This window comes from Scyliorhinus torazame, chromosome 5 (genome assembly GCF_047496885.1).
Source record: "Scyliorhinus torazame isolate Kashiwa2021f chromosome 5, sScyTor2.1, whole genome shotgun sequence".
NCBI classification, from domain to species: Eukaryota; Metazoa; Chordata; class Chondrichthyes; order Carcharhiniformes; family Scyliorhinidae; genus Scyliorhinus; species Scyliorhinus torazame.
The window spans coordinates 248,228,302-248,363,050 of NC_092711.1; the positions used below are offsets into that span (position 1 = coordinate 248,228,302).

Sequence of the window (134,749 nt, forward strand, 5' to 3'; positions counted from 1 at the left end):
TGAATTACCTTCTTCGCGAGGCCAAGGTAAATCAGCCATCTCCAGTCTCTCACTGCACCCCCTCACACTCCCCTCCCACCTCCAATCTGATCTATTACCCAGTCACCTCACAACTTGCCAACACCTGTCACGAGTCCCTCTTTCCCCCACCCCCACCAATCCCCATGGTCTCCCCCAGTATCTACTCTGCTCCTCACATCCCCTCACTTCCACCCTATCCCCGTAACCCAATAACCCCTCCTAACCTTTTTGGTCACTAAGGGCAATTTATCATGGCCAATCCACCTAACCTGCACGTCTTTGGACTGTGGGTGGAAACCGGAGCACCCGGAGGAAACCCACGCAGGCGCCCCTAATCTCAAATCTGACAGTAAATCTTAGTACTAATCTTAACTGCACCTCAAATCCAATCGAGTCCCACTCCTCATAACCATCTGGTAGGACTGGCAGGACTCCCCACTACACTCTCCCCCTCTATCTCTCCAGAGGACAAACTCAAGCATAACAGACATGAGCGGACACACAGCCACCTGAAGTCATACCCGAGCTCAGATACCTCCCCCATCCCCCTCTTTGAGGAAAGAGCCATTGAGCTGGCTGGGAAGGTGCAAGACCGCACCTGTGCAGCAGGCAAAGTGGGGTTTGCAGACAAAAGTGTGGACCCTCAGGACGCAGTCATTCCTCAAGCCTCATGTGAGTAAACATTGTCCCATCATTTATCCCCCATGGTGTACAAATGCCATCTCCTTTCCTTTGCAGGGCAATTAGTTGAGCAGCTAGGACCAAACTGCATTCCTTGGTGTCTACAGACATGAGCAGCTCTGAGGGAGACTTCTCAGATATAATCATTGAAGAGGCAACAGATCTGCCCGCACCCTCCACCAGCACAGATACCCACACCTCGGTGGGATTTACTTGGAGGTAGGCTTCTGGGTCACTCACTGGTGAAACCCTCACAATTGATGATCCACAACAGGTGGAGGCAGGGACATCCCATGGATCTGGCACTCGAAGGTATGCCAGAGCCTAGCATTTGCTGAGTTCCTGGCCAATGACGTATGCCTGGGTCTGATCACCCCAGAGATGCCGGAACTGCAAAGGCAGAATCGCAAGAATCAGGACTGCAAGGCTGACTGGTGGAGTCCCATCGTCTTCTGTCTGAGGAAATGGTGCTGTCACTCCTACGCAACCAAGGCCAACACTGCGAGGGTGGTGTCCGCAGTGGAGACCTTGGTGAAGGACATGAGGGTGATATCCGTCCCATGACTCAGCTCATGAACTCCATGGCTGAGGGCATGAGCTCCATGATGCAGGGCGTGACTCCATGAGTGTCTGCATCAAAGGACAGCAGGGCTTCTGGATATCACTCCAGCTGCCCCTCTATCTCATAGAGGAGCACAGGGTCCCATGGGCACCCAACGGGGAGAGGATTGGCAGGAACGCAGCCCTGAACCTTCCAACCAGGGGACCCTTGAGGTGTCCAGCCCATCTGACACTCTCCTTCCTGTGAGCGACGTATCGCAGTCCAGCACACTGAGGAGGGCAACAGTGCAATACCTGTTCTCCCCAAATGTAGGCCCCGACCATCAAGGCCCAGACTCCCCAGGGGACGCCCGCTAAGTTCATCTCAAACAAGAGGATGTGGGAGGCAGCAGGCTACCTCAACCTCAGCTGTGGATCCTGGGGATACACCTAGATATAGTGGGAGGATGAGGAAGAATAAGAAACTGGTGGGCACGGGTGAACCTAGGCACTCTTTGAGATAAGTCGCCATTATAATATAACTCTTGGATTAACCGCCACTTTGTTCACTGACAGATCCTCCACCCTAATGGCGCCATGCTCCACAAACATCCGCTCACACTTGGAGCTTCATCCCTGTGCAGCGTGAGTATGGCAATGCCATGTCTCTCTCACCTCCCACACTGATGACTCAGTAAAGACACACTGCGGCTGGCAGGGCACCCCCTCCCCAGCCCAGCATCAACTCTCATTTCTGCCACCCTTCTCCAATAACGAGAAGGCCATGGGCTGATAAAGTGTAGGTTTGGATGTTAGTTGGAAGAAAACACCAGGACCCCTGACCTCGGAGGGTGCTGTAGAAGAGGAGAGGTCATCCAGCGTTTCTGAACCCCGTGATAAGCCTGTTCCTTGGCAGGACGCGTACAGCTCTCTGTCAGGCAGGAATCAGATATACCGCTGAAGATGAGAGCAGCAACGCTCAGTCCTCAATGCATGTCATCATCATTCTCCCACAGAGTCCGGCTTAAGACACTGCCCATGAACTTGGGTACCATCACGAGAACGGGGCCACAGTACTGATGGGAGGGCTCTTCACTCCCTAGTCCTGGTTGTCCCCAAATCGAGAGACCACGGGTGCATCCCTAGCACTTTGGTCCATGCAGACCCTGGCCATGCCCCGAGGTCCTTCCACTTCCTCCTCCACAGGTTGCCCCTTGTCACCTTCCTGGGCTTTCTCCTCATCCGAGAAGATATGGCGTTCCCCCTTCTCCTACTGGCCCAGCTGGTTTCCCATCTGCAGCATCAAGTTGTGGAGGGTGCACAAGACTATATAGGACACCCTTTGGGAGTTATAATGGAGGGCACATCCTGACTGGTCGAGGCAACAGAACCGCATCTTGAGCAGATGCTGCTCAACTAGCAGACCCGTTGAAGCATGAGACTCTGCAGGTGTTTGTTGCCTCCGCACTGGCATCATCAGCCACCTCCTGAGTGAGTACCTGCTATCCCAGAGGAGCTACCGCTCCAGATGCTGCTCTCCCTCAAAAGCTGCAAGATTAACATGGACACTTCCCAGGAAACGGCACACACCTGCATTATACACATCATGTGGTCACAAATGAGTGGTTCAGGAATGGTGTCACATGATGCCATGGAGACCGCAGGGCCATGTGGCTGCAGTCTATCACACTCTGCACCTGGGGCATGCCTGCTAAGTGGGTGAAGCCCATGGCCATGGCTCACCTGGCCGCAGTTCAAATTTATATACATGTGGGTCCCCGTATAAAGGGCATCTGTCACCTCCATAATGCATTTGTGTACTGCTGACTGGCAAATGCCACTCAGATCACCAGTGCTGCCCATGCACTTCCACCCATGTGTGCCCTCTTACTGAGTGCCTCTTGTTTTTGAAAACTCACCACTATTCTTTGAAGTCCCCCTATACCAAAAAGGGCCGACATTCTAAATGGTGAACAGGGTTTCTCACTACCCGACTCCGATACAGGCTTCAGTGGGTGCTATTCAGGTCAAACTATGTTTTCAAGTTATCCCCCGGTATAACCCATACCTTCACCGAAGATTTCATCTACTTACCACTTAGTAGCATCGATCCTGGGTCCCGTATTGCTAAGTAAGTAAAGTAGACTTTGGAATAACCACTATTTCAGGTTAAATTAAGTTATTTTATTATTATATTTTTTCTTTTAAAAGCTGCAAATACTTTCTTTACAGAAAGGAAAAAGATCTTGCTTCTGGATCCTTCTGGTTGGTTGAAGGGACCTTCAGGCCCAACTTGACAATCAATCTTCTTTAAAGTCTGGTCTTCTTTAGATGTATTCGCTGGTTAGCTCGGTTGCTGTGTCCTATCTTTCCCATGTACCGAGCTGTGAGAGCTAGCTCTGCTGGCTGTCTCTGAGCTGACACTGAGCTGACTCTGCCTACTCTTTAAATTCTAGTCTTCCTTAGATGTATTAGCTATTTTAGCTTGGCTGCTCTGCCCTGTCCCTTTCCCATGGCCCAGCTGACTGTAATCTGACTCTGAACTGCTTATCCCCTCTCTCTCTCCCTCTGGTTCTGGTTCTGGTTCCCTTTCTTCGGGTTTATATATTTTTCTAACAGTTACCTAGTTTTTATGACTTTATTGTAAAGTAACATTTTTCACTTTGATTGTGAAAAGTATCTTTGATCTAAACATTCTAATCCAACTAAGTATTCATTTTGACATAACCTCATCTCATAGATCTGATTACATTGTTTCCTTTGTGATGTTCAAAATGCTTTGAATTCAAGAGGTGTGAATTTTGGTTTGGTTCCTGTCATTTCTATAGTTTTATTTTCCAATTGTGTCCTCAGCTCATAATTTTGACTTTGATTTTGGCTTTGAATTATGTTTCTCATAGACTGATAGTCTCCAGTTTTCTTTAATTTACCTGGTATTGGCAAATTTTCACACCTAGAATCGTCACCAAATTCAACTGAACCTCATCCATGCTTTTCCAGATGCTTACTAAGATAGTTACTTTCAATGAAGGTGTGAACCATTGTTTTTGGCTTCATTCAAAATCCTGTTTGTCTTGTTTGCTAAGCCTGCTTGACCAAGGATATCTGCATTTTACAATCCTTCCCTGGCAGCTGCTGTTAACCCTTCGTGGGATCTTTCCCTGCATTCTCTCATGTTTCTCTCAGACCAGATATTGCCAGACTTCCATGTTTCAAATGACACATCTTTCCATATTTTCAATAACACTCTCCACTAAGCCTCATATACAGCCCCCCCCCCTTTCACACTATAGCTATTTGCCACAGATTTCCTTCTCAACTCCAGCACGCTGAGGCACGTGGGCCCTCAAGGGTCTCAGTGATACCTTACTCCTGGCCATTCTCCAATAACCACTCCCCCCCCCCCCCAAACTGGTGAAAGGGTAATTGAGTGGATGTAAGGGATCAGCATCTGTATCCTCACAGGGGACCTCAAAGACGACCCCTCCCCCACTCTGTCATGACCTTGGATGCGATGAATGGTGATAGACATCACCATCACACCTTGCACAAGAGTACACATCAGTGTCATCTAAGTAATGTTAACACTTGTATGAGCTTTGGAGATCAATGCTTGGGGATCATGCTGCCAAAGGGTTAAGAACTTGGCTCCAACTATTTTGATTAAACCAAATAAACCAAACTAAATAAACTGAGGAACAAATTAAAAGGGGCAGCCCCTTAAAGGGATACTGCCTTAAACAAAAACAAATCACAAATGAAACTTAAAACATCAAACTAAAATGTCGTTAAAAGTGGCAATAAGGCATCCCGGAGCCCAGTGGGCATGAAAGGCCTCACTGGTGCCTATGGACACTGCATGCTCCCTCGCCAGGGACACCCGGCCATGAATGTAGCCGTGTAGAGGGTCAGACAGTCAGGCTGGATTACCCGCTCTGTCACCCGCTGCCCGGACCTACTTATGACAGGTTTGGCCAGACCAAGGAGCAGGTTCACGTGGAGGTCCTCCTCCCTCCCCACACCAGGCGAAGAACTTGGCTCCAACTATTTTAATTGAACGAAATAAAATAAATTAAACAAACTGAGCATCCCGCCGGCGGAGAATCCCGCCCTCTATGCTCCCTCTCCAGGAACACCCAATGAAGCCGCGGAAGTGGGCAGACAGTTGAGTTGGATGACTCCCTCGGTTTCCCGCTGCCTGGACTTGTATGGCAAGTTTTTCCAAGCCTCGGAGCAGGTCCTCCTCCCCCCCCTTTCCACACCAGATGAAGAACTTGGCTCCAATCAGTGGCACTGATGTTTAGCTCTGCAGATTTCACTGGCACAATTGGCTAGTCAAGGAACGGTGAGGTAGCGTATCAGGAAAATAACTGCCTCTTGTGGCAGACGAGACACAGCTTATTCAAATGAGGCCAGCAATTAGCACGACTAGCACATCCCTGGATGGTTCCCTCATTCTCCCAGGGCACACCACTGCAGAGCTCACAAGCCTTCCTTCAGCCATCCAGTGTAACACTAATTCCTAAGAGTCAAACTTCCCTGACAAGTGGATTTGAACTTCCTTGCAGCTTAACCCCTTTTTCCCCACAGTGCTGCCTGAGTGTGGGGCCCTACTCACACTGCAGTCATCCTCCCTCCAATCATAAGGTCTTCATGCCTCATTAGGCAGGGAATGCAATCCATTCCTGATGCCCCCACTCTGCCATTTCAACCTGGCGTCTCATGGGACCCCACCCATGTACCTCACAATTGCCCTCAATGCTGACCCTCTGTATTCACCTCCTCCCAACCACTTTGCAGCTTCCGTTAATGACAGGCACTCCATTAGCAGTGATTTGGGCACAAACCCAGAAAGGACGACACAGGAAGCAATGCCTGCATGTCAGCCTTCACACCCCCTTAAAGCAAGAGGCGCCCTGACTAGGTAAGGCCTGCTAGCGACCCCTCCCCCCGAGGTTGAGAGACTGGACTCCAGCCCCGGCCCCACGTTGAACTATCTGTGTCCCCGTGTCCTCTCTGATGCACTCTGAGCAGTGAGCATCCTGCCGATTAATGGCTGACTGAACATTCACTTCTGATATGCCCCTCAGAGGCCGCCAGATTCACCTTTATATAAACCTATTGTAAATGGTGCCTGCCTGACATCATACCCGCTCCACTGAATATTAAATGAGGGGGTAAGTCCGGAGAGAGTGCTCGCTAATGGTAAGCTAATGTATTAAAATGAGATTCCCGGGCTCCCGCGCATGTTTCACGTGACTCCACCGTTGAGATGGTTTCAAAATCGGAAATCACAATCTCGCCGAAGATAATTGCGTATTCTGAATCTCTCCAGATTCTGCGCCAGCTCCGCCGTTCTCACTGATGGCTAGTGTGGCCTCAAAATCACCCCCCTTCATATTTTTGCACTTACATCCCGTACTTCAATTTGCTCCCCCCCAGCACAATCATTTGAGACAAATTCTGGAGCAGTTTCCAAGCACAAATCAGTGGTAAAGCATTCGCCTTGGTCAGCTGAACAGTGCCCTATTCATTATTGAACTGCTTTATTATTTTGAAAAATCTGATCTGCTCTGAGCAGCTTTTTGTCTGCATCCCATGCCTCAAAGTACGTATGTCCTTTAATAGTTTGGAACTTATGTTATTTTTTAAAAGTTTTGTTTGCATGTGGCAACATTTCTATTTTATTAAAATCTAACATACTCATTGTGGATAAGAATCTAATTCGGATTGATTGTTTTTGTAAGGGCCGGTGCAGACTCGATGGGCCGAATGATCTTCTTCTACACTGTAGATTCTATGATTAAAGATCAGCTGCAGGGATTTCCGAACTCAGCAGTTGGAGGTCCATTTGCTGTAGCCACCTGCTGGCCAAGAGGCGTCGTTACTCAGACAAATTGCAGGCTTGCTTAGCTATTGGTGCCAATAGCCTCAGCCCCAAGACTCTGAGGAACCGAAGTCTATAAAACTGCCTCAATTGTTGCACATTATGCACAGTTGATTCTCAGAGAAACACACTGCAAGGGAGTGCTTGAGGATTCATTTTGCACAACGCCGTGAGGATCCAGATCTGAATTCAGAACTTCTGCACGCCAAACAACTTATCGTTGTAAAGTATACCAGTGTGGAATCTGTGGAATATTAGCAAGTCTATGACATCGCCGCCATTGGATTTCTCATCTCAGTCACAACAAGAAAAAGTTTTTTTTTAAAAAGGTACATCTCTTTTATTCAATAACACATTTTATCCGGTATTTTCTTCCCAGAAAGAAGACAGCAGAAAGGAAGAGCCTGAGAAAATAAAATAAATGAAGGGGTGGTGGAGAGAAAGTTGCTTTCCATGTTACAATCTGGATAAATACAGTTGTAAAATGTAAATATTTATGGGTGGAAATTCTGAAACAATTTCAATTGAAAAGGACAAGGGACAGAACGCTGTTTACTTTGTCTTATAACGTGGAGGTTGCTCAAACACAAACTGACAGAGTAAAAGCACTGAAATGAGCTGATAAACTATGCTGACGATTTGTAGAACGGATTATGTATTTTTAACAAAATTAATCTCACGATCAGGTCACGGACTGGTAACGCAACCTGTTGTGACAAAACACAGCTTAAGTAAAATATGAGGACTAGAACTGGGATTCCACAAATTACACCCTTATGGCAACTTTAAGAGAGGCAGTGGGGTAACAGTATTGTCACTGGACTAGTAATCCAGAGACCCAGGGTGTTGTTGGTGGACTTCCTCCCAGGAACAGGTTACAATAGTTTATTCATGATTCAAGCATGGATGGAACTACCCCAGATAAACCTCTGGAGGATCACCCTCCTTGGATACAGCTCTCGAACAGAGCATTCTAAAACTACTTTCTCCCCTAAGTCAGGTAGACTGTTATAGTTAGTCAGTACACAGAACATTGTTTTAAAATTCCAATCTTTCCTAAGTAGGTTTATTACTAAACATTCACCCAAAAGCTTGTTTGTAATCATCCAGCTTCAAACTGTTGGTTCTTCTAAAAAGTAAACAACATTGCTGGCGGGTTCTGCTGCTGTCTGTTCTTCTGACAAGTAAATCACATTTCTGGCGAGTTCTGCTGATGTTAGGACCTGGAGGTAGAGCATTTGACTAGCATGTGATTTTACTCTAATGCAGAGGTGTTAGATCTATCCCCCCCCCCCCCTTTTTTTACTAAACCTATTATTTCAATCCTTACACCGGATAATGCTCTGGGAACCAGGATTGAATCCCACCACGGCAGGTGGTGAAATTTGAATTCGATAGAAATCGGGAATCAAAAGTCTCATGATCACCATGACACCATTATCGATTGTCGTTAAAAACCCATCTGGCTCACTAATGTCCTTTAGCGAAGAAAATCTGCTTTATTTACCTGGTCTGGCCTACATGGGCTCCAGATCCACAAGAATGTGGTTGACTCTAACTGCCCCCTCAAGGGCAATTAAAGATTGGCAACAAATGCTGGCCAAGCACGCGACGCCCGCATCCCGTGAATGAATTTAAAAAACTCTAAGATAGATTACAAAAGCCAATTTAAAAAAAAATATTTTCAATATGTCAATATTGGGATTAAATAAATGGGTTACAGAAATCTCACTGTAAAATGTATACAGACTAGTAATGTTTGATTTATAAAGTACCTATGACAATGATTATCAATCATTATGGGTGGCACGGTAGCACAGTGTTAGCACTGTTGCTTCACAGCGCCAAGGACCCGGGTTCGAATCCCGGCTTGGGTCACTGTCTGTGCGGAGTCTGCACGTTCTCCCCATTGCTCCCACAAGTCCCGAAAGATGTGCTTGTTAGGTGAATTGGACATTCTGAATTCTCCCTCAGTATACCCGAACAGGCGCCGGAGTGTGGAAACTAGGGGATTTTCACAGTAACTTCATTGCAGTATTAATGTAAGCCTACTTGTGACAATAATAAAGATTATTATTATTACAACAACATTGGCCAGGAATATCTTGAAAACTGCTCCCATTCTGGTACCGTAACCTCAGAGGAAATGTGTTAAGCATTATGGCAATGGAGAAGATCAGAGCTACTGCCGTACTTCTAGTAAAGTGACAGCAACAGAACAGAAGTAACTCTGGGGAAATTCCTGACTAATGGATCAAATTTTGCTGTAGCAGCCCATCCAATGGTATCTGTCATTAGTTAGATTCACCCTGCTCAAAACATTTTTTTCCCCTCACAAAGTTGCAGAGAGCACAAGGTGATAACATTACCTCAAGGAAAAGTGAGCATCTGAATGGGGGCAAACGAGAGGGTTTTTCCTTAAACAATGATAATCAAGGATTGGGAACTAATGAGCAGAAACACTGAGTAAGAGGCTGAATAAGAGGACATGTATTCAATGTCAAATTAGGTACAGAAATAGAGAGTGCCATTTAATGGCCGTGTTGTGCTCGAGCGAGAGTGCAACGAGGCCGTTAGATCACGGGAGAGACCAAAATCGAGAACCGCAATCGGTTTGCGATCTAACCCATTGGTGGAATCAGGATCCCGCCATAGCACGAGAAACCAATAATCACCATTTAAGGCCAATCTCCATACAATTATGGGAGAAACCCCCTATATAACGGCCTCTCGTGATCTAATGGCCTCACCAGTAAGTGGTCACGCGGGTGCTGATTAGCACACCTATTTACAAAATGTGAAGCTTGCGGAAAGGCTACTGCGGGGATCCGAGAGGTGCGTGATGCACTATCAACTACCACAAAGACGAGAGTAGTGGAATAATCGAGGCTTTATTGAGCAAAGATGTTGTGCCTCCTGTAGCTGCCACCAGAATGGTTGCAGCACCGGTGAGCACACACATTTATACACCGCCTACTGGGCGGAGCCAGCAGGCAGGGATTTACCCATGTACCTCTATTATATGTGTCTTACCGTAATACATATAATACAGCCAGTGGTGAAAAGAGTCCGGCGGGGGGGTATCGGGTCGGGGGCCGTGGGTGGGGATCCAGCAGGTGCCAGGTCCCGGAGGGAGACTGTGTCTTGGCGCCCATCAGGGTGCGCCACGTAGGCGCACTGCGGGTTCGCGTGTAGGAGGTGGACCCTTTCGACGAAAGGGTCCAACTTCTGTTTGCAAAGGAGGACAGGTTCAGGAACTATCAGCCATGTTGGGAGCGAGATCCCGGAGGTGAACTTCCTGGGGAGTTGCTGTCTCGTGGACAGGAGGTGCCTGGCGTATAGTTGATTGATTGGCCGAACGTAATGTCCTTTCAGGAGCTCCATTGCTTCGGAGTAAGTGGGCACATCCCGGGTGAGAGGAAAAATGTCAGGGCTCACCCGTGACTAAAGGACTTGGAGCTTCTGTGTGTCCGAGGGTTCCTCAGCGGATGTTCGGAGGTAGCTTTTGAAGCAGGCTAGCCAGTGGTCAAAAGCAGACGTAGCATTGGGTGCTTGAAGGCTCAGCTGCAGGCGATCAGGCTTGATGCGAAAATCCAAAGTTAAAATCTTTGTTCGATAAATTGATGCACTATCAAATACCACAAAGACGAGAGTAGTGGAATAATCGAGACTTTATTGAGCAAAGGTGTTGTGCCTCCTGTAGCTGCCACCAGAATGGCTGCAGCACCGGCGAGCACACACATTTATACACCGCCTACTGGGCGGAGCCAGCAGGCAGGGATTTACCCATGTACCTCTATTATATGTGTCTTACAGTAATACATATAATACAGCCAGTGGTGACTACCACAGTGCGTAGCCATCTTCACTCCCAGGCAATGAGCCCGGAGGCACTGAGGTTGCTGCCCCGGTGCTCGGGGGGCGGGAAGCGGGGGGGTGGGGGGGTGGGGGGGGGGGTGGTAGGTAAGATAGGGCCCCCAGTTGGGACAACCTCGGTCAGGGTGGGACGCCAATGTACCTGAGCACTGCAGGAAGCAACACCGCTGACGCAGCAGCCAACATCTGAAAACCCTGGGGAATGCGACTTGAACAGAGAACCTTGTGATGCAAACAACCCTACCAACTAAGCCACGCCCAGAAGATTGGAAGATTATGGCAAGCCCTTCCGCTATTTCCACCTCCAATACCCCAAAAAACCTGGGATGTAAGCTATCCAGACCTTGTGACTTACCCTCTCTAAGGATAGCCATCATTTCCAGTACATACTTCCTATAAAATCTTAACCTCATCCATTGCCACTACCATCTCCACTTCACACCCAAGTCCTGGTCCCTATTACCCCTGTGCTCACTGGCCTACGTTGGCTCCTGTTCAAGCAATGCCTTGATTTTAGAATTCTCACCCTTGTTTTAAAATTCCTCCACGGCCTCTGTAATCTCCACCAGCCCAACAAATCTCTAAGATATCTGCACTCCTCGAATTCTGACCTCTTGTGAATTTTCAATTATAATTGCTCCAGCACTGGTGATCGTGTTTAGACCCTAAGCTCTGGAATTCCCTCCCTAAACCTCTCCACCTCTCTATCCTGCTTTAAGACACTTCTTAAAACATAGCTCTTTAACCAATATTTTGGTCAACTGATCTGATACCTCCTTATGTGTCATATTTTGTTTGATAATGCTCCTGTGAGGCACTTGGAATATTTCATTATGTTAAAGGTGCTAGATAAATAGAAGTTGTTGCTGTTACTGTTATTTGTTTCTACCCCTATATGCCAATGCCCATTACCCTACTAGTTGAGTGCAGCTCCCCTTTAAGAGGGATGGACTACCTGTAAGAAAAGCAGGCTGGCTACACCACATGCTATCAGTGTAATGCTGATCAGTCCTATGCTGAGCACAGAGGCAACCATCAGCACAAAGAGGAAGCTATCAGCAGGAAACATGCTACAGTCATGGCAATGAGGTACTTGTCCCACAGCAATCACCTCCGCCTCACAGAACTGGCTTGGGCAGGGTGTTAATCGCAATCCCTGCACCCAGAGAGACAGGGCAGACAAATATTTAGTCCGTCTTATATTACCAAGAATGTCAGTCCATAATGAGCTTAATGAATTCTTAATGAGTCAATATCAATAATAACAAAGCAAAAGAGCAGAAAGCAGCCAGTTTCAACTATTTTGGGAATGACACAGAATTACTGTTTGTGCAAATAATGTTCCTTAAAGCAAATGTGCCATAAGGCAGTCCAAACTGCATAATGTTTTCTAATTCACAAACCTATTTGAAAATGAAATGAAATGAAAATCGCTTATTGTCACAAGTAGGCTTCAAATGAAGTTATTGTGAAAAGCCCCTAGTGCCACTCATTTGGCTCAAACCCAAGATAAGAAAGGTTATTCATAATATTATGACCCTGGTCAGACCCAGATATCCAGTTAGGTACCAATAACATTTTGTTTAAAGTAGATACAAGTTGAAATTCAAGACACCTGCTTTTGGAATAAAGCCACAAGATTTCACATTTTTTAAACAAACAAAAACTTAATTACATGTTCAGAAAGATAAAACAATGTACAATATGTATCTTACACTCTAACATTCAGGCTAAGTACAAGATATATGTGAATTAACAGATGAACTGTGGTTCAACAAACTATGTTACAGAGTAAATGGCAGATGCAACCAAGACAGAGCCCATGGATTTCTCAAGAACGCACTCAGTTGTCAGTAAACACCAAGGCAAACAATTGCTTTGAAACTCTGTCTCATGAAGAATTCCCAACTTCACCTTCGAAGGTCTCTCCTTGCAATTCTCTCCAAAAGTCATTCTCATTCAGATGGCTTCAACAACGGCCCACCTTACAGGGTTTCAATCTCACCTTCCGAAATTCCTTCTCCCTGGATTCCCAAATACATTCAAACAGTAGCTTACAAGCATATTTTCAGATCTATGGCTGTGCCATGCAGAACACCATTGCTCCAAAAAGGTATCTTTACCTCAGAGACCCACAGTACAGTCAGTCTTGGGTGGCACGGTAGCGCAGTGGTTAGCACTGCTGCCTCACGGCGCCGAGGACCTGGGTTCAATCCCGGCCCCGGATCACTGTCCGTGTGGAGTTTGCACATTCTCCCCGTGTCTACGTGGGTCTCACCCCACAACCGAAATAGATGAGCAGGGTAGGTGACTTGGCATTGCTAAATTACCTCATAATTGGAAAAAAAACAGAATTGGGTACTCTAATTGTTTTTTAAGTACAGAGTCAGTCTGCTAACTGCAACTCTTTCTTTATTTTGGGCCTATTTCTTTGTTCCCTTCTTTCAACTTATTTAAAGGAACCTATCCTGTCCCTCTGTCTGTCAAACCTTTGGCTGGCAGACTCCCCAAACTGACTGCCTCAAGAACAACTATTCACTAACCTTTGAACTGATCTGGTGACCTATCAAAATACTCCCAGAATATCCCACCCTTTATACTAGGCTGAAACCAATGTAACAAGCATTGGAACATCCAGTACCTTAGATGCTACAATCGCCACAGACTACTAATTTAGCGAACAGCGACCCAAAGATCAATTGATTTTATGACAGTAGAATAATATAATTATAGAATGAGACAGCACTGAAGGATGCCATTCAGCCCATCATATCTGTGCTGGCTATTTGAGTGGGCTAAAGAAGTAGTCATACATATCTGCTCTTTCCTTATAACCCTAGCAATCTTCCCCTTCAAATATGTATTTATTCAATTCCATTTTGAAAGTGACTAAAATCCGTTACAACAAATCACTCCACATTTTGCTCTCACAAGCCAGTCCTGGTTCTTTATCAATGAACTTGTTTATTTTTTCTTAAAATCTCTCTTGTCTTCATCCCCTTGCGTCAACTGATATATGAATGTTTTTCCTTTCAAAACTGTTTGGTCCATAAACAACACTTGATGGTATCAGGCGAGGCAGTGTGGCAAACACTGGTGAGGACCCAGTCCAGAATTCAACATTGACACTGTGCTGCACTGTTGGAAGTGCGGTTTTTCAGATGAGGTATATTAAAGTTCGATCCACTCTCTCCTGGCAGCATAAAGATCCACTGGCATTATTCAGAGAAAATTGGAGGAGTTCTCCTGGTGTCTCAATATTTATCCTTCAACAAATGTCACTAAGGTCAGATTGTTTGACTATTATCTCATCATTCTCTATGTGACCTAGTTGTGTACAAATTGGTTGACACTTTTCTCCATATTGCAATAATGACCACACTTCAAAAGTAGTTCCTCGACTATACAGCGTTTTGGGACTTCTGGAGGCTAGGAAAGGTACTATAGAAATGTAACTTCTATTCTTTCCTTACTATTATGAGTGAAGGCAAGGGACATGAGGGAAATATTTCAGGATGGAACTTTAATGGAACTTTAGCTTGCCCTTGTTATACAAAGGGGACATCCAGAAGTTTAGAAAGTGCTAGATAAAAGCAAGTTCTTTTTCATAGCAAAACACTGCAAGCACTTAATATGAAAAGTACATTCTTAATTTATTCATTGGTTTTAATGATACAGAGCAGAATTTGTCGGTACAAAATGTTAAGTGGAAAATACAACACAGCAGGCAAGCAACGTGCACCAAGTAACTGCATGACCATAATACATTGGTATTTCAGACTGACCAAAAGGCAAATAAGGCCTATTTTTAATTCATTACCAATAATCGGCAGTGGAAATTATTTAACAATGAATGTGCTCAGGAGCATCGTGCAATTAAATTTCAAAGTCCATGCTACAAGGATGAATTTACCTTCAGAGAGGGCGACAGTCAAGGCCCTTCCAAACCTGATGTATTATTACTGGGAGGCAAACGTGAAGACGGTGCGGGGCTAGAGGAGGGAGCCTGAGACTTTGTGGGTGAGGGTGGAGGCAGGCTCTTGTAAGGGGTTGGGGTTGTAGGTGCTGGCAATGGCACCGCTCCTGTTTTCCCCAGGGAAATATTCAGGGAGTCCAGTGGTGGTGGCTATGTTGAAAATATGGAGGCAATTTCAGCAGCACTTTGGGACGGAGTCGCCATCGATGTCGACCCAAGGAAACCATGGGTTTGAGCCAGCGACGATGGAAGCTAGGTTTCGGGGATGGGAGGAGCCAGCGACGATGGAAGCTAGGTTTCGGAGATCGGAGGAGCGACGGGCGATGGAAGCTAGGTTTCGGGGATGGGAGGAGCGATGGAAGCTAGGTTTCGGGGATGGGAGGAGCCAGCGACAATGGAAGCTAGGTTTCGGGATGGGAGGAGCGAGGGGCGATGGAAGCTAGCTTTCGGGGATGGGAGGAGCGAGGGGCGATGGAAGCTAGGTTTCGGGGATGGGAGGAGCGATGGAAGCTAGGTTTCGGGGATGGGAGGAGCCAGCGACGATGGAAGCTAGGTTTCGGGATGGGAGGAGCGAGGGGCGATGGAAGCTAGGTTTCAGGGATGGGAGGAGCGAGGGGCGATGGAAGCTAGGTTTCGGGGATGGGAGGAGCGAGGGGCGATGGAAGCTAGGTTTCGGGGATGGGAGGAGCGAGGGGCGATGGAAGCTAGGTTTCGGGGATGGGAGGAGCGATGGAAGCTAGGTTTCGGGGATGGGGGGAGCGAGGGGTGATGGAAGCTAGGTTTCAGGGATGGGAGAAGCGAGGGGCGATGGAAGCTAGGTTTCAGGGATGGGAGGAGCGAGGGACGATGGAAGCTAGGTTTCGGGGATGGGAGGAACGAGGGGCGATGGAAGCTAGGTTTTGGTGTTGGGAGGAGCGAGGGGCAATGGAAGCTAGGTTTCGGGGATGGGAGGAGCGAGGGGCGATGGAAGCTAGGTTTCGAGGATGGGAGGGGCGAGGAGTGATGGAAGCTAGGTTTCGGGGATGGGAGGGGCGAGGGGCGATGGAAGCTAGGTTTCGGGGATGGAGGAGCAATGGACGATGGAAGCTAGGTTTCGGGGTTGGGAGGGGCGAGGAGTGATGGAAGCTAGGTTTCGGGGATGGGAGGAGCGATGGAAGCTAGGTTTCGGGGATGGGAGGAGCGAGGAGCGATGGAAGCTAGGTTTCAGGGATGGGAGGAGCGAGGGACGATGGAAGCTAGGTTTCAGGGATGGGAGGAGCGAGGGACGATGGAAGCTAGGTTTCGGGGATGGGAGGAGCGAGGGGCGATGGAAGCTAGTTTTCGGGGATGGGAGGAGCGAGGGGCGATGGAAGCTAGGTTTCGGGGATGGGAGGAGCGAGGGGCGATGGAAGCTAGGATTCGGGGATGGGAGGAGCGAGGGGAGATGGAAGCTAGGTTTCGGGGATGGAGGAGCAATGGACGATGGAAGCTAGGTTTCGGGGTTGGGAGGGGCGAGGAGTGATGGAAGCTAGGTTTCGGGGATGGGAGGAGCGATGGAAGCTAGGTTTCGGGGATGGGAGGAGCGAGGAGCGATGGAAGCTAGGTTTCGGGGATGGGAGGAGCGAGGAGCGATGGAAGCTAGGTTTCAGGGATGGGAGGAGCGAGGGACGATGGAAGCTAGGTTTCAGGGATGGGAGGAGCGAGGGACGATGGAAGCTAGGTTTCAGGGATGGGAGGAGCGAGGGACGATGGAAGCTAGGTTTCGGGGATGGGAGGAGCGAGGGGCGATGGAAGCTAGTTTTCGGGGATGGGAGGAGCGAGGGGCGATGGAAGCTAGGTTTCGGGGATGGGAGGAGCGAGGGGCGATGGAAGCTAGGATTCGGGGATGGGAGGAGCGAGGGGAGATGGAAGCTAGGTTTCGAGGATGGGAGGAGCGAAGGGCGATGGAAGCTAGGTTTCGGGGATGCGAGGAGCGAGGGGAGATGGAAGCTAGGTTTCGAGGATGCGAGGAGCGAGGGGCGATGGAAGCTTGGTTTCGGGATGGGAGGAGCGAGGGGCGATGGAAGCTAGGTTTCGGGGATGGGAGGAGCGATGGAAGCTAGGTTTCGGGGATGGGAGGAGCGAGGAGCGATGGAAGCTAGGTTTCGTAGATGGGAGGAACGAGGGGCGATGGAAGCTAGGTTTCGGGGATGGGAGGAGCAAAGGGAGATGGAAGCTAGGTTTCAGGGATGGGAGGAGCCAGCGACGATGGAAGCTAGGCTTCGGGGATGGGAGGAGCAAGGGGTGATAGAAGCTAGGTTTCCGGGATGGGAGGAGCGATGGAAGCTAGGTTTCAGGGATGGGAGGAGGGAGGTGTGATGGAAGCTAGGTTTCGGGGATGGGACGAGCGAGGGGCGATGGAAGCTAGGTTTCGGGGATGGGAGAAGCGATGGAAGCTAGGTTTCGGGGATGGGAGGAGCGAGGGGTGATGGAAGCTAGGTTTCGTGGATGGGAGGAACGAGGGGCGATGGAAGCTAGGTTTCGGGGATGGGAGGAGCAAAGGGAGATGGAAGCTAGGTTTCAGGGATGGGAGGAGCCAGCGACGATGGAAGCTAGGCTTCGGGGATGGGAGGAGCAAGGGGTGATAGAAGCTAGGTTTCCGGGATGGGAGGAGCGATGGAAGCTAGGTTTCAGGGATGGGAGGAGGGAGGTGTGATGGAAGCTAGGTTTCGGGGATGGGAGGAGCGAGGGGCGATGGAAGCTAGGTTTCGGGGATGGGAGAAGCGATGGAAGCTAGGTTTCGGGGATGGGAGGAGCGAGGGGTGATGGAAATTAAGGACCTAATTCTACAAGGGCAGTTTGTGAGTTTGGAGGAGTTGGGGGGGAAAGTTTGGGATCCCGCAGGGGGAGGTTTCCAGGTATATGCAGATGTGGGATATCACAGAAAGCTCTTTCCGGCTTTTCCAGTAGCACAACCCTCCTCATTGTTGGACAGGGTGCTGTCGGTCATGGAGCTGGAGGAGAGCGTCATCTCGGTGATATATAGGAGGATTTTGGAGGAGGATATGTCGTCTCTGGAGGGTGTTAAGGACAAGTGGAATGAGGAGATGGGGATGGTGCTGGAGGAGGGGTTGTGGTGTGTGATGCTGCGGTGAGTGAATGCCTCAACCGCATGTATGAGACTGGTTGATACAGCTAAAGGTACAGAGCGCACCTGACCAAGTCAAGGATGAGCCGGTTGTTGGACGAGGTGGAGGACATGTGTGAGCGGTGTGGGAGTGGCCCGGCCAATCACGCGCATATATTCTGGCATATATACAGAAATGCTGGAGAAATTTTGGAGGTCGTTCTTCAGCACCATTTCGGTGGTCTTGCACGTGGATGTGGAGCCCAGTCCCCAGGGTGCCATGTTTGGGTGTTGGACTGGCCGGAGCTACTGACGGGAGCGGGGGCAGATGTTTTAGCCTTTGCCTCGCAGTTCGGTCAGTTGCTCCACCCTGTGCCTCGGTGTGGCTGGAGGATCTAATGGGATTTTTGTATCTGGAAAAGGTGAAATTAGCTTTGAGGGGGGCGGGTGAGGGGTTTCACAGGAGATGGGGTTTGTTTGTAATACATGTCAAAGTGTTGGTTACCGTCATCTGTTAAGGAGGGGAATGGTGGGATGTTTGGTTTAGATTACGGAGGGGGGGGGGTTTATGGTGTTTTTTATTTGCTATATTGTGTATTTAAAATGTTAAAATATCCAAAATTTGAATAAAAATATATTTTTTTAAAAGAATGAGTTTACTAACTTCTGGTGAGAACAATTCTGAGTTGACTTTCTTCAAAGTCTGTGGCCTCTTCATTTGACCAGTACAATGTGCGGTGGTGTTATCTCCTCAATTAACTTGTATCACCAAGAGTTAGAAAGCCTTCCGAAACGTTATCAGCAAATGTGCAACATCAACAAAATCAGATCATAGGGCGGCACGTTGGCACAGCGGTTAGCATTGCTGCGTTACGCGCCAGGGACCAGGGTTTAATTCCAGCCTCGGCTGACTGACAGTGTGGTATTTGCACTTTCTCCCCATGTCTGTGTGGGTTTCCTCTGGATGCTCCGGTTTCCTCTCACAGTCCAAAGATGTGCCGGTTAGGTTATGTGTTACGGACAAAGGGTGGCGTGGACCGAGGTAGGGTGCTCTTTCAATGGGTCGGTGCAGACTCGATGGGTCGAATGGCCTGCTTCTGCACTTTAGGTATCCTATTCTATGAATAATTATCAGAAAAATAACGTGAAGGGCAGCACGGTGGCACAGTAGTTAGCATTGCTGAATCACGGCACCGAGGTCCCAGGTTCGATCCCGGCCCTGGGTCACTATCCGTGTGGAGTTTGCACATTCTCCCCGTGTCTGCGTGGGTTTCACCCCCACACTCCAAAGATGTGCAGGGTCGGTGGATTGGCCGCGCTAAAATTGCCCCTTAATTGGAAAAAATGAATTGGGTACACTAAATTCATTTTTAAAAAAGAAAAATAACGTGAAACCCAAAGACGTGTGAAAGTTCATATTTTAAGTGAACGGATTTGATACCATTTATCATTTTAGGCAGATGTTTTTATCTAGCCCACAAGCACATCTGTGATTATTTGAAGATATGCTGCTCAAAACACAAGTTGGTCAAATTAAACAATATATAGTAAAAGTTCTCCAGCAGAACTATTCCAGTTTCAGAATTAAAAAAAAAACTAAGTTGAAGATGAAGTAAGTCAATTGTATTCTTTGCGACTTCCGGGTGCGGTGATGACCAGCTAAGCCGCACGTTTCGGCAGCTCCCGTTGGAACGGACTTTTGTGCTCTTGATAAGAGCCCCAACGGCAATTTTAAACGGCCAAAATCACTGTGCGGTGAAATAGAAGGGAATCCCCCCGGATATTGATGGAAAAAGGAGAGGATAGCGGCAGGATTGCAGTGGATCCTTCGGAGCAGCAGCAAGGAAGGGAAGCTCGAAGCAAGATGGAGTCGGAAGGTGGCCGTTCGATATGGGGCCCGGAGCAACAATAGTTCCTGCGGCGCTGTGTGGAAGAGCTGAAGAAGGAGGTGTTGGCCCCGATGCTACAGGCGATTGAAGGGCTAAAGGAGGTGCAGAGGACCCAGGAGCTGGAGCTTCGGGTCGTGAAGGCAAAGGCTGCTGAAAATGAAGATGAAATTCAGGGCCTGGGGGTGAAGACAGAGATGCACGAGGCGCAGCACAAGAGGTGTGTGGAGAGGTTGGAAGCCCTGGAGAATAATTCGAGGAGGAAGAATCTAAGAGTCTTAGGTCTTCCCGAGGGCGCAGAGGGGCGGACATCGGGGCATATGTGAGCACGATGCTTCACTCGCTAATGGGATCGGAGGCCCCGACGGGCCCTTTGGAGGTGGAGGGAGCTTATCAAGTTATGGCGCGCAGACCAAGGGCAGGAGAAATACCTCGAGCCATAGTGGTGAGGTTTCACTGCTATAATGACAGAGAGATGGTCCTAAGATGGGCGAAGAAAACCCGGAGCTGCAGGTGGGAGAACGCGGTGATCCGCGTATACCAGGATTGGAGTGCGGAGGTGGCGAGAAGGAGGGCAAGTTTCAATCGGGCTAAAGCGGTGCTTCACAAAAAGAAGGTGAAATTTGGAATTTGCAACCGGCGAGACTGTGGGTCACATACCAAGGGAAGCACCACTACTTTGAGACGGCAGAAGAGGCGTGGACATTCATAGTGAACGAGAAGCTGGAATAGTCTGGCGAGAGAAAGAGCTTCTGGGGCAAAGTGGTGGGGTGACTATGTGGGATGAGGAAGGGGGGGGGGATGATTTTTCAATTGTTAACTCTTTAATCCTGTAAATTTTCTCTCTTCCCCTCGTTTGGGAGGGGGGGGGGGGGCGGGGGGGGGGGGGGAGTATGAGGAACTGTGGGCGCCGGTGGGTAGGAAAGCGGGGCTGAGTGGGAAACGCAGACCTCGTTCCCGCGCTATGGTAATTAAGGCGGGAACAGGGACGCAGGAAGGTGGGGGCCTCGCACAGTGAGAGGCCGAGGGCAAACGGGGAAGCCGAGGTCAGCCAGTGTTCGCTGACTTCTGGGAGCAACATGGGGGGTGTAATTACGCTAGAGGGGGATCTAGCGGAGGGGGGGGGGAGCTAACTGGGTTTCTGCTGCTAAGGGGAAGGGGGAGCTGTTATGGGGCGGGGTGGTCGAGGCGGGAGGGCACCGTCGGTGGGATATACGGGCACGTGGGAACCGGGTGAGGAGCTGGGGTAAAAAAGGGGATGGCTAGTCGACAAGGGGGGGGGGGGGGGGGGGTAAAGAGCCCCCCAACCCGGCTGATCACGTGGAACGTGAGAGGGCTGAATGGGCCGATTAAAAGGGCGCGGGTACTCGCACACCTAAAGAAATTAAAGGCAGATGTGGTTATGTTGCAGGAGACGCACATGAAATTGACAGATCAGGTCAGACTACGTAAAGGATGGGTGGGACAGGTGTTTCATTCGGGTTTGGATGCGAAGAATACGGGGGTGGATATCTTAGTGGGGAAACGGGTACTGTTTGAGGCAAAGACCATAGCGGCGGACAGTGGGGGTAGATACGTGATGGTGAGTGGCAGACTGCAAGGGGAGGCGGTGGTCCTGGTGAACGTATACGCCCCGAACTGGGATGATGCAAACTTCATGAGGCGTATGTTGGGGCGTATCCCTGACCTGGAGGCGGGAAAGTTGGTAATGGGGGGAGATTTCAATACAGTGCTTGATCCAGGGCTGGACCGGTCGAGGTCCAGGACCGGGAGGAGGCCGGCAGCGGCCAAGGTGCTTAAGGACTTCATGGAGCAGATGGGAGGAGTAGATCCTTGGAGATTTATCAGACCGAGGAGTAAGGAGTTCTCATTCTTCTCCCATGTTCACAAGGTATATTCACGGATAGACTTTTTTGTCCTGGGAAGGGCACTGATTCCAAAGGTGACAGGGACAGAGTACACGGCCATAGCCATCTCGGACCACGCTCCACACTGGGTAGATCTGGAGGTAGGAGAGGAAAAGGAACAGCACCCACTCTGGAGAATGGATATGGGCCTGTTGGCGGATGAGGGGATATGTCTAAGGGTGAGGGGGTGTATCGAAAGGTACTTGGAGCTTAATGACAATGGAGAGGTTCAGGTGGGAGTGGTCTGGGAGGCGTTGAAGGCGGTGGTCAGAGGGGAACTGATATCCATAAGGGCACATAAAGGGAAGCAAGAGAGTAAAGAAAGGGACCGATTGCTGAGAGAACTTCTGAGGGTGGACAGGCAATATGCAGAGGCACCGGAGGAGGGACTGTACAGGGAAAGACAAAGGTTACATGTGGAATTTGACCTGCTGACCACGGGTAAGGCAGAGGCACAGTGGAGGAGGGCACAGGGAGTGCAGTACGACTATGGAGAGAAGGCGAGTCGGTTACTGGCCCAACAATTGAGGAAGAGAGGAGCGGCGAGGGAGATAGGTGGGGTGAGGGATGAGGAGGGAGAGATGGAACGGGGAGCGGAGAGAGTGAATGGGGTGTTTAAGACATTCTATGAGAGGTTGTATAAGGCTCAGCCCCCAGAAGGGAAGGAGGGAATGATACATTTCCTGGATCAGCTGGAATTCCCGAAGGTGGAGGAACAGGAGAGGGCAGGACTGGGAGCACAGATGGATGTGGAGGAGGTGGTAAAGGGGATTGGGAGCATGCAGGCGGGGAAGGCCCCGGGACCGGATGGGTTCCCGGTGGAATTTTATAGGAAATATATAGACCTACTGGCCCCACTCTTGACGAGAACCTTTAATGAGGCCAGGGAAAGGGGGAAGTTGCCCCCGACTATGTCGGAGGCGACAATATCGTTACTTTTGAAGAAGGATAAAGACCCGCTGCAGTGTGGGTCCTACAGGCCCATTTCCCTTTTGAATGTAGATGCTAAGCTCCTGGCCAAGGTAATGGCGACGAGGATAGAGGATTGTGTCCCGGGGGTGGTCCATGAGGATCAAACTGGGTTCGTTAAGGCGAGACAGCTGAACACGAACATACGGAGGGTGCTAGGGGTGATGATGATGCCCCCACCAGAGGGGGAGGCGGAGATAGTGGTGGCGATGGATGCCGAGAAAGCATTTGACAGGGTGGAGTGGGACTACCTGTGGGAAGTGTTGAGGAGATTTGGTTTTGGTGAAGGGTTCATTGGATGGGTACAGCTGCTATATAGGGCCCCGGTGGCAAGTGTGATCACGAACAGGCAGAGGTCTGACTACTTCCGTCTTTATAGAGGGACGAGGCAGGGGTGTCCCCTGTCTCCGTTATTGTTTGCAATGGTAATTGAACCCCTGGCCATAGCACTGAGGGGCTCCAGGAAGTGGAGGGGAGTACTCAGGGGAGGAGAAGAACACCGGGTATCATTGTATGCAGATGATTTACTGTTGTATGTTGCGGACCCGGTGGAGGGGATGCCTGAGATAATGCAGACGCTCGAGGAGTTTGGGGAATTCTCGGGGTACAAATTGAACATGGGGAAGAGTGAGTTGTTTGTGGTGCATCCGGGGGAGCAGAGCAGGGGAATAGAGGATTTACCGCTGAGGAGGGTAACAAGGGATTTCCGGTACTTGGGGATCCAGATAGCCAGGAGTTGGGGAACCTTACATAGGCTTAATTTAACACGATTGGTGGAACAGATGGAGGAGGATTTTAAGAGATGGGACATGGTGCCCCTGTCACTGGTGGGGAGGGTGCAGGCGGTCAAAATGGTAGTCCTCCCGAGATTCCTTTTTGTGTTTCAGTGCCTCCCGGTGATGGTTACGAAGGCTTTTTTCAAGAAGATTGAGAAAAGTGTCATGAGTTTTGTGTGGGCTGGGAAGACCCCGAGAGTGAGGAGGGGGTTCTTGCAGCGTAGCAGGGAGAGGGGGGGACTGGCACTACCGAGCTTAAGTGAGTACTATTGGGCCGCCAATATTTCAATGGTGTGTAAGTGGATAGGAGAAGGGGAGGGAGCGGCGTGGAAGAGATTGGAGATGGCGTCCTGCAAAGGAACCAGCCTACAAGCACTGGTGACGGCACCGCTGCCGTTCTCCCCGAAGAAATACACCACAAGTCCAGTGGTGGGGGCAACACTGAAAATTTGGGGGCAGTGGAGACGGCATAGGGGAATGACGGGAGCCTCGGTGCGGTCCCCGATAAGAAATAATCATAGGTTTGTCCCGGGGAAAATAGATGGGGGATTTGGTGCATGGCAGAGAGCTGGGATTGTGCAACTGAGGGATCTGTTCCTGGACGGGACGTTTGCGAGTCTGGGAGCGCTGACGGAAAAATATGGGTTGCCCCAAGGGAATGAATTTCGATACATGCAACTGAGGGCTTTTGTGAGGCAACAGGTGAGGGAATTCCCACAGCTCCCGACGCAGGAGATTCAGGATAGAGTGATCTCAGGGACATGAGTGGGGGATGGTAGGGTGTCAGATATATACAGGGAAATGAGAGATGAGGGGGAGAACATGGTGGATGAGCTGAAGGGAAAATGGGAGGAAGAGCTGGGGGAAGAGATTGAAGAGGGGCTGTGGGCAGATGCCCTACGTAGGGTAAACTCTTCGTCCTCGTGCGCCAGGCTTAGCCTGATACAATTTAAGGTTTTGCACTGGGCACATATGACCGGAGCAAGGCTCAGTAAATTTTTCGGAGTAGAGGATAGGTGTGGGAGATGCTCGAGAAGCCCAGCAAACCACACCCACATGTTTTGGTCATGCCCGGCACTGCAGGGGTTCTGGGTGGGGGTGGCGAAGGTGCTTTCAAAGGTGGTGGGGGATCCGGGTCGAGCCAGGCTGGGGGCTGGCTATATTCGGGGTTGCAGAAGAGCCGGGAGTGCAGGAGGCGAGAGAGGCTGATGTTTTGGCCTTTGCGTCCCTAGTAGCCCGGCGAAGGATACTGCTTATGTGGAAGGAAGCCAAGCCTCCGGGCGTGGAGACCTGGATAAACGACATGGCAGGGTTTATAAAACTGGAACGGATAAAGTTTGCACTAAGGGGTTCGGCTCAGGGGTTCACCAGGTGGTGGCAACCGTTCATTAACTACCTCGCAGAACGATAAAGGTAAGGTAACAGCAGCAACCCAGGGGGAAGGGGGGGGGGGGGGAAGGCCCAGGTGGGTCCTCAGGGGTGTTTTTGTAAAGATATTGGTACTTGGTTATGTATATTGAATTGAATTGCTGATTTTATTATTTGGGAGAACTATTATTTTTGTTATGGCAGTTGCCATTTAGTTTATATATTATTTATTTATTTGTTAAAATACGGTCACAGTTATTTATATTGCTTTGCTGTTGTAAAAAGGGGAAAAACCTTTGTACTGTTTTGTTTGGCCGAAAAAGTTGAATAAAATATATTATTTTTTTTTAAAATTGTATTCTTTGCACAATCTGACTTTGTTCTTTGTTCTTCATTTATTTAGCTTCCCGCTGAAGGAAAGAGTTTTTCATCACTGTCATTTAAGTGCAAATCTAACTGTTACTTGTGGACCTGCGCCTGAGTCCAGTCAATAAATGGCTGTAGTGAACACTACGATATTTCTCACTCTTCTACTAACTTGTCAAATTGTTATTACTTGTGGCCAAGAAGCATTTCCCAAAAATACTTCCAGTTCGAACTTCATTACAGAAAAATTAAAGCCAAACAGATTTCCTCTCCCAAGCCCACAAAGACCTCAATCTGTGTTGCCTTTTACGGATGGATATCAGAATACAGCTATCCCTTCAGATAAAACAACGGGGTCTTCATATCCTCCTATGTGTATTAAACAGACAGAAATACGACATGCTTTCAAATACATCAATTCTGTGGTCTCCTGTGTGATCTTTGTGGTGGGCATCATTGGAAATTCCACACTGCTCCGAATCATCTACAAGAACAAATGTATGAGAAATGGACCGAATGTCTTGATCGCCAGCCTTGCACTGGGAGATCTGCTCTACATCCTGATAGACATCCCAATTACTGTATATAAGGTATGATGATTAACAGAGAAGAGGTAAGTAGGCTGTACAGAGAAAATGCATGGCTCTTTGATGGGTGGGGGACATAAACAAGTTTTTCCCATGAAAAGGTTTAAATTTATTGGGTCGGTAAGTCTGTGTAGACAGGGAATGATGATATCCTGTTTTTAAAAAGTGCCAGGCTGTTCTTTGGGAGAAATAGAAAATGGAAGAGTGGGATGTGGTTACAAGTACTCAGATTTTATTGTGGAGGGGGTAAGATCAAATTCTATAGATATAAAATAATTAGATTCGAAGAAGGATTAGGCTCTTTATGGAGCAAGAACTAGAATATTTGGAGGGAGAGAAGGAATAGATCTGATAAAAGTTAGGGTGCCATTCTCCCCAAACGAACACTGTAATTTAAACACAGTGGGCTAAACAGCTGGCTTGTAAAGCAGAACAAGGCCAGCAGCGTGGGTTCAATTCCCGTACCGTCCTCCCCGGACAGGCGCCGGAATGTGGCGACTAGGGGCTTTTCACAATAACTTCATTGAAGCCTACTTGGACAATAAGCAATTATTATTAATTTGGGCTGGGTTTGGAAGGGTGATTCCTGCCGGGTGTATGGGCGTGACTCAGACCAGTATTCACCCACGCAAAGGGTGCGATTTAATGGAAACGTTTCTAAGTGTGGTAGCGAGCGGGAAGAGCCGCAGGCTTCCTGACACTCAGCCCAGCATGGCCATCGCCGGTATCAAATATTAATTGGCCCACTTTACGAGGCCCCACGGGCTTTAGGCTACAAATTACTGTCCCGCTAGCTGATTGGCCAGGACCGCACTCGCCAGCCCCCCGTTAACAAGGGAGAGCAGCACTTAAACCGCTCATTCACAACCAACCAAAAACAAACTCACAGCCATGCCCCTGAGGAGAACAACCCCACGATTCGGGGATGCCGACCTGGCCAGATTTCTGGACCCAACGAGACCAAATGGGATGCCTTTTTCCCCCATGGGGCTTGTAGGATCAACCACAGGGCAACCAGTGCCACCTGGGAGGGAATGGCAGCGGTCGTCAGTTTGGGGTGCGTCACAGGAAGACTGGCACCCAGCCCAGTGCCATAAGAAGGTCAACGACCTCCACCGGGCCGCACAGGTAGGTTGGCACGGCCTATTGGCACCCCACCCGCCACTCCCGAACCCCCCCCCTCCCGAACATGCACGTGGTACCAGTTTTGCCCAGCACATTTTGTACCCCGGCCCACCCACGTCCAGCTGTGTTGCCAATGCCGCCCCTCCCCCATACCCCCCATACTCCCCTGAACCCGCATACCCCTCTTCTCGCCCATACTCACTATCTGCTCCCCCACCCCCGCGATGAACGAAGTGTGCAGCTCACGATTTCCCCTCCATGTCCCTGCAGGATAAGTTGGCACACAACAGACAGGAGATGGCCCAGACGGGGGGCAGGATGCAGGGCATCATAGTCCTCACCCCCTACAAAAAACAGGCCCTTGTTGAGGCACTGCAGAGAACGTCCCAATCTCAAGTTGGCACAGCCAAGGCGCTGCGGAGCCTGTAATAAGTCACTGAGGACCTTCGCCGGGGTGTCAACAATATGCTGCAGAGGAGCCGCCAGGGCTGGCAGAATCAAATGATGGAGGGGCAGCCCCTCCATCTCGAGTTGAACCCCAGGGCCCTATGCGCACCGCCCAGCAGCATGGGGCGCTGGATGCCAACCCGGAGCCGCCCTACAGAGTGGCGGCAGCAGCCCCAGCTCCCCAGAGCTCCACCCGCTGACAACGATATGTCTCGGAGTCAGCACCAAAAGAGGGTGGCACGATGGGACATGTGATGCCCCCAGTCCCAGGGCACCCAGAGGACGCCTGCCAGGGGCATCAAATGCCACTTGATGTGGGAGGCAGTACTTCTCACCTCCACCTCTGATGTGCATCCTGGGGGCACACCTAGGTTCAGTGGTAGAGCACGGAAGGTTAAGCAGGTCGAGGATCGCTGAGAGGGCACTTGGGTTTCGGGGTAAGGGGGAGGGTGCGATGGGGGGAGGGGTGGGGAAGGTGGGGCGGCACCATCGGAGAATTGGGGCAGGTGGGGACACATATGTATAGCATTAAAAAACTCGAGAAATATGATGCCTCTGGCACTTTCTTCTGCAACGCGGGCTGAGCACCAATCCCCTGCCCCAGCTCCCCAGGCATAGAGGTCCTGGCTGCATTCATGATCTAGCTTCCCACAGTGTTCAGGCACAGTGTCCAGGCATCACGGTCTGATTGGGATGCTGGGCAATAACTCCAATTTGCTACATGGCCTACCCACCCACAGGAATCCACTTGGGATGTGTGAAGTGCTCACTTAACTAAGATTGCCTTAAGCTCGCAGTCAGTGGGAGATATGGGTGGTCAAGGGGTCAGGCAGGGGCGGGGTTCAATCCAAGGGGTAGCATGGCAGACCCGCGGGTGCTGAGACACCCATCTTCCCACCGCCTCGTCCCACCCCTCCTGACTCCGCACACCCACCACCACCGCTGGCGTACACTCCAAGTGAGACCGCACCCCCCGGGGGCTCGCCCACCCCTCCCAAAAGCACCGGAGCAGCAACCTCAGTGCCCCTGGGGAGCGAAGATGGCTACTCACCTGATCAGATCCCCACAGCAGCCCTTCTGCCAGCTTCCCGTTTTTAAAAAGGAGTATTAATCAGCGCCCACATGACCACTTGCTGGAGAGGCCGTTAAATTACGGGAGACCGTTAGATAGGGGGTTGCTTCCTCTAATTGTAAGTAGATTGGCCTTAAGTGATGATTATTGGATTCTTGCCCTGCTAGGGCGGGTTGCTGATTTCACCAACGGGAGTGGCTGATAGATCACAAGCCAATCGGCGCACAGCGGGGTTCTCGTTTTCAGCCTCGTTGTGCTATTGCTTAAGCGCAATGCGAACATTACATCGCTCCCTTAAGTCATTCTTTTGGAGCTTGGGGTGTTTCTCACTGGGAACTCCCATAAGGAATTTTTTTCTGCAGTGGGGAACTAAAGTCGTCAGCAAGACCGGCTCCTCAGATATTGGGGCACCGTTTTTAAAGGGTGCCCAGATTGGCACTGCCCTGGTGCCAAATGTACTTCAAGGATACTGCCCTGCCCTGTCCCAGGCCGCCCGGAGCTTCAATGGCCTTCAATCCCCCCAGCGTGGCCTTCACATCTGGGGCGGGATTCTCCCCTACCCAGCGGGGCGGGGGGTCCCGGCGCGATGGAGTGGCGTCAACCACTCCGGCGTCGGGCCGCCCCCAAAGGTGCGGATTTCTCCACAGCTTTAGGGGCCAAGCAGTCACATTGAGGGGCTAGCCCCACGCCGGAGTGGTTGGCGGGCTGCCAGCCGTCGGGAAAGGCCTTTGGCGCAATGCCAGCCGGGGCCGAAAGGACTTCGCCGGGCGGCGGAAGTCCGTGCATGCGCGTGAGCGTCAGTGGCTGCTAACGTCATCCCCGCGCATGCGCGGGGGGGGTGTCTCTTCCGCGTCGGCCATGGTGAAGACTGTGGCCGAGGCGGAGGGAAAAGAGTGCCCCCACGGCACAGGCCCGCCCGTGGATCGGTGGGCCAGATCGCCCTGCGGCCCCCCCCCCCCCCCCCCAGGACCTCGGGGCCCGCCCGCGCGCGCCGCCTAGTCCTGCCGGGAAGAGAGGTGTTTTGATCCTCGCCGGCAGGACAGACATTCCAGCAGCGGGACTTCGGCCCATCGCGGGCCGGAGAATCGCCGGGGGGTGGGGGGGGGGCCTGCCGACCGGCGAGGCGCAATTCCTGCCAACGCCGAATATACGGTGCCGGAGAATTCGGCAACCGGCAGGGGCGGGATTGACGCCAGCCCCCGGCGATTCTCCGGCCCGGCGGGGGGTCGGAGAATCCCACCCCTGATCTCCGTTTTTGGAGATCAGGGGTGGGATTCTCCGATATCGGCGCGATGTCCGCCGACCGGCGCCAAAAACGGCGCGAATCAGTCCGGCATCGCGCAACCCCGAAGGTGCGGAAGTCTCCCCATCTTGAGGGGCCGAGCCCTCACCTTGAAGGGCTAGGCCCGCGCCGGACTGATTTCCGCCCCGCCGGCTGGCAGGAAAGGCCTTTGGTGCCCGGCCAGCTGGCACGAAACTGACTTTGCCGGACGGCGCATGCGCGGTTGCATCAGCGGCCGCTCACGGCATCCCCGCGCATGCGCAGTGGAGGGGGTCTCTTCCACCTCCGCCATGGTGGAGACCATTCAATTTATCAAGCTAATTTAAGATCATGCAGAATCCACTGGTTCATTAAGGATTAAGTGCTGATCCACCTCTATAGGTAACACTCAATAGTTTCACAATGGCACCAGCAGTGAATGTAGATGTGGGCATTAATGGATCAGAATCATTATATGTTGTAAGGCTGTGTGTTGAGGATTTCTTCCATGCAGATGATCACATAATTAATTTGTGATTTCACTCTTGCATGACGCATCATCCATTGTTTCCAATGGCTTCTCCCTTTCTGCGGACTTTAACTCTATGGTGTTATATCCAGGCTCCCCTTCTTATTATTTACATGCTGCCCCATGGTGACTTTATCCAGTAGCAGGGAATCAACTTCTACTCGTGTGTTGGCCTCATTCAGTTCCACTTTTTCTTTGACTTCCTAGCTATTGGCAGCCTCAATTGTCTAAGCAATATAAAGATTTGGATGTACTCAAATTTTCTCCAACTATATGCTGGCAAAATTAAACTTACCCTCTTCACTTTCCATTTGCACCTACATGCCTCACTCCTTCACTACATCAACCTTCACAGCTGCCAACTCCGCCTTGGTCCATAGATGCAGCATCATAGGCCAGGGTTTTAGGGGCCTGCCATGGTGTGTCTCCCGCCAGCAAGTGTGTGGGGGCCACTTACATTGCTATTTACTTCGGCGAGACTGTCATATCCCACCACGTGCGAGGAACCATAAAATCCTGGCAATGTGCCTTAATGATAGAACCCTGCTCCTCCCCCAAATACTGTCCAAGTTGCTTTTTCATTTCCAAAGCATCGACTGCTTATCACTGACTGTTGTCAAAAAATCCACACCTTTATCACTTAAAGATTTGATCGCTCCAGTGCTTTCCTTGCCGGCCTCCCTACTTTCACCATCCATGAAACATAACTCATCAGAATGCCACAATTAATGATCCCATACATACTTAAACAGATATATGGGCTGGGATTCTCCACCACCGGTAACGGAGTTCCCGTTGCAGCAGAGAGTTTTCCGTCGGGAAAAAAATGGGATCAGCGCTGATTGCAATGATCCGGTACCCCATAGGCGTTGGCATCGAGGTTCGCGCTCTGCACCAGTGGGAGGATGCAAATTGGTAATTTGAACCCAGTTACATCCTATTAACGGTTTGGACATCGTATTCTCCATGCCTCCGTGATGCTCCGGCCTTCTTGGCCGGTATTCACGTGGGTGTAGATTGGTGCAAGTATTTGCAAGCCTGACCTTGCAGTGGGTCAAGGGGATACGTATTTAACATGGGTGCTCTCAAAGTCTATAGGAGGGTCCTGCACAATGCAAATCCTGCCCAGCCCACCCAATCCCCCCAACAGACCCCCATATCAGAGACCCCCTATATCAAACCCCCATATCAGAGGCCCCCATCAGAGACCCGCATTATCAGAGCCCCCCCCCCCATATCAGAGACCACCGATCAGAGATCCTTCCATTAAAGACCCTCCATGGTGGAGACTCCCAGATCAGAGAACCCATCAGAAACCCCCACATCACAGACTCTACCCCCCCACACCCCCCACACCCCCAGCCATCAGACCTCCTACCCATCAGTAACCCCTGCCTGTAAGCTAAAGAGTAGTCCAGGCAGAAACAGTGAAAAACCTCTGAATTTTCACTTACCTGTTCCTTACATCTGCTACCTCAGACAGATGTGTATAAAGTAGCGGCGTTTACTTCATAGAAAGCTAAAACACATCACAGGCTTTAAACACCTTCAGATCCTTTGACCTGCAAGACTTCTATTCACTTTCAAAGATAAATAGAAGGCTGAAATTGAAAGGGTAATAGCTTTTAGACAGGCAGGTGTCTGAATTGTTTACTTTCATTTCCTTTCATACTTGTTCACGCTGTTCGCGCCAGCGCAAACCAGGAGCAATTCACTTCCAGCGGGAGAACGTTAGGTGAGATTCTCCACTCCCGCGCCGGTTGGGAGAATCACCTGGGCCACCAAAATTTCCCAGGACGCCGGTCCGACGCCCTCCCGCGATTCTCCCAAGCGGCGGGAACGGCCCGGTCGAGTTCCGCGGGCCGCAGGCCGGAGAATCGCCAGAGACACCCAAAATGGCGACTCTCCGGCACCCCCGCTATTCTCAGGCCCGGATGGGCCGAGCGGCCAGGCCAAAACGGCAGGTCCCCCCCGGCGCCGTCCACACCTGGTCGCTGCCGTCGGGAACAGCGCGCGAACGCTGTGGAGGCGGCCTGCGGGGGGGCTAGGGGGGATCCTGCACCGGGGGGTACCTCAAATGTGGGATGGCCCGCGATTGGTGCCCACCGATCGTCGGGCCGTCCTCTCTGAAGGAGGACCTCCTTCCTTCCGCGGCCCCGCAAGATCCGTCCGCCATCTTCTTGCGGGGCGGACTTAGAGAGGACGGCAACTATGCATGCGCGGGTGACGCCAGTTATGCGGCGCCGGCCGCGTTATCTATGCGCCGCCGCCTTTACGCGGCGACAAGGCCTGGCGTGTGTAGATGACGCGGCCCCGATCCTAGCCCATTGTCGGGGCCTGAATCGGTCGGGATCGGGGCCGTTTCGCGCCGTCGTGAACCTCGACGGCGTTCACGCCGGCGTGGGCACTTCGGCGCGGGAGTGGAGAATCCCGCCAATAGTCTCCCAAACTGCCCAAAAAAATCTTTGTTCACACCTTCAAATCTTCCCATGACCTTTTTCACTGTTATTCAGTAATCCTTTCCAGTTGTATATTCCTGTGCATATCCTCTGACATAGAGTTCCTCCTCCTACCCCATCCTCCTGCTTCACACCTTCATCTCCACTTTCCAGAATTCCAGTATAAAAATAGGGAAGTCTTGCTTAAATTATACAAGGCACTAGCTAGACCACACCTGGAATACTGTGAACAGTTTTGGCCCCTTTATCTAAGGAAAGATAGACTGGCATTGGGGGCAGTCCAGAGAAGGTTCACTGGGTTGATCTCAGGTGTGATGGGATATTATTATGAGGAGAGGTTGATACGGTTGGGCCTGTACTCATTGGAGTTTAGAAGAACGAGAGGCCTTATTGAGACATATAGGATTCTCAAGGGGCTCAATGGGGTGGATGCTGAGAGATTGTTTCCCCTTGTGGGAGAGCACTACAGATGCTGCCAGACCTGCTGAGATTTTCCAGCATTTTCTCTTGATGGGGTAGATGCTGAGAGGATGTTTCTCTGTGTGCAGGAAGCCAGAACTAGGGGCACAGTTTCAAAATAATTGGTCTCGCATTTAAGTCAGAGATGAGAAAGAATTTCTTCTCTCAAAGGGTCATTAATGTTTGGAATTTTCTCCCCTAGTAAGCAATGGAGGCTGGGTCATTGAATATATTCAAGGCTGTTCGGCAACTTTTTGATCGACAAGGGAGTCATGGGTTATGGAGGACAGGCAGTGATGCATGATCAATGACCACTAAAGCGAGGTTGTAGTCCAACTGAAGGCTGTAATAAGCTAGATGTTTCCCCCAGCAGCTCAGGTACAGAATGAAGGCTGCTGGGGCGGCACTGGTTCTTATACCCCACCTAGCAGGGCGGAGCTATCATACATTCTAACCAATAGAACGCATACAGTTTCCACCAATGGTGCTTTAGCCTATCAGGTACCGTAATATCTATAATACCACATTCAGCCCCTGTTAAAAAAGAGTCCGGCGGGGGTGGTGGCCTGAAACTACAAGACATGGCAATGTGGTATAATTAGTTATGGAGGTACCGTAATACCTCCATACAGTGTTTAGTTACTATTTACAATTCTGATAGCTATGTACATTTGATGGTTTATATTTACAGTTTACAATTAAAATGAAGCAATCAGTCGATCGGGGGCCCTGGTCGGCCTCGGTGATCGTCGGAGCTTCGGTGGTGACTCCGGTGGAGGCTCGGGCGTTTGTGACTCCGGGAACGTGGCTTTGATCTCCATGGCAGCTTCGGCACCCCTTGACGGCGCTGGTGGGGAAAACGGTTGACCTAGTAAGGGAGCGCCTGCGGGGGGCGTCAGTGGGTGGGGGGGCCTAGACGGGGCCGGCGGAAGGACCGATCCTCCTGTAAGGTGCTGCGGTGGAGGGGAGGGTGGGACTGGTGGCTGGGTTGTGCATGGGGTTCCGGCGGGCGCCAGGTCCCGTAGGGAGACCATATCTTGTCGGCCGTCGGTGTACGCCACATAGGCGTACTGGGGGTTAGCATGGAGCAGATGGACCCTCTCGACCAACGGGTCCGCACGTGTTTTCGGAGCAGGATGGGTCTGGGTGCTGCCAGCCAGGTCGGGAACGAGGTCCCAGAGGAGGATTTCCTAGGGAAGACAAGGAGACGTTCGTGGGGTGTCTGATTGGTGGTCGTACAAAGCAGTGACCGGATGGAGTGGAGGGCATCCGGGAGGACTTCTTGCCAGCGGGAGACTGGGAGATTCCTGGACCGTAGGGCCAGTAGGATGGTCTTCCAGACCGTTCCGTTCTCCCTTTCTACCTGTCCGTTACCCCGGGGGTTGTAACTGGTCGTCCTGCTTGAGGCGATGCCCTTGCTGAGCAGGAGTTGACACAGTTCGTTGCTCATAAAGGAGGACCCCCTATCACTGTGTATGTAAGCGGGGAACCCGAACAGTGCAAAGATGCAATGGAGGGCGTTGATGACGGTGGTTGCGGTCATGTCGGGGCAGTAGATGGCGAATAGGAACCGGGAGTACTCGTCAATCATGTTCAGGAAGTACGTGTTGCGGTCGGTGAAGGGGAGGTGAAGTCCATGCTGAGGCGTTCAAAGGGACGGGAAGCCTTTATCAGGTGCGCTTTCTCTGGCCTGTAGAAGTGCGGTTTGCACTCCGCGCAGATTTGGCAGTTCCTGGTGACTGTCCCGACCTCCTCGATGGAGTAGGGCAGGTTGCGGGTCTTGACAAAATGGAAAAAGTGAGTGACCCCCGGGTGGCAGAGGTCCTCGTGGAGGGCTCGGGGGCGGTCCACTTGTGCTGTGGCACATGTGCCGCGGGACAGAGCGTCAGGAGGCTCGTTTAGCTTCCCGGGATGATACAAGATCTCGTAGTTGTAGGTGGAGAGTTCAATCTTCCACCGCAAGATCTTGTTATTTTTTAATCTTGCCCCGCTCTGCATTATCAAACATGAAAGCAACCGACCGTTGGTCCGTGAGGAGAGTGAATCTCCTGCCGGCCAGGTAATGCCTCCAATGTCGTAGAGCTTCTACTATGGCCTGGGCCTCCTTTTCGACTGAGGAGTGGCGGATTTCGGAAGCATGGAGGGTACGAGAGAAGAAGGCCACGGGTCTGCCCGCTTGGTTGAGGGTGGCCGCCAGGGCTACGTCGGACGCATCGCTCTCGACCTGCAACGGGAGGGACTCGTCGATGGCGTGCATCGTGGCCTTTGCAATGTCTGCATTGATGCGGCTGAAGGCCTGGCGGGCCTCTATCGACAGGGGAAAAGCTGTGGATTGGATCAGGGGACGAGCCGTATCCGCATAGTTGGGGACCCATTAGGCGTAGTAGCTAAAAAACCCTAGGCAACATTTCAGGGCCTTGGAGCAGGGAGGGAGGGGGAATTCCATAAGGGGGCGCATGCGTTCAGGGTCGGGGCTTATAACTCCATTTCGCACTACGTAGCCGAGGATGGCTAGGCGGTCGGTGCTAAACACGCATTTATCCTTGTTGTATGTAAGGTTAAGGATTGTAGCGGTCTGGAGAAATTTTCGGAGGTTGGTGTCGTGGTCCTGCTGGTCATGGCCGCAGATGGTGACATTATCGAGACACGGGAATGTTGCCCGTAAACCGTACCGGTCAACCATTCGGTCCATCTCGCACTGGAAGACCGAGACCCCGTTGGTGACACCGAAGGGAACCCTTAAGAAGTGATAGAGCCGCCCATCTGCCTCGAAGGCAGTGTATTTGGGGTCACTAGTACGGATGGGGAGCTGGTGGTAGGCGGACTTGAGATCCACCGTGGATCCAATGTGGCCCCGCGGAACAAGATGGCGGCGCCCAGGGTCCGCACGTGGCCCTGGAATATGAAGATGGCGGCGACCGCTGGCCGCACATGGCCCGTGGAGAAGTTTGTGGTCTGTATTCGCCGCTGGAGACCTCGGCAAACGCACGGGCCTGGCATACCCCCCACGAAATGGCCCTTTTTGCCACATCCCTTGCAGGTGGATGCGCGGGCCGCGCAGCGCTGGCGGGGGTGCTTGGCCTGCCCGCAAAAGTAGCAGCGTGGCCCCCGGGGTTGCCAGGCTGCCTTGCAGCGCAGGCCTGTGGGGGAATGGGGGAAGTCTCGGGGTCGGCCGCGGAGGGGTTCCACGCTGCCCAGGGGGCTGCCGCGCAGTCGGGAACGTAAGCGCAGGCGTTCCTGGAGGCCACGTCCAGGGAGCCTGCAAGGGCCTGTGCCTTCCTGAGACCCAGGGTGTCCTTTTCTAACAGACGCTGGCGGATTTGTGAAGATAGCATACCTGCCACGAAAGCTTTCCGGACTAAGAGTTCCGTGTGTTCGCTCGCCGAAACTTGCGAGCAGCTGCAGCTTCTTCCCAACACCAGGAGTGCACGGTAGAATTTCTCCAGCGATTCCCCAGGGGTTTGTCACCTTGTTGCAAGCAGATGCCGGGCGTAAACCTGGTTTACTGGGCAAATATAGTGTCCTTTTAGCAGCTCTATTGCTGCATTGAAGTCTTCTGCTTCCTCGATCAGGGTGTAAATCTCCGGGCTCACCCTTGAGTGCAGGACGTGCAGTTTCTGCTCACCCATGGGTGCGTTTTCGGCCGTCCCGAGATACCCTTTAAAGCACGCCAGCCAGTGCTTAAAGATTGCTGCTGAGTTCGCCACGTGGGGGCTACGTTGCAGACACTCTGGCTTGATTCGGAGCTCCATCCTTTCTTCTTAATAAAAATAGCTTGTTAAATTGATGCACGATCAATGACCACTAAAGCGAGGTTGTAGTCCAACTGAAGGCTTTAATAAGCTAGAGTTTTCCCCCAACAGCTCAGGTACAGAATGAAGGCTGCTGGGGCGGCACTGGTTCGTATACCCCGCCGAGCAGGGCGGAGCTATCATACATTCTAACCAATAGAAAGCATACAGTTTCCACCAATGGTGCTTTAGCCTATCAGGTACCGTAATACCTATAATACCACAGGCAGGAAAGTGGAATTAAGGCCACATCAGAACAGCCATGATAGTATTGAATTGTGGAGCTGGTTTGAGGGACTGAATGGCCTACCCCTATGTGTTATGTGCTTTAAAATTTCTTTTGTCCTTTTCAAGTTCTACAGAATACCTTTCACAGCTCACAATGCCTCCAAATTTCATATCATTCACAAACTTTGAAGTTGTGTCCTGTACATCAAGGTCAAGGCCAATAATATATAACAGATAAAGTAAGGGACCCAAAACACTGACCCCTGGGAAACTTCACTACAAACCTTCCTTCAGCCAGAAAAACATTAATTAACCACTCGTCTCTATTTCCTGTCACTCAACTAATATCCTATCCATGTTGCTACTGTTCCTTTTATTCCAGCTATAACTTTGCTCAAACGTCTGTTGTGTGGCACTGTAACAGACGCCTTTTGGAAGTCCATGTACACCACATCAACTGCATTTCCTTTATCAATCCTCTCCATTACCTCGTCAAAAACTCCAAGTTGGTTAAAAACATTGTTTTCCTTATAAAATCCATGCTATCATTCTTTAATTATCTCATATTTGTCCATCTGATGATTATTTTGTCCTGGATTACACAAGTTTCTACAAGTTTCCCCACAACCAAAAGTTGAACTGACTGAGGTATAGTCACTGAGATTGACAGGGGAACACAGTAGAATGGCACAGTAGCAAGCACTGCTGCCTCACAATGCCAGGGACCTGGGTTCAATTCCGGTCTTGGGTGACTGTGTGGAGTTTGCCCTTTCTTCCCCTGTCCGCGTGGGTTCCCTATAGGTGCTCCAGTTTCCTCCCACAGTCCAAAGATGTGCAGGTTAGGTGGAGTTATGAGGATAGGGCTGGGGAGTGCATGTAGGTAGCGTGGGCCAAGGGTCAGTGCAAATTTGATGGGCCAAATGGCTTCCTTGTGCACTGTATGGATTCTATGGATATTATCTTTATTTTTTTTTAACATTTGGAATTCGCCAATCCTCTGGCACCATGCCTGAGTCTAAGAACAACACAGAACAAAGAAATGTACAGCGCAGGAACAGGCCCTTCGGCCCTCCAAGCCCGTGCCGACCATGCTGCCCGACTAAACTACAATCTTCTACACTTCCTGGGTCCGTATCCCTCTATTCCCATCCTATTCATGTATTTGTCAAGATGCCCCTTAAATGTCACTATCGCCCCTGCTTCCACCACCTCCTCCGGCAGCGGGTTCCAGGCACCCACTACCCTCTGCGTAAAAAACTTGCCTCGTACATCTACTCTAAACCTTGTCCCTCTCACCTTAAACCTATGCCCCCTAGTAATTGACCCCTCTACCCCGGGGAAATGCCTCTGACTATCCACTCTGTCTATGCCCCTCATAATTTTGTAGACCTCTATCAGGTCGCCCCTCAACCTCCTTCGTTCCAGTGAGAACAAACCGAGTTTATTCAACCATTCCTCATAGCTAAGACAGCTAAGAAGGAAAACTGAAAAATTATGGGCAATTTGCACTCTTGTTTTCATAATATTTTTGAATGCACCTCGTCAGGTCCTGGTACTTTATCCACTTTAAGCTTGGTCAGCCAATCCAATACCTCCCCCTTATCAATTTTAATTACCTCTGAGGCAGGATTCTCCGACCCCCCGCCGGGTCGGAGAATCGCCGGGGGGTGGCGTGAATCCTGTCCCGCCGCTCCAACGCCGGCTGCCAAATTCTCCGGCTCCGGTTTTCGGGCGGGGGGCGGGGATCACGCCTCGCCGGTCGGGGGCTGTTGGCAGCAGCCCCCCCCCCCCGGTAATTCACCGGGCCCTGATGGGCCAAGTGGCCACCTGTTTTCGGCCAGTCCCGCCGGCGTGAATTGGACATGGTCTATCACTGCGAGACCTGGCTTGTCGGCTGTCTACCGGAGTCCTCGGGGGTGGACCCGGCTCTGGGGGGGGCCCCCACGGTGGCCTGGCCCGCGATCGGGGCCCACCGATCTGCGGACGGGCCTGTGCCATGGGGGGCACGCTTTCCCTCCGCCGGCCTCTGTAGGGCTCCGCCATGGTGGGTGCGGAGAAGAAACCCCCCCTGCGCATGCGCAAGAACATGCCGGCGGTTCTGCGCATGCGCCAACTCGCGGCAGCCCTTCGCCGCCGGTTGGCGCGGCGCCAACCCCTCCGCCGCTGGCCTAGCCCCCGGAAGTGCGAAGCCACTGCGCCACAGTGCCACCATTCAGCCTCATTCTCAATTGTATTTTCTACAATTGCATCTGTCATAAGCACACTTTTTCTTCTTAATCTTAATTTTTTAATCTCTTTTGTCACCCCAAAAGAATTAGCTTTATTTGACCTACCATTCTCTTTCACGGAAATATACCATGATTATGCCTGAACTATCTCTTCTTTGAAGTTAGCCCATTGTTCAGCGACTGGTTTTCTGCCCCACTCTTTGACCCAATTTATTCAACCCAGATCTGTTCTCATCCCATTGAAATTGTCTTTCCCTCAGTAATTATTCTTACTCTGGATTGTTCTTTGTCCTTTTCCATAGTCAGCCTGAACCTTAGAAGCCCTTCTCCTAAATGTTCTCCCGCTGACACTTGATCCACTAGGCCCAGCTCATAATCAAGAACCAAATCTAACTCTGCCTCCTTTCTTGTTGAACTGGAAACATACAATTGGAGAAACTTTTCCTGAACACACTCTAAGAACCCTTGCCCTTGACAGTACTTCTATCCCAGTCCATATTCTGATAATTAAAGTCCCCTAATATAGCTACTCGCTTTGCACCTCTCTATAATTTCCTTGCAAATTTGTTCCTCTATATCCTTCTCACCAGTTGGTGGCCTATACACAACACCGAGCAATGTCATTGCACCTTTTTTTGTTTCTTAGCTCCAGCCAAATACATTCTATCCTTATAACCACAACATTGTGTTTCCACATGGCAATCAGCACCAGTAACTCATCAATCTTGTGTACCACACTCTATGCATTCACATACATGCACAGTAACCCTGATTTAGATGTTATTACTTTCTTCCTTACTTTGACCCACACATATTAAACTTACTATTCTTTCTACTAATGCTTTCCCAGTATTCTATGCACCTTGGCTTTCCCCTCTGATATTAACTTTTCGTTCCCACGCCTCTGCTAAGTTAGTTTAAACCCTCCCCAGTTGCAGTAGCAAAACAGCATGCCAGGGACTCAATCCCATCCATCCCAAATTCATCCCATCTGTGCCAAAGTTCAGTTCCAATGTCCAAACAATTTAAAACCCTCCCTCCCGCCACAAATTCATCAATTTTAGCCTCCTATTTCTATACTCACGGTTGTGGTACTGGGAGTAATCCAGAAGTTACTGCTTTTGAGGTTATGCTTGCAAATTTCCTACCTCGCTGCCTAAATTCTGTCTGCATCTATCATTCATACCAATGTGGATCACTATCAGGGTGTTCTGCAGCTGTTCAGTGACATCCTTGACCCTGGAACCAGAGACGCAACACCTTTTCCTGGATTCACATCTGTGCCTTCAGAAATGCCCTAAATATTGAATCATCTATCGCTAATGTTGTTCCAGTTTTCCTTGTATCCTCCTGTACAATGGAGTCATATGGTTCCATGGACGTGGATTTGGCTGCACTTCCCAGATGTTGAACCATCACTCTCAGCATGATTTCGAACTGAATACTGGTTGCAAATTTTACAGGGCTCCTGCACTACCTGTCTGTGGTCACCCATTCCAGCAAGGCCGCACAGTGGTTAGCACAGTTGCTTCACAGCTCCAGGGTCCCAAGTTCGATTCCCGTCTTGGGTCGCTATCTGTGCAGAGTCTGCACGTTCTCCCCGTGTGTGCGTGGGTTTCCTCCCGGTGCTCCAGTTTACTCCCACAGTCCAAAGATGTGAAGGTTAGGTGGATTGGCGATGGTAAATTGCCTTAAGTGTCAAAAAGGTCAGGTGGGGTTTTGGGGATAGGGTGGAAGCGTGGGCTTAAGTGGGGTGCTCTTTCCCAAGGGCCAGTGCAGACTCGATGGGCCAAATGGCCTTAATTGTATGATTGTATGTATGTATGATTTCGTATGTATGTATGATTTCCTCTCACCCTGCATACACTTAAGCTTGGATTGTGCTTTCTATAAACCTGCTATCCATGAAGCTCTCAGCCTTGCAGATGTGTCACCATGACATCAATTGCTGCTCAATGTCTGAAACCCAGAGCGAAAGTGGCTGCAACTGACAACATTTTCTGCACAAATGGTAATCCAACACATGGGGTTCCCACATATCACAGGATGTGCATTCTTGGGGTCGGAGCAGCCAAGTATTTCCTTATTTAATAATTAACCTTGCTTCTGCTAATAATCCTTATCAATACTAACGAGCCACAGTAAATGTTACTACTATTAATAAACCTTACTAATAATGAGAAAACCTACAATTACCTAATTCACCTTAATAGTAGCAATAAACTTTACATAACAATAAAATATATTGATATTTAATAGTTTTATTGTTTTCAATTTGCCAGTTGTATAAAATCAGTTCCTGAGCAGCAATACTCACCAGTCAATCAACTTACATTTGTGTTTCCGAATGTGGTTCCGATTGTCCTCACGCTCCAAACTGGCAAGCCCCACTGCTCCTGATCTCTCACCCCTTTCCTAACTCCACTGCTCTCTGACCTCTCATCCATTTCCTAACTCCATTGCTCTCTGAACTCTCACAGCCACTCTCTGACCTTTCACCCCTTTCCTAACTCCACTGCCCTCTGACCTTTCATCCCTTTTCTAACCCCATTACTCTCTGACCTCTCACCCCTTTCCTAACTCCACTGCTCTCTGAACTCTCATACCTTTCCTTAGTCCACCGCTCTCTGAACTCTCATCCCTTTTCTAATCCTGATGTGGAGATGCCGGCTTTGGACTGGGGTGAGCACATTAAGAAGTCTTACAACACCAGGTTAAAGTCCAACAGGTTTGTTTAAAATCACTAGCTTTTGGAGCACTGCTCCTTCCTCAGGAGAATGAAGAGGTAGGTTCCAGAAACATTTATATAGACAAAGTCAAAAATGCAAGACAATGCTTTGAATGCGAGCATTTGCAAGTAATTAAGTCTTTACAGAGCCAGAGGGGGGTAACCCCAGGTTAAGGAGGTGTGAATTGTCTCAAGCCAGGACAGCTGGTAGGATTTTGCAAGCCCAGGCCAGATGGTGGGGGGTGAATGTAATACAACATGAATACAAGGTCCCGGTTGAGGCCGTACTCATGTGTGCGGAACTTGGCTAGAAGCATCTGCTCAGCGATTCTGCGATGTCGCGCGTCCTTAAGGCCGCCTTGGAGAACGCTTACCCAAAGATCAGAGACTGAATGCCCTCGACTGCTGAAGTGTTCCCCGACTGGAAGGGAATATTCCTGCCTGGCGATTGTCGCGCGATGTCCGTTCACCCGGACATAGAATGGTTCATCTTAAAAAGTTATAGCAAATTTTGGAAACTAAAATGTTAATATATGACTAAACAGTTACAAAGTTCCACATTTTGTCAAATGGCTAATTTGTTGAAAAATAGCTGTAAAATGCATTGATTCAAAATTCACGATTTGGAGATTTCTTTTTCCCTTTCTAGCATATATTGAAAATCCTGCTCATTGATGTCACTTATATTAATCCCTTCCATCTGGGAACTCCACAAAAGGCAGCTTCACTGGAGAGTGCAACTTCTCCTGATTGTCGTATCTAAACTGTACCTTCAGTTCCCAGAACAATTCAGCCAAGACTGAATTTATGAGACCACTGGATGTATCTTGAGTATTATGTAGCAATGTTTTTCATGCATTTATGACTGTTTATTTATCATAAAACTTGTGTTTTGGGCCAGGGTTTAGAAAACTCCAAAGTATATCACGGAGTTCACCTAAACTGTTTATTAACTTTGGTTACAATGAGCACAAGAGCCTGCCTTTCAGGTGATATTCATCAGATGCCTTAAGCACTTTTAATCAAAACAAAGTTTATTCTACGAATTTAGTTAACATTTTTATAAACACACACAGTAGGCATTTTTATCATCTACAAACATAAATACCCCGCGCAGTTACAGTACACTATTTATAACTCTTAATAAATTTCCCTCTTAAACTGTTTCAATTTAATAACAAGATCCCATAAGTCAGAAAACCCTTTACAAAGTTGTGGCCCAGCACACAGCACTCAAGACCTGGTTTAGATGCTCTTGTGTCCATTCCAAAACAGCAGGTTTGAATTTCTTCCAGAAAACAATTATTCTTTTCAAGTTATCAAGTAATCTGGAAACAGCTTTTAAAATGCAGAGAGAGAGAAACAGGACAAGACTTCTCTGTCTGAATTCAGCAGCCAAATGTGAAACCGAAAGCAAAAACTCACAGAGCCACAAAACAGCCCCAAACCAAAGCGAAAGTAAAACTCAGAGCCACAGCCCAGCTCCACCCACACAATGACATCACTGAAGCCATGTGATAAGACAAAACACTTCATAAAGGAACACTCCCATGACAATTGTAAAATAAAATTTCCAATTATTATATGGTTCTGTCCTCTCCCATGGTTCATTACTCTAAATAGCAAACTAAATTATTCCAATTCACACATTCTTGATCTTCCACATTCTACACTCCACAAACCTGAGGTCATACAAAACTCTGTTGTCCTCTGGCTTAACCCGCATAAAGTCCCCTTCCCCTATCACCCCTGTGTTCGCTGACCTAGAATGGTGTCTGGTCCTGCAACAGCTTGATTTTAAAATTCTCATTCTTGTTTTCAAATCCCTCCTTGGCCTTGCACCTTTCTTATCACTGTAATCTCCCCGAACCCCACCATCATCTGAGATATCTGAGCTCTTCTAATTCCCAATTGTAATTGCTCCACAATTGGTGGCCGTGCCTTCAGTGGTCTTGGCTTCAAGCTCTGGAGTTCCCTCCCTACACCTCTCCGTCTCTTGACCTTGCTCTCCACACTTGACCAAGCTTTTGGTCATCTGACCTATATCTCCTTATGTGACTCAGTGTCATACTTCATGTTCTAATGTTTCTGTGAAGCACCTTGTGTACATGGTACATTTCTTTACATTAAAGGTGCTGAATGAATATAAATAACTGTTATTTTAATGTTTTAATAGCAATCTTTTTTTTGTTCGTTTTTAATAGCTACTGGCTGTAGACTGGCCTTTTGGCGTTGAAATATGTAAGTTTGTACCATTTGTCCAGAAGGCATCCGTTGGTATCACAGTCCTCAGCCTATGCGCACTGAGCATTGACAGGTAAAAGAACTCTTTTATTTTCACCTTGTTCAAACAATTAACTCACGGAAGAGACAGTTATTACTGTGCTGATCATATATTTCAACAGACATTTTATTACCAAACTAAATTAAGTAGCCAACCGCCAATATGGCTAGCAGAATTTGCCAAAAGGATATTGAACAAAATTCCCCTACATGAATTAAGTATAGAATCATAGAATCATAGAAGTTTACAGCATGGAAACAGGCCCTTCGGCCCAACCAGTCCATGCCGCCCAGTTTTTACCATTAAGCTAGTCCCAGTTGCCCGCACTTGGCCCATAACCCTCTATACCCATCTTACCCATGTAACCATCTAAATGCTTTTTGAAAGACACAATTGTACCCGCCTCTACTACTACCTCTGGCAGCCCATTCCAGACACTCACTACCCTCTGAGTGAAGAAATTGCCCCTCTGGGCCCTTCTGAATCTCTCCCCTCTCACCTTAAACCTATGCCCTCTAGTTTTAGACTCCCCTACCTTTGGGAAAAGATGTTGACTATCTACCTTATCTATGCCCCTCATTATTTTATAGACCTCTATAAGATCACCCCTAAGCCTCCTACGCTCCAGGGAAAAAAGTCCCAGTCTATCCAGCCTTTCCTTATAACTCAAACCATCAAGTTCCGGCAACATCCTAGTAAATCTTTTCTGCACTCTTTCTAGTTTAATAATATCCTTTCTATAATAGGGTGACCAGAACTGCACACAGTATTCCAAGTGTGGCCGTACCAATGTCTTGTACAACTTCAACAAGACGTCCCAACTCCTATATTCAATGTTCTGACCAATGAAACCAAGCATGCCGAATGCCTTCTTCACCACCCTGTCCACCTGCGACTCCACCTTCAAGGAGCTATGAACCTGTACTCCTAGATCTCTTTGTTCTATAACTCTCCCCAACGCCATACCATTAACTGAGTAGGTCCTGGCCTGATTCGATCTGCCAAAATGCATCACCTCACATTTATCTAAATTAAACTCCATCTGCCATTCGTCGGCCCACTGGCCTAATTGATCAAGATCCCGTTGCAATCCTCGATAACCTTCTTCACTATCCACTGTGCCACCAATCTTGGTGTCATCTGCAAACTTACTAACCATGCCTCCTAAATTCTCATCCAAATCATTAATATAAATCACAAATAACAGTGGACCCAGCACCGATCCCTGAGGCACACCACTGGTCACAGGCCTCCAGTTTGAAAAACAACCCTCTACAACCACCCTCTGCCTTCTGTCGTCCAGCCAATTTTGAATCCAATTGGCAACCTCACCCTGGATCCCGTAAGCTTTAACCTTCTGCAACAACCTACCATGCGGTACCTTGTCAAAGGCTTTGCTAAAGTCCATGTAGACAACGTCTACTGCACTGCCCTCATCTACCTTCTTGGTCACTCCCTCAAAAAACTCAATCAAATTTGTGAGACATGATTTTCCACGCACAAAGCCATGCTGACTGCCCCGAATCAGTCCTTGCCTCTCTAAATGCTTGTAGATCCTGTCTCTCAGAATACCTTCTAGCAACTTACCTACTACAGACGTTAGGCTCACCGGTCTGTAGTTCCCAGGCTTTTCCCTGCTGCCCTTCTTAAACAAGGGCACAACATTCGCCACTCTCCAATCTTCAGGCACCTCACCTGTGGCTGCCGATGATTCAAATATCTCGGTTAGGGGACCCGCAATTTCTTCCCTAGCCTCCCACAACATCCTGGGATACATTTCATCAGGTCCCGGGGATTTATCTACCTTGATGCGCTTTAAGACTTCCAGCACCTCCTCGTCTGTAATATGCACACTTCTCAAGACATCACTATTTATTTCCCTTAGTTTCCTAACATCCATGCCTTTCTCCACCGTGAATACCGATGAGAAATATTCATTCAGGATCTCACCCAACTCTTGTGGCTCTGCACATAGATGCCCTTGTTGATCCTTAAGAGGCCCTACTCTGTCCCTAGTTACTCTTTTCCCCTTTATATATCTGTAGAATCTCTTTGGATTCTCCCTTGCATTATTTGCCAAAGCAATTTCATGTCCCCTTTTTGCCCTCCTGATTTCCCTCTTAACTCTATTTCGACAATCTCTATACTCTTCAAGGGATCTACTTGATCCCAGTTGCTTATGTACGTCATATGCCTCCTTCTTCTTTTTGACCAGAGTCTCAATATCTCGAGTCATCCAGGGTTCCCTACTTCTACCAGCCTTGCCCTTCACTCTAAAGGGAATGTGCTTACCCTGCACCCTGGTTAACACATTTTTAAAAGCCTCCCATTTACCAGCCGTCCCTTTGTCTGCCAATAGTCTCCCCCAATCTACCTCTGCAAGTTCCTGTCTGATACCATCAAAATTGGCCTTGCCCCAATTAAGAATTTTAACTCTTGGGCCAGACCTATCATTCTCCATAGCTATCTTGAAACTAATGGAATTATGGTCACTTGTCCCAAAGTGATCCCTCACTAGCACTTCTGTCACTTGCCCTTCCTTATTTCCCAAGACGAGGTCAAGTTTTGCCCCCTCTCTAGTCGGTCCATCCACATACTGAATGAGAAATTCCTCCTGAATACACTCAACAAATTTCCCTCCATCCAAGCCCCTAATGCTATGGCTGTCCCAGTCAATGTTGGGAAAGTTAAAGTCCCCTACTACTACCACCCTATTATTCTTGCAGCTATCTGTAATCTCCTTACATATTTGCTCCTCAATTTCCCGCAGACTATTTGGGGGCCTGTAGTACAGTCCTACCAAGGTGATCTCTCCCTTCTTATTTTTCAGTTCCACCCATATAGACTCAGTGGGCGAACCCTCGGATATATCCCCTCTAAGTACTGCTGTGATGTTCTCCCTAATCAAAAACGCCACTCCCCCTCCTCTCTTACCTCCTGTTCTATCCTTTCTATAGCATCTGTACCCCGGAACATTGAGCTGCCAGTCCTGCCCCTCCCTTAGCCATGTTTCAGTCATAGCTATAATATCCCAGTCCCATGTGCCCGTCCATGCCCTGAGTTCATCCGCTTTGCCCGTCAGGCCCCTTGCATTGAAATAAATGCAGTTTAATGTAGACCTTCCTTGCTCTCTGCCCTGCTTTCTCTGGTCATGCTTTACACACTCTCCCTTCCTGCCTTTTGTTTCTGTCCCCACTGACTTCCTACATCGGTTCCCATCCCCCTGGCACATTAGTTTAAACCCTCCCCAACTGCACTAGCAAACACCCCCCCGAGAACATTGGTTCCGGTCCCACCCAGATGCAGACCGTCCGATTTGTACAGGTCCCACCTCCCCCAGAATCGGTCCCAATGTCCCAGGAATTTGAAACCCTCCCTCTTGCACCATCTCTCAAGCCACGTATTCATCCTAGCTATCCTGTCATTCCTACTCTGACTATCACGTGGCACTGGTAGCAATCCTGAGATTACTACCTTTGAGGTCCTACTTTTTAGTTTAACTCCTAACTCCCTAAATTCAGCTTGTAGGACCTCATCCCGTTTTTTACCTATATCGTTGGTGCCTATATGCACCACGACAGCTGGCTGTTCACCCTCCCCCTCCAGAATGCCCTGCAGTCGCTCCGAGACATCCTTGACCCTTGCACCAGGGAGGCAACATACCAACCTGGATTCTCGTTTGCGTCCGCAGAAACGCCTGTCTATTCCCCTTACAATTGAATCCCCTATCACTATAGCTCTGCCACTCTTTTTCCCGCCCTTCTGTGCAGCAGAGCCAGCCACGGTGCCATGAACCTGGCTGCTGCCACCTTCCCCTGGTGAGCCATCTCCCCCAACAGTTTCCAAAACGGTAAATCTGTTTTGGAGGGAGATGACCGCAGGGGATCCCTGCACTGCCTTCCTACTCTTCCTCTGTCTGTTGGTCACCCTTTCCCTATCTGCCTCAGTAATTTTAATCTGCGGTGTGACCAACTCACTGAATGTGCTATCCACAACTTCCTCAGCATCGCGGATGCTCCAAAGTGAGTCCATCCGCAGCTCCAGAGCCGTCAAGCGGTCTAACAGGAGCTGCAGTTGGACACACTTCTTGCAGATGAAGGAGTCAGGGACACCAGAAGGGTCCCTGACTTGCCACATCTCACAAGAGGAGCATGACACGGGTCTGAGCTCTCCTGCCATGACTTAAAACTGAAGTTAAATTTGAACTACACTACACAGCTAAGAGAAAGTCAAAGAGAGAGAAATCACTTACCAGTTACAAGCCAGAATTAAGTCCAGATATTTGCACTGTCTGACTGGGACTAGGGCAAAAAATATTTAAGTATTTTCCCTAAACATATTATAATTGCTGGCTTTAATCAAGATACTAGGTTCATTACCAAATCTGCCAAACTACTGGCTCAGTACTGGGGAGGCAGCGGCATAGTGGTATTGTCACTGGACTAGTAAACCAGAGACCCAGAGTAATGCTCTTGGGACCCAGGTTCAAATCCCGCCACTGCAAATGGTGAAATTTGAATTCAATAAAAATCTGGAATTAGAAGTCTAATGATGACTATGAAACCATTGTCAATTGTCGGGAAAACCCATCTGGTTCACTAATGTCCTTTAGGGAAGGAAATCTGCTGTCCTTACCCGGTCTGCCCTACATGTGACTCCAGACCCACAGCAATGTGGTTGACTCTTAACTGCCCCTCAAAGGCAATTAGGGATGGGCAATAAATGCTGGCACAGCCAGCGATGCCCACGTCCCATGAACAAATAAAAAAAACCTCAACATCAGGAAAATAAAGCACCTAGATTTAAACTCATGCCATATTTACTTTTATTTTCATAAAAAACAAATGTCATAAGTGTTCTTTGTAAATAGCAAACTAAATAACATACTATCCACTCTTTATAAAGTTCTCTAAAAATAAGGACCTTGCTTGATTTTCATTGATGTTGTCAATACATTTGTGCACATTATGTCAATATTCCAGTCACCGGACATTTGCAAAATAACACGATGTCCCAGTGTGCACATTTACTTTAAAAAGGATAATGAAGACTAAATTTGCAATCCATAACAAGCCATCATGGGCTGGAATATGAGTAGATGATATCATCTTTGTTATGTATAAGGACTAAAGATTTGCTCTGATCCCCTGCCTGCCAGCTTACTTGACCAAACTCAGACGTCTTAACTTAATAGTAGATGTCTTAATTATGCATGAAGGCATTTCATACACGATAAAAGCATGATGATTTGTGTCTTCAACATTGATCTTACAGTGGCATAATTTCTATGCCAAGTTCAAGCCTGGGAAATTCAGATGCCACAAAACCATCACAGCCACAATGAAGGTGTTCCCATTGCAATCAATCACAATACAAATTTCCCAAGCTTATGCTATATAAACATGCCTGTATATTTGTGTGATTGTTTCTAATGCCCAAAATGACAAATATAGATGACTTAAAAGTACTTCTGTTTGCTGACAACATAAGCCTGAGGGTTATCATTATAAGAATTGTGCTGCATCACTGATTTCACATCTTATCTTTTTCACAGTGAATTGTCTATCAATTCAGTTTGACTGACAGCTCCAAGTGCTTATAAAGTCTTTGAAATGGGGCTATGATTATAAATGCTTGTTTTTTAAGGGATTAAATAACTGAAGGAAGTCATATGTAGTGAATGGATTTTCATCAACGAATGTTTTTTTAAAATAGTGAATTCATCAATCAACACTTTAAAATTGTTATTTCATTTCGAGATGTGCGAGGCAGGTATTTTACACAGAGGGTGATGAGTGCCTGGAACGCGTTGCCAGGGAAGGTTGCAGAAGCAGATACATTAACGGTGCTCAAAAGGCATCTCGACAAATACATGGATAGGATGGGTAGAGAGAGATAGGTCCTTCCAAAGTGCATAACCTCACACTTTTCCACATTGTATTTCATCTGCCACTTCCTTGCCCACTCTCCTAGCCTATCCAGGTCCTTCTGCAGCCCCCCTGCTTCTTCAATACTACTTGTCCCTCTGCATAACTTCGTATCATCTGCAAACTTAGCAACAGTGCCTTCAGTTTCTTCTTCCAGATCGTTAATGTATATTGTGAAAAGTTGTGGTCCCTGCACCGACCCCTGAGGCACACCACTAGCCACCGGCTGCCATCCTGAAAAAGACCCCTTTATCCCCACTCTCTGCCTTCTGCCGGTCAACCAATCCTTTATCCATGCCAGGATCTTATCCTTAACACCATGAGCTCATAACCTATTTAACAGTCTCCTATGCGGCACCTTATCAAAGGCCTTCTGGAAATGTAAGTGAATCACGTCCCCTGGTTCTCCTTTGTCTAACTTCCTTGTTAGCTCCTCAAAGAACTCTAACAGATTTGTCAGACATGACTCCCCTTGATGAAGCCATGCTGACTCAGTCCCATTTTATCATGCACTTCCAAGTACTCCGCAATCTCATCTTTAATAACAGACTCTAAAATCTTAACAATTACCGAAGTCAGGCTAACCGGCCTATAATTCCCCATCTTCTGCCACCCTCCCTTCTTAAAGAGGGGTGTTACATTAGCCACTTTCCAGTCCTCTGGGACTCCTCCCGCCTCCAGTGATTCCTGAAAGATCACCACCAATGCCTCCACAATCTCCTCAGCTATCTCTTTTAGAACCCTGGGGTGTAGTCCATTCGGTCCAGGTGATTTATACCTTTCAGTTTCCCCAGAACCTTCTCCTTAGTGATGACCACTACACTCATCTGTGCCCCCTGATTCTCCCGGAGCTCTGGCATCCCAGTCTTCCACCGTGAAGACTGATGCAAAATAACTGTTCGGTTCCTCTGCCATCTTTTTGTTTCCTATTATTATTTAAGTTTCCAATTATTATTTCTCCAGCCTCATTTTCCAGTGGTCCAATGTCTATTTTTGCCTTTCTCTTACCTTCTATATATTGGAAAAAAAACTCCTCCTATCTTCTTTTATATTGCTAGCTAGCTTACACTCATATTTCATCTTCTCCCCCCTTATTGCTTGTTTAGTTGTCCTCTGCTCGCTTTTAAAGGCTTTCCAATCTTCTGGTTTCCACTTAATCCTCACCACTTTATATGCTTTTTCTTTTTCTTTTATGCTGTCCTTGACTTCCCTCTTCAGCCATGGATTCCTCGTCCTCCCCTCAGCATGTTTCCTCCTCCTTGGGATGAATATCTGTTGTGCCTCCCTAATAACCCCCAAACGCTCCTACCATTGTCCACTGTCTTCCCTGCTGGGCTCCCTTTCTGATCAACTCTGGCCAGCTCCTCCTCTTTGTAGTTACCCTTATTTAATTGTAATACCGTTACATCGGATTCAGCTTCTTCCTCTCAGACTGCAGGATAAGTTTTAAAAAAGTTTTAATACTTTTTTTGTGCTCGGATAAAGTCCCGGCTCACAGAGGCAAGTCTTTTGCGCAGCTTGCCTCTGAACCCTTTCCTGGGGCAGCAGGTCTGATTCCAGCTATCACCCCCAGGAACCAAAAGATGACCTTTCTGGTCACTTTCTCCAGTTATGTCCAATTTCCCCAACTCTGGAAGAAAAATTTAGACCCATGTCTCTGTTCCCCTCACTTGCCTTGTGGTGGAGCTCGCAGACTTGGGAGATGGTGTCTAAGAAGCCTTGGCAAGTTACTAGTGTGACTTGTAGATGGCACACGCTGTTGTCATTGTGTTAAAAATGGTATATGGGCCACCAATCAAGTGAGCTGCTTTGTCCTGGATGGCATCAATCTTCTTAAATGTTGTTGGAGCTGCACTCATCCAGGCAAGTGGAGAGTATTCCATCGTACTCCTGACTTGTGCCTTGTAGATGATGGACAGACTTTGGGGAGTCAGGAGTTGAGTGACTCACCGCAAAAACCAAGCTTCTGACCTGTACTTCTAGCCATTTATAAGGCAGCTCCAGATAAGTTTATATGGCAACTCCCAGATGTTACATTGAAGGATTCTGCAATGATAAAATGATTGAGTATCAAGTGGAGGTGAATAAACTCTGTTGTTGGAGATGTGCATGGCCTGGCATTTCTGTGGTACCATTGATACTTGCCACTTACCAACCCAAGCTTGAATGTTGTCCAGATCAAGCTTCATACAAGCATGGACTACTTCATTATCTGAAGTGTTAAAAATATAACTGAACATTGTGCAATTATGAGCACATAGCCCCAATTCTGACCTTATGATGGAGTGTGACGACGTGAGCCACACCTCCACCTTTTTTTCACCAAGTGCTGGATTACCTGGCGAGAAATGCCAGCTGTGCAGCTGGCTAGCTACATGCCAGTTTTCACGCCTGAGCCAGCACTTGGTGTAAAAATGATAAAGTTCCACCCATTGTCTTCAGTTCCCACTCTGAAATCTGTTCCCTATTTATTGAGTCCATCCTTCTGCCTGGCAACTATCTGAGGCGGAACCAGGCTTATCAAATTTGGTGTCATATTTGCCCCCAACTGAGCCATCAGCTCCATATTTGTGCCATCACTAACACCATCTACTTCCATCTCTGTAACATTGCCCAACTCTGACCCTGCTTCAGATCATCTGCCGCTGAAATCCTTCATCCATGCCTTTGTTATCTCTAGACTTGACTATTGTAACATCCTCCGAACGAGACTCCCACATTCTACCTACCTTCCAAAGGCTTGAGGTCGTTCAAACTTCTGTAGCTTGTATCCTTCTTTTCACCATGTTTCATTCACTTATTACCACTACGCTCGTTGACATGCATTGAGTCCTGGTCAAATCAAGCAACATCTTGATTTCAATTTTCTTATCATTGTTTTAAATTTTCATGGCTCGCCCCATCTTTGTAATCTCTGCAAACCCACAATGTCCAAGGTATCTGTGCTCCTCTAATTCTAGCCTCATGAGTATCCCTGATTTTAATTACTCTACCATTAGTTTGTAGGTCTTCAGCTGCCAAGATGTTAAGCTCTGGAATTCTTTCCCTAAACCTCTCTTCCCATTCCATCTCATCCTTCTTTAAGGTGGCTTTATTAAAACCTACCTCTTTGACCAACCTTTTAGTTATCTGCCCTAATAGCGACACTTATGAGTCAGTGTCAAATTGTGGTACTGTAATGCCCTTATGCAGCACCTTGGGAGGTTTTGTTACATTATAGGTGCTATATAAATGCATGTTATTATTGTTGCTGTAGGCAAAGTCATTATACCATGCAGGTCCCCTGATCATCTATAAGAGGCATTCCTGGGGAATCATAGGAAGAAAGTTAGATGAAGACCTGCCATCAAGATAACCCTGCCAGCCATCTCCGAGAACTGTAGAACAACCATGTATCAAAGAGAAACAGCCAGCCAATACTGACACTGAGGGTTATTAACAGGCACTTCATGACCCAGAAGCAGAAAGTTAGTGTTAAATTCATATAGAAGCTTGGTGAGGTCACACACTCTACTGAGCATGATTCTGGACTCCAGGATACAATAGAAATTCAAGCACTGGTGAAAGTGCAGAAAAGGTTTACAAGAATGTTATCAAAATTATCATGTGGAGATGCCGGCGTTGGACTGGGGTGAGCACAGTAAGAAGTTGAAACAAACCTGTTGGACTTTAACCTGGGGTTGTAAGACTTCTTACTGTGATCAAAATGATCAGGATGCAACGATCAGGAAGGAGTGAGCTGGCTAGGGCTCCTCTCTGAAAATAGAAGCGTGGCTATTCAGTGAATCAAGAGCTGAAGCTCCAAACTGCACAGGGACTTCTTTACAGGTAAAATTCTCATGCATTTGCATTCATTTGGCAACACAAGATCAGGGTACACTACACATGCTGCCTTGCAGATGACAAAAGAATTTTCTATTATAGAATTGAGAGTCCAGCAATGAGTACTCGTCCGCGCACCAAATGTCACATTAGAAAATCAACCTTACAATTACATGAAGACACAATTTATTTTGTTCATGAGCAGCACCACGGGAAAGCAACTAGTATGTTTCAAAATCCAGTTAATGACACCCACTATCTTGGCACCGTTATCAGAAGCATTCTGGTGTGCTTGAGGGAGCAGATCCATCACAAAATGACTGAGCATCATAACTGTCTTTGTGAATATATTTCCTAACAATGAAAATGTTTTAACGAGAAATCTTTTTTTTTTTTACCTCATAACCTTCTTTGCAGGTACCGGGCGGTCGCCTCTTGGAGCCGCATCCAAGGGATTGGGATTCCCTTGAGGAAAGCAGTGGAAGTAACAGCCATTTGGGTAGTCTCGATTGTTTTGGCAATTCCAGAAGCTATAGGGTTTGATATGTTCTCAATTAAATATCGAGGTGAAAACCTGAAAGTGTGTCTGCTCCACCTAACCAAGCCATCAGTATTCATGGAGGTATGTAGCAATGTATAACCCTTCCAAGCCTTTTTATTAATTTTAAACAACATGGGACAAGACTGACAAGACAATTAAACATTTAGAAATGACAATTCAATTTGTACTGGATGTGAATAATTAGACAACTTCGTTCAGTTAGTTGCAATTTACAGCTGCTCTTGCTTATGTCGCATTTGCTTTGTTATTTTGCCTTTGTTCCATAGTGTAACTAATTACTTATTTGTCGATGAACTGTGTACTTTTTTGCAGTCACTGTAACTGTCTACTTTTTTTTGGCGACTGTGTACATTTGCTTAGCCGCAGAAAAATAATTTTCACTGTACTTCAGTACATGTGACAATAAATAAATCAAATCAAATATCAAAAGAATGTGAAATGAAGAAGGGAATGGAGAGGTTCTGAATCGAGGTCCGGCTAAAGAAATAATGATAACACAGCTCTAGCCCAGGGAAAAGTGCCCCAATATTAACCAGCAGCTTGGAACGTTGTAATTGACTGAAAAACCTGGCAAGGCTGGGGACATGGAGGCCCTGCATATCTTAACATTATGGAGTCTCGTTGGCATTTTCTCTCACCTGCCAAATTATGGACAAGGTTAGGTATTGTGGGACCTTGCTTGTTTTGCAAAATGGCTGGCACTTTGTATAATAATGGCTACCTTTCAAAAAGTACCGAATTGACATTGTGTCATTTGCAAGTCTTTCTTTTAATCACAACTCCTACTTGGTAGGTTGTTTTATTGCAAAATTAAGGCACTCTAAACAGAGTTTTAATCTGAATTCTTGTGACATGTCCAAGTCCAACTCCAGTCCAGACACAAGGAACTACTAAATCTTACTTCAAAGAAGTAGTGATTAAAACATAAGCCTGATTTAGAGTGTGTGGGGGCAAGTGCACTGATGCAATTCCAATCCAGGTAGCTTGGTGTTGTATTCGATTTCTTTCTTCCGTAGTTGGGATGGCCTAACTTCTCACTTTATGGGCAGCATGATAGCATAGTGGATAGTACAGTTGCTTCACAGCTCCAGGGTCCCAGGTTCGATTCCCGGCTTGGGTCACTGTCTGTGTGGAGTCTGCACGTTCTCCCCGTGTCTGCGTGAGTTTCCTCCGGCTGCTCCGGTTTCCTCTCACAGTCCAAAGATGTGCGGGTTAGGTGGATTGGCCATGTTAAATTGCCCTTAGTGTCCAAAAAGATTAAGTGGGGGTTACTGGGATAGGGTAGAGACGTGGGCTTGAGTAGGGTGCTCTTTGTAAGGGCCGGTGCAGACTTGATGGGCCGAATGGCCGCCTCCTGCACTGTAAATTCTATGAAATTTATATAGTATTTTATCTTTTATTCAGCATTTTATTAAACCAAAGTAGAAGTTGTGTAAAATGAGTCCGAAATGCTCAGATGAGATCCTGACATTCCTCAGTGAGAATGTAGCTCATCATATTTACTATCGTACATACATTTGTCTGTCAGTAAAGAACCTGGCAGTTCCTAACTCATGTCCAATAAAAACTGCCATACAGTATGAGGATTTCTTTCAAAATTAGCTTTCAAATTTACTTTTTCTTTAATGTAAAAGTAGTCTGTGTTACCTTGTGGATAGTGGAGCTTAGGTAGCTGTTATGTCGATTATAAGCTCATACCTTGGGGACTGTTTTTGTACAGTTCTACAAGAATGTGAAGGATTGGTGGCTGTTTGGCTTTTACTTCTGCCTGCCTCTGGCTTGTACTGGTATATTCTACACTCTAATGACTTGCGAGATGCTGAGCAGGAGGAATGGGATGCAAATCGCTCTCAATGATCATATAAAACAGGTAAGACATCTGTAAAGCATAGATAAATAAATACATGTACAAACTATCCAGACTATGGAAAAGTAAGCTAACACTCTGAAATAAAGTCTCAAAGTCTTGCCAAATTTAGTCTGCAAAGAAAAGCAAAATACTGTGGATTCTGGACATCGGAAATAAAAGCAGAAAAGCTGGAAGAACCCAGCAGGTCTGGCAGGATCTGGGGAGGGAGAAACGGTTAATGGAAATGTTAACTCTGTTTCTCACTCCAATGCTGCCAGATCTGAATATTTCCAGAATTTTATGTTTTTAATTTAAAGTCCAAAAACCTCTGTTCAACTTTAACATGATGCAATTGATATCATGATCCATTGATATATACATCAGCTTCCTTTAGCCAATGTCAATGTAATAAATAAAGTTTCATCAGGCACAGCATGGACTAGACAATGTCTTGAATCTATTAGAAGGGAGGAGGCAATTATCTGTACTATCCCAGAATCATCCTCAGCAGCTATTAAACTAAGAACATTGTCGAAACAGGTCCAACTGCACAATTAAGTAAAAGGTTAAGTCAATGCCACAAAACTCCTCCACTCTTAAGCTCTATCTCACACAAGCCAAAAGCATCTGCTCAGTACAAAGATGCACTGGCCATGATAGCTCGGAGAATGAAATGAAATGAAATGAAAATCGCTTATTGTCACAAGTAGGCTTCAAATGAAGTTACTGTGAAAAGCCCCTAGTCGCCACATTCCGGCGCCTGTTCGGGGAGGCTGGTACGGGAATTGAACCGTGCTGCTGGCCTGCTTTGGTCTGCTTTAAAAGCCAGCGATTTAGCCCAGTGTGCTAAACCAGGCCAGAGTAACTGAGACTAGCATTAACTGGGCTTCCCCTTCCATAGGAAACATTTTATAACTTGTATTTATCGAATTACTATTTGTTCAAATACCAACACAATCTTACTTAGATGATCTTAGTTATTCTGTTAGAGCAATAAATAGACTTAATGTACATGGAGAAATATTCATACAGTTTCATAACTTTTCTCAGCGACGTGAAGTGGCTAAGACAGTCTTCTGTCTGGTGGTTGTCTTTGCTATGTGTTGGCTCCCACTGCACTTGAGCAGAATCCTGAAGAAAACAATTTATGATGAACAAGACCCCAACAGATGCGAACTGCTCAGGTAAGTTTCTGGTATATTTTTTAAAATGCATTTGCTTCCCTTTTGTGGTGTCCCACACTATAGATCTTAGTTCTTTACTTGCACTCCTCAGTTCAAGTATATGGTCACCAAACCATAACTTATGCCATGATTTTACCATGGGGCAGGCTCCAAGTATACCTCAGCTATTGGCATAATGCTGAACCACATTCTAGCCACCTTGTCAACTCAGCGAACCAGCCCCAAAGAAAAATGTTACACCTGCAAATAAAATAGGACAGAAAAATATTCTTCAAACATTGAAAGTATTTAAATCCACACTGAAGGGGTGCTTGTGCACTTCAGAAAATAATATTTTGGGACCGTGGACCATAGTCTTGGCAGCTAAGTGGGAACTGCACTTGCCAATGCCTTCCAGTATTGACCCTAGTACTGTTTGTTAGAACTCCCCATTTACATGATTCCACTTGCCTCAAACTCCATTGGTCCCTGTGCCAGAGTATATCTCAGGTGTCCACCCTCCTGATGTTGCCAAACACATATAAATCACTGTAACAATAACATGGCTTTATACATGTTACAAAATCTGAAAATACCACGTCAATGGATCATCATGCTAGTCTTAAACAAAATAACTCCCCCAACTACTTCTGCATTCTGAACTTCACACATCCTTGGCTGGACCCAACTGTCTGTCTGTATTCCCTTCTCTGATTTTTAATCTACTCCTCACCAGAACCTAAGGCCAGGGATTTACCAATCCAGTGCATCTGCAAATTACTGACATGGGCTAACAATGTGTTTATTGTTTACAAACATTGGAACAAATTCAATGTCCAGCATATTAGGCACAGGCACAGAGCAGGCTTTTCCACATCCAATAAAATAGGAAGACAATGCTTAATGCACACCACACAATGGTGGTAGCAATCATATTAATAATAATAAATAATAATCTTTATTGTCACAAGTAGGCTTACATTAACACTGTCATAAAGTTACTGTAAAAAGTCCCTCATCGCCACATTCTGGCGCCTGTTCGGGTACAAAGAAGTAGAATTCAGAATGTCCAAATTACCTACTAGCATGTCTGTCGGGACTTGTGGGAGGAAACCGCAGCATACGGAGGAAACCCATGCAGACACGGGGAGAACGCGCAGACTCCGCATAGAGTGACCCAAGCCAGGAATCGAACCTGGGACCCTGGCACTGTGAAGCCATCGTGCTAACCACTATGCTACCCTGCTGCCCGTACTTGTACTTGCCCGTATTATCAGCCGTACTTGGACGACTATCTTGCCTACTCCATCTACATGTTTGAGAGTTGAGGACAGTTGTATCGTCTCGAACAGTCCAGGTCATTGGTGGGCAATCTGCGACCCGGGGGTCATTTGCAGCCCATCTGGGTTCCAAGTGTGGCCCACAAGACATTTTGTTGACCGTTGCCCACACGCAGGGTTGCAACATTCTGCTGACTTTCATCTGCAAAAAGCGGTTCAGTCATAGCGGTTACTGTAATGACTGAATTAATATTCACATAAAGCAAGGTCAAGTGAGATGAGGTGCATGCTGATTGCACACAACATTGACTGTGAGAGCCATGCGCTCTCTCTGCATCCAAAGTATAAACATTTATTTTGTTATTACCATTTAAAGTTGATCATAGTTCTATTAATATATAAATGATTTAAGCATTTTCTATAACTCATTATGAAATATTCAGCATGCATTAAATGTATTTCATCTTATTCATGGGGTCATGGTTCGTGAATAAGCATGATTTCAATTTTGCGGCCACTGAGGGAAAGGAAGGCCACTCAAGCAGCCTACTCACTAGCCTAGGTTGTCCATCACTGGTCTAGGTTCAAGAGGAACATGGTAATGCACCCCTTTAAGGCAAGTACTTTAAGGTACGCACTTTATAGCAACAATGTCCAAATCAAATTGAGCATTCACATCTTTAACTGAATCAAGTAGCACATGCCAGTGAAGCAATGGACAATTAATAAAGCTGTAGCGAGATAACATTTGGAATTATTGTGGCCACTCTTACTCGTCTTGCAGAAAAATAGAAACATTAGATAATTCAAATTCTTAAATCAATAAGATAAGAGCAGCAAAAACAACTGAATTTTACCCCATGAAAGAGATTAAGTTGGTCGGAAAATTTGGGGTTAGGGGGTGGAAAGATGAATCTTATGTTGTGTACATGCAGCCATAAAATTTGCAAAAGGATTATCCCATAATCATTTAATATCAGACTTTCACACCTGCCAAAGAGGTTTTCATTCCTTGCCTTTAAAGTTAATTGGAACCCACTTCCCAGGTGGGAGAACAGTGAGTTAACATTATGACTATAATTTCATTAATTAGAAAACAGGTGGTGAATAAATGATGCAGAGAAAGCCCACAGTCACTGTTATAACCCCACGAGACCCACAGGGGCGGTCCAATTAATCTCCTCGTAAGGCTCATGGAATACGAGCTAACCGCCAAGGAGCGGAGGCCCATCAGCGGGCTCGTTGATTTGCCGAGATAAACACTAACCCAGGAAGGAGACGGCACCTCAGGATTGTCCTGGACTACTGGGACTTGGACTGTTACTTAGTTGTTGTACTTAGGGTGGGGTCGCTGGAATAGGTCAGGGGATTGGGCCTAGGTAGGGTGGTCTTTCGAAGGGTCGGCACAGACGCGATGGGCTGAATGGCCTCCTTCTGCACTGTAGGGATTCTATGATTCTATTTCCTAGCTGTGAGTAGGAAATAAACTACTTTTGACTCAGCTTTTCGGGACTCTTCATTGACTACAATAACCACCCACTACAATGTGCTCGGAAAATAAAAAATGTTCAATCATTAACAACAAAAGCACACTTTAACTTATAATACAGTTGATTTTTATGTTGTTTCTGTTCAGCTTTCTTCTGGTACTGGATTATATTGGGATTAATATGGCTTCTCTCAACTCATGCATAAACCCAGTGGCGTTGTATTTTGTTAGTCAAAAATTCAAAAACTGCTTCAAGGTAAGTTTGAATTTTGAAAAAAATTGTCCAAATAGTTTCAAATTTCATTTTATTTTCTATGCAGTTTCTTGTCATCCATCAAGAGGATGGCAGGGAGCGACCAGCTTCAAAGCTTTGCCACCAGATATATGGATGCATGTGACAAGACCTCACTTCACTGGAAGTGTTCAAAATCCATTCAGCAGCTCAAGTAAAATCAGGAACTTAAAAAAAAAAGAGTTAATATTTGCTGTGGTACAGTACACTTGATATATAGCACTATAAAAGTGGTTTTACATTGACAAGATAACCAATCACAGCCCTACTTCATATTTGACCTTGAGAATGTAGACTGCCCTTATGGATGAATTTGACATCTCGACTTCAGTTGAAAATACATTTTCCCTTCCGTCACATCAAGGACCTTTTGCCTGGAAATACATTCCATCACCTTCCCTCACCAAACCACTGATCAATCCCTCTTATTGCTAAGTCAGACTTTTGTCTCTCCTAATCATCTGACACTGATTTCTCCATCTTCTATTCAAAATGTTTGTCGTGTACACCCATCCCAAGCTCGAGGCTGGCTTTCAATGAGATGTCCATGAAAATAACCCTTCAGACTTGTTGATTTCAACTTCTACCCTAATTTTCTTCGTCTACTGTCATCCGATTTCTCTACTTCTTAACCTTGCTTATTCTTACTCTACATATAGCTTCTGCATCCTCAACCCAAAGCCATACCCTGATCTCACCATCTCCTAACCCCCGTTTCCCAGAACACAAGACCATTTTCTGTCCACTTCCTCAGCTCCATTTATATCCACATCGCCCTCCCTTATCACAACACTGTAAAACAATTCTCCCGCATGCTCAATCAATTCACTTTCAACTCCCTCACCCCATAACATCGCTGCGACCATTCACTTATTAAACTGCACTCATCTTCAACCCTACATAAATTCCAATTTGTTTAAAACACAACCACCTATATTTCTGTTCCATATAACTCCCTCTTCAGACTGTGACCTACATTGGCTCCCTTGTACTCAAGTTCTTGTTTAAAATGCTCATTCTAGTTGTCAAATTCCTATCTCGGCAACCTCATGCAATTGTATAATTCTCTGCCGTATGCAGTACTCTAGGTTTTAGTGCACCGCCCCACCCTTCATGCCACCATTGGTGACAGAGCCATGTCAAATTGACCCTATTCTTTCAAACTTCTTTCCCAACTTTTTCTATGTCTCCACTGCTCTACAGCTGTGAAAACCTTCTCAGAATGTAAATGTTCAGCTATGTCACCTCCTAGTCTCTCCCTCCATGGCTGAGTTTATACCCTTACTCTCTGTGAAATGCTTTAAAGACTTTTCTACATCAATGGTGCCATGTAAGTGCAAGTTGTTACCAGGTACAGATTGGATTGATTCCCTATTCAATAATTTCTAGTATCACTCAAGCCCTTAAGAGATAATTGTAAGAGGTCTCTATGAATAGAATAGCAGACGGCTGATAACATGGCACCTACCTCTCGAGTAATGACAGCAGGAAAATACAGACACAATAGAATCAAAAATACAGTATTAATTTTTTTTAAACTGTGCTTTGCTTAGGTTAGAATGTGAAGATTGTATCTGTCAATTTCCTACTAATTTGTTTTCCTATTTACCATTCAGTCATGCTTGTGTTGCTGGTGTCAGCGGCCAGCTCGGAGTACACCAATGGATGAAAGAATGGCTGTTGTCAAGTGGAAAGCCAATGGCCATGCAAATGGCCTGGATCGGAGCAGCTCACGTTTCAGTAACAAGTACAGTTCATCGTGAACTGCTTTTAAAATGTGGAAGAGCACGTCCTGGTTCTCCACTGCCATGTAAATCGGTCTCATATCTGAACGCGATTGCATTATGTTTCGGAAAATCCAAAGCAGATGCAAGTCTTTGAATGTTTTCAGTAATGAAAAAAGCGAATGCTTTCTCTCAGGATCCCTACATTTCGGTATCAAGCTACTACTTTAATTCGTCACCCACTTAAATGTTTATTTACCAAAGAGAACATCAAACTAAAATATGAATAGTTATCCTACAGGCCAGAAACTTTCTTGGAATGACATGAAACTGAAAATCAGCTTCATTTTAGCAAAGATTTCGAACCACTATAAGTTTAAGCATTGCCAAATTTCCATGAAATCATAGAGATATGCAGATGCAACAATGTACCAATCCCCCTGCTCCTGGAAGATATATGCCCACTTTTGAAGTGAAACCTTTTTGTCTTTCCTAATGGCTGCCTGTAAAGTTGTGCGTTGCATGGATATGTGCAGATAATAATAATCACTTATTGTCTCAAGTAGGCTTCAATTAAGTTACTGTGGAAAGCCCCTAGTCGCCACATTCCGGCACCTGTTCGGGGAGGCCGGTACGGGAATTGAACCCGCGCTGCTGCCTTGTTCTGCATTACAAGCCAGCTGTTTAGCCCACTGTGCTAAACCAGCCCCATATCATTTCTGCACCAGAATATTCATGGAATTCTTAATTAAATGACCTCTGAATCTGTAACAATATTACTGAAAACTCTACTCAAGTCCTACACTGAATATTTTGTATTCAGAACAGCAAGAATTATATAGAAATAAAAACAAAAAATGCTGGATAAACTCAGCAGGTCTGGCAGCATCTGTGGAGCGAGCAACAGATCTTCTGGTTCTGCTGTTGTCAATGGGGTTTCCTGTTGTATGGGGCATCCTCTGCCGGTAACCCCGTGGTTAGGGTTCACCATCGGTGGGACCAGAAGATTCTGCCAGCGGAAACGGCCTGAAAATTCCAGCCTGTTTCTCTCTTCACAGAATGCTGCCAGACTCGAGTGTTACCAGCATTTTCTGTTTTTAATTTCAGATTTCCAGCATCCACAGTATTTTGCATCTAAGAGTTAGATAAATGTGCGTCAACAATCCTATCGGTTTACAAACAACATATTTTTCACTAAGAAAACAGCCATTGCATTTGCAATCAATGTTCAAAAAATTAGCGTTAAACATTACAAACTAACCGGACAAACCAGCTACCTGTGACAAACTATGGATAAATCCCTTGGATTGAAGCGAAAAGATAGACTAAGAGTTCAATGGGACATATTCTAAAATACTGAAGCTAACTGTTATAGTTCGCAGACACCAGGAAAACTATATACACAGTGTGCTACTCCAAAAGGGGACACGTCAATCAGAAGTGGAAGAGTAAGTGTGTAAAGTGGTACCTGGAACAAGTAATAGAGAAAGACCATTCTTAAGCTCACAATTAAATTCAAATTTACCCACATTAACCTGAATTTGTTAATTATCTTTGTCAAGCAGAATTAATTATATACATCGTTGCACTACACACCCACTGTATTACTGACGCAATGAAAGAGGGACTCATTATGTATCATCTCAAACAGCAAGAGAAAGCATATTTTAACATCCAAATGCTTTTTGACCTCAAGAGGTTGGCTATTTTCCACTCAGCATCTTCTAATTCTAAGGTGTTTATGGTCAACCTTTTGCTGCCAGCGCCGTGCCACTAACTGGCCCTCAGTGGCCTTGCCTAGTGATAGAAGGTACACAAACACAAAAATCCCTTACATCGGTTAACTTACACTACATGTCTGTTGCGTGGTTATAGATAGCCAGGGTCTAACAGGAAACATAGTGCAGAGAAATGGGAAAATCCAAATGGGAGTAAATATAATCTTGATTAAATAGAATCCCTCACGATGTATTTGGAATTGCAAATTAACAACTGGAGTTAAACCAAGAGAAGAACAACCTGGGAAACTAAACATTTAAAGAGTCATCTGGCATCAAAACATTAGCTCCATTCTCTCTCCACAGATGCTATCAGACCTGCTGAGATTGTCCAGCATTTTCTGTTTTTGTTTCAGATTCCAGCATCTGCAGTAATTTACTTTTATTGAAACATTTACTTACTTTTCATCCAGAGAATCTGCTGCATCCAATTGGTGTGGTTGAAATTGCATGAGGGTTATTTTAAACCATTAAACTAACTCATTTTAATTGATTTTTTAATCTGTTTATTTTTCAAAATATATAAAATGTACAGTATTAAACTTGCATGTGCCTTATCACAATTGATCCATTGCTTCTTCCTGTTTATGCTGCTCTTTATATTCCTTCATACTGACCTGAAAGAAGAAATTAATCAGAATCAGCACTGTGACACTCAGACAGAATGTGTTGCAACAAGCTGACAATCCTGTGAAAGTATATCTCTGTACTGATGCATTCAAATTGGGAAAAATAATCAATTCCTAACTGATGTAGTTAAAAGGTATAGGGCGGGATTTACTGACCCCACCGTTGTCAATGGGATTTCCTAGTGACTGCACCTCTCATCGCCGGGAAACCCGTGTGCCGGTGTGGGACCGGAATATCCTGCCAGCGTGAAAAGCCGGTAGATCGCGTCCATACTCTCATACTGTGCAGGTATTGCAAATACACTCATGGTTCAACTATTTGTGATTACCCTACATGTACACCTTCTCTCATTATACTGTATTTTCAATGTAAATTTAATAAAACAAGCTTTTTCTTCAATTTGAAAGATTATTGTGGCAATATTTGATTACATCTCACCCAAAAATACAGGGCGGCAATTGGGATAATTTACACCATTTTCTGGGTGCTCTTTTTGCTCTGGGGAGGTGGAATATGAGTAGGACGATTAGGTATGAGGATACTATCAACTTCAGTGGTTTTAGCCCCACCATCAGAATGGTCAACACTTCATGGGGATTAGGAGATGCAGATGTCAACTTTACCAACCCGCAAAAGGCTCATTTAAACCAAATCTCTGCTTCCTATTAGCCAGCCAATCTTCTACCCACTCTCAACCCATGAGCTTTTTCTTTCCGTAATAACCTTATTATGTGGCACTTTATCATATAGTCTTCTTGAAGTCGAAGTATAATAAATACAGCAGTTCTCCATTATCCACAGCATAGGTTCCTTCCTCAAATAATTCCACTAAATTTGATAAATATGATTTCCCTTTCACAAAACCAACTAGATTCTGCCTGATCACCTTGAGCTTATCCAAATGCCCTGTTATAACTTATTTAATAATAGCCTTTAACATTCTCTCTATGACAGATGTTAAGCTACCTGGCCGATAGTTTCCAGCTTTCTGTCTCCCTCACTTTGAGTAATGGAGTTACATTTGTTATCTTCCAACCTAATGGGACCTTCGCAGGGAATCGCATTGCATTATTAGTTAAGGAACCAAACTGCAGTAAGGAGACATGATATCTTGGAGGGGGCATCAACTGAAGCTTTATGGGTAAAGCTTAGGAACAAAAAAGGGATGGCCACATTGCTAGGTTTATTATAGACCCCCAGATAGTCAGCAGGAAATTGAAGAGAAAATATTTACGCAATTCACAAAGGTGTGTAAAAATAATAATAGGGTAATTATATTAAGTGATTTAAACTTTCCCAACATTAATTGGGATAATCATCGTGTTATGGGTTTAGATGGAGTGGAGTTCGTAAAATGTATACAGGAAAACGTTTTAGCTCAATATGTAGAGGGTCTAACAAGGGATGGTGCAGTGCTGGACCTAATTCTGGGGAATGAAGCTGGGCAGGTGGTTGATGTGGTGGGGGAGCATTTTGGTGATAGTGACCACAACATGGTACTTAAGTTTGTTATGGACAAAGAAATAGACAAGTTGCAAAAAATGTTTTTGGATTGGGGGAGAGCAGATTTTAGTAAAATAAAGCAGGATCGGGCCAAGGTAGACTGGAAAGAGTTACTTGTGGGGAAATCTACAGAAGAGCAGTGGGAGGTGTTCAAAAAGGAAATGGTGAGGGTACAGGCCCAACATGTTCCCTGTAGGATAATAGGAAGGGGTAACAAACCCAGAGAACCATGGCTGACCAGAGACATTCAGGATACGATTCAATCCCTTTGCCTCGGGGACCTCGGGCGAGCGCATTTGGTACCTTTGGGCAGGGTGGGGTCCTGGCACTTCTGGTGCCACCTGGGTACCCTGGCACTGCCACCTGGGTGCCACCCTGGCGCTGCCAGGTTGGCACTGCCAAGGTGCCAAGCTGGCTCATTTTGCCGGGGTTGCCCACTATGTGTGCTGGGGCGGGGATCTGCAGGGGACGCTCCCATGTTGCGTTCAGGCTGGGGGAGGTCGGGGATTTTTTTTGTGGGCCTTGGAGATCGGCACACCATTAAAAAATGGCGTCCCAATCTCTCGCTACTATGGGGAGTTTCGGCGAGTGGAGCTCCCCATTGTAAAAAACAGGGCTATGTGCGTGAGTGTGAGTGCCAGGAAACACGTGGCTAACCACACTCGCTAGGGGACGTTGTTCCCTTTCGGGAAGATCATGCCCGCGTCTCAGACCCACTCCTCTCTCCTTTAGTGCAAATTTCACTCATATTATAGTTGCTGCTACCTAGCGGTGCCTTCACTTTGAGATCTTTAATTACTCCCACCTTGTTGCACAATGCCAGGTCTAGTATAGCCTATCACTGGTTTGCTCCAGAGCATCCTGTTCTAAGAAACTATCCCAAAAACATTCAATGATCCTCATTTAGGCTATCTTTGCCCATCTGATGCTTCCTGTCTATATGTAAATTAATATCTCCCTTGATGACCCCATACCTTTCTGACAAGTTCCAATTATTTCTCCTCTGTGCTCTGGTTACTGTTAGGGGGCCTGTACGTGATTCCAGCCAGTGACTTCTTGCCTTTACCATCTCTCATCTCCACCCAAACGATTTCTATATCCTGGTTTCCTGGACTCAGGTCATCTCTCTCAATTGTGCTAATACCATAATGAAACTAATAGAGACACCCTTCCACCTTGTCCTCGCTACCTACCCTTCTTAAATATTCTGTACTCTTCAATATTCAGGTGCCAGTCCAAGTTCTCCTGCAGTCATGTCTCCATAATGGTTATCAAATTGTACTTATCTATTTCTATGTACGCTCTCAGTACACCTGTTTTGCTTCGAATGCTACATGCATCCAGATTCAGAGTTTTCAGTTTTATCCTTTCATTCAAACTAGTGCGGCAGGAAGATGGGATCCCAGGAGTAGGATCATACAAGTCAATTCAGATCAGGAAAATGGAGGTAGAACATTAGCTGGTGATGTCAAAGATGTAGGGCGCCGGGTGGGAGAATCGCCGGGGCGCCGCGTGAATCACGCCAGGCCGCCCCGACCCCCGCACGCGATTCTCCCACCCCCCAGAAACCAGCGGCACGCGATTCGCACCGGGCCGCTCGGAGGACCGGCGAGCAGCGGTTCCCCGGCCGGATGGGCCAGGCGGCCACTACGATACGACAGGTTCCCGCCGGTGCCGTCCACCCCTGGTCGCTGCCAGCGGGAACGCTTGGGGGGGGGGGGGGGGGGGGGGGCGGGCGGCCTGTGGGGGAGGGAGGGGGGGCACCTTCACTGGGGTGGCCTCCAATGGGGTATGGCCCGCGATCGGGGCCCACCGATCGGCCGGCAGACCGGCCTCCCCCCCCCCCCCCCCCCCCCCCCCCGGTCCTACCTCCTTCCGCGCGTGGCCCCAGAACACCGGCTCCATGTTGGTGAGGGGCCAGGGTGCGTAAGACGTCCTCCACGCATGCGCAGGATGGCTCAGCCCAAATGCGCATGCGCAGGATTGGGCTGCCCCAACTGCGCATGCGCGATGGCACGGCGCACATTTGGCACCGCATAAGGACGCTGGAGCGGCATGAACCGCTCCAGTGCCGTGCTGGCCCCCTGTGGAGGCCAGAATAGGTCGTGCCCGGGCCCTGTTCGCGCCGTCGTGAAACGCGACAGTGTTCACGACGGCGCGAACACTTGGCCTCCATATCGGAGAATCGCCCCCTTTGTTAGACTTGGATTACAGGAGATGCAAAATTTTAAAAGTGCTCAGTAAGGGAAGTTGACAGGGTTAAACTGTTTATACTTCAATGCAAGGAGTATTACAAACAAGGTAGATGAGTTAAGGGCACACGTAGACATATGGCAGCTGAATGTCATTGCTATAATGGAAACTTGGCGAAAGGAGGGGCAAAAATGGCAGCTCAAAACCCTAGTTATAGAGTCTTCAGACACGATAGAGTGGGAGATATAATAGGAGGGGGAGTAGCACTAATGGTCAAAGAATCAATTCCAGTTGTGAGAAGGGATGATATACTAAACGGGTCAACAAACAAGGCTTTATGGGTTGAGCTTAGAAATAAAAAAGGGGCAGTCACACACTGGGAATATACCACAGACTCTCAAATAGTGAAAGGGAGATAGAAGAACAAATATGGAGGCAGAATTTCTGCCTGTAAGGACAAGGGGGTAATAAAGTAAGAGACTTTCACTGAGAGAGAAAAATTCATGCAGTTTGTCCAGGAAAATCTTTTCAACCAATTAGTGACAAATCCAATGGGAGGAATTGCAATTCTAGACCTAGTCTTGGGAAACGAAGAAGGGCAAATGGGTGAAGTGACAGTTGGTGACCATATCGGGGATAGTGATCACAATTCAGTTAGATTTACTATTACCATGGAAAAGGACAGAGATAAGGCAGGAGTAAATGTTTTGAACTGGAGGGAAGGCAGATTTTGCAGGACTGAGAAGGGACTTGGCTGAGGTGGACTGGCTAGAGGATAAATCAGTAGAAAGTACTAAAACGCGAGATCCTAAATGTACAAAGTAGGCATGTCCCCATCAAAAATAAGAATGATACTGCCAAATCTAGACCCCCCCCGGTTGTCTAGAGGAATACAGGGGTAGATCAAACAGAAAAAGAAAGTGTACGATAGGCACAAAGAACTAAGCATTGCAGATAGCCTAGACGAGTATAGGAAGTGCAGGGATTAAGTAGAAAAGGAAATAAGGAATCCAAAGAGAGGGCAGGAAAAAAGATTAGTAAGTAAAACTAAAGAAAACCCCCAAAGCTGTTTTACCAATAAATTAATGGTGCTACGCCCCTTTGAAAGCTGACTGGTGGTGATTTAACATGAGGGTCACCACACCTCAGGCGAGGGGCAAGGCCGAGAAGGTGAGGCTTTCATGAATAACCAGATACGTAACATTCACGCCACACAAGTGCTAGGCAATGACCATCTCCAATCAACATCCTGGGGGTTACCATTGATCAGAAACTGAACTGGACTAGCCATATTAATACCCCGTCCCGGGGCCAAAGCCTGTCCACCATCTAAAAGGCACAAGTCAGGAATGTAATGGAATACTCTCCACTTGCCTGGATGAGTTCAGCTCCAACAACACTCAAAGAAGCTCGACATGGGGACTTCCAGTGGCGGCCATAAGCTGATTGGTCACCCACACAGTGGCACTTGCTTGGAGGTGTAGGTTTTGGCCCTTTCTACCCAGTTAACGGGTGATTTTTGTGGGAAAGGTGCAAAGTGAGCGGATGGTGGAGGTTCCTCCCCGGGAGTGGAATGTTTATGGGGTATCACACCTGGCAAAAGTTGGTGAGAGCCCTAGCTTTGGAGTTGGGGGACACACGTGACGCAGCACCAGTCGGAAAAATGGAGGAGGGGGAAAAGTCATCGTCTGCCACATTGCCTGTGGAGAAGTTGATAAACTTTATCAAGGGGGGGGTTTCAGCAACAGCAAAAGGAGACGCAGGGGGACTGGTCCAATGCAATTGAGGGAGCAGTACCCTCTCTCCGCAGGACTTTGGATTGGGTAAAGTAGCGGCTGGAGTCGCAAGCTGCGACGATCCAAGAGGTAGAAAGAGCGGTGTCAGACTATAGTGACTGGCTTGTATCATTGGCGGCAGATGGTGATGCAGGGAGACGGATATGCAGAGGGACAGGTAGCATTGAGGAAGCAGGGGGGCTGCAGAAGCACTTGGACAGACAAGGAGAGTGAGCAAAGCAGCGGCAGATGGAATACAATGTGGAAAAGTGTGAGGTTATGCACTTTGGTAGGAAGAATGGAGGCACAGACTATTTTTGAAATAGGAAAAGACACAGAAGGGATCAGGAGTCCTCGTTGAAGATTCTCTTAAGATTAATGTGGAGGCTCAGTCGGCAGTTAGGAAGGCAACTGCAATGTTAGCATTCATGCCCAGAGGGCTGGAATGCAAGAGCAGGGATGTACTTCTGAGGCTGTATAAGTTTCTTGTCAGACCCCATTTGGAGTATTGTGAGCAGTTTTGGGCCCGTATCTAAGGAAAGATGTGCTGGCCTTGGAAAGGGTTCAGAGGAGGTTCACAAGAATGAACCATGGAATGAAGAGCTTGTCATATGAGGAGCGGTTGAGGACTCTCGGTCTGTACTCGTTGGAGTTTAGAAGGTTGAGGGGGGATCTTAGTGAAACTTGCACGACACTGCGAGGCCTGGATAGAGTGGACGTGGAGAGAATGTTTCCACTTGTAGGAAAAACTAGAACCTGAGGGCACAGCCGCAGACTGAAGGGACAATCCTTTAAAACTGAGATGAGGAGGAATTTCTTCAGCCAGAGGGTGGTGAATCTGTGGAACGCTTTGCTGCAGAAGGCTGTGGAGGCCAAGTCAGAGTGTCTTTAAGACAGAGATAGATAGGTTCCTGATTAGTAAGGGGATCAGGGGTTATGACAACAAGGCAGGAGAATGGGGATGAGAAAAATATCAGCCATGATTGAATGCAGAGCAGACTTGATTGGCCAAATGGCCTAATCCTACGCCTATGCCTTACGGTCTTAAGACCTGCAAGGTCCTGCGGGTGAAAATGGACGACAGTCCAAGCGGCAGAATGTGCGAATCGTAAGTTTGAGCATACAATGTGTGTGTGCACATGTTGGTTTTGTATTGTCTTGGGTCAATAAAGGGCCGGTACAAAACTTGTGGGGGGGGGGGGTCGCAGATGGCTTTTTGGTTGGTTGGGTTTAAGTGAGATTGGGGGGGGGGGGGGGGGGCATTTTGGGTGGGCCCAGGTTAAAGAGGTGCTGGATGGTTGGGTGGGATCTGTGATAGGTGGGTTTGGCGTACCAAATAGGGGGGGGGGGGCAGAAATCCCCGATCCCCAGTGAGGAAGTAACATGGAAAATGCGAGACACATCTAGTGATGGTGAGTGGGGTCCTAGAGGGGCGTCAGTGGTTTCAGTGAATGTACATGCGCCCAATTGGGACAACGCGGACTTTGTGAACTAGATTGGTTTTTCCAGTACTTTTGTGGTCACCATTACCAATACTAGCTCAGTTTATTTATACAGGAAAGCTCTTGTCTTATAGATGCTGCAAGGCAATGATAACAATCAGTAATTGAGTAGCCTCAGGCACAATCAAATGATTTTGGATAATTTGCAGAATCTCATATTCACTGTTACAGCCCTCTGGCAGGAAGTCTCGGAAACAGTTAAGTGAATTTGAGACTCACCTCAAATGTATTCAGCACATGTTGACAGACAGTCATTAGTTCATTGAGACCTCTGCGAAAAGGTTCGACAGATGGAATTCTCCCTGGAATATAATTCACAATACATAGTAATTAACTTCATCAAGTCCACTGCAGCATTTCTGTTTCACATTTATATTATATAACTCTAATTCATCATTTCCTACTCTTAGCAATTCAAATGTTTCTATGTTTTACAACCTTCCCACTCTGCTCATATACCATCAGAATTCCTGCAGAATTTTCCACATTAACAATAGAAATATATAGCTACAGTTTTATAGTCAGGTGCAGAATTCCAGGGACATTGTGCTGTGGAAGTCAGTACTTATTGTTACATTTTTCCACTACAGAATTGCTTAATTAGATGTATACTATTAGCAAAATACAATAGTGTTTTCTTCAACTGTAATGGTCTAGAATATAATGATTGCATTCGGAAACAATAAACTTGAATAGCCAGGGCACTTGCTCAGATTCCAATACGGTGGGTAGTACAGGGTAGTAGGAATGTGAAAACCAGACGTAACTATTTGTTAGATTCTTTCATTGACCATTGTGTCATCAGCATTACAGGCTTCAGTCAACAGGACACAACACCTCAACTCATCTAAAAGGTGCCTGGATCTGCACATAAAGTGCTACATTTTGCAAGGCCACAGACCAGGTGCTGGAAGGTGAGATTAGAATGGGAGGCTCATTTTTTTTCAACCGCGCAGATACAATGGGCTGAATGGCCTCTGTCTGTACTGTACCTTTTCTATAGTTCTATGATTCATTGTGCACTTTGCAGTCATTTATTCCTGAAATAACTTGAAATCCAGAAAAATTAGAATTATTTTGACAAGTCTCTAGTCACAAAACAGATCACGTTCCCTCAGAATCATTCCAGACACAGTCAGATTCCCGGATGGTGCATTTAATTCCCTAATCCCACAGGATGACCTTGATCGAACAAAATCCCAAAGAATTTTACTAGCTCAGGGAAAGAAAACAATTTGAAAGATAACCTTGCATCCTTGCCAAATTATCAGTCTTCCTCCCACGGTAGGTACAGAACAATTTCACAAAAATGGAAAATAATAATCATCGGCAAAATGCTCAGGAGCAATTTGAGTTCAGTGGCTGCAGTGCAAGCGTACAGTGTATTTGGCCCATTCATTGAGTACATATTGGCAAATTTAGTAGTTTTCTTCGAAAACAAAATAAACTAGATTGCTTCCCAGCCCAAGGCACATTCAGCAATGCAGAGTAGACACTTTAAAAATCAAGTTCCAAGCAGTCCTGTTTAATGTAGAATTCAATTGTTTTGCAAAAGCTATTCAGCATTTTGGTGTGGTAAATTGCACATCATCCTCACAAATGAGATCTTCCAACTAATTTGATTTCCCCAATATCTGCACTACTAGGGGAGATAGATATAAGAAATATGTCAGAGGTAGGTTAGAGAGAAGGTTAAGAGGTGACTTAATTGAGGCATACAAGGTGATCAGAGGATTGGATAGGGTGGACAGTGAGAGCCTTTTTCCTCGGATGTTGATGTCTAGCACGAGGGGACATAGCTTTAAATTGAGGGGAGATAGATATAAGACAGATGTCAGAGGTAGGTTCTTTACTCAGAGAGTAGTAAGGGCGTGGAATGCCCTGCCTACAACAGTAGTGGACTCGCCAACACTAGGGCATTCAAATGGTCATTGGATAAACATATGGACGATAAGGGAATAGTGTAGATGGGCTTTAGAGTGGTTTCACAGGTCAGCGCAACATCGAGGGCCGAAGGGCCTGTAGTGCGCTGTAATGTTCTATGTTCTACCAGCAATGATGATGCAAAGGGAGGATAAACACAAAAGGCAGTCAGAGAACTGAATGATGCTGGAGGAAATTGTAATTCTGTGAGCTGTTTGCAGACCATGAAAGCATTTGAAAGTGAGGACAGGCAAATAGTGAACTGGTGTTTGTCAGCAAGTATTGAACAAATGGGACTTAATGTCGGGCATGATTTGGAAGGTGACAAGTTGAAACATGGGAAACTGGAAAGTAGGTCATTAGAACAATGATGCCTGAAGTTACAAAATAAAGGCACAGGGGCTGAGGTAGACAATGTTGGAAGTAAGAAGTCAGTGAGGGAAGGGATGTCAGATTTGCATCTCGGATCAGGATCAAACAGATGCAGAGATTTGGCATAATCTGATTCAGCCTGAACAAATGCCTTGGAAGGAAGAAAAAAAAAAATCAGAAGGGGGCAGAGTTTATACCGAAACTGACTGGCGTTCTGATGTTAAGTTGGAGACAGCTGTAGCTCATCCAGCGGTTTTATCAAACAAGCACTCATGGAAATAAGCCTGATATTGATTGGTGAGGTATACCTGGGGTCATAAGTATACAACTAAAAACTGACCACGTATTTGTGGATAACCTGTGTGTGAAGCATATCATTATGAAGAGGAGACAGAAAAAACTGTAACTTTGGAAGATTTTCGACATGACTCTACAATGGGAAATTTAGAAGCCATTCCTGGGGTGAAGATAAATGCCAGTCCACTAGAATTTGAAAATGGTAAAGTCACAATGAAAGAGTATGATTTTGTCAATTTACTCACGAACTACAAAGAAAAAGAGGAAATGTACGCCACAGTCACAGAAGTTGTAATGAAAGTCAGCAATGTTTTTGTGGACTGTGGGGTTCAAAAAGGGAGCTTCAAGTGACAAGAGAATGCAGCTAGGAGGTTAACACTTTCAAAAACCTGAAGGGAGAAAAGCAAGGCCAGAAAAAGAAAGATGCATGGAGAGAACGGATGGATTAAGGGGCACGACAAACCAATTTTACAATGAAAACGCTAAGGGAAAGGAAGCCATTAATACCAGTTTACAGGAGGTAGAGTTGAATGTTCAGAAGATGAATTTCATGGAAGAAATGGGGTGAGGAGATAAGGTAGATAGGAGAGAAACTGCAAAGAGACAGAGCTGGTGTGGTTGGAAGACTTAGTGGAGAACAGGAGCACCGGCAGCTTTACCAATGACTTCATTCTGAGATGTAGAAATCAGTGAACTCCTCACACTTGTAAGTAAGGGCGAGGGCATTTGAGGGGGTGGTTAGCTTTGAAGAAGAGGAACCTTAGATTATCTTTGCCCTTTAGGATGAGCCTAGTACCCAAGTTCACGAAAAATGGGCAGCACGGTAGCACAAGTGGATAGCACTGTGGCTTCACTGCACCAGGGTCCCAGGGTCGATTCTCCGCTGGGTCACTGTCTGTGCGGGGTCTGCACGTTCTCCCCATGTCTGCATGGGTTTCCTCCGGGTGCTCCGGTTTCCTCCCACAGTCCAAAGATGTGCAGGTTAGGTGGATTGGCCATGCTAAATTGCCCTTCGTGTCCAAAAAAGGTAGGAGGGGTTATTGGGACACGAGGATAGGGTGGAAGTGAGGGCTTAAGTCGGTTGGTGCAGACTTGATGGTCCGAATGGCCTCCTTCTGCACTGTATGTTCTCTGTAATTCTATGTATAAGTGCTGATAGGTAGGATACTATGGTGCTGCCATTCCATGTTCAATCACACTCCAAGCATGAGCCTTTAAGAGAGATGAAGGTAAAAAAATTAGAAGTTATAGAAAACTGAAATGTTTAAGATCAGTAGAAATTAATAGATGTATTTGCTAGAGCGGCAGTCATGATAGTCAGCATGCTGTGGGTACCTTAGGCATTGACACTGCAGGGTCTCCACCAAAACATTTGATAGCTTACTAACCCGGGGCTAAATTCTCCGGTATCGCCGCGATGTCCGCCGACCGGCGCCAAAAACGGCGCAAATCAGTCGGGCATCGCGCCGCCACAAAGGTGCGGAATCCTCCGCACCTTGGGGGGCCCAACCCCAACCTTGAGGGGCTAGGCCAGCACCGGACTAATTTCCGCCCCGCCAGCTGGCGGAAAAGGCCATTGGTGCCCCACCAGCTGGCGCGGAAATGACATCTCCGGGCGGCGCATGCGCGGGAACATTAGTGGCCGCTCACAACATCCCCGCGCATGCGCAGTGCAGGGAGTCTCTTCCGCCTCCGCCATGGTGGAGACCGTGGCGAAGGCGGAAGGAAAAGAGTGCGCCCACGGCACAGGCCCCGATCGCGGGCCAGGCCACCGTGGGAGCACCTCCCGGGGCCAGATCGCCCCGCGCCCCCCCCCCCCAGGACCCCGGAGCCCGCCCGCACCGCCTTGTCCCGCCGGTAAGAGAGGTGGTTTAATCCACGCCGGCAGGACAGGCATCCTAGCAGCGGGACTTCGGCCCATCCGGGCCGGAGAATCGCGGGGTGGGGGGGGGGGGCGCCAACCGGTGCGGCGCGATTCCCACCCCAGCCGAATCTCCGGTGCCTGAGAATTCGGCAACCGGCGGGGGCGGGATTCACGCCAGACCCCGGCGATTCTCCGACCCGGCGGGGGGTCGGAGAATCTCGCCCCAGATGTCTGAATATCTCAAATTCTCTAATATTGTTTACTGAATTTCTATTGAGTGTCCATCATAGAAACAAAAGCATATGCTTGCTACATAGGCCACCAGCATCACATATATGCACAACAACCTCAATAACATCAATGACAGCAGGTAATAAGATAAATATATAATATAAAATAAAATAATAAGCAACTATGAAAATCTCTTTAATCACGCAGAGAGGTTCATGGAAACAAATAAATACAGGAATTACCTCTTGTTTGAATTCTGAAGTTAATTTTACTTTCTGATGGATGAGTAATGCTGTAGCCGCAAAATTCTACATCTGGGCTGAGAAAAAATAAATTTGTATTAAAAAACTTATATTAAAAGATAAAAACACTATTTGCACCCAGGTTATAAAACTGCTCTATTTTTAAAAGAACTTTAATTTCCAAAAGATAATTTATGAATGTTGGCATAAGTGATCTTTGTCTTGTAACATTACACATGAAATTTCTACAATCCACAGACGGAAATACAATGCAATCCTTTGCCAGAGAACTCACGGTGACCAAAGAGGAACTAGAGAAAGATATCAGCTGTAACAATGAGTAGCAGCCACTCTCCTTCAATTTAAGTTTTCCTTATATAGATCCAAGCTACTGGATATTGTCGCCTGACGCTTTCAAATCACAGTGCCCAACTGAAATGGTGTAGTTCTACTCACTTGGTGTGGACAAGCCAGTTCCGAGCTTCTCCCCTAATCTACATAGAGACTACGGATTTTACTGCAGTTCAATAGCTTTCTGTCACTAAACTGCAGTAACATTGTCAACCTGTTAATAGTTTGGTACGGAGACTGCAATCACAAGGGAAAATGAATGAGCGCTGCATCAACAAATGCTATCAACATGATTACTTGATGGCTCATTATCACAATTACATTCACAAAATACATAACGTTTCACACATTGGAGCTAAAAAAACGCAAGTTTCTAAATTGGAACAACTTTTAATCACTTTAGCTAGCTGCAGGAAAAACTGTGGGTCAGTTCAGTCTGGAACGGTGCAGAGCTAATTGTCACACAATGGCTGAATTTGGAGGATAAGATTGAAAGGTTGTGATTATCAGCCAGTGAAAGAGTATCAGCGTTAAAGTCTACAAGCGTCTGCTTGTTTTGAAACTGCTTTTGGTTTGAATTATTCTTTTTCTGTCAGATATAGAATGGGAATACAACCAGGTCCTTGCTTAACATCAACTCACTTAACAATATCTTGCATCTCTCCCCTCCCCTTGCCAACTCCTGGCCTTGCTTCTCCCAGTCTTAATTCCCCACCCCTGGCTTCTTCCTTTGCTTCCAGGCCTCTTTTTCTTATAATAATTATAATCTTCATTGTCACAAGTAGGCTTGTATTAACACTGCAATAAAGTTACTGTGAAAAGCCCCTAGTCGCCACATTCCCGCACCTGTTTGGATACAGAGGGAGAATTCAGAATGTCCAAATTACCGAACAGCACATCTTTCGGGACTTGTGGGAGGAAACCGGAGCACCTGGAGGAAATCCACGCAGATATGGAGTTTGAACGTGCAGGCTCCACACAGACAGTGAACCAAGCCAGGAATCAAACCTGGACCCTGGAACTGTGAAGCAACAGGGCTACCCACTGTGCTACCCACTGTGCTACTGGCATGTATACTATCCGGTAGACCCCTCCCAGGTTCCTGCTTGGTCGGTGCCTTACTGGCCAACCTTACATACACTGGGTAATTGAGATACCCAGTCCCTAGTGGAGGAGCTCGTACTCTGCAAGGAACACGGGGAAGACAAGGATTCCCACCCCGCAAGTCCCGTGCAGGATATTACACCCGCTTTCCATCTTGTTTTTTCCTCATCACCGTCTCCCCTTCCCCCACCCCACTTGGGCCATCTGTTCCTTGTTCCAGGTTGTCCCTTGGCACACAGTTTACCTTTGTTCTTCCATTAACAGATTCTGATCTCTTAATGTGCCACTATCAACACCCTTCTTAGCCATGGCCATCACCATTTATAATCCCATTGTCTTTTTGTCCCGGACATCTTTGTCAATTTCTCCCTAGCCCCCACCTACCACTGACTCTCTATCCAGCCCTGACTGCTCCACACCATCCGTCCTCTCTCCCCCACCCTCCACTAAGTATAAATCTCATCCTACTTGCAGTTCTCTCTAGCTCTGACAAAGAGTTACCCAGACCTGAAAGGTTAGCTCTGTTCTCTCTCCACAGACGCTGTCAAACCTGCCGAGATTTTCCAGCATTTTCTGTTTTTGTTCCTGTTTCTGGCTCCTGCTCTCGGACTAAGTCCTGGACTCCATCTAGTGGCAGGTGTTGGTCAGTGCAGGTAGCCGCTAAACACACCAACCATCTTATTCCACTAGATGACTGATGGGGAACATGCAGCCCATCTAGGTTCTGAGTGCAGCGCATGAGACATTTTGTTGACGATTGCCCATACGCAGGGTTGCCACATTCTGCTGATTTTCTTCCGCACAGTTTTTTTCGTACCAGCATAGCATAAGTAATATATACGCCAGTAGAACAAGGGCAAATGAAGAGAGGTGCATGCTGATTGCATACAACATTGACTGTGAGAGTCGTGCGCTCCCCTGTGTCCAAAGTATAAACATTTATTTTTTTATTACCATTTGAAGTTGATGATAGTTTAAATAATTTAAGCATTTTCTATAACTCATTATGAAATATTCAGCTTGCATTAAATGTATTTAATCTTATTCACAGGGTCGTGGCTATTGAACAAGCATGATTTCAATCTTGCAATGAGATGAATGAAGGAAGGCCACTCATGCAGCCCACTCACTACCCTAGGTTGCCCATCACTACACTAGACGAAGCGGGCCAATCTATGACAGTGGCTCCCAAACGGTGGTCCGCGAACCCCAAAATGTTTCAGAGGTTCACAGGAAAAATGACAGCTGACGGTTTGGCACCCACCAAATGACCAGAGACCGGGGAGTAGTCCGTCATTCAAGGTGATCAATGTCCAAAAGGAGCCAACCAGGTATGTCGATGATCCTGTTTAACAGGCTACTTGGCCAATTATTGCTGTTGTTCTGACAACAGTAGTCATTGGCCCAATAGAATGCACCTTGTCTCACATCTTGTAACTGGACTTGGAGTTGGAGAGTCATCGATGGTCGGGTGCGCTGTCACCTGGACTTTGGAGTAGTGTACTGACTGTGCCTGTAGGAATAGAGCTTTTAGGCAAGTACCTGCATTTTAATTTAACTCCCCGGCTGGCTGAACTACACCCCCCACCCCCCAAACCCACATCTGTAAAGGCCATCCACCTCCTCACAACTTCATCTGTGAATCCTTGCTGCTTTCTCGATGTTTTCTGTGGCCCTGGCCAGGACCCTACCCTTCCTGACCTCTTCTTTTAATCCTGAATGAGGACTTTACGATTTAGAGATGAGGTTGGGGAAGGCCCTGGGCACAGACAGTCACCATGTCTGTAGCCCAGGGTCCTTACCTTCCCTATGTCTTCTGAGTCTTGTCTATCCCTCGATGATGGGTCTATGGCCCAGGTCCCTTACCTCTTCTCTGAATTCCGCCTCCACCAACCCCCCTCCCACCCAACCGCCCCCCCCCCCCCCCCAACTCCCCGAGTCCCACGACACATCAACAAAGCTGGGGGTGGTGGGAGCAGAGGATATTTGTCCATTGGAACAGTAGGGTTTTTATCCTCTTTCAGTAGAAAATAGAAGATGCCTTTATTGCAACTCTGTAGACACATGTTCTCACGTGCAATATTAAATGACATAACCTGGCTAGATTGGAAATAACTGGGCCATTGGCCCATCAATCACACCTGGAGTCCAGCAATTCTTGTAGTAATTAGATTTGATTTTGTGAGTATGTACGCACACACACACACACGCACGCACTTCTCCAGTTTAGGCTTTCAGTTGTATGTTATCTTTTTCTTCAGCTTGTAATGGTCTTCACTGTAAACTCGTAGGGACAGCAGGCAGGCAGCCAGCAGCCGAGAGAAAGGGAGAAAACACAGCTTCTTACTTTGAAGGTCTCATGTCTTCTGCTGAGTTCTCTCAAAAAAAAATACACCTAGCAGGATCCAAACACTGTCTGTTGCCAGGCAGGACACTGTCCATAGCCAACCCCTTTGGACGTCAGCCAACCAATTAAACCAAATCCTTCAAATCTGCTGGGTGCCAGAAAGTGTTCAATTTCATTTTCCAAATACAAAACCTGAGGATTTAATGTTCTAGTTGTCAAACTATTTGAAACGTTGAATTAAGTACATCCTCCACTCGATTTAAAGGTCTCAATTAATGATCCCCGGACCAAAAAAACCAATAACAATAAAATAAAAGAAATGGGAACAAAGGGAAATCGAAAGCATGGACTCTAACAGTACAGAACTATCACTTTTTAAGAATTTAATTTGTATATTATATTTAGTGATAAGTACATTTCAACCAGGGATGCACAGTACTTTTTGGGGGCGAGAAATGTCTGAAGGAACCTAATCCTGGCTTTAACATGGATTTCTTTGGGAACCTATGATTCACTTAAAGTAGTTATTTTCAGTAATGCTGCCACAACCTTAAATGAGAACTTACTGTACAGTAATTGATGCACTGTTATTACTACAGGATGTTTACTGGCAGCTATCATTTGCAGTCCAGCACAAATCTTCTCAATCTTCTGTCCAATGGATAGTCAGTTTCTCTGTGGGTGCAATTCTCTGGAAACATTTTGAAGTGTGGTAGCGAGCGGTAATTGCAGTTCCCTTCCCGGCGCTCGGCCCAGCGAGGCTGGCATCGCAATTCAACGTTAATCGGTCCACTTAACAAGGCTTCACAGGCTTTTCCTTAGAAATGAAGGCTCACCAGCTGATTTGCCGGTACCACGCTCGCCAGCCCCCCCGCTAACAAGGTCGAGCAGCACTTAAGCTGCACTTGCTCAGACAACCCCAGCCAACTCGCAATAATGCCAGGAGACTGGCCCCAAGGCTTGGAGATACTGACCTGGGGAAGCTGCGAGACACCGTGGAGGACAGTTGGGATGCCCTGTCGCCCCCCCCCCCCCCCCCCCCCGTAACAAATAACTGTAACAAATTCAAAGTAACAATATGATGACCTAATGTAAATGTAACACTTTGTAACACAAAAATAGTATAAGAATGTGTAAGAACCTTTGAGGAGAAGAGTAGCTCTGAAGAAAGCTGGAATTACAGCTCCGAGTTCTGCTCTCCCTCATGCATGTTGAATAAAAGCCATTTTTGTTGAAGTTGGGTACGGTCTCAAAAGACTCAGTTTGTTTATTCCCTCCAACAGGGAGTAAAAGAATATATAGCAGACCAGCGAGAAATAAGAAAAATCATCATACATGAAGCAATCTTGAAAACTAACTTAAATGTTTCAATTAAATCCATGGCGTATATCCACAGTATATTCCTGATTTAAAGAGGTCATCATTCTGTTTTCTCCTCCACCTTGGATAATCGCTGCAGCATTAAGAGATCTATCTTCTCTCAGTTACATACCTATTTTTAAAAGACACGTCAGCTCTCTCTAGTATTAATTGTCTTTATATTGGGTTTTTTCCGCAATTAAAATAATGAAATTAGAAATATAAATCACCTCAGGCCATATCAAATCCTATTATATCTGAAGATATACACCTGGAAGTTATTGCAAGTTTTGCAGTAACTTATCCCTCAAAACAATGTTTTACTCTCATACTAAATAACGAAAAGTAATATGGGGGTTTTCATGGCCCACAACTCCTTGCAGAGTCAATTCAACTGTTCACATCAGGGATCACTTGAGAAAACGACCAGATGGGACATTCTCGAGCCCTGATTTGGTATCAATACAGGATCAACCCCTTTTGGGTGGGTTGGAGTTTCCAAGGTTGGAGGAAGGGGGGGGGGGGGGGGGGGGGGGGCGGACGTCGCAGGACCCGCTGAGGCTGAGGGATGTGATTGACAGCTTTAGGGGATGAAGTCGGGGAAGGCTCGAGGACCGGATGGCTTCCCATAAGGTGTTTGTGGCAGAGTTGGCACTACTTTTGTTGGGGATGTTTAGTGAGGCATTGGAGAAGGGGTAGTTGCCGAGACGTCGACACAGGCGTTGATCATGTTAATCCCGAAGAAGGGAAAAGATCTGTTGGGAGTGTGGGTCGTAAAGGCCCGTTTTGTTATTGAATACAGACTTGAAAATGTTGGCTAAATTATTGGCGGGGAGGATGGAGGGATGTGTACCCGGGGTGGTCGCTGAGGATCAACGGCAGCTCTCTAGCAACATGAGGAGGCTGTTACATGTGGTTATGACTCCGTCAGGGGGAGGGGCACCGGAGGTTATTGTTTCTATGGATGCAGAGAAGGCTTTTGATCGGGTGAAGTTGAGGTATTTATTTCAAATTCTGTGTAGGTTTGGATTTGGCCCGAGGTTTGTGGCATGGGTGCATCTGTTGTCTGTAGCCCCAGTGGCAAGGGTATGTACAAATGAGATGAGTTCACAGGGTTTTGGACTGCATAGGGGAACGGGACAGGGATGTCGAGTTGACGACTGAGCCCTTGGCAATGGCCCTTAGGGAGTCTGTGAAGTGGCGGGGGTTGTGAGGGGGAGCAGGGCGCGAACGACCTGTTGTTATTTGTGTCGGACCCGCTGGAGAGTATGGGTAGGATCATGGAAATATTGCCGAAGTTTGGGGCCTTCTCTGGGTATAAGTTAAATGTCGGGATGATTGAGGTGTTTCCAATGAACGAGGCGGGGAAGGGGGCCATCTTGGAGGTGTTGACATTCAAGGTAGCTCGGGAAAGATTCAAGTATTGGGGATTCATGTGACGAGGGAATGGGCTACGATGCACAGGTGGAATTTGACAACATTGGTAGAGGCGATTAGGGGGGATTTTAAGAGATGGGACACATTACACCTGACATTGGCACGGAGGGTGCAAGTGGTAAAGATGAATGTGTTGCCAAGGTTCTGGTTGTTTTCCAGACCGCCCCGATATTTCTCCCCAAGGTCTTCTTCAGGACTTTGGAGACAGTGATTTTGGAGTTGATATGGGCAGGGAAGTTGCCGAGGGTAAAGACGGCTCTGTTGCAGAGGCAGACACTGAAAAACGGGTTGGCGCTCCTGCCCCTGCTGCACTACTATTGGCCAGCGAATATGGAGAAGGTGAGGCGGTGGCGGGTAAGGTAATTTGTTAGCTAATTTGGACATTCTGAATTCTCCCTCTGTGTACTCAAACAGGCACTGGAATGTGGCGACTAAGGGCTTTTCATAGTAACTTCATTTGCAGTGTTAATGTAAGCCTACTTGTGACAACAATGATTATAATTATCTAAGATTGTGGGGGTGGAGGTCATGCCGGACCCAATGGTGGCTATCTTTGGGGTATCGGAAGTGTGGGAGCAGCTGGAGGAGAAGGGGGCCCAGGTTGTGGCCTTCACCTCTCCAGTTTACAGCGAAGGAACGTGCTAAATTAGAAGTCGGATACACCGCTGGGGATGGCGACCTGGTTGGGGCATTTGGACAACTTTCTATGGTTGGAAAAGATTAAGTTTGAATTGAGGGGGGTCAGCGGAGGGCTTTGAGACACGGTGGGGGTTGTGCATGACGATGTGATTGGAGAGGGTGTTTGCATATGTTGTTTTTTTACACATGTTTGCAATAAAGTACATTATTTTAAAAAGGCAGGATCAACGCATACAGAAAAAGCTGGACTGATCAGTCTTTTCTTATTTCCACCTTGTAACTTGTTTTCCTTTGGTAGCATACCATTCACATAAATATGTTCAAACAGTACAAAAAGGAATGGTATCAGTCTGTTTATTTTAAAGAAGTCACCTGCATATTAAAATATAATGCAAAAGAATTTGTGTAAAACACACTGCCCAATGACCACCTTCCCAAGGGCAATTAGGGTTGGGCAACAAATGCTGAAGCTCAAATCCCATAAATGAATAAAAAAATACTCAAGCTAAATTGGATGACGGGTTAATGTTTCAAGTTGATGACATTGCATCTGTAGTCTCATGTCACGCACAATGTTGGGACAAAATTTCCACCAAGAAGTCAGCTGTGCATCTACAAATGGAATAGATGTGATTTACTAAAGCTTGTGAAAGGACAAGAAGAAAGAAGTTGGAATGGTTTTAACTTAGATTTGTGAAAGAACCAAAGTAAGGATCAACTGTTGCTATTTTCAGGATAAGTAGTGTTGACAGTGTGAATAAGAATTTAATAAATCACACACATTTGCTATAGTCTTGTTATTTTTCTGTTTGTATCTTATTCTTCATATAAATAATAGGATCAGTGTCCATTGAGAAAAATAAACACTGGCACAGAACCCTATCAGGTCTTTTAATTTTCTGAAGTCATGTAATTTATTGATCCCACAATGACCAAAAGTCTAATCAGCTTATTTCTCAAATTTTCTCATCAGAATATATCAGATTCACAGTAAAAAAGTTAAAATTAAATATAATTCATGCATTTGGATTTAAGAATATAAAGTATAGTCGTATTATTCTGCATGGATTTTTGATTTCCAAATATAGATCTAGGTTGAGGTGTGCTGTTGGTAGGTAAAGTAAAGGTAAAGTCGTCTTAGTCCCAGATGACTAGAGGCTGCTTTGGCCCTTTGAGGGGGTGAGCTGAATGGTGGTGGTTTAACCTGATATCACCACAGTAATACACAGTAATCACTCAGGCAAGGGGCAAGATTGAGAAGGTGGACCTCCATGAATAACCTCCTATTGGTAGAAGGATCGCTCCTTGGCCTAATCTTTCCAAGAGTGTATTTTCAACTACTTTTTTCCACAAAGAGAAACTACCTACTTCTTCATAATCATGTATCGTAGGGCATTCCCAAGAGTGTGGTCCTCGTCGTGCAACACAAATGTAACACTGGAGTCATCGCAACCTTCTGCCTGTACCTGGAAGAAATGGAGACTATCAGTTACACAGCAAATTAACCATGAACACAAGACAGTGTTGATTCCTTCCTCCCACCTATTGCAAAAACAGCAAAATAATTCCCTGACCCCATCATAATTATTTCTCACTTTTTTGATTACAACAAATCGGTCAGGATGTCAACAAAAGTCCCCATAACCCTCTCCTGGCAAAGACAGTCCCAACCTTTGCAAAACAGCAACATAACACAAACACCTGTCCACAAAACAGCAGATATCCCAAGTGCACGATTCGGAAACATTTCTAACTCCTTTAACAATAAGCAATGAGGAAATTATGGAACTGCATTAACAAAATAATCAATGGAAGGGTGAATGCTGTCTTCAGGATTTTCAAAAAGTGCTTGACACAGCACCGCTGTTAACACAATTAAGAAACATGGTATTAAAGGTATTGAAACAAAAGCCTTCCGGTGCGATGTAGAAGAAAGTCGGATAAAAAGTGGCTCCCACTAAGGTCTGATATTTTGGTCTTTTTGCCCGTTTTTGTCTGGAGTTTTGAGGGGTTTTAATTCAGTAGCTTAGTAGGGAGAACGTTTAGCGTACGGAGAGAATGTCAAAATAGGCATTGAAGATGGCAGCAGGGAAGAGATCCCAGGAAGGGAACCCAGTAAAAAGAACTCGAGGGAGACAAGATGACGGAGGAAGCGGCCATGCCCGTCAATCTAGAAACCTTGTCGAGGGGGATGGCGCAACAGCTTGAAAAATTCAGAAGACAAATGGAGGGCAGATTTGAGCAGCAAAGCAAACTGAAGGAGTCGCTTAAAACCTCTGTCGAGGATGGGCTGGGCTAGCTTCGGGAGCAGCTTGGTAAAACTGCCATGGCTGTGAGGGAGCAGGGTGAGAGGTTAAAGAGTGTTGAGGAAGCCTTGTCAAACGACATCGACTGACTGGTTCCGTTGGAGGCTGAAGTCTCGATTTTGACGGATAAAACCAAGGGCCTGGAAGCCAAGGTAGATGATATGGAGAATAGGTTGAAGTGTTTGAACCACATAATCATGGGCCTGCCGGAGGGATTGGAGGGCGCGGATCCGGCAGAATACTTTTCGACAATTTGGCCGGTGGCAGGATTCTCCGTTTCTGAGACTAAGTGCTGATGCCAATGCAGAATTTGTTGCCTTCCACGACAGCAAAACTGGTGCCACACCTGGATTGATTCCACTACTGTTAAGGGGCTAGCACCAGTGCCACGCGGAACAAGATAGATTTCAATGGAAAACGGTGCAGGATTCGCTGGGTCCGTGAATGACATTCGGGAGACTGACAAGCTGCAGCCGCATATACACATTATAATCCCCACACACACTCATCCCAGCCATTAAGTTAGCACTGGTTGTGCTAGAGTGTGCCCATAAAGCTGATGGGTCGGCTGGAGCCATAGGGCACCTAGGGGGTGCCCTGGAGGGACACCTATACTACCCGTGGCCCTAGGTTCACAGTGGACTGTCAGCGGCGTCCACAGCTGCAAGGCTGCCTTGCCGACTGCAGCAATGGTGTTCTGTACCCGTCCACCCCGGCCCCACAGCCCAATCTCCTAGCCCAGTGTTCTTCAAAACGGGGGCGCGACCTGGGGGTGGGTCGCGGGCGGGTGTCGGGAGGGTCGCAGAGCCGTTGTCCGCGGCGCTCCTGATCGCGCAAATCCCCGCGCAGCAGCCGGCTTTTCATAACGCCGGCTGCAAGCAGCCGCGAACATGTTAAAAAAAAAATTTGCCCGCTTTGCGCATGCGCGCACAATGATTGGCACGCATTTGTGCAGTGCGCCCGCTATTTTTTTTAATGGTTGCAGCTTTTTGGTTTGCAAGTGCTGTAGTGGTTTTTATTCATTTACTTTATTCATTTAATTTTTTTTTTCATTTATTTTATTAATTTAATTTTTTTTTCATTTATTTTATTCATTTTATTTATTTTTACAATTTCGGGGGGGGGGGGGATGTTATTTGATAAAATTTTACAGGAAAAAAATTCAGGGGTGAAATTCTCCGGAAACGGCGCGATGTCCGAAGACTGGCGCCCAAAACGGCGCAAATCAGTCGGGCATCGCGCCGCCCCAAAGGTGCGGAATGCTCCGTATCTTTGGGGGCCGAGCCCCAACCTTAAGGGGCTAGGCCGGCGCCGGACGAATTTTCGCCCCGCCAGCTGGCGGAAAAGGCCTTTGGTGCCCCGCCAGCTGGCGCGGAAATGACATCTCTGGGCGGCGCATGCGCGGGACGGTCAGCGGTTGCTGACGGTATTCCCGCGCATGCGCATTGGAGGGAGTCTCTTCTGCCTCCGCCATGGTGGAGACCGTGGCGAAGGCGGAAGGGAAAGAGTGCCCCCACGGCACAGGCCCGCCCGCAGATCGGTGGGCCCCGATCGCGGGCCAGGCCACCGTGGGGGCACCCCCCAGGGCTGGATCGCCCCACGCCCCCCCAGGACCCCGGAGCCCACCCGCGCCGCCTTGTCCCGCCGGTAAGGTAGGTGGTTTAATCTACGCCGACGGGACAAGCATTTTAGCGGCAGGACTTCGGCCCATCCGGGCCGGAGAATCGCGCAGGGGGGGGGCCTGCCAACCGGCACGGTGCGATTCCCGCCCCCGCCGAATATCCGGTGCTGGAGACTTCGGCAACCGGCGGGGGCGGGATTCACGCCAGCCCCCGACGATTCTCCGACCCGGCGGGGGGGTCGGAGAATCTCGCCCCAGAACTTTGGACAGATGGGGACTCCATGCTTTCCGACACCAGAAGGCTTCACCTTCATCCAACAGGTTCCATTGGAGGAGCATGTACGAGGGCCAAAGGGACCCAAAACCATTTCCTCCATTTTTGTCAGCAGCAAACAAGGTAAGAGAAAATGGTGGGTCGCGCAGGTCGGCCGGCGTGGGTCGCAAAGGCCAGCGTGGGTCCCGAAGGTTGGCCAGTTGGTAAAAATGGTCCCCGGAAAAAAAGTTTGAAGAACACTGTCCTAGCCACCAACCCCCCTCCCCCCACCCTCCCTGGCCCTGGCAGAATCCCCCCCCCCATCTCTCCCTGGCCCTGGCAGAATCCCCCCCCACTCTCTCCCTGGCAGAATCCCCCCCCCCCACTCTCCCTGGCCCTGGCAGAATCACCCCCCACTCTTTCCCCCCCCACTCTCCCTGGCCCTGGCAGAATCCCCCCCCACTCTCCCTGGCCCTGGCAGAATCCCCCCCAACCAGCGGTATAACTGTCAGCAAACCATGGAGATGTTGGACACTTTCCGTGCCCCACTCTCTCCCTTAGTAGCCACGATGCCAGTTTCAAGATTTTTAAAAGCACAAGTGAACCGCACAGTTGGGTACTCGGCCCATCTTCGGAGAACCATGGAGGCACCGGAGAATACTGGGTTGGGTCCGTTGATGATATGCAAATGTTATTTACTGCACTTGTGTTCCGGTATGCATTGATGCCGCTGTCAAGGTGACGAAGAATGAAATCGGCGCCCGTCAAAATTTTGCTGTTGGAACCTATTCTCCAACCAATTGTGTTTTGTGATTTCGGCGTTTGCAAACAGAGAATCTCGCCAAGGTATTTGCTCCGCCAGAATAAGATAGGGCGCACCGGGCCCCGCGACAGACGCTGGCCCTGCAATAGAAGCCGAGGCGAATGAACCTCGGGCAGGAGGGGGGGGGGGGGGTAAAAGGAGTGAGGGTTTTTGCCCATCTAAAGGGTCTGGGCGCCGATGTGGCATTTTTCCAAGAAACATACATGCAGGAGTGAGACTAGATCAGGCTCCGGAAAGCCAGGGTGAGACATGAGTTCTGCTCGAGCTTTGGCAGAAGGTCTCCAGGGATGATGATTCTTGTCAACAAGTGGGTTTGGTTCCACGTGGAGAAGGTGAAGGCAGGTCCCCAGGAGGGGTTAGGAGATATGCAATAGTGGTAGGAATTTTGGAGGGAAAACCAGTGCTATTGATAAACGTATATGCCCAAATTGGGACAATATATCGTTCATGAAGCGGTTGGTGCTGACGACGCCAGACCTGGACACTCACCAGCTTATTGTGTGGGCAATATGAAAGGTATGCGGGACCCAAAGGCGGATTGATCTAGGCATAGATAGCTGGTCCCGGTTGCAATGGCGAGAGTATTGCCCACATTCATGGAGGTGGGAGGCGCGGGCCCTTAGAGGTTCACGCACCCGGGAGGGAAGAAGTTCTCATTTTTCTCCACAGTACACAAAGTGTATTGACGAGTTCATTACTTCCTTATGAGCCGATCTCTGCTGGCTGGGGTTAGGGTGGCCGAATATTCGGCTGCAGCTGATACAACACTTGCCCTTTCACCTCCTCCCTTCTACACACACCTGCCCTTTCACCTCCTCCCTTCTACACACACCTTCCCTTTCACCTCCTCCCTTCTACGCACACCTGCACTTTCACCTCCTTCCTTCTACACACACCTTCCCTTTCACCTCCTTCCTTCTACACACACCTGCCCTTTCACCTCCTTCCTTCTACACACACCTGCCCTTTCACCTCCTCCCTTCTACACACACCTGCACTTTCACCTCCTCCCTTCTACACACACCTGCCCTTTCACCTCCTCCCTTCTACACACACCTGCCCTTTCACCTCCTCCCTTCTACACACACCTGCACTTTCACCTCCCCCCTTCTACGCACACCTGCCCTTTCACCTCCTTCCTTCTACACACACCTGCCCTTTCACCTCCTCCCTTCTACACACACCTGCACTTTCACCTCCTCCCTTCTACACACACCTGCCCTTTCACCTCCTTCCTTCTACACACACCTGCCCTTTCACCTCCTCCCTTCTACACACACCTGCCCTTTCACCTCCTCCCTTCTACACACACCTGCCCTTTCACCTCCTCCCTTCTACACACACCTGCCCTTTCACCTCCTCCCTTCTACACACACCTGCACTTTCACCTCCTCCCTTCTACACACACCTGCCCTTTCACCTCCTCCCTTCTACGCACCTGCCCTTTCACCTCCTTCCTTCTACACACACCTGCACGTTCACCTCCTCCCTTCTACGCACACCTTCCCTTTCACCTCCTTCCTTCTACACACACCTGCACTTTCACCTCCTCCCTTCTACGCACACCTGCCCTTTCACCTCCTTCCTTCTACACACACCTGCCCTTTCACCTCCTCCCTTCTACACACACCTGCCCTTTCACCTCCTCCCTTCTACGCACCTGCCCTTTCACCTCCTTCCTTCTACACACACCTGCCCTTTCACCTCCTCCCTTCTACACACACCTGCCCTTTCACCTCCTCCCTTCTACACACACCTGCACTTTCACCTCCTCCCTTCTACACACACCTGCCCTTTCACCTCCTCCCTTCTACGCACCTGCCCTTTCACCTCCTTCCTTCTACACACACCTGCACGTTCACCTCCTCCCTTCTACGCACACCTGCACGTTCACCTCCTCCCTTCTACGCACACCTGCCCTTTCACCTCCTTCCTTCTACACACACCTGCACTTCCACCTCCTCCCTTCTACGCACACCTGCCCTTTCACCTCCTCCCTTCTACACACACCTGCCCTTTCACCTCCTCCCTTCTACACACACCTGCCCTTTCACCTCCTTCCTTCTACACACACCTGCCCTTTCACCTCCTCCCTTCTACGCACACCTGCCCTTTCACCTCCTTCCTTCTACGCACACCTGCCCTTTCACCTCCTCCCTTCTACACACACCTGCACTTTCACCTCCTCCCTTCTACGCACACCTGCCCTTTCACCTCCTCCCTTCTACGCACCTGCCCTTTCACCTCCTTCCTTCTACACACACCTGCCCTTTCACCTCCTCCCTTCTACACAGCGACATTATACTCCTGAGCATGTCTGCTCCCTTTTACATCTTCTATTTTGAAATATCAGCCAAAGAAAATGTTCCCTACGGTTTCCCTCTGCTTCAACCTATGCACCATCAACAACTTTCACTGCAATATCTGCATTGGTTTTCTTAAGCCACCAGTGATAGTTCCCTCCACTATGTTCTCTGAGTAAACCTATCTAATCCTTTCCCCTTGCTCCTTCTGTCTCCTCTATTTAAAAGTAATTTAAAATTCTACCTATTGAAATATAACTTCAGTCATCTCCCTGGCTCATGCTTGATGACGACTTCACATCCCACTTCTTGTGCCAAATTTTGGAAGGTTTCCCAATGTTAAACGGTTACACGTAACTAAATGTTGTTGACAAAGCTTACCAGGACACTAGCAAAGCAAAGTTTTGCTGCAAAACTGCAATGATTCTGAGTTGTCAGGCAGCAAAATAAAGTTAATCATATTACTAGTGTCACAGTCCGCATGTTTTCAATGCCATTGTGCAATATATCACAAGAGAAGATAAAGGACCTTTGGCCATTTAATATCATCCTTCCAATAACAATCCTACCATCCTTCCGGCACAGTCTCTAACTACCCCATAATTGCTCTGCTTGTGGCTCTGTGGACATTTGCTGATCTGTGCACTTCTGGGCCTACCAGTCTGTGGGATAATGATCAATGTGGGATTTAGAACCACTGTTTTTTCTTAACTTGCTCTACAAAAGGAAGAAAGATGGTAATCCCGGTTAGCACTGAACAAGTGACAGGGTTTATTAAAGCAGATTCTGCGGTCTTATTTTGCTCTCCAGCCACTATCCACGGACCTTTTTGAGACTTAAGAAAGGCAATAGTCAAGAAAAGGGCCCTTGCTAAAAATTTAACAAGTAACTGTGACATAATACAGGATTATTACATAATAGTTTTGTTTGTAGATGGTGGCAAATGAAATGGTTTAAAATGTGACCGTAATGTGATTTGTGTTGTCCTGGGGCAGAAGTTAAAATGTCATTGGCTCCGTGCTGCCTGCATTCTGAGACGCATCATCAAATGATGTGGATAGACCACTGGAGTGGAGCATGGTTACACAAAACTTTAGTGGGAACATTGATAGATTGAACCCAGGCATGAGCCCAGTTATTTATGTTAAACCGTATTAGAGTTACTCTCCATCACCAGCCTGTTGCTTTCTCACTTCCCTAACTGTAGACAGTGCATCTGGCACAAAACTTCAACCTATGCTATAGAATTCATATTTTGCATTTGGCAATGGTATTCCCTCACTTATGTATCTTTTGCCAGTGGAGCTTTTTTTGTCTTCATTCTTTCATGGGATGTGGTCACAACTGGCAAGGCCAACATTTGTTACCCATCCTTAATTGACTTTGAACTGAGTGACTTGCTAGCCCATCTCAGTCAACCACATTGATGCGAGCCTAAAGTCAGTATACCCAGGTCAGAGTGAGTACGGTCAGCAGATTTCCTCCCCTAAGAGACATTAATAAACCATATGGGTTTTTTCAATAATTGATCTTGGTCACCATTACTGAGACTAGATTTCAATTCCAGATTTATTGGTTGAATTTAAATTCCACCACCTGCAGTGGTAAGATTTGAATCTGTGTCCCCACAGCATTAGCCTGAGCCATTGGATTACTAGTTCAGCGATATTATTACCACTGCATCACCGCCTCCATGGTTGAGTTCAAAGGAATGTAGAGCACTGCCTTGGCTGTAGGCATATTCAGACATCAATCTGCCTTTGGGCTCCACTCCACAGATGTCCCAAATTGGAGAGCAATAAAATGGTACGTAGATAAAAAATGAGCTATCCAGGAGTCATCTAATTAAAGCACAACAGAATAACAAAGCAGAGGCCAACCATATTGTATCTACCAGAACAGCTTGACAGGGCCAGGACCTGAAATCTTGAACTAATAAAGTCTTGCTGTATACTTCAAAATCCCAGACTTGACCATAGCTAATTCCTCAGTTTGCCTTAAAACTCCCCTATTATTTTATAACAAATGTTGCGCATGGGGCATCACGTACATAACCTATTCAAATACACTATGAATGTCTCACCAGTTTATCCTGCATCACTATTAGATATTTTGACAGTAATTTCATTGCAGTGTTAATGTAAGCCTCCTTGTGACACTAATAAAGATTATTATACAGTTTTCCATACACCAGGATCACAGCCCACTAGATTATCGAAGTTGTAACAAATTTATATTAAGTCAGCACAACTTATTAGCAACGGCCATATGTAATAATAGAAATGCAGAAAATAGGAGCTGGAGTAGGCCATTCGACCCTGCTCCACCATTGATGGCTGATCCTATATCTCAACACCACACTCCCCGTTCTCTCCCCGTACCCCTTGATGCCTTCAGAGTCTAGAAATACCTCCAGATTTGCATATGACACTAAGCTGGGTTGCAGTGTGTGCTGTGAGGAGGATGCCAAGAGGCTGCAGGGTGACTTGGACAGGCTGGCTGAGTGGGCAAATACAATATAATATGGGTAAATGTGAGGTTATCCATTTTGGTGGCAAAAACAGGAAGGCAGATTATTATCTGAATGGTGGCAGTTATCTGAAATGGGGAAGTGCAACAAGACTTGGGTGTCATGTTGGAACAGTCACTGAAGGTTGGCATGCAGATATAATAGTCAGTGAGGAAAGATAATGGCATGCTGGCCTTCACAGCGAGAGGATTTGAGTATAGGAGTATGGTTGTCTTGCTGCAGTTATACAGGGCCTTGGTGAGGTCATACCTTGAGTATTGTGTGCAGTTTTGGTCTCCTAGTTTGAGGAAGGACATTCTTGCTATTGAGGGTGTCCAGCGAAAGTTCACCAGACTAATCCTGGGATGGCATGACTGATATATGAAGAAAGACTGGATCGACTGGGCTTGTACTCACTGGTGTTTAGAACAATGAAAGGGGATCTCATAGAAACATTAAAAATCCTGATGAGACTGGACAGGCTAGATGCGGGAAAAATGTTCCTGATGTTGAGGACGTCCAGAACTAGGGGTCACAGCCTAAGAATAAGGGGTACACCATTTAGGACTGAGATGAGGAGAAATTTCTTCTCTCAGAGAGTTGTGAACTTGTGGAATTCTCTACCACAGAAAGCTGTTGGGGCCAGTTTGTTGGATATATTCAAGAGGGAGCTGGATATGGCCCTTGCAGCTAAAGGGATATAGAGAGAAAGTAGGAGTGGGATACTGAATTTGCATGATCAACCATGATCATATCGAATGGTGGTGCTGGCTTGAAGGGCCGCATGGCCTACTCCTGCACCTATTTTCTATGTTTCTATGTAAAGCTTTTTTCTTTGTTCCGAACAATTCTTTTGGATTTGTCGCATGACAAAGATCATATCTGTGATTCCCATGGATGGCAGGAAACCACATTGGGTCTCTGGAAGGATATCTTCACTGACGGAGAGGAGATAGTTCAAGTGGATTCATGTGAAAATCTTCGCCATGGTGGACAGAAGAGATATGCCTCCATAGTTCCCTCAAATTGATTTATCACTCTCCTTAAAAAAGGGGTCATTCCTCTTCTTCAAAGATTTTTGCAAAAAGATAAGAGTTTGAGCAAGTGCTTGTGACAACTATCTTCTGAACCTCTGGAAATGTTGTTTGTACCGCACACCTCGTTGTTCTTCGTTTGATGGATCTTTTGTACCTCAGCAAGTGCTGGCAGCAGACCCAAATTTAATCTCTCTAGCTGTTGATTGATTTGATGAAATTGTGTGATGCTGTGCACTCTTGATTGAGAAGGTTCTGGTCATGCTCACTCCAAAAGCCTGCGGCTGCATCAACTTTGGGATGGGTGTTCCTGTCTTTGACTAGAAGGAGGAAGGGACCATTGTTTTAAGACTTTGTGGCCTGTAAGAAGCTGCACATGTCGCACAGGTCTGCGTAGTGCTATAGATTTAGTAGGCCTTCTCTACCCACCACTTATTCTTAGTGGCGAGCATAATTTGAGTTGTAAGTATTCTTCTCGTTTCTGCAGTGATGTAGAGTGATTGACTTGGGCCAGTTGATAATCAATTCTGCCCCTGGTCTCTTGATTCCATATTCTCTGGCCTCATTCAATAGCCTATTATGGGACACCTTCTCGAGGATCTTTTGAAAATCCAGACATATTACATCTACTGCACTGACCAATCTATCTGTTATCACCTCCAAAACGTCAATAAGGTTGATCAAGCGAGAGGACCGGATTATCGCAGTGAATCAAGGCCATATACTCACCACTTCCAAGACAGGTTTCTTTGCTCCCTCGGCCGTTGCCATGCTCACGTCGTCGCTCTCAGCCTGGAGGCCGGCCCGCGATTGGCGTCGCGTAGATACTACGTCACCCCGCACGGGATGCCGGGAGGTGTAGTCTCCGTTGGGGCTGCGATGACTCAGAGAACCTCTCCATACAGCTCACGGGACGGCGACATTAAAAAATAAAATATCCGCATTCCCGAAACAAAAGTTTCCTTGTGGGCAGCCTTCGCAGTTTAGCGAGGTTCCCGATCCACCTTTCCCTCCCTTTCCCTTTCTCGTGGTCCCCAGCCCAAACTACATTTCCCATCGGGCCGGTCTCGACCTGCACATGCGCCAATTGTCCGGGCAGGCCCCGCCCATATGCGCATGCGCGATGAACAGGGCTCAGCTGACCGGAAGTGTGGAGAGAGAGAGAGAGAGAGAGAGGAGTTTGTTTGAAGACTACAAGGCCTCGGACAGGAGGAGGCTCCGGGAGGTAAGTATCCCCAGGAGAGGATGCGAGAGTCCCGGCTGACTGGCGTCCACACCAGACTTTAGCCAATTACAGTACTGGGTGTGAGACCGCCACCAATTGTGTCCACTTTCACAGTGTAAATGTCTATCGCTGCGACGGGGCTTCAAGTGTGGGGAATGTTTGTTTAGCTCGCAGACTCAGCTGCCGTGTATTAATTAATGTGGTTGACGAGGGGGAATTCCTTTCAGCTGCGTGAGACTTGCCACCAAACCTGACTGACGAGCTTACATAGACCTAATTGTCGAGGAAGGGTGAGAGAAGATTAGGTTTGTACAATTGCCCCTGTTTTCTCTAATTTAATTTTTATTATAATTTGTGTGATATATTACAGCTTGGTGTTAGGGCAGCATTGCCAGGGCATGTAAATACTGTGATGGATAGCTAGCTATTTTTCTCTTTTGGGTTACATGAGTCTATAATGTTGAAATAAATAATTACATTTTTAGAGAACAATTAAGACAAACTTTAATTTTAAGATCCAATTTTGAGACCGACATTGTGTAGATCAAACCCTTTGAAATTGTTACTACCTCTCCTTAAACCTTCTAGCTCCTTGTTTTGACTTTTGGACTCTCCTTTGTTTACTCATTGTTTCATCTGTGCCTTTTAACTACCTGACTCTCATATCCTAGAATTCAGCCCTACACCTCTTCTGCCCCTTCTCTTTGCACTTTAATTTATCATAGAATTTACAGTGAAGAAGGAGGCCATTTGGCCCATCGTGTCTGCACCGGCTCTTGGAAAGAACACCCTACCCAAGGTCAACAACTCCACCCTATCCCCATAACCCAGTAACCTCACCCAACCAGGGCAATTTTGGACACTAAGGGCAATTTATCATGGCCAATCCACCTAACCTGCACATCTTTGGACTGTGGGAGGAAACCGGAGCACCCAGAGGACACCCACGCACACACGGGGAGGATGTGCAGGCTCCGCACAGACAGTGACCCAAGCCGGAATCAAACCTGGGACCCTGGAGCTGTGAAGCAATTGTGCTATCCACAATGCTACCATGCTGCCCCAAGAACCTCTTTTAAACATGCCGCTGATCAGAATTTTGGCAATCCTTCTGAATTACTCCTTTAATTGCCATCCAGATTTTTGTTTTGTCTGAATTGGTTTGGGATATTTTTCACATTTGTGTAAACTGATATACATCAAGTTTGTTGGGATATTCTCGTTTGGCATGGTAAAGTATTATTGTTAAATAATGGGTACTTTGTATTCCAGTTTGTTTTTGCTCTGTGTGCAATGTTTTAAGTTTGTTCAATTACTCCCCCCCCCCCCCCCCCCCCACCCCCAGTTTCCTGGATAGACATCAAGAGGCGACTTTAAAACAAGTTTCATCCATTGAAATGTGATGTAAAACTCTGATTGTACAATAAGATTATGTTGATGGTGGGAGTATTTATTCTGAAGTATGGTAATTGTATATTAACTGCAAACTAATTTTATCTTGTAGCACCTTTCAGTGGAGCCATGGCTATCCTGTTTGCAGTAGTTGCAAGAGGCACGACCATCCTTGCAAAGAATGCCTGGTGTGGAGGGAATTTCTTAGAAGTGACTGAGCAGATACTATCAAAGATTCCATCTGAAAATAATAAGCTGACCTATTCTCATGGAAAGTAAGTGAAAACCTTGAGTCTGCTAATTGTGTAAGTACTAAGATCAGCAGTACAATATATATGGAAAGACTGTTCAGGTGATAAATTATTCTTTCTGGTATGTGTTTGCATTCTTGTGAGCATTTCATTCAACAGAAACCCCTCTTGCTCTAAGCTAACCTCATTGTGATCCTACATTAGGTTTATTTTATCGTTTTTATGTCTACTAATTTTACCTTGTTTTTGTATCTTCACACATTACTTTAGACTATATTGTGCAGTAGTGGAATGATTTGTTAACAAGAAAACCACGCACATTCCTTATTAGTGAAGGAATTCGAATACTTGGGCACCTGAGAGCCAGTCTGAGCTTATGACAGACGTTGGATGCAGAATAAAGTTGTCTTGAGTCTGCTTCATAGTATTTCTCAGCATTGGAGAAACACCCACAGTAGCACAGTAACATTTTCCATTTCCAGTATCAGCTTATCTGTGGCCTTTGAGTAACAATGCATGTTACTCCTGAACTTAAAATGTGTCCAAATTAATTTTACATAGGAACCTGATAGGTGAGACTCATCCACACAATCTGAGCTGAGATTGAACTTGGATCCAGAGGAGAAAGGATCATGCATGACACTGCACAATAAATCTTATTTACGCATAATGTTCTATAGCTTGAAGGTGTCAGGTAAAACTCAGTTTGTTAACTGGGAACAGTGGTGGAAATCTGGATAGATTTGACCAAGCTGGCCTGTATTAAATGCATTTGTGGCTTTTACAGCAGCTTTGTCTTTCTATGTGTTGTGTTATCTAACCCCTTCACAACAAGTGTCACAGCATTATACTGCACTCCTTCCCAGCTTACATCTGGTCTGTCACCAAGGCCTTGATCAACTTTATTGTTACCACCTTCAATACTTGGCATTACCTGATCTGTTTTCTCAAGCTTTCCCTCACTTGCCTCCACCTGACACAAACTTCATTTACTCAAATGAAACTTCAGTGTCTACAGTTTCCTCCTATACTGAGTTCTAAAAACTCGTTAACTCATTCCTCAACGGTTCTACTGAGCCCTTGTGAATCAAACTACAAGTCTATCCACCTCTTCCTCACACAGCCCCCACCACCAAAGATTGATATTTCACCCTCTACCAACTATTATTTCTCTCTAAATCACTTAATCTTTCTGCATCTCTGCCATCAAAATTATACATCCTATCTCTCAAATTGCATGTCCAGTCACCCCATTTAAATTTCTTCACTTAATGTAACAGCCTCCCCGAACAGGCGCTGGAATGTGGCGACTAGGGGCTTTTCACAGTAACTTCATTGAAGCCTACTTGTGACAATAAGCGATTTATTTCTTTTTCATTTCATGTGCATACGTTGTAAAGTACTGGGCGGGTTTAGCTCAGTTGGGTGGACAGCTGGTTTGTGATTCAGAGCGAGGCCAACATCGTACGTTCAATTCCCGTACTGGCACAGGTTATTCATGAAGGCTCAACCTTGCCCCTCACCTGAGGTGTGGTGATCCTCAGGTTAAACCACCACCAGTTAGCTCTGCCCCTCAAAGGGGAAGCAGCCTATGGTTACTTTACTTTATTGCTTTTGAGGAATTTTATGTTAACTATAGAAGCTTCTGCAGATATTGCTGTAACACCGGTGTATCAATATATTGTCATGTAGTCATATGCTTCCCAGTTACAAATATTTTCTCCCCATTGTCCGCTGCAAGTGGTTAATCTCAAAACATGCTAGAATCATTGCTATAACCTGTTGCACCTAACCAGCTTTTGAACATTAACCAATTTCTTCTCTTTCACAGTTACTTATTTCATTATATTTGTCAAGAGAGGATAATATACCTGTGTATCACAGATGACGTGAGTATGAAATCAAAACAAGTAATCTTTGGGGGATTAGGAGCATGTGGTTAAACATATGAAGATTTGCAGAACCAAAAATGGGTGCAATTTGCACAATGAGATAATGCTTTTAATGAACAATCTGTTTTTAATTACATTGATTGCTTTCTTTGTATGTTAGAATGCACTTTAATCTAGATTTCAGTCTCTGGACGTTAGACATTTCAAGTCTTATGACTGATTTGTAATAATGTTAAGGAGAGGAAGGAGGAAGTCATGTCGATACTTGTTCTTGTGCCTTTTATGTTCCATGTATTTAGACCTGTGAAATTTAGATTTTTATCTTGAATGTTAGAACTTCATTTAATTCGTTGAAATGGTTCTCTGTTTCACATTTAAGGATTTTGAACGATCACGAGCTTTTACCTTTCTAAATGAAATAAAGAGAAGATTTCAAACTACGTATGGTTCAAGGGCACAGACAGCGTTGCCTTATGCAATGAACAGTGAATTCTCAAACGTGTTGGCAGCACAAATGGTGAGTGTGTGGCAATTTTCAATCTTTTAAAGTACAAATGATACATAGGAACTGGGGAAGCTAGTTGTGTTCCGAGAAACCATTCCCTCGGATTAAAAAAAAAAAAGACAGCTTGTTCTTGCACTAGTTAAAAATGCAGAGAGGCTGGTCATATCATCCATCCCATCTTTCCAACTTTGTGTGTCGCTACTTTCTGACAAAGGGAAAATTGTTTGATATCTTTTTGTATGCCTCAATTCAGACAGTATCTTTTGCCTCTATTCCAGAAGTTCTAATTAGTAACATTTGTATTTTAGTACTGAAGTTTTTAATTTTGTACTGTAATTGCTTCCTTTATCTCGCCTATCCCTCAACAGAATACATAGATTTTAGTTTCTGGGTATCTTGGTGATCTGAGGCTTGTAATCACTTCCCTAGGTATGGTAGCTAAAGTCACCATTGAACACATTGCTAAATTCTATTGTTACGATCCCATCTGATATAACTGGACAAGGAGATCCCAGCATGGAACCCAGGCTCAAAAGAATAACTTTTTAATAATAAAGCCTGGAGGAACAGCATCACGGGACTGCTACAAGAAAAAAAAGATTTAAATATGAAAAAATTGGGTTATGATGCAGTATGCCTTTACTCTCCTGTTAATTTAACAATTATTCTCGGGTTTTAGGATGAACACGGGTTACAAAGTACATCTTAATCTACTATAGTCTCCAACACACCATCTCGTACTACGTGACTCTGGGCAAATACACTCTTCAAAGTGAATGTTTGTGGATGTCTCCTCAGAATCCCCTCAGATGATTGTCATATGACAGTTTGCAAGCTCCACTCCCAAAAACAGGCTTTAAAATCTTCTCATGGACTTCCAGTGGCGTGTTGAGAGGGAATGTGCACAAGGTGGCTCCCGCTGGAAACCTGACTTTTTTTAACCCTTTTCCCCGATGCCACAGGTCTTTAACATCCTGGAAAAATCCTGAAATATGGTTGTGTAGAGTTCCCTCTTCTCTGAAATGCCCACAGGAGACAGACGCCAAAAATGAATTTGTCCAAAACTCATCAACTGGCTCTGCAGCCTTGTCTGGATCTACTGGAGGTAAGGTGGCAGAGTCAGCGTCTTCTCCAACCACTACATCAACGGCCAAAGCTCTCCAATATTTTGGTGATCGAGCTTGATACAAATTGACAACTTGTCGGTGGATCTTTAAAACATCAATTGAAGAGGCCTTGGCTCCCATTCATTTGGCTTTTGAAACCACCAGTAAGACCATCTAAGCTCATGGAACCACAATTAAAGTCATGGAGATGGCTTTGTCAGACTATAGTGATCGAATCACCTCCCCGGAGTCCAAACTTGTTTCTGTGGTTGAAGTTAACAAACATTTAACAACTAAGTTAAATTACCTGGAGAATAGATCCAGAAGACAGAATATTCATAATGTGGAGTTACCAGAGGGGATAGAAGGCTGCACCCTACTGGGTATTTCTCTGACATATTCCACAAGATGGTGGGTGGGGATGTACTTCAATCCCAACCAGAATTAGACCGTCCCATCGCTCGCTTTGACCTAAGCCTTGCCCGGGAGATCCTCCTTGTGCAGTGATCGCAAGATTTCACAGTTTCAAAGAGAAGCCGGTGGTTCTTCGATGGGTAAGGGAGCAATGTTAGTTCAAATGGGAAGGCCACTCATTTGGCTATACCAAGACATGAGTGCACATCTAGCAAAGGGCCTCTTTAATAGTGAAATCTATTCTGTACAAGAATGGAGTCAAGGTTGGGATGTCTATCCAGCTCGCTTTCGAGTAACGTTCCAAGAAAAAGACCACTTTGGCTCACCGCCGATGCTGACTCCTTTGTCCAGAGGCACAAGTTGTGTTCTGTTTGATTTGTTACATGGCTCTGTGTATGGGGACTTTGCGTTTTGTTTCTTTTCATGTTCATTGCTTGGGTTTGTTATTAATTCCCTTACTTGTATTGAGATTGCTGCTGAATACATGTTTACTGTCCAATTGGGAGACTTCCTGCTAACAAAGGATGTTAGTTAACGGGAGTGATATTAGAGCATTTTCTGTAGCTCCTATTAGTTTTTAAAATGAGCTTGGAGTTTGTTTCGTTATGTTTTGTCAATTGTAGGCTTTAGGTTAAGTTATTTATTGTTTGCCCTCATTCCTTTTGCTTTGTGGGTGTGGTTAACAACTATGAATGATTTTTTGGGGTGGGGAGGAGGGCGGTGTGGGGTGAGTTTTCGTTTGCTGACTGTCTCTGCTGGTCTTTGTTGAGTCATCTGACTTGGTCCGAGGGCCATCGTGAGTGGTCGTCTTGCTTTGTCTTTGTGTGTCCCTTGTTTAACATCTCCCCTTGGGAGATTTGAGGGAGACCTCCAATCCAACTGATTACTTTGAATGTTAGGGGTTTTAAATGGGCATGTAAAACGGTCAAGAGCATTCGCTCATCTTAAGAGCCGAAACTCACATTCTTTAATTCCAAGAAACCAATTTGTGTAATAAAGATCAAGCCAGGCAACGCAAAGGTTGGGTTGGACAAGTTTTTCATTCTAGTTTCAATAGCAGGGCCATAATACATCAATTCTAATTAATACGAGTCCAGTTCTTCTCTCCTCAGATCATGGCCGACCCCAATGGTCGATATATAATCGTTTGTGGTGCCCTGTCCAGCACCCTGTAGTTTTGGTCAACGTTTATGCTCCGAATTCGGATTCATTAATTCCTCCCCAAGCTCGACTCAATACCGTCTTATTTAGGTAACCTGAGCTGTGTTTGGGAACCTAAATTGGATCACTCTAATCCCAAATCTTTGTCCCTTTGAGGATGGCCAGTGCTTTGCTTTGTTTTGGACATGGTGGGGGGTAGATCCCTTGCATTTATTGCACCTGAATGACCGTGATTTCTCTTTTTTCTCTCCCCCCCCCCCCCCCCCCCCCCCCCCCCCCCCATGTTCACCATGTGTATTCCCGCATTGATTTTTTTTTTTCATTTTAAATGGGGTCTCCTCCTTTTGGGAGTGGCGGCTGAGTGCTCAGCAATCGTAATCTCTGACCACACCCCACATTTTGTTCATCTGTTGCTGGAATCTGATCCCACCCAACGTCTACCCTGAAGGTTGTATACTACTTCGCTGTCTGATTTTTTAAAAAAAATAACATTTTGCAAGCGCTTAGCCACCTCTATTGATGAATGGTGGATTCCATTTTAGAGGTAGGTCACCAGTACTCGCTCGATGCAAGCAGAAAAATGTCGCAGACCCAGTTCGAGCCTCTGGCCACTGATATGGCCATACATCAGATACTGTGCTCCAGGGGTATTTTTTAAGACTATGGGGGATAAAGCCAGTTGTCGTCTTATACGCCAGACTGCCTCCCATCTGATCCCCCAGATACTCAATCCAGATGGGGCAACCTTGTTTCTGCTCCTTTCCAGGACAATGCGGCTTTTAAATCCTATTATTTTGGTCTCTGTAAATCTGAGCCCCCTGTGGACAAGTCAATAGTGTCTGAGTTTCTGAATGACCTGCCCATCCCAACTGTCAAGGCAGACAAGAGGTGAGAGTTGGACTCCCCGTTATGCCCAGACAAGATTTTAAAATGTATTGGGCTGATGAAGGCTGTTAGGACCTCTGACCCAGATGGCTTTCCGATGAAATTTTATAAGCAGTTCCCTAAACAGCTCGCATCTTTGTTATCTGATATGTTTGACGGCTCCCTGCTGCGGTTCATTGCCTCCGACCCTTTCTCAAGCCTATATTTCCTTGCTCCATAAGAAGGACAGGGAGTTGACAGAGTGCGGGTCGTATCGACTCATCTCGCTTTTAAGCGTGGGAGCTAAACTGCTCGCTAAGATTCTGGCCTTGACTTCCAAGTATAATTTCAGAGGAACAAACAGTCTTTGTAATGGTCCATCAATTATCAGCCCATATATGTTACCTTTTAAATGTTGTTTAAAATTCCCGCGGCTGCTGCCACGCACAGTACAGGACCGGGTGCTCTCGGGGGGGAGGAGGGGGGGGGAGATCTCCGTAACTTATCAGATGATGCAGGAGGAGGAGGAGGCCTCGGTGGTGGAGTTGAAAGGTAAGTTGGGGGGAGGGGATCGAGGAGGGGATGTGGGCAGATGCCCTTGGGAGGGTGAACTCTTCCTCTTCGTGCACAAGGCTCAGCCTCATACAGATAAGTTTAAGGTGCAGCACAGGGCACACATGACCGGGGCAAGGATGAGTCGGTTCTTTGGAGGCGAGGACAGGTGTGTTAGGTGTTAGGGGGCCCAGCAAATCACACCCATATGTTCTGGGCATGCCCAGCGCTGGAGGAATTTTGGAAGGGTGTAGCGAGGACGGTGTCATGGGTGGTAGGATCCAGGGTCAAACTGGGCTGGGGGCTCGCAATATTTGGGCTTGCAGGGGAGCCGGGAGTGCAGGAGGCGAAAGAGGCTGGTATTCTGGCCTTTGCGTCCCTGGTAGCCCGGCGAAGGATTCTTCTTCAGTGGATGGATGCGAGGCCCCCAAGCTTGGAATCCTGGATCAACGATCTGGCAGGGTTTATTAAATTGGAGAGGGTGAAATTTGCCTTAAGGGGATCGGTGCAAGGGTTTTTCAGGCGGTGGCAACCGTTCTTGGACTTCCTGGCAGAACGGTAGACAGGTAGATAATGGTCAGCTGCAGCAACCCGGGGGGGTGGGGGGTTCTATTTTATTTTTGTTTGTTTACACTGGGGGATCTGAGGGGGTGTATATATTTGCTATGTGTTAATTCGGGGTGTTAATTTATTTATGTATGGGGGGGGCATGGGTTTTTAAAAATGTTCTGTATTTAATTCTATTGGGTTCCTTTTTCATTTTGTTGTTGATATTTTGTGAAAACCTCTAATTTTTTTATTTTTATTAAAGTTATCCACTAATACCCCTCACATAGAATGTGTGCAGATGAGGATAGAACCATGACTGACAGATGCTCCACATAGTTAAATATCATACCCAGACTCCTCACACATTGTAGAACAGGACCAGAGACCACCTGACATAATATAACTGGACCAAAAAGTGTGAAGAGAATTATAATTGTCCTACTTTGAATGTGTTACCTTTATTTCCCTATATTTGAAGTCTAATAACTCAACTGCTTTGTACAATGTCTGTTAATCACCCATTTTAGTTCAGTAGTATAGTTGCGTTGTATGCAATATATAAACAGGATACCATAAACTGGGGAAGATGAGCATTGAGGAGTAGGATGATAAATACAAGGAAGAGTGGTGTGAGGAACAGATGGAATTAATAGACTGAGAAAAATGTTTGTGATTCCAAACACAGGTGGGGATTCTCTGTCCATTCACGCTGGCGGGATTCTCCGGTTATGCTACAGTGAATGGAGTTTTGGCTGAGCGCCATATTCTCCTTTCTCGCTGGCAGCGGTGGTGAGGCCAACTTGGGTCAGAGAATCCCGGCCATGGTATGCAATTTAGTTCAGAGCTGGGAAATGTCCAATTGTTGACCCTTGTGGTCTCTATACTTCCAAGTTTGCTTTGTTTCAGAAAATGGTCTTGAAGAAAGACATTGACTGTGAAGTTGTGAATTTGCTAAGTTGTCACGATTGAATGTCACTGACATACTAAGTGTGCATCCAGCAAGCAGAACAAATTCATACATTCTTGAACATCGAGAACAAGGGAGACAGGAGGATATGTTGTTGTGGAGTTCAAATTCTAGCCTAGCAGTCACTCCACCTCATTTTTCTGCAATTGGGTGTCTGAATAAACAGCTTGAACATAAACCTACATAGATGTCATGTGGATGTGCATCTGACCTTTAGAAATAGTGAATATTGAGTTTGTCACATGATTTCAGAAACACTTGTCAGAAAACAGGAACTCTGGACGTATTTCGGAGACTCAAGCACAAGTAGATGAGTTGAAAGGAATCATGGTCCGAAATATTGGTACGTACGAAAATAGAGATGTATACAGAGCCTCAAGTTTTGAAAATCCCGTTTTCTCTTTCCAGTTATTGCACACCAGGTTCTCAAATTGATTGTTTTATAACTAAACACCAAGATTTGTGATAACTCATTGGAATACACCAGTCCCCCTGTCCCAACGGAGCTGTACAACTTCTGGTGTGTTGATATTCCAATACTGCCACCCTTCAACCCAACATTGATAGTCAAATGTTGCATTTGTATATCAGTTGCTATTAGTTTGTATCATTGCATGTTTCTAGTGTTGATTGTGAACCTGTTATTTAATCTTGTATGATTGCAATCCTCAAAAAAACACACTTCCATGTTCACACCAATATGCTTTTGGCTTAATTAAACAAAAATACAAAATGCTGGAAACACTTAACAGGTCAGGCAAGCTCTTTGCAGAGAGGAAGGTAAAGTTAACTTTGCAAATTGATGACATTTCATCTTTAACCCTCTCTCCAGATGCACCTCACCTGAACATTTGCAGTATTTAGCTTTAAGTTTAATTTTTTTAATATCAATTTTAATATTCCTAGAAACTGGGCAGCAGTGTGTGTCACTAAAGTGACAGCTGTTCTTGCCTTGGCTAATACTGCATCACGGATGTTAACCACAGACATTAGTGCTTCATGCAAGTGAAGTGGTATTTGTATTAATGTGAAGCTGACATCTATGGCCACAGTTGCAAGATTGAATCCATTTTCTTTACTGTTGCTTCATTTGAAAGAGACCTGACCTTTAGTCCTTCATCCATTTCTGGCATATGACTTCTGTGGACATTGATAACATGACTACTTATTATTATCATTACTTCAAGGAAAGGAACTACTCTAAAGCTTACTATGATTTGTTGGACGTTGCAAAACAAACCACAAGTAGATAACTTGCCAAGTTGTCTCTTGTTATGAAAGATTGATCCAACTTTTCTTCTGTCCTTGTTTAATCTCCCCATTCATATAAGCTGTCCCACCTGTGATCAGCCCCTCAACTTCGCTATCTCTAGTGATCTCTTTGCTCTTGATCACCTGAGGTTGTCTCCTCTGACTTTTGGCTACTGTTGAAGCCTTCACTTCCCCAAACCCCAACATCTGTCCTAGTAACAACCCCCATCAATGAATGCCCTCATTCATTCAGTCATGAATTTGCCACCCTTTCAGATTGTCCACGCAATACTTTGCTACTGTTATGACCAGAGCGGATGTTGTTTGCTGAGAAAGTCGAATCCTGTAAGGAAACTTGTCTTATTGATCACTATCATTTGTAATTTGAAAATGAGGAAAAATTAATCCCAGAAGCATTAAACTCTAACGTTTTAGGACTTCAAAAGATTTGTTACCAGAAAAAAAGCTTAAGCACACAAGATTGAAGATTGACAGTTAAAATGGTTTTACAAAAAAAAATACTTGGACAGGGTACGCAAGTAAATTACTTAGCAACAACTCTCTTAGATTTTTATCTATAGAATTCCAGTAATATTAGCCAAGACAAAGAACTGCTGTCACTTTAGTGACGATATTAACACACTACTCAAATTCTCCCACTCTGTTGAGGAAATCCAAGAAAGCTCAGAAAACAAATTGCTTTCTGCGACAAAGACTTTTCTGGTCTCTGGATGTCTGCTTCAGATTTCACACCGCTCAGCACCATTCTGATCTAAGAACATCTTCCCCCATGCAGTGACCACAACTCTGTTCAGCGTCTTTCCTTAATATCCTTTTCCTTTTTCATCTCCGATTCCATTGTCCTTGACATATCTTTGAACTCGGTGTTTCCAAAATATAAAATGTTTTCATATTTTCCAATCTCCTCCACTTTTTGGGTCAAATAAACTTAACCTTCCCTGGTTTATTTTTGAAACCTCTGTAAATTGTAAACGTCCCTTAAACTCTCCTTTTAACAGCTTTTAAAACCCTATCTACTCCTATACATTTTTCAAACCCAACCTATTTACTTGTAAATCCACTTCACCATAGCCTCTCATTACAAATGCATGCATATTTCACTTTTACCCCTTTTATCCTGCACTTCTCATTGACTGGCTGTCTCTATTAACCTTCCCCAGCTTCGTTAAATCATGTACACACACAATCTCCTTTAAAGACTACCACAATATTCCCAAAATATATTTTTAAAATCCATCTTCACACTGCTGTGTTCCCTCAATGCCTTTTCTTTCTATCCAACAGATTATCTTTTACGCTTGCTGTTTCCTCTGCTATAATCCCCATTTTCTCTCAATTCTTCATGGTCAGGCTTGTCTCACTGCTACTGGACCTCACTCTGGATGATCCTGAAGGGGAAAGACAATGTTATAGCTCTTCGGCATGATGAAACATTAACTCAAACTTGTTTGTCCCTATTTCTACACCTCCCCTTCAATGCAAAGTGCATATTTTCCTCTATTGAAGCAATCTGTATTCTGTCTTTTCTTCCCAATCCTCTTGACTTACCTTGCCTACCTATAATTCTTCTGTAACTGCAATTTATCTTCAGTTTATTCCTCGCCATTCTCTCTGAGCTTGTTGTCTCTTCTAAGATTTACCTCCTGTTCTCTTACTCGTTTCTGCATTTAACTCGTGAGCATCTCCCTTTTTAAAATTAGGGTATTCACCCAATCTTAAGCCTACTCTCGTGCATCTATGCAGTCTAATTAGGATGCCACCACTAAGACCTTCCGTCACTAAGGCCCTCTAATGTGTTATTGCCCAGCTCCATCGCTGTCTCTCAAACTCTGTTCTGATCATTTCCACTTGGGCCCTGCCCTGTTTAGAGCACCAAGATTACCATTGGCATTTGATCCTCCTGACTTGTCCACAGCATTTAATAAATTCAACCACCATTTGCTCTTCCTATGTTGTCCAATTCCGTTGGGATGATTTGGCATTGTTCCACTTCTGTATATCTAAACTTAAGCAGCATATTTCCTGCAATGCCTTTTTCCTGCTTTGTCCAAAGGTGAATCATCACCTCCCCCCTCTTTTGACTTAATACAATGCTGCTTCACCCTCGTCAAAATCTGCCCATTTCTCCAACACTTGGGGCACATTCCTACCCTTACCGACTCTACTTTCCAGCAGCATATTACGTTTTAATCCCCTCCACTGCCCCACACAATCTCACTTTCTATCCTGTCCTGCACCCTTCAATGTTCCCTGCTACTGCCTTCTCTTCCCCCAACACCGCTAACCAAGGTGGGTACTGTTGGATGTTACTTATGTTAAAGATAATTTTTTTAAGTAATTTTGAAAGCTGATTAACCTGAACAAGTTCCTGCAAATTAGACACTGCACAAGAATAAAATTGGATTTCAGCCTGAAATGTGTTAACTGATTTCATACATTGCCTGAAAGTTCGTTGCTTTGATTTCTTTGTGACATGGCTTGACCTGGCAACTTTTCCAATCTACAGATTTGGTGGCACAAAGAGGAGAAAAATTAGAGCTGTTGATCGACAAAACTGAGAACCTAGTGGATTCTGTGAGTATCCAGTGTCTTTCTTGCAATAAAAATACAAAGCAAACATTTGCGTTCTAAAATTATTTCACTTGGTAAGTATATTCTAAAACTGGGTGAATTGTGTCCAATTGTGAGAGTTGAGTGTAATATTCCGTGATGCCCATTATTGGGTTTGGGCCAATTCTGTTTTCAATTCTGAAAGTTCCTCAGTAAACATTCTCTGATCACCACCAAAAACCTATTTTGTGTAGAAGGAGAACATTTATAATGACATCCCTTTTTATGGCCCTGTCCATTAGAAAGTGAGCAACCTGAAGGTATAAAAATCATACTAGTTTCCAAAACTTCCCTCTGACTTCGGACATTTGTCAGAATCAAATCCATGTAGTGAGGCGACCAAGCAACTGCATAAACTGTGTAAATATTAAATTTGTCTATGTTTTTACCTTTTTTGAATTATAAGTGAATTCTTGAAATGGGAGTTGTGGGTGAGGAGAAAGCTTGAGACTGCAGCTATTTCTGCTGTTTATTTGTGCGTTGATTTTTGTTCTCCTTGTATGTCTGCCATGGCTCAATGGGTAGCACTCTCATCTGAGTCACAGGATTCTGCGTTCAAGTCCCACTCCAGCATTGCATTGTCAGAAGTGCTGTCTCTTGGATGAGACTTTAAATTGGGGCCTGGTCAAGTGGATGTAAAAGATTCCATAGTACTTTTTGAAGTTAGCCCTGGTGCCCTGCCCAATATCTAATCCCTCAATCAACATTGCAAAAACAGATTATCTGGTCATTACCACAATGTTGTTTGTTGGAGCTAGTTATTATTTTGGCAGCCCCGTTTCCTACTTTACAGCATTGACTTGCACCTGTTTTTCTTAAAGTGCATTGAGATATCCAGTGATTGTAAAATGTGTTTTTTTAAATGCAAGTATTTATCTTTCGATGTCCATTTATTTTATTCTATAAACAAAAATATAGAGACCTTCTCCAACCACCACCTCCCACCTCAACTACTTCCCTCCAAAGCATTCATGTTACATTTTTCTCTGCTCTGTTTGGAATAAAAAATCACATGTAGCATTTATTTGTTTTTTTTTTAGTCAGTCACATTTAAAACCACCAGTAGAAACTTGGCCAGAGCGATGTGTATGAAAAATCTCAAGCTTACAATCATTATTGTCATTGTAGCAATTGTAAGTATATTTCTCTCTTCTGTGTAATGTGCCTTTAGGGTTTAAAAAAGCATGTTAATGAACTCTCATACCAGGCCATGCTTCTCTGCTCTGAAATTCATTTGTTTAAAAAGTTTTGTCTGGGGCCCTGTACGTGATGTTTGACAAATAAAATTTAAAATGATTGCTCAGCTGAATTACAAAACAGCTAATGCATCTTTCCGCTTTGTAACTTGCAAAAGAAATAGAGTTGCTGGTGGCGAAAAAGGAATTAATTTAATTTTGACAGACGGCCATAGATTCACAGCCTCCCAATTTGTACAATTATCATACGTTCAAGGAAGAAATCTACAGTCTAATCAGTTTCCATTAGTCAAGAACATTGGGTGTTTAGAAATTTGGGATTTCCAGAGATCATAATTCTCAATGAGAGTTTCTGGATGTTTTTCATGTAATTTTAATTTCCTTGTGTTTGTAACTCAAAATCCAGCGGGTTAAAGGGATCTGAGGAACAGATGGGGTGGTGGCTTTGAGACCAGGAAGAGATCAGCCATGATCTGATTGAATGTTTGAGCAGGCCCGAAGGGCTGAATTGCCTACTTATGCTTCTAATTCCTATGTTCCAATATTTAATGACTATGGACAAGTGGGATTTCAACAAAAATGTTTGGGTGGTGGGGGGCAGGTGGAGATTTAAGAGCCACCTTGCATTGGTCAAAACACTGCTTACTGCAAGTGAGAGCATCCTTGGCAAAATGCTAGTTATTTTATATAAGACTTCTCATACATTCACACTTCATAATTTATATTTGAGCCCTTCATGTTATGGAATTGCTTTTGTCCTTTAAAAAGTGGTATTTTCCCCTTTTTCAAATTGAGACTGATTTCCTTTGCGCTGAATGGAGTAGGATGGGGAAAGTAAGTAAGACAACGTAGAGAAAAGTATCCAAAGGAATATTGATTTTTACCACTGCCAAATTTCCAAAAAAGTTATGAAGAATTCTTGCTGATAGTGAAAGCTCTTTAAATTTAGTGTTCAGCCACATAAATACTAGTTGAGGGTCTGTTCAAAATGTTGGCTTTCCTCGGGTGTAATCGGTATTGATTGCATATTTGAACTACAACTGAAACAAAAGAGCATTAGAAAAAGATGCAAAAAGGCCCTTCAGCTCATCAAGCTCGTCAGCTCTTGGTCTAACATTCAGCTCTTCAAAGACGTGTCAATGCTCTAACTTCGAGTGGTAGAAACAACCAATGGTTCATTGAAAGTTTTTTTTTTTTTTTTTTTTTAAACTAATTCCATTCTTTATCAGGGACTTTTTTTTTAGGGAAAGTAGGTGGCACGTTAGCACAGTGGATTCACAGCTCCAGGGTCCCAGGTTCAATTCCCGGCGTGGGTCACTGTCTGTGTGGAGTCTGCACGTTCTCCCCGTGTCTGCATGGGTTTCCTCCGGGTGTTCCGATTTCCTCCCGCAGTCAAAAGATGTGCAGGTTGGGTGGATTGGCCATGCTCAATTGCCCATTGTGTCCAAAAAGGTTAGATGGGGTTATTTTGACTTGATTTGATTTATTGTCACATGTATCGAAGCACCGTGAAAAGTATTTTTCTGCGACTGAGGGAATGTACACAGTACGTACATAGTAAACAAAAAGAATAATCAACAGAGAACATTTACAAATGGTACATCGACAAACGATGATTGGTTACAGTGCAGAATATGGGGCCAAACAAAGCAAATACATACATGAGCATGAGCATCGTGAATGGTGTTCTTACAGGGAACAGGTCCGTCCGACGGGGAGTCGTTGAGGAGTCTTGAAGCTGTTCCAATGTCTGGATGTACGGGTCTTCAGACTTCTGTATCTTCTGCCTGATGGAAGGGTCTGGAAGAAGGCAATGCCTGGGTGGGAGGAGTCTCTGATAATGCTGTCTGCCTCCCTGAGGCAGCGGGAGGTGTATCTAGAATCAATGTGGGGTGGCAAGCTTGCGTGATGCGTTGGGCTGAGTTCACCACACTCTGCAGTTTCTTGCAATCTTGGACCGAGCAGTTTGCCATACCAGGTTGTGATGCAGCCGGATAGGATGCGCTCTGTCGCACATTGGTTACAGGGATAGGTTGGGGGGGGGGGGGTGGGGGGGGGGGGGGGGGGGGGGGGGGTGGGGGGGGGGGGGTGGGGGGGGGGGGGGCGGCGCCTTAGGTAGAGTGATCTTTCCATGGGCCGGTGCAGACTCGATGGGCCAGGTGGCCTCTGTCTGCACTGCAAATTCCACGTCTATGTCTAAGAAGACAGGACATGCGGTAATACTGCTCCTCAGACGCTCGCAAAATATTGCTAGAATTTCACATTATTAGTGCTGTGCCACCTCGGTATTATATTAAAGTTACACAATCCTATAACTTCCATGTATACAATTTATTTCTATTAGATGTATTGTTGGCATATACTTCCTGCTCCGCCTTTTCTCTCCAGTGTGTGTTCATCTGTTCTAACTGCTGTTAAATATATTGTTTAGTGAAGATGTTAGGGTGGGTAGAGGAGAAAGAAACCTGCCAAGTAAATCTGCTTTGTAATACCAACTTAACATGTGTTGCAGGTTGTCATTTACATCATTGTGTCAGCAGCATGTGGAGGTCTTTCATGGCCAACTTGCATCCAGAAATGAGTAAGAGCCATAGTTCTGTTCGTCGGAAGGAAAAATGAAGAAATCTAGTTTTAACCACTGGCACGAGGATTTCAATGGAGATCTGCGTGTAATATTTCATCTTTTCTGCCTCCAATTACCATGCATTGAAAGGCTATAGTTTCTGCTTGCCTTATATTTCAGACATTTTTATACTTTCATATTAATTGAAGGAGTTACTGCATTACAACTGAAATACAAAACCATATTTTATTCTTGAGAGCATTCAGTGATTGTGAAGTAATTGTTCTAAACTTTTTAAAATTAATATAGTGCATTATTTTGAATGCCTTGAATCAACCTGTTGAGCACTTTCTAAAATTGTGTGCAGGAACACTTTCCTGTCATCACCCATTTAGAGTAGTACTAAGTCAATTGTGATTGCCTTCCTTTTCTCTTGGTGATCCCTCCGTACCCCTGGTAAAATCTGAGAATGCAACAACCCGAGTTGTCCAAGTTGGAACTGATAATACCACTGCTTCCTCTGGACCATCCAGGGGTATTGGCCATCTATCCACCTCGCAATGCCAAATTGCTCCATTTCTCAACAGTTCGGAAAGTGTATAAGTGTTGCAAATCTTCAGAACTGAGGTCCAAAAGTACGGATGTGTGGAATGGAGCCGTAATTAAAGGAAATCCTTACTGGGCCATTGTAAAAAATGTAAATATGTTTATTATGCCAGTATGTGGCCAGTATTTATGTACTGTACATCCCAGCAAACAAATCATAGCAGATGTGGTACAAATACCATGGTGATTCTGTTCCCAATTGGTCACTAGTTACACTACTCTATATAGAGATTTTGTTAGCCAGACTTCTTTTGGGTTTTTTTGATGGTTCACTGTGTGCTTGTGCAAGTTTGATCCCTTTACAAATGCACGAGTGTCAATTTAAATTAAACTACCGGCTTTTTGGGCAGCCTCTAGGATGCAGTTTCTGAACCCAGAGGCAGCAAGCTTTTAAAAATTGTAAAACCATAAGTTCCTGTCATTACATGGACTGAACTCTTCAGGTTCGCAGGGGCTCATGGTTTCATGGTTTTTTAAAAATAAAATCCGATGGCACTGCCTTTTCATGCCTGAGATCTAGATTTGCATCCATTTAAAGAGAAATGAAGGTCATCCCTCTCTTCACCTCCCATTCTTTCCGACATGAAGGGCTGGGTGACTGAGAGTAAGAAGTGAAACTAGTAAGGCTGCTGGCTAGAGTGAGCTTTGGACAGTTCGTCCAATTCTCAGTGCTTATATTGACGCTGATGCTGGAATCTCATCAGGCCCAAGAATGCAAGAAAGTCTCTTTGTTGTTGTTCATTTGATTTGTATCGCCAAACACTTGGGTCACAGTTGTGCCAATTGTTGGATAAAAATGCTGTGCAGAATAGCTTCTATTAATCAAATTTGCCCATGTCCAGTAAGAATTGTGGCATTTATACTGTTTTCTACCAACATTGGAGCAAGATGGGAAGGTTATATCGAAGTATCATCCTGTGATTATAGACATTATTTCTTTAAGAGCTATTATCAAGTATAAATATAGCTTCCTGCAACTGGGTTTTCACAGTTGGAGCTAAAACAACACTTTTTTTTCACAAATATGTTGTGCTTGTATTTTAACTTGGTGTTTTTACGGCAAATCTGTTAATGAACACCCACTTCCTAAGAGTCTGCTCAGTGGGCAGTCATTAGTGTTGCAACTTGCATTTGTGCTGTCACATCTTTCCTTTAAGCACAAATTTACAGAAGGAGGAGGTTGGTATATGATTTCTGGAGCAAGTGATACTTAGTGACTATTATATATTTTAATCAAGATATATGCTTTGGTTTCTTTATGTTCTCTCTTCATACTTGACATCTAGAGCACTTGTGCAGATTAAAACAGCGCTAGGTGTAATAAAAGCTGTCCTTTTTTAATTAATAGGGTAATAGCTCCAGTAGCTCACTGGTACATCCCATGCCTCGCCTTACTGATATGCCCACAATCTTCACTAACGTTTTCCAACAGACTCCATGGTTTATTGTGTGGTCGTCTTGCTAATCGAAAATTTATGAGAAATACTGGCCTCTACACAAATTGCACCTATCATACACCAGGCTCCCAGAGAGGATGCATATTCAGATCACTGTCCAAGTTTTAAAACTGCATAAAATGGAAATGTATTAAATAAAATCATAAAATCTTGCTCTTGGTGACGTGTATTAATCACAATTGTAATTATCTATAAATTGTGGCAGTGTAGAAGAAGCTTTCGCTCTTGTACTTTGCGTTATATTGAATGGTAAAAATAAATTGTTTAAACATCAAATTTAATGCACATGAAATTCTAAAACATTTTATTTATTATTTAAATGCTGTAGTGTTTGTGAAGTTACAGAGCATAGTCCCATCTGGACTCAATTTTCTAGTTATTAATTATTACTATCTATATCTTTATTTTATAATTTATAGTAATTAAAATATCAATTAAGGCACTTTAACATTAACAGTGATGTTTTGTGTATTGAATATGTAGGATTTATTATTGCCTTCAACATTGCATTTATAAGGGCAGCACGGTGGCGCAGTGGATAGCATTGCTGCCTTACGGCGCCGAGGTCCCAGGTTTGATCTCGGTTCTGGGTCACTGTCCGTGTGGAGTTCGCATATCATCCCCCCCCCCCCCCCCCGTGTTTGTGTGGGTTTCGCCCCCACAACCCAAAGATATATATATCATCGAAATGTTAGTGCATCATCTCCTTTGCACGGCTGAGATCCAAGACCAAGCTGAACAACTTTCCATCAGTTCTGTTATGTAAGTAGATACCGTCTGTAGATAACCTAAATGCATAAGATAACATGTATAAATTATCTGCAAGCAGGAACAGTGTGACAGCAACATTTGTGGATGATATGATATTAAATGGGAAAGCAGACAGGGAAGAGGACATAGTTTAGATGGATTTGGATAGGCTAGGAGAATGGATCAAAATTTGGAAGATGGAGTTTAATGTGGGTAAGTGTGAGGTTATCCATTTTGGCTGAAAAAATAGGCAAATTATTGGCTAAATGGAAGGCAGATTCAAAATGCGTCTGGGCAGAGGGATCTGGGTGTCTTTGTTCATGAATTTCAGAAAATCTGTATGCAGGTACAGTATCTAATAAAGGCAAATGGGATTTTGGCACTTATTGCAAAAGAGCTGGAGTATAAAAGTAGAAAAATGTTGCCGTTGTACAGTGTGGTGAGACCACATCTGGAGTATTCTGTTTATTTGAGGAAGGATGTGGAGGCAGTTCAGAGGAGGTTCACCAGATTGATTCCAGGGATGAAAGGATTGATGTATGAGGAGAGATTAAACAGTTTGGGCTTGTACACTCTGGAGTTTAGAAGAAGAGAGGGAATCTGACAGAGGTATATAAAATACTAAAAGGGATTGATAAAGTAAACGTAGACCAAATGTTCCCCCTTGTGGGGCAATCTAGAATGAGGGGTCACAAATATAGGTTGATGTGGTAGTTTTAAAACTGAGATGAGGAACTACTTCTCGCAGAGGGTGGTGGGTTTGTGAAACTCGCTGTGCCATAGTGCAGGGAATCTGAATCGTTAAATGGTTTCAAGAAGGAGATTGATATATTTCTGATTTTTTTTTTTTTAAACTGGTTCAAGGGATATGGGGAAAAGGCAGGGAAGTGGATTTGAGACCAAGAGATCAGCCATGATCTGATTAAGTGGTGGAGCAGGGTCGACGGGCTGAATTGCCTACTTCTCCTAATTCCTATGTAACAGCAAAGACATCCTGTGTGGTTAATTTGGCCACTGGGTCACGATCTCCTGAGCATATATACCTCTGCTGCAAGGACATCTGCAAGCGAGATATGAAAGGGGCTGATATTGAAACTCCCCAGAGTCATCCAGACACGTAGTTAGCTCTGTTCTCTCTCCACAGATGCTGTCAGACATACTTAGATTTTCCACAATTTCGTGTTTGTTTCATTATCCTGAGTCTCTGACAATAGCGCTATGCCACTGCCTCTCCCTGAAGGCGAGAAGCTTGCTAAGGTGATGATTGTGCTTGATAATGCCACTTATAGCCATATGTCAATGGTTGTATGTGTCCTTTGCCTGAGGGTTCTGCAGCCATGACTTAAGTGGATACCCCTTGTCCCCAGGATCCAGTCACAATGGCATTTGGGTGACCTATAGAAACTTGGCAGCTTCCCAGAAACCCTGAACACACCTGCATGAGCCCCTTTGGACGCAGTCAAATTTAACATTCAGGGAGTTGAACTAATTCTTGTTCGCAAGAATCACCCTGAGGGAGTCGTCATGAGGACGAACAATGATCCACTACATCTAGGAAAATCCGGCCTTGGCCCTGAAGCTGACTGCCCTGATTGGTTGCGAACATGATATATTGGCGAACCCAATGGTATATGGCACCCATATACTCCTTTATATGGCAATGGGCTGCACGCAGCCATGACACGTGATTCTAATCAAGAGTTGAGTATCAACATCATCTTTAATGCTCTTGGCATTGGACGTCTGTCACTTACCATTGGCATCAACTCCTGTTGTAGTGTTTCACAGCTACACCATAGATACTGCCTTTGAGGGCATTGGTGTTCAAGACGTCTCAACAAAAAGCCGAACTTCTGACATATACCCCCTTTTCTCTCTCTCCTGGGTAATACCTTCTCTGCCTATGAGATGCTCTCAACATTCCCACTCAATCCCCGTGCCCTTCCCATCCACATCCTCAACTCGCTGGAGATGCCCTGCCCAATGCACAGCCACTTCATGTATCTACACCTCCATTCCTGTGCTGCTCTCCTTACTGGAGCAATCAACATCTGAAAGTATTGGCCCCAGAGCCAGATGAAGCCTTCACAATCAACCTCCAGAACATCATCCTGTTTCCAGTGGTTGTTGTGATCTCGAGAGACATTCGTCCACAATCAGAACTTCACTTTGTGCACTGCAGACGGTCCAAACAAGTTCCCTGTATGACTGTCAGTCTTCTCCATATCTCGACTCCTGCCAAGATCTCTCCACCTGTCATTCGTAATGTCGGAAAAAGGTAGGAAAATATCTGACAGTTGGGTGTTTACTGTAATTATCTGTCTTTAATTGCCTGTGGCTTGGTTTGTAGCACTCTTGACTGAGTCACAAAAATCTGGGTTCAACTCCCATTTAAGGGCTTGAGTACCAAAATTAAGCCTGACATTCTGGTTCAGGACTGAGGGAATATTGCATTATTAGAGGTGCCCTTTTTTAAATAAATAAATAAAGAGTACCCAAATGTTTTTCCCAGTTAAGGGCCAATTTAGTGTGCCCAATCCACCTTGCACATCTTCTATGTTGTGGGGGCTAGACCCACGCAGACACGGCGAGAATGTGCAAACATGACACGGACAGTAACCCAGGGTGCGATCGAGCCCGGGTCCTCAGCACCTTAGAGGTGCCTTTTTCAAATGAATCATTAAACCAAGGCCCAAACAGCCTGCTTGTATAGTGGAAATAATCCCATGGCACTATTTTGAAGAGCAGTTGTACCCGATGTCCAGATCAAAATCTATCTCTCAATCTGGTTTCTTTCTTTTTGGCAATGTTAATTGATCATTTTGGCCTTGTTCAGTTCAAATGTTGGCTCCCATGTTTCCTCCATTACAATAGTGACGACGAGGACGATTTTGTCCTTGCGTTCCCTGTGAATGTAAACCCTGGCACTGGCACAAAATCTCCCCAAGAGTCGGGAACAAGATTCCAGCCGATGTGAGGTCATTTCCTGATTTTCCCTTTCCTTGCTGGTGACTTAGCAAGATTCCTGCCCACAAAGGGCAGGAAGCCCATCTAAATGCATTTTAATTCATTTACAAATTATTAAATGGCCTACACTCAACATGATATTCTCACTGAATACTCAAGCTTTGCTGACATGATATCACGGTGCTTGAGTGGGGAGAAAGAGAGGGTCCCAATAATGGTGCAGGGTGGGTGGGAAGCCCCTGACATCTTTATGGGGCTGTGGTGTTGGTGGGGGGGGGGGGGGGGTGAAGAGTTGCTCTTCAGTGCTCATCAGGGTGCTCTTTAAAAACGCGCCCTGATTTCTGTGGAGCTACCCTTGCTGGCTCTAAACATACAGTGCAGGGACCTGGCCACTGGGGGGCCCTATATGAAGTAGTGACTATTGTGGTGGGGCTGCCATAGGCACACCAGTCAGAGCCTAATCGCTCAAGACATTCGAACAAGCCCATCAGGCAATGCAGAACAACATCGGGCTAAGATTCATGGACTCCTCTTTACAGCAGGAAAACGGGTGTTGCCAGGCGTTCAGCGATGGTGGAGACTTGCAACAGTTCAGACACAGGTCTTCGGAATTGGTGTGAAATTTCTGAACTTGTATTGAGTAAAGGTTCAAAGCAGCAGCCAGATATCTGGCGGGCAGCCTGAGGCAAAAGTGAGGTAGCAGACTAAAATTGGGGTGGAAGCCTTAGCGAGGCGAGGAGGAGGCTCTGGCCAACGGCCATTCATGGAGCAACAGGACGACACTCAATCTCCAGGGCTGCTGAGGAGGGTGAGTGAGCAACAAACCAAAAACAAGTCCACTAGGCCAGATATATGGCAGGAAGCCAGGACCGCTCATAATCGCCTAGAGCCTAGGCCCGTGGCTCGGCCTAGAGAGAGAGCTGGGAGGTGCGAAGATGGCCAGGCAAGCACTGGCGTTGTTTCGGAGAATCTGGAGCAGCGGCCAGTGAGGCAACTCGACCAGGGCCAGCAGAGCTTTGTGAGAGCTGGAGAGCAAGGGTGAGAGAGAGCAGTGGCCAAACCAATACCCGGCAGCCAGCCAGCAGCACGTCGAGGGTGGAGGCTCGAAGCCTGGCCAACTAAGCGTGAACCGTGACGGTCAGGAGGTACAAAGAAGGCCAGGCAAGCGGCAACATCATAAAGCAGGGAATCGGGGAGAAGCGGCCAGCAGGGGCGGGGCAACCCGACCAGAGGCCAGGGTGGGCTGAGTGAGGGGGCTGGGTAGCCACCCAATCCACTTTCTTCCTGTTGTTTTTGCATGTTGAATTTGCTGCCTTTTTCGTGTCAGTCATTTTTCTCTCTGATCGATTGCAGTGCCTTGGTGATACCCGGCTTGCCTTAATCATCCATCAGCATCACCGTTTCTCTGGCAAGATTTTGGCAGTGAACTCCCTCACACCAATTCTATTCACAATTTCTGAAGACGTCGTTGGGGTAGGGTCACCACATCACCAGGGTTTGTACGTGACTTGGGGACCCCTGCAAAGAGCGTTTGACCGACTCTGCTAAGAGGCCCGTCATTGCTGAACTGACTGTAAACCATGCGCCCCCCACCCCCCAAAATTATTTTTTTTTCTCAGTTGAAAACTCAGCCGTGCATCCTGAGAGAAACGCATCGGTTTTCAAGCCAGAGTTTGACACTCTGACAAACTATGGGAAAATTCTGCCCTTTTTTTCAAAAGTACTTCCTTGGCTGTAAAACACTTGGAGTCGTCTGGTAGTCATGAAAGGTGTATAGTAATCCAGAAACTTTGGAAGCAGGCATTAGATCATTTGGACTTGTGATAAAACCACACAATGCTGCCTGCCTTTCAGAGTGTTGTCGGCTTGTGCCATATTCTCGAGCAAAGTCTTTTCAAAGTGCGGTTTGCAACCCGTCGCAGGCAGGTTTTTAAGTAGGACCGCAGTGGTCCTGACCGTAGAAGACACGCCCAATGGCCACTACCGACATTTTCATTGAGAATGTCAGCCACTGCCACCATTAATTAAATGAGAGGATATGAGGCTGTGTAGTCTTCCAGTCATGAGGGGGCAGCAGTGAGCAGTCACTGACCTGCACATGAAATGAAATGAAAATCACTTATTGTCACAAGTAGGCTTCAAATGAAGTTACTGTGAAAAGCCCCTAGTCGCCACCCCATACCCAAGCACCCTCCATTTACTTGCTTTTGGCGCCAAATAACGGAGGAAAGGTTCTTCCTTTTTATAGCTGTTGGTAAGCAAGTTAAGAGGATTGAAGATTAATCATTTTCTTGCAAGTAAGAGATGGTCAAAGACGCAAATACGTAGTTTACCTATTGGACAGAATCTCACAACAGAATCTGCTGAAGAGAATTGCGCAGGAGAGTCCAGGACAGGCTAGTGTTAGCTCTGTACAGAGCTCCAGGGCATCTGGTTAACAGCCTACAAAGAAACCTAACTTGTGAACAAAACAGTATAAAGACGATTTCTTGAATGCAAATATGCAGGTAGGTACTGGCAAATGAGATGAGAAGTTTCAAATTTTGAAAGAAGTGGTGGATGAAATATTTCTTTTGGTATTGAGACCCCAGCGCAGTTATTAACTTACAGCTGACTCCAAATTAGAAGACTTTACTGTTGTAGCTGACCTGTAACACCACATTAAAAACACCTCAGCCAATGAGGCTGTCAGCATTCTGGGATAGCATCTCCCAAGAGTATCCAGTGCTGAGTAAAACGAGCATTTTGTTGCTATTGCCCTTCACGATGATCTACATCTGTGAGGTTGGATTTTTCATTTTCACGAACCTGAGGCACAACTGTCTGAAGTCTGCACCTGATATGCACGTGGCGCTCTCCTGCAGTGAACCTGATTGGTACCAGATCGTAAAGACAAAGCAAGTTCCCCTTTCATATTAAAGGTAAGCAAACATGACATGGTTCGCAAGGTCAACTGGCATGGGTTCCAAAGGCCGGCCATTTGGCAAATGTGGGGGGAAGGGGGAACGAGTTTAAAAAGCACTGTTTTATAGGCATATAAATAATTAAAGTAGTAGAGGTGCTTGAGGTACTAAAGGGGAATTTGTACAAGGAGGCTATGGCATGGCTGAGGTATTAAATGAATACTTTGCATCGTCTTTACTATGGAGGTAGATGCTACCCACCACTTGGTAAAAGATGACAAAACTCTGTCCCTAGAAGGGTTCAAAATTGATCAGGAGGAAGTGTTGAATAGACTGTTGGTACTGAAAGTTGACGAGATGCCAGGACTGGATGAGATGTGTCCAAAGATATTGAAGGAAGTGAGAATGTAAATTGCATAATCTGGCCATAATCTTCCAGTCTGCGGAGGAGCTGCCAGAGGACTGGAGAATTGCAAATGTTACACCCTTATTCAAAAAAGATCGCAGGATAGCCCCAGTAATTACAGACCAGTCAGTTTAACATCAATTTAACAATTATTTGGGATAGAATTAGTGGTCACATGGAAATTGTGGGTTGATTAGGAAGATCCATCATGGATTTCTAAAGGGGAAATCATGTTTAACTCGCAGGATTTTGTTTGAAGAGGTAAAAAGGTGTTGATGTGGGTAATGTTGTTGATGTGTACATGGATTTTCAGAAGGCATTCTATACAGTGTCACACAACAGACTTGTGAGAAAAGTTAAAGCTCATGGAATTAAAGAGACAGTAGCAATGTGGATACAAAATTGATTGAATGATGAGAAGCAGAGAGTAATGGTCAATGGATATTTTTTGTGCTGGACGAAGGATTTGCAGGGGTGGGTATTGGGACCCTTGCTTTTCCTAATGTATATTCATGATCTAGATCTTGGTGTGATGTGGGCAATTTCAAAGTTCACAGAAATCACAAAACATAGTAGTACTGTAAACTGAAGAGGACTGTGTGGAAGTTCAAAAGGACATTGACAAGTTGGTGGAGTGGGAAGATAGGTGGCAGATGAAGTTCAATGTGGAGAAGTGTTAGAAGATGCATTTAAGTCAGAAGGCAATGAAGAGACAATAATTTAATTCTTTTTATATTAAAGGGGTGCAGGAACTGACATCTGAGTGTATATATGGATCGATCATCGAAGATGGCATGACAGGTGGAGAGAGCAGTTAATAAGGCATATTGTATCCTGGGCTTTAATAAGGACATAGAGTACAAGAGCAAGAAGGTTATGTTAAAGTTACACAAGATACTGGTTAGACCTCAGCTGGAATTGTCTTCAGTTCTGGGTGCCTAGGAAGGATGTGAATGCATTGGAGAGAGTGCAGAAGAGGTTCACAAGAATGGGTCCAGGGATGAGAAACTTCAGTTATGAGGATAGGTTGGGGCTAAGAGGTGATTTGATAAGATATTCAAAATCATGAGGGGGCTGGACAGATTAGATAGGGAGAAACTTCTGCTCATTATAAGAAGCACATGTGTCGGAGTTGCACTCATCCAAGCAAGCAGAGTGTATTCCATCACTCTCCTGACGTGCTTTCTAGATGGTGGACAGGCTATGTGGAGTGAGGAGGTGAGTTACTTGCCACAGGATTCTTAGCCTTTGACCTGCTCTGGTAACCACAGTATCTATAAGGCTAGTCCAGTTCAGTTTCTGGTCAGTGGTAACCCTCACAATGATAAGTCAGTGATGTTAATGCCATTGACTGTGAAGGGGTGATTGGTAGATCCTTTCTTGTTGGAGATGATCATTGGCTGGCACTTGTGTGATGCGAATATTACTTGCCACTTGTCAGCCCAAGTCTGGATATTGTTCAGGTGTTGCTATATTTGGACATAGACTGCTTCAGTATCTGAGGAGCTGTGAATGGTACTGAACAGTGTGCAATCATCAATGAACATTCCCACTTCTTTTCTTTGAAAAGTATTTTTATTCCACAAATTTTCAACATTTTTATAATTTACAACCCCCGCCCCACTCCTCCCTCAGCAGTCAACGGTAACCAACTCCCCAAAATGCAAAATAAACAAACCCCAATACTCGCCCCAACCCCCCTCCCCTCGAGTGAATTTCATTTTTGCCTGGGCCAAAATACTCCAGCAGGTCCCCCGCCACGCCAAAGCTCAGGGTGGAGAAGCTGACTTTACCCCCAATAAGACCTGCCTTCAAGCAATCAGTGAGGCGAAGGCTAAAACATCTGCAGCTCCGGCTGGTCCAACACCCCGAATATGGATTCTAGGGGACTGTGCTCCACCTCCATATGGAACCCCCAAAACGGTGCTGAACACTGAGCAGACTCGAGACATATGCACATGGTTCGCGGGGCCCCTCCCACATCGCTCACTGACTTCCTCCACACCTTTGAACAACCGCTCATCCTAGATTTTGTAAGGTGCGTCTTAGACACTACCTTCAGCCCCAGTCTCGCACACTAGGTCGAGGCGTTTACGCTCTGCAGCACCTCGCACCACAACTCTTCCTCCAGCACCACCCCCCCAACTCTTCCTCCCACTTCACCTTAACCCTCCATGGATCCCCCATCCACCTCCAAAATACCCTCCGAATTCGCCAAGACAAACCCTTGCACCGCCTCCAACAGCGATGAGGCAGGCGCTAAAGTCCCGTGCCTGCATTCCTAAAGCTAAAGCTCTCGTGCAGCCAGCCCAAATGTCTCGATCAGCTCCTCCAAACTCGCAAATTGCCCTCCCAGAAACAGATTCTTCTTTTCCTTGATCCCCGATTTCACCCCCCCCCACCCCACCCCACTCCCAACCTAAATTGCTGCCTCAATGTGGCCATCACCACTGGACTCCCCGAAGACTTCCCTGGATCCACCAAGTGGTGCTGTTGCCAGCGTCCCTGACCCCCTACAAAAGGCATTGCCAAACTCGGGGGCTCGACCCACGGCTGGGTCGCGGAGCCGTCCATCGCAGTGCTCCCGATCGCGCAAATCTGCGCGCAACAGCCACGAGCATGTAAAAAAAAAAATGCAGCCGCACTGCGCATGCGTGCCAGCTCATCGGCGCGCATGCGTAAAACTATGCGCATGCGCACCAATGATTGTGCAGGGATGCGCAGTGCAGCTGTTTTTTTAAAAAATACGGTCGCAGCTTTTTGTTTTAGTTCGGGGGGGGGTTTTATTCAATTTATTCATTTATTTTATTCATTTAATTTTTATTCTATTCATTTTATTTTTATTTGTTTTACAAGTTCGTGGGGGTTTTATTTGATAAAATTTTACAGGAAAAAATGCAGAACTTTGGACAGATTGTGACTCCATACTTTCCAACACCGGAAGGCTTCCCCTTCATCCAACAGGTTCCATTGGAGGGGAGTGTACGAGGGCCAAAGGGACCCAAAACCATTTCCTCCATTTTTGTCAGCCGCAAACAAGGTAAGAGAAAATGGTGGGTCGCGCAGGTCGGCCGGCGTGGATCGCGAAGGTCGGCCGGGTTGGGTCCCGAAGGCTGGTCGGTTGGTAAAAATGGGTCCCTGGAAAAAAAGTTTGAAGAACACTGCCCGACAAGACCCCTCTTCACCCGCAAAACCTCCACCTTCCTATTCCATCCCTGAATCTTCTGCATTTGCCGCCCATCGTTTGCAGCAAGACACCCCTGTCCATCGCGTCATCAAACATTCTCACCATCAATGGCGCCAACCTATCCTTAAATCTTTTATAAAAGTCGGACAGAATCCCACCTGGCCCTGCTGCCTTCCCTGCCTGCACCCTCCCGATGTCCAACTTCACTTCCTCCACCCCCATTGGCTTCTTCAGCCCTGCCTTCTCCACGTCACCTAGCCTCGGGGAACATCCCTACTTCTGACCTTATGATGGAAGGAAAGTTATTGATGGAACAGCTGAAGATGTTGGACCTAGGACACCACCCTGAGGAACTCCTGTGTTATGTCCTGGAATTGAAATGATTGACCTCCAGCCACCACGACCATCTTCTTTTGTGCTAGGTGTGACTCAAACCAGTGGAGAGTTTCCCTGATTACCGTTGACTCCAGTTTTGCTAGGGCTCCTTGATACCACTCTCGGTCAAATGCTGCCTTGATGTCACTCTTGCCTCACCTCTGCCGTTCAGCCCTTATGTCTATGTATGAACCATGTATGAGGTCAGGAGTTGGGTGATCCTGGTGGAACCCAAACTGAGAGTCCATGTGCAGGTTATTGCTCGTGCACTGCATGGGAGTGTGGTGGACACAGGTTCAATCGAGGCACTAGATAATTGTTTCTATTCAAGTAATGGGCATGGACACAGGGAAAAGGCAGAGGAATTGCAATGAGTCATGGTGCATATTCAAGAGTCGGTGCAGACATGGTGGGCCAAATGGTATAGATTTAAGTGAGTTTAATTTGGTGTTTGTGTAAGAAAGGGTAAAATTCTACTTGAATTCATGTTAAACAAAGATGTTTGCATGTATGGGGAGTTTTGGTTTCAGTTCTGTTGTCTGGTGAATTGCTTCTGCCAGAGCCGGGGACAGTAGCAGGAGGTGGGCTCCAGAGTCTGGGTGGACAGGTATGGAACACCATTGCTGCAGCCGGCAAGGCAGCTATGCAGCTCCACACGCCGCTGACTGCACACTGTGAACTTAGGGACACAGGACGTATGGGTGTGACCTGACGGTACCCTCCTAGGTGCCCTCTGGCCCCAGCTGACATCAACAGGATGGGCGTGCTCCATTGGCATCTTGTTGGCTGAGATGGTGTGTGTGGGGAGTGAAGTGTGTATATGCTGCTGCAGCTTGTCAGCCTCCCGAGTGTCAATCACGGACCCGGCAAATCCTGCAATGTTTCTCATTGGAATCGATTTGTGTTCCACGTGGCGCACGCACTAGTCCCTCAACGGAAGCTGATTCGGTCTAGGTGCAGCGCCAGTTTTGCTTTCGTGGAAGTCTGCAAATCCTGACCCGCCGTCAACACTTAATCTCAGGAACGGAGAATCCTGCCAATAATGTTTTGGACTCAATTACTTTCTGTGGTAGCAAATTCCACAGGCTCACCACTATGGGTGAAGAAATTACTCCTGATATCAGTCCTAAATGGTCTACCTCGTATCCTCAGACTGTGAACCCTGGTTCTGGACAATTGTGAACATCCTCCTCGCATCTACCCTGTCTAATCCTGTTAGAACTTTATAGATTTCTATAAGATTTCCCCCCTCATGCTTCTAAATTGCAAATACAATCCTAAATGACTAAATCTCTCCTCATACGTCAGTCCTGCCGTCCCAGCAATCAGTCCGGTAAACCTTGCACTCCCTGTAGACAAACAATATCCTTCTTCAGATAAGGAGACCAAAAAAACACACTATTCCAGGTGTGGCCTCACCAAAGCCCGGTATAATTGCAGCAAGACATCCCTGCTCCTGCACTTGGATCTTCTCGCTATGAAGGCCAACATACCATTTGCCTTCTTTAGTGCCTGCTACACCTGCATCCTCCTCACAGCTCATTCTCCCACCCAGCTTGGTGTCATATGCAAATTTGGAGATATTATATTTAGTTCCGAATAATCCGAATCATTTTTTTTAATAAAAAAAATAATTTTAATTAAAAGTTTTTATAAAATATCAATAACAAAATGAGAAAGAAAAAAGAACCCAACAGGGTTAAGTACAAAACACAATCTAAAAAAGCAGCCCCCCAAACCCCCTCCCCGGTGCCTAAATAATAAATTAACATTAACACCCTGACTTAAGACAACAGGTGTATACACCCCCTCAGACCCTTCCAGTGTAAATAACATAAACAAAAATAAAGTAAGCCCCACCCCCCGAGCTGCTGCTGTCATTGACCAATGTCTAGCGTTCTGCCAGAAAGTCTAAGAACGGTTGCTACTGCCAAAAGAACCCTTGTACCGACCCTCTCAAGGCGGATTTCACCCTCTCCAATTTAATGAACCCTGCCATATCGCTGATCCAGGATTCCACGCTTGGGGGCCTTGTATCTTTCGACTGAAGGAGAATCCTTCGCCGGGCTACCAGGGATGCAAAGGCCAGAATTCCAGCCTCTTTCGCCTCCTGCACTCCCGGCTCCTCTGCCACCCCAAATATTGCGAGCCCCCAGCCCGGTTTGATGCTGGATCCTACCACCCGCGACACCGTCCTCGCTACGTCCTTCCAAAATTCCTCCAGCGCTGGGCATGCCCAGAACATATGGGTGTGATTTGCTGGGCTCCCTGAGCACCTAACACACCTGTCCTCACCCCCAAAGAACCTGCTCATCCTTGTCCCGGTCATGTGTGCCCTGTGCAGCACCTTAAACTGTATGAGGCTGAGCCTCGCGCACGAAGAGGAAGAGTTCACCTTCCCTAGGGCATCTGCCCACGTCCCCTCTTCGATCTCCTCTCCCAACTCCTCCTCCCACTTACCTTTCAACTCCACCACCGAGGCCTCCTCCTCCTGCATCACCTGGTAAGTTTCCGAGATCTTCCCCACTCCCACCCACCCCCCCCCCCCGAGAGCACCCTGTCCTGTACTGTGTGTGGCAGTAGCCGTGGGAATTCCACCATCTGCCGTCTGGCAAACGCCCATACCTGTAAGTACCTGAAGGTGTTCCCCCGGGGGAGCCCATACTTCTCCTCCAGCTCACCCAAGCTCGCGAACTTCCCGTCCACAAACAGGTCCCCCAACTTTCGTATCCCTGCCCTGTGCCACCCCGAAAACCCTCCAACTGTTCTTCCTGGGGCGAACCGGTGGTTCCCCCGTAATGGGGTCCACGCCGAGGCCCTAACTTCCCCCCCTATGCCGCCTCCACTGCCCCCAGATTTTGAGGGCGGCCGCCACCACCACCGGGCTCGTGGTATACCTCCTTGGAGGGAGCGGCAGCGGCGCCGTTGCCAGCGCCCCCAGACTCGTACCCACACAGGACTCCGTCTCCAGCCTCTTCCATGCAGCCCCCTCCCCCTCCATCACCCACTTGCGCACCATTGTCGCATTGGCGGCCCAGTAGTACCCACAGAGGTTGGGCAGCGCCAGCCCCCCCCCTTATCTCTACTCCGCTCCAGGAACACCCTTCTCACCCTCTGAGTCCCTCGCGCCCACACAAACCCCATTATGCTCCTGTTAACCCGCCTGAAAAAAGCCTTCGGGGTAAACACGGGGAGGCACTGGAACAGGAACAAAAACCTTGGGAGCACCGTCATTTTGATTGACTGCACCCTACCCGCCAGGGACAGCGGCAATGCGTCCCACCTCTTGAACTCCTCCTCCATTTGCTCCACCAGCCTTGTAAAGTTAAGCCTATGCAGGGCCCCCCAGCTCCTGGCCACCTGGACTCCCAAATACCTGAAGCTCCTCTCTGCCCTTTTTAGTGGGAGCTCGCCAATCCCCCTCTCCTGGTCCCCGAGTTGAACTACGAACAGCTCACTCTTCCCCATATTGAGCTTGTACCCCGAAAAGTCCCCGAATTCCCTAAGGATCCTCATTACCTCTGGCATTCCTCCCACCGGGTCCGCCACATACAGCAGCAGGTCGTCCGCATAAAGCGACACCCTATGCTCCTCCCCACCAACCCCCTCCAGTTCCTCGACTCTCTCAGTGCCATAGCCAGGGGTTCAATCGCCAGTGCGAAGAGCAGGGGGGACAGGGGACACCCCTGTCTCGTCCCTCGGTGCAACTGAAAGTACTCGGACCTCCTCCTATTTGTGGCCACACTCTCCATCGGGACATCATACAACAGCCTAACCCACCTGACAAACCCCTCCCCAAACCCGAACCTCTTCAGCACCTCCCACAGGTACCCCCACTCTACCCTATCGAAGGATTTCTCAGCGTCCATCGCCACCACTATCTCCGCCTCCCCCTCCCTCGCCGGCATCATGATAATGTTCAAAAGCCTCCGCACATTCGCGTTCAACTGTCTCCCCTTCACAAACCCCGTCTGGTCTTCATGGATGATCTGCGGCACACAATCCTCAAGGCTAAGACCTTCGCCAGCACTGTGGCATCTACATTTAGCAAGGAAATCGGTCTGTAAGACCCACATTGCAGGGGATCCTTGTCCCGCTTCAGGATCAAGGAGATCAGTGCCTGGGACATCGTCAGGGGTAAAGCCCCCTCCTCCCTTGCCTCATTGAAGGTCCTAACTAACAACGGGCCCAACAGGTCCATATATTTTTTTTATAGAACTCGACCGGGAAACCGTCTTGCCCCTCATCCGAATCATTAATATATCGTGAATAGCTGGAATCCCAGCACTGATTCTTGTGGTACCCCATTAGTCACTGCCTGTCATTTAGAAAAAAACAACGTTAATTCCTCTTTGTTTCCTGTCTGCCAACCAGTTTTCTGTCCATCTCAATATACTAGGTGAGATTCTCCAGTCCCCCAGCCATGTTTCTCGGTGGCGGGTGGCGGGATTCTATCTGCCCACTGCTTATCAATGGGATTTTCCATTGTAACCACCCCACACTCCCACTCGGATGCGCTGCGAGCGGGAAAAGTAAATTGCAATAACCAGAGAATGTCAGAATACAGGATGGAGATAGAGAACCTAGTGGAGTGGTGCAGCGACGACAATCTCTCCCTCAACGCCAGCAAAACTAAAGAGCTGGTCATTGACTTCAGGAAGCAAAGTACTGTACACACCCCTGTCAGCATCAACGGTGCCGAGGTGGAGATGGTTAGCAGTTTCAAATTCCAAGGCACATCTCCAAAAATATGTCCTGGACCACCCACGTCGACAGTACCACCAAGAAAACACAACAGTGCCTATACTTCCTCGGGAAACTAAGGAAATTCAGGCTAATGTCCACATTAACCCTTACCAACTTTTACAGATGCACCATAGCAACCATCCTATCTGGCTGCATCACAGCCTGGTATGGCAACTGCCCGTACCAGGACCGCAAGAAACTTCTGAGTCGTGAACACCGCCCAGTCCATCACATGAACCTGCCTCCCATCCATTGACTCCATCTACACCTCCCGCTGCCTGGGGAAAGTGGGCAGGCAGCATTATCAAAGACTCCTCCCACCCAGCTTACTTGCTCTTCCAACTTCTTCCATCGGGCAGGATACAGAAGTCTGAGAACACGCACGAACAGACTCAAAAACAGCTTCTTCCCTGCTGTTAGCAGACTCCTAAATGACCCTCCTTATGGATTGACCTCATTAACACTACACCCTGTATACTTCATCCGATGCCGGTGCTTATGTAGTTACATTGTATACTTTGTATTGCCCTATTATGTATTTTCTTTTATTCCCTTTTCTTCCCATGTACTTAATGAGCTGCTCGCAGAAAAATACTTTCACTGTGACAATAAACAAATCCAATTCCAGCCACCATCCCTAATCCCATGCAATTTAACTTTAGACACTAATCTATTTTGTGGGACCTGTTGAAAGCCTTCTGAAAGTCCAAATAAACCACATCCAGAGGCTCCCCATCATCAACTCTAGTTGTTGCCTCGAAGAATTTGAGTGGCTTTCTCTTTTATAAATCCATGCTGACGGGGCACAGTAGTTAGCACTGCTGCCTCACGGTGCCGATCCCGTCCCCGGGTCACTGTCCGTGTGGTTTGCACATTCTCCCCGTGTCTGCGTGGGTCTCACCCCCACAACCCAAAATGTGTAGGGTAGGTGGATTGGCCACGCTAAATTGCCCCAAAGAATTGGGTACTCTAAATTTAAAATAAATAAATAAATCCATGCTGACTTTGTGTCCTGCCACTGTTTTCCAAGTGCTCTGCCATTAAATCTTTGATAATGGATTCTAGCATATTCCCCACTACGATGTTAAGCTAACTGGTCTATAATTCTGTTTTCTCCCTGGCTCTCTTTTTAAATAGTGAAAATATATTAGCTACCCTCCAATCTGCAGGAACTGTTCCAGTCGATCGAATCTTGGAGGATGACCATCAATGCATCCACTGTTTTTAGAACCACTTCCTTAAGCACCAAGGGATGTTGATTATCAGGCTCTGGGGATTTATCGGCCTTCAATCCCATCGGTACTGATCTCCTTCAGTTCCTCTCTCACTAAACCCAGTGTTCCAACATTTCTAGTATCTATTTGTATCCTCCTTTGTGAAGACAGACCAAGGTATGTATTTAGTTGGTCAGTAATTCGTTGTTTCCTATTATAAATTCCCTAATTTCGGACTGTAAGGGACCTATATGTCTTCAAGTCTTTTTCTCTTCACATATCTGCAGAAACTTTGACTCCGTTTTTTATGTTCCCTGCAAGCTCACTCTCCTATTCTTTTCCCCTCCTTAATCAAAAAGTTCATAAGACACGAGAGCAGAATTAGAACATTTGGCCCATCGAGTCTGCTCCGCCATTCGATCATGGCTGATCTCATCCTGGCCTTAACTCCATCGTCCTGGCTGTTCTCCATAACCCTTCAACACATTACCAATTAAAAATCTGTCGAACTCCTCAAATTTACTCACTGTCCCAGCATTCCCTCTCCCCCCCCCCCCCCCCTGCCGCCGCACTCTGGGGTAGCAAATTCCAGATTCGCAACCCTTTAGGAAGTAGTTTTCTCTCAACTCAGTTTTAAATTTGCTACCTCGTTCTAGAATGCCCCCCAAGAGAAAGCATCCGCTCAGTCTACTTTATCCATACCCCTTATCGTCTTGTATACCTCAATTTCATCTTTTCTAATTCTTCTAAACTAGTGTATTGGCCCAAATTGTTCAAATCTCTCCTCATACGACAAACGGTGAACCTCTCCGGAACTGCTCCAATGCCACTAGATCTTTCCTCAATAAGGTGACTAAAACTGCACAATTATCCAGGTGTGGTCTCACCAGCACCTTGTGTAGTTTATACTCTATTCCTTTAGCGATAAATGACAACATTTCATTCACTCTCTTTTTCCCCCCTCCTTTGCTGAATTCTAAACTGCTCCCAATGCTCAGGTCTGCTGTTTTTCTGGCCTTTTCCTTGGATCGAATACTATCTAATTGCCCTTCTAAGTCATGGTTTACAAGTCACTTTCCATTTTGATGAATAATTCTATCATGTTATGGTTGCTCATCCCCAAGTGGTCCTGCACAACTGGATTGCCGAGGATTTCTTTCTCATTACACAATACACCAGTCTAGGATGGCTGGTTCTCTTGGTTCCTCAAATATATTCGTCCACAAAACAATCATGTATACACACATTACTTGCTAAAACAGCGGATGGAAATTGTTGTTTGATAGAAGATTCATAGTCACGTCATTTTGTTTTGAGTGCAAAGTTTGGAAACACTCATGCAGAAGAGGTGCAATCATCTGTGGCAGGAGGGAGAGAATCCACAGAAGATTAATTGGGTGGCATCTGCCACTTGGTCTCAGTAGGTGTATCAGACCACAGTTGGCCTGTTGGGTTACAGGGACTGTATTTACTGAGAACATCATAGCATATGATATATTTTGTAATCCTTTTGCGAAGATAAATACGAGTGAAGGACTTTGTCAAACCTCTGTTTAATTTTAAGCTAATTGGCTGTCCTGTGGATCTCTTCATCCACACAAATCTAAAGTTATATAGTCTTTTGAGTCAGGGTTCTCCTCTTCCTCCCCCCCCACACACCCACACTTTGCACCAGACCAACATTAGCTTTAGTTATCGTTTCCGGTTTAAATACCTTTTATAGACTCCTATTTGCATTTATATTACTAGCTAGCTTTTTCACATAGTTCCACTTTCTAGATACACCCATAGTGCTATAAAGGTTTCAGGATTTTGACCCAGTGTCTGAAGGAATGGCGATATTTGATTAAACCGAAGATTGTGAGTGGGTTTGATATGGGAGGATGTTTCCTCTTGTGGAAGATCTAGAACAAGGTGCCACGGTTTAAAAATAAGGAGGTCACCTAATTAAAATGGATAGGTGAAATTTCTCAGGACTGTTGTCTTTGGGACTCTCTTCGTGAAAAGTTGGTGGTAGGTTCTTGGTAAGCAAGGGGGTAACAGGTTATTGGGGGCAAGCATGATGCATATTTGAGGGTACTATCAGATCAGCTATGATCTTATTGAATGAGAATCAGGCTCAGCTGAATGGCCTACTCCTCCTTGGTTTGTATGATTATAGTTCCAAGTCAGGATTGGGGGAAATATGCAGGTGATGTTTTTTGGATGCATGCAGCTTCCCTGGTTGGCACGATGGTACAGTGGTTAGCACTGCTGCCTCACATTTCCAGGGATCTGGGTTCAATTCCGGCCTCGGGTGATAGTGCAAACTCCAGTCTCCCCATGTCGGCGTGGGTGTCCTCTAGGAGTTTCCTCCCGCAGTCCAAAGATATGCAAGTCAGATGGATTGGCCATGCAAAATTGTCCCTTCGTATCCAAAAGGTTAGGTGGGGGTTACTGGGTTTCAGCGATGGGGTGGAGGAGTGGGCTTAAGTAGTGTGCTCTTTCCAAGGGCTGGTTCAGACTCTATGTTGCAGGTTTGGCTCAAAGACCATAACTTCTAGGGTTAATATCCAACCTTACATGACTATAGCAGTTCA

At 46.3% G+C, this 134,749-nt stretch overlaps 3 protein-coding genes across 5 annotated transcripts; 2 read left to right on the forward strand and 1 right to left on the reverse strand.

Annotated features, from left to right (window-relative positions):
• Nucleotides 1–7,028: 7,028 nt before the first annotated feature.
• Nucleotides 7,029–65,458, forward strand: LOC140421019 (endothelin receptor type B-like). 2 transcript variants are annotated; one of them, XM_072505308.1, is made up of 9 exons: nt 7,029–7,458; nt 14,206–14,291; nt 25,376–25,928; nt 44,457–44,569; nt 54,703–54,907; nt 56,568–56,717; nt 57,747–57,880; nt 60,776–60,884; nt 62,537–65,458. In XM_072505308.1, the coding sequence occupies exons 3-9, from the start codon at nt 25,467–25,469 to the stop codon at nt 62,681–62,683; spliced, it is 1,320 nt and encodes a 439-aa protein (XP_072361409.1). In that variant the 5' UTR covers nt 7,029–7,458; nt 14,206–14,291; nt 25,376–25,466; the 3' UTR covers nt 62,684–65,458. The 2 variants fall into 2 exon arrangements, with proteins under 2 accessions (XP_072361409.1, XP_072361408.1); XM_072505307.1 differs by lacking the exon at nt 14,206–14,291 and having other exon boundaries at nt 7,030–7,458.
• On the reverse strand, nt 64,903–95,978 carry polr1d (RNA polymerase I and III subunit D). The gene is made up of 5 exons (XM_072505309.1): nt 95,770–95,978; nt 85,560–85,657; nt 76,955–77,031; nt 72,245–72,327; nt 64,903–65,039 (listed from the first exon to the last, which is right to left on the reverse strand). Exons 1-5 carry the CDS (start codon nt 95,809–95,811, stop codon nt 64,980–64,982), a joined length of 360 nt encoding a protein of 119 aa, XP_072361410.1. The 5' UTR covers nt 95,812–95,978; the 3' UTR covers nt 64,903–64,979.
• A 135-nt stretch (nt 95,979–96,113) lies between these two features.
• Nucleotides 96,114–113,815, forward strand: sybl1 (synaptobrevin-like 1). Of its 2 annotated transcripts, none has more exons than XM_072505310.1 (8): nt 96,114–96,265; nt 97,770–97,932; nt 99,740–99,797; nt 100,180–100,317; nt 106,171–106,261; nt 109,697–109,764; nt 110,841–110,933; nt 113,509–113,815. In XM_072505310.1, exons 2-8 carry the CDS (start codon nt 97,787–97,789, stop codon nt 113,575–113,577), a joined length of 663 nt encoding a protein of 220 aa, XP_072361411.1. In that variant the 5' UTR covers nt 96,114–96,265; nt 97,770–97,786; the 3' UTR covers nt 113,578–113,815. The 2 variants fall into 2 exon arrangements, with proteins under 2 accessions (XP_072361411.1, XP_072361412.1); XM_072505311.1 differs by lacking the exon at nt 96,114–96,265 and adding an exon at nt 96,331–96,570.
• Nucleotides 113,816–134,749: the final 20,934 nt, after the last annotated feature.

Bases quoted from the DNA above. Each gene is read 5' to 3' on its own strand.
- sybl1 (XM_072505310.1), top strand. From the start codon at position 97,787: ATGGCTATCCTGTTTGCAGTAGTTGCAAGAGGCACGACCATCCTTGCA. The intron at 99,798-100,179 runs GTGAGTATGAAA...TTCACATTTAAG, and splicing joins ACCTGTGTATCACAGATGAC to GATTTTGAACGATCACGAGC. The intron at 100,318-106,170 runs GTGAGTGTGTGG...ACATGATTTCAG, and splicing joins ACGTGTTGGCAGCACAAATG to AAACACTTGTCAGAAAACAG.
- polr1d (XM_072505309.1), bottom strand. From the start codon at position 95,811: ATGGCAACGGCCGAGGGAGCAAAGAAACCTGTCTTGGAAGTG. The intron at 85,658-95,769 runs GTGAGTATATGG...CATTTCTTCCAG, and splicing joins AGAAACCTGTCTTGGAAGTG to GTACAGGCAGAAGGTTGCGA. The intron at 77,032-85,559 runs GTAGGTAGTTTC...ATTTTTTCTCAG, and splicing joins CGATACATGATTATGAAGAA to CCCAGATGTAGAATTTTGCG.
- LOC140421019 (XM_072505308.1), top strand. From the start codon at position 25,467: ATGGCTGTAGTGAACACTACGATATTTCTCACTCTTCTACTAACTTGT. The intron at 54,908-56,567 runs GTATGTAGCAAT...GTTTTTGTACAG, and splicing joins AGCCATCAGTATTCATGGAG to TTCTACAAGAATGTGAAGGA. The intron at 60,885-62,536 runs GTAAGTTTGAAT...TTTACCATTCAG, and splicing joins AATTCAAAAACTGCTTCAAG to TCATGCTTGTGTTGCTGGTG.